Source organism: Dipteris shenzhenensis, chromosome 7 (assembly GCF_047967505.1).
Source record: "Dipteris shenzhenensis isolate YYH24624 ecotype China chromosome 7, Dip_SZ_1.0, whole genome shotgun sequence".
NCBI classification, from domain to species: domain Eukaryota; kingdom Viridiplantae; phylum Streptophyta; class Polypodiopsida; order Gleicheniales; family Dipteridaceae; genus Dipteris; species Dipteris shenzhenensis.
This window is the reverse complement of record NC_141602.1, coordinates 9,270,869-9,386,656: the sequence shown is the minus strand read 5'-3', so window position 1 is coordinate 9,386,656 and position 115,788 is coordinate 9,270,869. Positions and strand designations below refer to the sequence as shown.

The window sequence follows — 115,788 nt, the reverse complement described above, 5'->3', positions numbered from 1 at the left end:
GCACATAAACTTTCAATGCCAACATGAAACAATCATTCGCCTACTAGAAAACCAAGATACTTGATTATCTAACCAGCCTAAATTCACCTGAAGCCAAAGTTTCATGTCCAATGAGGTACATCATTTCAATCTAGCCATAAGGCAGTAGTAGTTTTATCTTCATTGACCTTTGAGTCTGACACAGTTGCAAAGCCCGCAAAGACCTTTAGATAGTTCCTGATATTATTCTCTGTGCCCAATAGTAAACTTGTGTTGTTATCAGCAAAAACTTGAGCACATAAAAGTGGGCTATTAGGCATTGGTGAACCTTTAATCAATCCTAGATTTTTTGACTAATCAAGTTGATATAAAAGAGGTTCAATGACAATTGCAAAGAGCAAAGGGGCAAGAGGACATCCTTGCCTAATAGATCTCTTCAGTTGAAAGCTTCCATAGTAGCAAAAGATCAAGGGGGATCAAACCATAGAAGAAACTCCATGAGAGACATACCGTAGGCAATACTCAATCTATTGCAATGTGTGTGTGTGTGTGTGTGTGTGTGTGTACTCAACAATACATGAGAGGCCTCTTATATAGAGAGTGCCATTTGAATAGTCAACACTTGTGGGATCCTCTGATCCACATCTCTCCTTGTGGATATCCTTGATCCACATCTCCACATCATGTAGTCCACATCCTAGGATGGCTACTTTAATTCTTTCCTATACCATACCTTACCCTTTAATCTGTGCTCATGGCACCATATCTCAACACCTCCCCTTGGTGCCATGATCCTTTGGCTACCCACAAGGTGGTCAGATGTGAGTTACAAATCCATCACCTCCCCTTAGTGCATACCTTGCTACTTAAGATGGTCAAGTGTGGCTTTCACATGTCAATACCTCCCCTGGGTGCTTTCATAGCTACTCTTAGGTGGTCAGGTTTGATTTACAAACGTGTGGGCTGAAGGTGGCAAGATTTTTGCTTCTCAATACATGTTGTCGATGGCGTTCTCTTCTTTGCTTGATGTAGCTTGATGCATGATGCTTTGTTCTTCCATGTGTCTTAATGCTTTATGTGTGGATGCCATGTTTTGTGCTATGGTCATCTCATTCACTTGTGCTTTTGGCAGGCGTTGGCTTCCTGTTTGTCGCAAAGGTCTTACCATGAGCTTCATTTTTCTTCAATGGTAGTGTCTAATTGCTAATAATGATTTTGACTTGATAGGCACGTAGAGCTCAAAAAAGCGATCACTTTTTCTTTTTGAAGCATGTGCAAATTCTTCCTGGATTGCGAGTTATGGCTTGTCGAAGTTTTATGAAGAAGAGGGGGCATGATGAGGTGGCATAGGGATTCACATGCTGCACTCACACTGTGCTTAGCTTAGGTGGCACTTGGTGATGTGGCACTTTAACCAATCCTGAACCTAAACCTTACCATGGTTTAGTGTGAGTTACTTGACCATTGTTGACCAAGGTTGAACTAACCCTAAAGTGATCACAAACTCAACCAGGGTGCTTCTAACTAACCCAGTTATTATCTGGCGACGGCTCGCACAGGGCGCGCGATCTGTGAATTAAGGATTTGCTCGAGCGTAGGAGAGGACTCGTTGCGTTGAACGTTGCAGGTGGACGTTGTCGACCGGTGTTGCTATGGCTCGTTTGTTGAGCGGCATCCGGTCTATGTGCGTGGGCTGTGGACATTGTGTGCTGTGGGCAGAAGGAGCCGCTGCAGATCCGGGATGGAGATCAGCTCATAATGCAGTGTGGTGCGTTTGAGGAGCTTATGTAATTTGACTCAGGAGATGTGAGGCTTGGAGGTGCCGCAGCTCATGGCTAGAAGGAGGGCTGTCGGTCGTTGTGCAGAGATGCGGCTTGAGAGGCTTCAAGGTCATCCGATCAGGAGCATGGGCTGAGCAGGAGAGTTGGCTGGCTATGGCGACTCACAAACCTTCAAATTCTTCTTCCAACATTCGATGCCTGGTGTGTACAAGTGATCATCTACATAGGTACGTGTGAGTGATCATCAAATCGACCCAAGGTCGATTTGTGGTGTGTAGAGATATGCTTTTGAATGTATTTATCTGTTTGTATAATCTCTTTGAATGTATATTTGAGTCTACACATGTAGTGCAGATCGACATAAGGTTAATTTGAAAACTCGTAGCATGTTGTAAATGTATATTTGTGTGTGTGAGTGATCATCGAATCGACCTAAGGTGGATTTGAAGTGTTTTAAAGTGTGTCCCAATGATCATCTACGTAGGTGTTGGTGAGTGATCATTGAATATTTCTATGAATGTGTGAATGATAACAAACATTCATGAAGTGTAAATCCACCCTAGGTCGATTTGAAAACTCCTAGCATGTTTGTCAGTGTGTGTGTGTGTGTTACTTCATTTTTCATGTGTCTATGATGATCAACAAAATTGACCCTAGGTCGATTTCAAAACTCGAATCATGTCTTGAATATGTTGTATATCTTTAAGCTACCATCAAGTCATCATAAGGTGGATTTGAAGAGTGCATGATTGTGATACTTTTCTTTGCATATGTGAGTGATCACATCAAATTGACCCAAGGTCGATTTGAAAAGAATGATAGTTGAGTGATCATCAAGTCAAGCCAAAGTTGATTTGAAACTAAAACCTCAAGTCGATTTGCATAGCCTTTGTGTTTAACACCCTATGCTAGCAATTCTAAAATCGACCCAAGGTCAATTTCAAGTTTGTTTTAGTGTTGTAAAACATATCTATTTGTGTGTATCTGAGATATCATTCATCTAATTAGATGTGTGTGAGTGCTATAGTGTGTGCGGCCATTTGTGTTTGTGAGTGATTATCAAATCGACCTCAAGTCAATTTGCACAGCCTAGTCATTGTGTTTAACACCCCACCCTATGCTAGCAATTTTAAAATCGACCCAAGGTCAATTTCAAGTGTGTTTTAGTGTGTTGTAGAACATATCTATTTGTATGTATCTGAGATATCATTCATCTAATTAGATGTGTGTGAGTGCTGTAGTGTGTGCGGCCATTTGTGTTTGTGTGAGTGATCATCTCGGTGGTTTAACATGGATGTTGATTGTGTTCAAGACCCTATGCTATCACTTCTCAAATCGACCCAAAGTCGATTTGAGAAGTGTGTGGGAGTCTCTGAGTGAAGGAGTTTGTGTGTCTGAGAGTGATCATCTAGGAGTTGTGTTTGTCAATTTGGAGTGTGTATTGGAGTGAGATCATCTAGGTAGTTGTGTATGGAGTGCAAATCAACCTTTGTTGATTTACCAACCCTGTCCATTGTGTTCACCAAAGTTTAGCACTTCTCAAATAGACCCAACGACTATTTCCACTGTGGAGTGATTATTAATGAAATTAACCCAAGGTTGACCCAAGGTCGATTTGAAAAGCCTACCATTAAGTTCAACACCTACATGCTCTGTACGTGTCTTAAAAATAAATTTGTTTTTGAGGATGTGTTTTGTGTCTATATTATGTCTTAGATTCGTGAATGATCATTGACATCCATCACATCTCAAAGCTTTCATATTCTCTTACAATATATGTGTGTGTGTTTTTCTTGCATTCTTAAATCGACCCAAGGTCGATTTGCAAGTTTTAGTTTTCAAAATTATCAAAATATATTTCAAACATCAAATTTAAATTTGAAATGATGTCCATGCTTGAAAACTTGATCAATTAAAGTATAGCACCATAATGAATTATGTAGGCCACAATAGGATGATACTACAATTGAAGGAGATACCATTGAATTATGCAATTGAAGGATGTTAAACATCTAATTTTAGCAACTATGATGGTTTACAAAAGTTGTGATTGAAGAAATGATTCCTCAATTCTAATTTCACCCATTGTGATGGTTTATGTGGGCAGCAATGGAAGGATGATATCATCTAATTTTAGCGACAATGTAGAAGAGCCAGAGCCATGGATCTGAGTTTTGGCTCCTGGAGAGGCAGCTTGAGACTGGAGAGGCTCCCAAAGTTAGAGGTAACATGTGTAGAACCAACAGTATTCTTCTGACACTACTGTTGCCCAGGGACACTCTTCAGACACCTCTACTACACTGCCTCAAATGCTTAAGAAAATACTTTTAGCTTTGCATTTGAGATGTTTGCTATAGGAGTTTATACTTTTGTTGATCCTTAAGATGTAAGGGCTATGTTAGCGACGACAACAAACACTTCAAGTTCTATCTTTTTTGGATGTATGACATGATATAAATTAATAAATACACACTACTTTTTTCTGCCCAATTTTTTTTAAAGCCACAATGATGGTTTTTGTAGACTATAAATTGAAGAATAATACCATCTAATTTCAAACACTATGATTGTTTATGTTTGCTAGCATTATGGTGCATAATCTAATTAATTCCTAGCTACTATTTTGGTTTCCACCACGAATGTGATGGATAAATCAAACTCTAGCTAGGTATGTGGATGTAAGATCTAGTTTGGCAACTCAAAATCGCATTGAGTACTTGATTTCTAGTCAATTTGGCTTGCATGCAACTGCAAAAGAGTGAGTGCAATTATGTGATTTTAATCATGCAAGTTAGGTGGAGGATGCCATAGGGTTGGCATGCATGACTTAATTTGACAACTCATTGCAAAAGAGCGATAGCTATTGTGTGATTTTAATCATGCAAGTTAGGTGAAGGATGCCATAGGGCTAGCATGCATGACTTAATTTGGTAGCTCAGACATTGTAGATATCTTTGATGAATTCCTTTTGTCTTTGTTTTTTTTCATCAACTTGTATGGATGAGTTGAGCTATTTAGGATCGACTTGGTTTGTCCAACCCATGGCTTAGAGAGATGGTTCATGTCATGACTTGGATTAGATTCAGTTGGGATGCCTTAAGTTCAATGCTCAACCCAAGTCAGGGTTGATTAGTTTCGATTGGCCTTGTCTAGTTTAGATGGGTTCAAATTGGGTTGGTTTAGACCAATCACATTTAGCTTGGCATTGCCATGTTGGATTGGGCTAGCTTAGTCTCATTTGGCTTGCACATGGATTGGCTTGGCTATCAGCTTGGCTTGGTCAATCAAGTTGTTTTCACATGGATTGGATTGGCATGAACCGAATTGGGTTGAGTGAGATTGGCACTGATTAATTCAGCTAGGGTGGGATTCTTGGCTTGTCTTGGTTTAATAGCCTTATGGCTAAACTAGTTGTGGGATTAATATGACAAGAGAAGCACGTGCAACCTAGCTGGCAACCCTCCAATTCGTGCCACCCCACTTGGATGAGCACAAAATTCCACCACTCAACCTCAAATGGTGCAAGTAAATGCCATGATGATGCCAATGACATAGACCTTTCTTTAGTCACCATTACTGATCAAGGAACTCACCATCCTCCTCATCATTGCCTCCTCCTCCCATTCTTACCTTCTCCACCCCTCCAACTGTGTCATGCAACACTTGAGAAGTTAAAATGTAATTTGATTCATTATTAAGTTATCAAATTGGGCTCTTTTTGTCCCTTTTGTCACATGGGAATTTGTCTTAGTTGTCTCTCGTTTGTCTCAATTGTTCCACGTCATACTTGTACCTCCTGATGTGACTTCATGCCTTATGTGTCATTGGCTCTCTATGGAATCGATTATTTAAAAGCTATATTGCACTTGAATATCTAAGATATCCTCCCTTAGTTCATCAATGTGGACAAGATTCATGACTAAAATATCTCTAAAATGCATTGGCATATATCCAATGGCACATCGGTTGACCATACATCTTGTATTTGACTACACATATTTTATGGCACATCCTTTGACCATACGTGGTTGTGTCTTCATATGGCAAGGACCATAATTTGTGAAACCAATCTTTGCCATGTGCAGGATTTATTATTGACAAAATCTATGAAAACCACACAAAAGAAATTCAGCATGACATTTGAAAGCAATGTATAGTAATACTAGACAAAGGGAAATGCACAAACTCACCCTGTGCACCTTTCTCTTGTATGTTTGAGTGACTGTTCTTTTAATCCCAGCTATTTGAACAACTCTTTCATCTTTATCTATTCCGGGAGGCAGCTTCTTACAAGCTGCTTCAAAATCAGATTTCCACTTGCCCTACAAAAGTAAGTATGCAGCAAAGCTATAATTCAAACTATATAGAGGAAGTGATGAAGTAAAAGTAGAAGGAAAGAAAGCATGATCTAGGAAGTATAAGAACTCACAACATAAACCATGCGACCAAGAATAGCCTATGTGAGGGGATACCAAACCCTTCTTCCTTGACCAATCTCCTTTTGCCATACAACCTCAATATTTTTCTTTTCTTCTTTCGTGAAATCCTCTAGAAATACTTGTGCATCACAACTAACAAGTGTACTTGTATGATACAAGTAATCTTTAAGATTTGTTGTGACAATCGCCTCCTCATTCAATCTGGACAATGGAATCTATTTAAGCATTAAAGTTGAAAATCGAAATATCTTCTTGAAACAACTAGTGGAAGAAAGAAAGATGATACAAGTTAAACCTTTGTAAAGTTGCAATCAACCTCAACTCATTGTTAGGCTCTGGAGCTATAATATGTGCATGAATCCTAATATGCCTTGCCTTGTTATTAACAAAGACCTCCCCAATGCTCTCCATCCATGAGGCAGTTCGATGGTTTCCCTCCCACACATATAACATCTTGTAGGACAGGAATTCCCATGCAGGAGTCTGTTGAAGCTCATGCTCAAACTCATCATTCACAGCATGCCAATGCTTATCCCATGAAGCTCTTATCTCATCATCCACCTCTTTGGTTGTCCCATCAGACATCCCAACTGAAATAATAAAGAATCCCTTTGTGGGGACATATCCCTCCATTTCAAATGCTCTCTTGAGAATGGAGAGGTCATTCCTAAGTTGTCTCACCTTAGGTTTGATAAGTAATCTACACAAAGGGATACGGGGAGGTACCATTCCTCTATTGACACTTAGGGACTCAAGAAAATCACTTCCAACATTACTATCCATTGATTTAGGGACAAATTCATCACCTTCCATATCACCCTTAGCCTTTCCACTATCCTTCTTGCTAACAGACTCTTTCTCCACCGACATCTCTTCAACCTCCTTTGCATTTGGAGATTTGGCTTGTGTGTCAACGGATGTGGGGGATGGTGTTGTTGGTGCTTGCTCTTTCTTTTTTGCAGTCTTTTTCTTCTTACCACCAGGCTGTCCACCTATTGGAGATTTTCTCTTTCCTGACCTAGTCATGACTTCTAGCATACACAAAAGAAAATTGGACATTGGATCTCAACCACCATTCATTTTTTATTGTACTTTGAGGAAAAGCAAGCCATTGCATGAACAATGAATCAAAGAATGCAACTGACCAAAAGAGAAATACGTGGTGATCTTGGACCTTGGGCTGATACCACAAACAATTCAGTTTCCAATATTCCAACCAACACTCTGCAAAGAGAGATTCAAGAAAGTCAAGAACATGTATTGACATAGGAGCATAAGAACATGAAAGAGTAAACATAGTGTGAGAAAAAACTAATGCACGATCTCCCTATTCCACCCAAATTGAAATTACAAAAGGAGAAATTCCTAAGGAGCTAGGACCTCTGTCCCATTCCCCCCAAAAATTCAAATCTCCAATATCCAAAATGACAACTTGTATATAGTGATTGAAGTAAAGTAAGGAATAACTATTGACATAGCAACTAGAGATATGAAAGTAAAGAGTTTATAGTTGGAGCATTTGAAGCAATGGGAAGTTACAACAGTCTACATCTAGTTGCAGATGTCTATAAAAGAATATACTTGCACATATCCATGTGGCTGATACACCAAGAATGACCATTCAAGTGATCTTCAACGTCCTTGGATGTTAGAGATACAAGGTCTCTCCCATATCATAATGAAGTCTTTCCCCCTATTTCGCTAGCAGAATAGGGTGGGGAGGGCATCAAGGATGCATAGTGTTTGCATATTAGAGAGGGCACATTCATTACAAAGTGCTATGCAGGAAGCAAGAACACTAATATGGTGTTCCTTTCCCCTCTTCTGCTGGCATAATAGGGAAAGGAGACCATGAACTTGAAGCTCGATTGGACATTATTAGTTGCACTAGCCAGATGTGATGTAGCCTCCAAGTGATATAGTGTTGCCTCTCCCCCTATTCCGCTGACGGAATATGGTAGGGAGTCCATAAACTTGAAGCTTCTAGTGATGCCTCTAACAAACAATTGACTAAGCACCTCCATCGGTAACTATCCTCTGACAAGCAAGATGTCCTTCAATGTCCTTGAAGGAGGCAAGTGGCACTAATGCAAATCCCCTATTCCGCTGGCGGAATAGGGGGAGAGAGAGACTCACAAGGTCACCTTTCTTTTATTTTATGTCCACTAAAAGTAGAACCCCACAGAGGCCATGGGATCTCTATAGAGAAAGGTGATTGTACAGAGGGGAATAGACAACAGAGAGAGGAAGCAGACCAACAAAAGTAGAAGCTTCTTCACCTTTCTAAACTTTCAATATAGCCTACAAAACGACCGAACGACTTCTCTGATGTCTTTAGGGGTGAACTCTACGAACTACAATACATGGGCTATGATCAATCCTTGCGACTTTTGTGTCTCCATGCTTTCAAGAAACTTTATCCAGAGCTAGGTTTTGAAAAGCTAGCAAAGACAGTTAGTCAAGCTTGTGGAGCACTTCCCCTTTTGTTAGAGGTGCTTGGTCATCATTTTTGGAGGGCAAAGAGAAACGAAATGTGGGAAGTGTTGAGATATCCAGCTCCACTCGTGATATGCCAGGGTGACCGTTGTGTATTTATGTCATCGACTTGTTAGCTACAGATGCGGTTGGTACACTGCCCACAAATAATAACTAGATGACAGCTATCCTTATCTACTCTAGTTCGTGGCTCAGTTAGTATGCCACCTTAGTTAGTTGAGTTTGGTTTGAGACCCACATATAGGGTTCTTCTATTTCTTTGTACTAGAGTTCTTTTGGCTTTCACAACTAAGAAGAGGAAAACTGTTTTCAGCCTCCACCTGTGTGTGTATTCCCCCATTGTGTATGTGAGAAAGCCGCAAGTGAGACTCCTTCCCTCTCTCCCACTATCTTCACATGGTATCAGAGCCTTGTTCGTGGTAAGGAGCTCAAGAAAGCAAACCAAGTTCGCGGTGTCCTGGTAAGAGGACCAGTGTTGCTTTCCTATTTCGAGTTTGGGAGCAAATCTCTGCAGGTAGCACAGCCAGAAGTGCAAGAATGCACTGTCTCAGATTGAGACGCCCTTCACGGTGCGGCAAGAGCGCAGTATATGTTGCGGAATCAAGAATAGAGAAATTACTCCTTTGGAGGGACTAGCTTAGTAGAGCCCATAATATCATAAGCCAAAAAAACCACCCTGATTGGCTTTAGAACATCACCTTACTTGTAGCACTACTACATCACACCTTAGATTAATTTGATCACTAACTTGCCTCAAGTGATGAAAAAGCTACAAAATATTTCAACATCTACTGAGCAGCGTTAGGATACCCATGATTAACTTTGAGTGAGATGTTATGCTTCTTGAGGACTATAGTCTGGACCACTTCCCACTAGTGTACATATGTACTCATATTTATTTATTATTTATTTGTTTTGATAAGTTTTCTTTCCACAAGATACAAAAATTAATCCATATCAAAGATACATTAAGTGGCCAAGATATAGATGGTCATAAATGCTATGTGGAAATTTTTCCTGCAGGGATCACGAATCCCTCAAGGCACCGCCATCTCCAAGTTAATGAGCACATTCCTTGGGGAAGGAGACCCGGTCTCCCACATGGAGCGATTTGAGCAGATATGTGAAGCCTTTGGAGCTCCTAGAGATCTAGAAATGGCTAATGCGTTTGGTCTCAGCCTAGATGGCAAAGCAGGACAAAGGGTAAAGGGCTCTCACCCTGGAAGAGAAAGTCAACTGGGAGATGTTGAGAAAAGCCTTCATTGTGGGGTTCACCCCTAGTGGACATAAATGGAGCCCGATTAATCAGTTATATGAGGTGAAGCAGATTGACAAGGAATCCCTTCAGGATTACATAGCCATAATCATGCACCTCAATTCCCATTGCGAACTAAAGCTACATGACCACTTGATGGTTATGAATCCTACCTCCTTTGACCTATGCAGCAAGGTGGCTATCCGCATAAGTGATAACATGATGGACAAGGCTAACTCAGATAAAACCCCAACCCCATCAGAAATAGCACCATCAGTTAGGTCTTCCAGTGTGGAGACGATCAAGAAGGAGATCAACGAGCCCAAGGGCTTGGATATGAGTGAAGTGGCCTCAAATTTGTTGAATTAGCTAGGCCAATAGTGGAGGTCAAGGACCTCCAAGGAGGCACCAAGCAACCCCCACATATTTCCACGGAGAGACGTATGATGCAGGGTATACAATGGCAACCACCCCTCCAATGAGTGTCCTTGCCTTAAGGTAAGGCCAACCCTCTATTGCACAAACTGTCATAGATGGGGGAACCACGATACCTCCTAATGCTGATTTTTGAGGTCCTCGCCCCAATCGATGTATCAAACGAGACCCCCATTAGCCCTGACGACTCTGCCTAATTCTATGAATGCACAAGGTGCCCCTTTGGCTAGTTCAAGCCAGTACAGAGCACAACAAGCTCCATTACCATTGCCCATACTGGATCCTCAACCTCCCCTACCCCTTATAGCTCTAAACAATCAAGTATTGGTAGAGGAAGTACCTAATGATTGGGAGGAGATGGATCTAGGCCACAGACTCCTCGACTACTACCCCTATGAGGAAGGAAGTGGCACCCTAAGTCACTACCTCCTGCAGGAGAATCAGCAAGTCCTTATGTTCCAGACTACTCCCTTGAATGCAAGGGCTAGAGACCTAAACTCTGTTGCTCAAAGGCCCCTGATCCAATGCTATACTTGCCAGGGCCCGCACAGGGCAAGTGAGTGCCCCTACAAAGGTACTTCGAACCCCCCGGTGTCATGCTTCAAGTGTTAGGGGATGCATTTCTTAAAGGACTGCCCCTATAGGGATCTTACTCCAGTCGCCCCTCCCACGACAGGTCCTACACCCTTATGTGCAGGGTGCAGAATCGAGCATTTGTTCAAAGACTATCCCTTGAGAAGACCAGCAACCCCAGTCACCCCACCTAAGAGCACTAGCCTTAACTTGAAGGTTCCCATCAATAAGCTAGGCCAATGCTTTGAGTGTTGTGCCGATCCAAAGTGCACAAGAGGAGGTTACCACCTCGCCCCCAATGCTCTAGTTCCCCTGACCGATGCAAGCCATCCTATAGCCTCATTGGCACATCCCCTTCCTAAAAAAGGTGCAATTTGGTGGTACTGATGTAGTGCCCACGTCGATCGCCAGATCCACCCCTTGTAGATGCTAATGGAGGGATGATGGACTTGGGTAGAATTCTACGAGCTCCCACAACAGGACCCTAACATGTATAATTTTTTTAAGTACAACTTCCTGAAAGAGATGACGTAGGAGGGTTTTTGCTTTCGCCTCCAATCATTCAATGACACATACGAATCAGTACCCGATCTAGCCATCGTTGATGCAGGCCACTTCAACCGCCTTCTCCTCCTACTCCTCCATGACCTCCCCGCCCCAACAGTTGGACCACCTCCATAATCTGACCAATCAAATTGTCTTCAACCTCAACATCGGTTCCATGTAGTTTCAGGACCTTCGCCTCTACCTCTACATCTAAAATCTCCATGGCCACCACATTCGCACGTACGAGGACATGCACGCCACTCATTTTTGGAAGTTTCACTCGTACCTGACTCGGCTCATTCCACGCCAACTAGACCACTATGCAGTCCTCCAAACAGTCCTCTCCACACACGTCCTCTAGCGCGGCTGATCCAAGGGTGGCTCAACCAATAGGAAGGGGGGCATGTTAACATCCACAGAGTACAGTCGTCGGTAAGAATGTAGGGTAACCAGTTGATTAGAGGTGATTAGGCTTCATGATTTACTTCAATGGTTGCAACCATGGAAGGAGTATAGTACAAGCTCAGGGAGTTTGAGCCCCAAATATCCCAACGGTTCAGGCTGGAAATTGCCACAAAATGTGGTTATTCTCCTCACGGGGTTCAAGCCACAAGTAGCCCAAGATCAGCCTCGCCACTCCAGGTTTTGAGCCTCGTACAAGGGGTTTGAGCCCCAAATAGTTTCGGCCTCGGAGGCTCAAGGCTAGCACAAGTGCTATTTAGTGGTCTTAACACAAGTGCTATTTCCGACACATAGGAGTGGAACAATAGGGGAGAGATGGAAAGGATAGAATAGATGCCTTGGCACCCTACGGGCCCAAGATCCTTTTAAATGTAAAGAGAGGGAGAGTGCTAAAAGGAAAAGGGGTGGCATGTATAAAAGACCAAATGGTTGACTTTGGTCTTCATTGTTGTGTGTTTGCCACTCCATCCACTCTCTCTTTCCCTTCTCCTTCTCCCTCCCTTCTCCCCTCTCCCCTCTCTTCTCCCCTCTCCCCCTTCCCTCTTTCTCTCGTGGAAACACACTACAACAATCCAAAAGCCGCTTGTGTGACACAAGTGGATGGCTCGCACTCGCATTGCTCTCGTAATGCAAGTAGCTTAGAGTGGAGGCTCCAATGGCATTCCTTCAACATCCCCACGACACGTGAGTCACCGCCATCGAGACCACATAAATGGATATCTTGTTTGTTGATAGCTTTCACAGATTGGTAATTCAAGATCCTTGTAGTGCCTTTCAAGTCCCACATAGCACCTTGCAAATGACTTTGTATTCATTAATCCTATTAGTTGATGAAATTGTATACAGATGTGGTGCATGATCAAGAATGGATATCTTCACTACGGGGTAGCTTTCATAGAGTTGTAATTTGTTCTACCTTTGTAGAACAAATTACAACTCTATGGAGGTGGAGGTGGTGGTTAGGGTGAACATGAGGTGGAGGTGGTGGTGGTTCGTGGTTAGGGTTCCAAAGTTGAACATGGAGGTGGAGGTGGTGGTGGTTAGGGTTCCATTGTTGCTGTAATCTCTTAATAGTTCATAGCCTCTACATTAAGGTTAAAGACATCAAGCTAATTATTCCTTTATTGTGTTAAGTTTGTTTAGTAGTGGCCTATGAAGGTCCTTCTCTTTGTAGGTGAGTATCATGTCTTATAGCTTCCTTGTGTCCTTTTTTTTGTTCAAATTCAAAATAAATTTGAGCACCTACTAGCAATGTTGATTGTGATAACACATTGCTTCTAATGTGACTTTGGGTTGCATCATGTAGATGAATGTTTAGATCCTATAGAGGCCAAGCGAATCAAATTTTGAAGGGTCTTTTACTTATCTAATGATCATGTGAACCACCATGAATAAGGACTAGTAGATGTTTTGTAAACTCACATTGCATATCTATGTATGATAATTGCAAGATTTTGAGCCCAATCTTAAAGTACATGCAAAAGAACCTATATGTTCTTTTGCAATATTAAGATTTTGAGGCCAACCTTAAATCAATTGCATGAGAACATAAATGTTATCACTATTTGCTTACGTTTTGTCATATATAGATTAATTGCATGAGGAGGCCAAGGATGCCAAAACTTGCAATGATTTATTTTATAACACATTGCATGAGGAGTGGCAAATGGTGTATGGAAGTAGTGGGCTAACTTATAATAACTTGTTGTTGCCTCAATAGACCCCATAACTTAACAAAACTTTAGTGAATTGGGAAGCTTAGGCATAGTTGTGGATGGGCAAAGCATAGATGACAAGGGGGCTACTAACATAGATACAAATGGAAGCTGCAATAATTTTAGGGGTAACCTATGGTTGGAAGCCCCGATGTTTAATATTGAGAGATTTCAAGGAGCCCATTATGGGTGTGGTTGTATCTTCACCTAGTTGGGCTTTTGTGTAACTCGATAATTCATGAACATTCCCCCTAGCACTATCTACTACACATCGAATGCATGTCTTTCTATTGGAGAAAGTCAATGCCTTCTTTTTAATGCAATGAAAAGCTAGCTCCCATTGTTCTTTGTTTATATATTTAATTGGAGATGTGGATGCATAAGCTAGCTAAATAATATGGGTTTCTCTTTACATTGCAATGCATTAGTTTATTCCTTCATTATACAAGCTGCACTTGCCTACCCATTATGATAAAGGTCAAGAATGGTTAGGAAAATGGATGTCTTAATTCCTATAGGTGACAAAATCATCCCCCTCCCCCCCCTCCCCTCCTTGCTCCCCCTAAATGATGTTGGCAACCAATATGAACGAAGATATTAAAGTAACTCAATACTTGGAAGCTCATACTTTTCATTTTGTCTTTTATATCAAAGACACAATCTTGAGCATTCTTGATAATTAGGAAGAGCAAGCACTATTTTAGAGCCAATCCTTGCATAATCCCTATAACATAATCACTTCTTCTTTCATGTTGATGTCCTTGTATAATTTTCCTGTTGTCAATCGAAGCAATTCCTAAATTTTTGTGAAATTGCCTCCTTGATTTTTCATCTTAAATTTCCCTCTTTCTCACTAACCCTTAGTTAACCAACTTTGTAGATTATTCTTCTTTAACACTAATTAACGATGATTTCAAAATAGTAAGATAAGGAAGTTAGAACTCATAAAATATAACAAGGATTAGGTAGGTTGTAAAATTTTATTTGCATGTCATTTGATAGTATTGTTTTATAATATGTGTGTACATAAATTTCAAAGTTTAGAGCCTCACAATGTATGTACATGTTATAGCTAGCATGTAATTACAACAAACCTATAATGGACCTTGGATAGAAACCTTAATTTGTGTATTTTCCTACTCTATGCTTGTCTCTCCATAGACATGAAGAGAACTAGGGTGGAGAGCTTAATTTATCTCACATATATAATACCAAAGTAGTAATTTGATGTAGGAGAATTTCCATGGCTATGTACATACAATTAATGGCCCATGTAAACATGTAAGTGTGTAGTTTCAAAGTGAGTTTAGAGGGCTTGCAAATGTAGAATATCTAAGAGATAGGAAAAGGTTAACCCGTGTTAAATGTGCGAGTCCATAGTTTCAAAGTGAGTTTAGAGGGATTGCAAATGTGGAATATATAAGTGATAGAAAAATATGTACATAATGAACTTTGGAGAAATCATTTTAGTGGTGGAGATTTAATGAAAAATCCCATGTGTTGAAAAGTACCAGCCGAGCCACCGACACCTTTTTGTCTATCACTTCTCTAGTCTCTTCCTAGTTCATTTGAAGATGTATACATGGAGAGAGAGCTTGAGATGAAACTCATGCTATTGTAAATAGAGGCCATGATTAGTGTACAACAATTATAGCTCTCTTGTTCTTCAAGAAGTTACATTGTAGTGTGTCTCGAGTGGGCTGAGAATTACTATGAGAATTTGTTTGCTAATGGCTTGAACCTCTAAAATCACTAAGTTTGAGTATTCTAACAGTGAGGAGAGTGAATAAAAGAGTTAAAAAGTAAGTTTTTGAGTCCACAATCTAAACTAAGATGAAAATGCCAGTATGAGCATGAGAGTGCGAGTATTGGTTCTATAAATCCATGAAGCCTTTTGCCATGCTACCTTGGCTGAGTATTCTTGAGCTAAAGGCTAAGATTTTGGTCAAGAATTTGAGTCTAGAACCATGCTTGCTTGAACTTCTAATAGATTTTGTAATTATAGATAGGGAACAATATTTTTGTATTTTTATTCCAAAGAAAGGTGAATTCTATTAATGCTTGAAAAAAACCATACAACTAGCTTCCACAAGGAGATGTCAATGAAAACAACAAAGGAACAAGTTGTTGAGCTACAAGAATGACAGTCGTTTTCGGATCTCATGGCACCTTGCCTATAGAGATTCCAAAACAGGAGCTAGAAACCATGGTGGTGGTCTATATACCTAATGAATACTACACGATCCTGATATTCTATAGCAAACTCTCAAACGAATCGTTATAGGGCCGACCTGTTTCCGCGAAAGGAGGACAGGGTGTAGAAGATGCTTGTTAGCCAAATCTGGCAAAAGCACTCTCGACTCTCAACTATCGGTCTTGAGGTTGGAGTACCGCGTTGCCAAATGGCGCACAAGGTGAACATGATATCTTGCCAAATGGCTACTAGGTAGCCGTTAGAGAAATCGCATGACCTCCCATCACCCGGCTGCACTAGGTCACACAAACGTTCCATGCAATAATGCTAGAAACAGTCTCCCGAACACTATCCTCTAGGAGAGGTGGTGGGTGTGAACGGGAGGGCTGAACTGCGTCATGAATCTCAATTTGGGAAACATGCTGTCCATGTATCCTGTAGGCCGGTGTGACAGGGTTGATTGCAAAGGCATGGCCTACCTCCATGAGCCAGCCACCATACCCCATGTGAAATCCCTACTCATCCTCTCTGCGTGCTAGCAACAATCCTGAAGGATGCTAGCCATATCCGATATGCAACAGGGTAGCCCCAAAGATAGTGTGGGATCATCTCTAGAACTCCATCCACAAAACTAGTGCATTTGCCATCTATCCTGATCTGCTCTAGCCAAGGACCGACGGGAAGCCCCCCCATGTGCCAACATCCATAAGAAATAAGAAATCTTCTACAGGCGCAAACTCATCCAAAGGCGGGGCCAAAAGTGGCTCATGACCTCTCGCGAGACATCCTGCTCTAGCCAGTGATGTTCCCTCGTGGGGGACCATGCTGCTACCTCAAACTGTAAATGGCGCCCAATACGAGTAGTGTATGAGAAGAAAGAGACCTCCACCCAGTTTGAGTGCCCAATGGGGGCTGGCCACAACCCCTCCCCTCGGTCCTAGTGGATGTCACATAAAGGGCTGCCCTCCCAGAGCCATAAGTGTTGTACTGCTCCCTTCGGGGTCGATAAGACTATGGAGGGGTTAATGTACCAAGTCCTGCCCATGCGGCCAACAATCCTGACCCTCTACCACTCTAAGTCCACTAAGTCCACCTCTGTCTCCTCCTCCATCTCCAACTCAGCCTATAGAGATCCTCTCTGTCCCACTCGATAAAAGCGAGTATGGGGGAAGCCAAGAGACTCTTGAAAGAAGCGTATCCTAAGTGGTACCCATGTCCATGAGAACTATCCTAACCAGCAATGGGGGGGCCAAGGCTCTGTAATCCCTCCACCAAGAGTTTGGGATGACCTCCCCAATCTCCTGTATCTTGGTGCCTGCTCCTTGGAGATAAGAGAGAGCCTCCCTATATGAGCCTTTGTCTCTCTAGGAAGTCATCTCCAAGTCCCGAAGGATCTGGCCAGTCCACTGTCCTATTGTGCCCATCCAATATGAGTGTGATGCCCAAGCATGTGCCCCTCTGAGTCTCTAGCCTCTGGGTGCCACATGGAGCTCTAGCATAGGAGCTTCTACCGAACACTCTCTAGAATCAAGGCTGAACTGCTGCTCTGCCAAAATATTAATGCCCATCTAAGAGCCCAAATATCTGGCTGTCTCTCCTTTTAGGATCCACCGAAAGCCAAAATCTATGCCCCAACCTTGAACCTCCTAGCTCGCCTCCATGCCAGTGAAGATGCCAACAGATTTGGTCCAATTTATGCGAGCTCCAAAGGCCTTGCAATAAATGGATAATGCACCTCTGATCCTCTCTAGACCTGGCCGTAGAACCGTCAACATAGAGCGATGTATCATCTGCAGACTCTAAATCTAGGAGTTCTTCCTCCTATCGGATCGACAACCTCATCCCTATAAGGCCATGTCTGAGAACACAAAAAATAGCCCAGGGCTTCTGCTACAAAAAGGAAAAGATAAGGAGCCAAGGGACATCCCTGTCTCATAGAACAGGAGAGCAGGAAGATCTCGCCTATATGGCCTCCTGGTAGGAGCTTCCTGCATATAAAGCTGAGATCCCTCTGATCCACCTTTGTGAAAAGCCGAGTCTCTACATAGTCCCCTCCAGGAAGGACCACTCAACTCTATCATAAGCTTTCTCAAAATCAAGGAAGAAGGATTGCAAGAGGTTGTGCCTCCTCCCTGGCCCAGTCAAAACTACCTCCTATAAGGTGAAAATATTACTCAGGAAGCTGTGCTTCTGGACAAAACAGTCAGCATCTCATGAATGATATTTGGAAGGTGGGGTCTACAACGTGAAGAGAGAGGGTAGGAAAGGGCCCGTGAGGAAAAGGTCCTCCGAGAACACCACGATCATGTCACCACCCAAGAAGAGCCTCTAGTTGAACTTTTGGATAGGAGAAGACTTGGAGGTGGTTCAATAGAGGAAGGTTGAAAGTAGCCTCTCAGAGTTGCTTGCACAAGTAAGCTCGAGCTATCAAAACATAGATGAGAGTGGAATAAACAAGGAGTTGTTGATGCACTTCGAGGCTAGACCTTCAACAAATAGGTTCAATGGGACTGGTTGGGACTTTGAGAAAGGTTTGGCTGGAAGGTCACTTCATGCCAAACCCAAAGCAAGAGGTTGTAGAGGGGTAAATCGCTAAAGCAGATGGCCACTAGTTTTGAATGAGGGGTTGTTGGCTAGTTGAATAAACAGTGACAAGCTTTGACGGGAGCAGACCAGCACTCCTATCATCGAATGGCAGACTTTGCCAGCCTAGGTATAAGAGCCACCTAGAGGTTCTAATGCTTGATGAAGGACCTTGCTGAGCAGGACTAGTGCCAATGGCTGACCCACAACGGGCTGAGGGCCACTTCAACACTTGGGAGTAGCTCCAAGCCATGAGCAAGAGCATGCTGGAGTTGAAGTCCACATGCTGAGCATGCTAGAATTGAAGGCCACGGTCTTGAGTTGACACCTGCATAGTGGAGCTAGCAGGTACAATGCTCGTTTAGCAGCCACAACCTGTACTGTGGGTTATGGCGACAAAGAGCATGGAGGGGGTTGCGGGCTTGGTGTGCCCCCTTTAAGGTGACCTGATGTGCATAGGCTTTCGAGCAGACGAGGTGGAGCAGAGGAGAATAGTGCAAGGGGGGGTGTTGCTGGCGCAACTCGCAGGTAGAGGCGATAGTGAACAATATCAACCATTAGTTCTCTCCATAAGTAATTATAAATAGGAAACAATATCAACTATTAGTTCTAGTTGAATAGATATTCTTTGGTAGGTGCCATAGCCTATCAGAGAACAAAATTCCATCAAAATTTGGTGGGAATTGGAGCTATCCATGTGAAGTTATTCTTATTTTTCCTGTATAAGCTACAAAATAGGAATTGTTCATAGCTTTTGTTCCACTAGTGAATAACTATGCATATTTTTTGTTCCAGAAGGAATTTGCTTTGAGAGTAGAACTCTCTTTCTCTTCCCTTGCATCTACGTGGGTAATAGAGCATCCCATTCACTCTTTTTTCTTATTGCAAATTGATTTCTTAGTAAGTAAGTGGTTAAAAGTGAAAGAAGTAGCATATTTTCTATTTGTTTGTTTCATTAGGTATAGATTTTGTCTTTTCCTACATCAATGGATATCAGAGCCTCATTGAGCCTCATTCAGTTAAGCATGGCTCCAAAGAGGACTATGTAACATTAAAAAATAGATGAGCTTAAGCTCTAATATGTTAAAGATACAAGATATGTTTGCATACTTGATGGGAGAAAAGGTAGAAGATGAATCCTCTACAAGTAGAATTTATGAATGCTTACAACACAGGAAGCTACAAAAATAGAGAAAAAGAAAGATCTTGAGAAGCAAGAGGTACATGTGGAAGCTAGCTCAGCTTCATCTTCCAAACACATAAGCAAAGGCCTCATGGGGAAAGCAAGAGTGGAAATTGGAATTCTGTGGATGCTGCAATCTTGATGGATTGGTTGCTCAGTCTAGAGAATTACTTCAAAGCCCAAGGTGTGGATGATTGGATAGAATTTAGTTTGCAACTCTCAAAATGATAGGATATGCTACAATGACCTGGAAGCATACACAATGAGAAAGGAGGTTTTCCCTTGAACATCTCAATTGAGAGAGTTTGTAAAGATGGTGAATAATAAATTTATTTCATTTGATTATGAGATGCAACTTGATAAAACTTAGGCAAGGATTGGGATTAAAGTCTCAAAGAGTCCATGAGACTTTATACATGTTGTCAATCAAGTTGGATGTTTAAGAAGGTGAGAATATGCAAGCTTCAAAGCTCATAATAGGCTAAGCAATCGATTCAAGAAGGTGAGAATATGCAAGCTCTAGACCTAATAAACTAGTGTTTAAGAAGGTGAGAATATGCAAGCTCTAACGCATATAAATGGGTTGAAACAATCAATTGAAAGGAATTGGATATTGTTTGAGATTGATACTCTTGAAAGGGATTACCAAATGGCCTAATTTACAACAAGTCATATGAAAGGACCACTTTGCATAGGTGAAAATAGTCATGTAGAAATTAAGAGAAAACCAACTGTATGTCACCTTGGAGAAGAATGAGTTTTGTACAAAAAGCTCAGTTATCGTGGGTATGCAATTTTCAAAGATGGACTGGAAATGGACCTAGAAAAAGATGAAACAATTGCAAAATGGACAACACCTATGACAGTAAGAAGCAATGAGTTTTCTTCATCGTATGTCAATGTTTCAATAAAATTTGTGAGGGATCTCTCATTATAAATAATGAACATGGACCCAAAATGGAATCCACAAACTAATAGGGCCCCTAGTCAATATATACATGTATTAATTAGTTGTGGACATGGGAGGGTAATACTAGATTAAGCGAAGGTAAAATTAAGGCAATTGTGGATTAATCAGGAGTGAATTAATGCACGTGAGCGATAGAAAAATGAGAAGGCTCCAAGGCACATTAGTCTAGAAGTTTCATCTCAATGAGGGAAAAATCCAAATTGCTTCCGTCAACGAGTCTATGAGGAAGGGGAGAGGGAGACTCAAGGGACGGAGGGGGAGAGGGACACTTGAGACAGATAGTTGAGGGAGAGCACAAGAGAGCGAGGCAAAGAGAGAGTTGAGGGAGGGGAGAGACGGCTGAGTTGAGAGAAGGAGAGGGATAGTTGAGTGAGGGAGAGAGAGGGAGAGAGAGAGAGTTGAGGGAGGAGAGAGGGACGGCCGAGTGAGAGAGAGTTGAGAGAGATGGGTGAGGAAGTTGAGAGAGAGTTGAGGGAGGGGAGAGGCCGAGCGAAGTAAGGTGGACGGAAGGTGAGAGAGGTTGAGTGGAGGGCATGAAGAGGCAGGGAAGATAAGGAGAGGCTGAGGGCGGAGAACGAGACAGGAGGGGGTAGAAGGAGAGGCAAAGGGGAGGGGGAGAGGGAGAGGGAGGGCAGAGGGGGGAGAAAGAGAGAGAGGGAGGGCGGAGAAGGAGAGGCAAGGGGGGAGGCTAAGGGGAGAGAGAGGGCAGAGAACAAGGTACAGGGAGGCATCATAGCTTAGGTTAATGAGATTTATTAACTAATATAGCTTAGATAGCTTAGGCTAATTCATTTAGGGGAGGTAATGCGATTACTTAATTAATAGATTAGGAGTGATTAGGAAGTTGAACAACGTAATCCAAATTTCAAAATCACGTATCTTGATTTCACTAGATGTCAACATCATGTATCTTGATTGAGGTTTTGAATGTGATGTATAAAGTATTACCATTGGAGGAGTGCTTCTATAGGAAGGAAGACTTGTGGCATATTTTAGTGAGAACTTGAATGATCTAAAGAAAAAGTATTGTACTTATGATATAGAATTATTTGCTCTTGTACAAGCTTTGAGACATTGGAGACATGAGTATATGATCCAAAGAAAAGGTATTGTATGTATGATAAAAAGTTGGATGCTCTTGTACAAGGTTTGAGACACTGAAGGCATGAGTTGTTGCCAAAAGAGTTTGTGGTGCATATGCATTGAAGTACTTGCAAGGTCAAGAGAAATTACAGCCTAGACATGCAAAATGGGTTTGTTTCTTGCAATAACATATATATGGGGTCAAGCAAAAGCCTAGTATTACAAATAAACCCAATATTACAAATAAATTGGTTGAGAATGAAGCAAAAGAAGAGGTATGATATTCACCTAGAAGAATGAAGTCACTATTTTTCAACAAATGAAAGAGCACTATATAGACAATGAAAACTTCAAGATGAATATAAAGCATGTTAAGATTCTTGTCTTCATAACATTGAGGCATACCTAAAGCTAATTTACTCAAGATGGTTAAGAAATTGTGCATTCCAAGATGATCATTGAGAGAGTGGATCATAATTGATCCTCATTCAAGAGGCATGGCATGGCATTTTGCCCCATTGAGAGAAGTGATCATTGTCGATCATCATCGGGAGGTCTGGCATGACATTTTTTAAGATAAAAAAATACAACCTATGCAAGACAAGTACTATGGCCTACTATGGAAAATATGTTGAGACGTATTGCGAGAAGATATCTTAAGTTTTGATATAAATATTTGGCACAAGTTGAAATCGCCTACTCTAGTAGCCAAAACCGTACTGCTATTATAACTTCTTTTTACATAGTTTATGCAATGAAATGAATATACCCAGGGTAAGAGATCTTGGAATCAACGGAGGAAAAAAAAGAAGGTTCTTTGAAAGCATGCAATAAATATTAAAAGAACTACAAAGGAGACTAAAAGAGGATTGTGTAGACAAGGCAAACAATTTGAAGAAGGAGAACTTATATGGACTTAGTTGAGCAAAAAACATATCCAAAGAGTGGGTACAACAAGCTTTCAAAAAGAAAAATCAGGTGTTGTAGAATTTTAAAGGAGATTCAACCAATTGCTTATACGATAGAGCTACCCCCAAACATGAAAATCAGTCTTGGTTTTAATGATGTATTATATGATAATCATGGAAGGGATGAAGAGCATGAGGATCAACAAAGAGAAGAGAATGAAGATAAAGGCAACCAACCCTCAACCTCTACACAAACTAGGCTTGAAGATGAAGAGTATCTTTAGTACATTCACGATGACGGCTAGAAGAAAAAGTTACAACGAATGCTTGATCAAATGGAGAGACAAGGACCTTAGTGGAGGCACATGGATACTAAAGACCTACTCAAAGATAAGTATCATCTTTTGTGGGGAAGGCATAGAATAAAGAAAGAGAAAGGTATCTTGAAGACTAGCAACTCTTCTAATCAAAAGATTGTATTATTTTTGAACCAGGGGACGTTAATACATGAGCATAAATATAAGGTTATAAGGACATGGAAATGCAAGAGCATTTCCATGTGTAAAACATGTGAGTGTATAGATGTAAAGTGAGGGGGACGAGCATTTTCTGAGCGAAATCTTCCGAGCGTCCGAGCGAAGGAAAAAAAAAGCTTCCAACTATGCATAAATATGGCAAAAATCGATCAGAAGAAAACATAGTTTCACTTAGAAATATGCAAAGTATTATAGCAATGCCTATTTTATACAAAAATCTTTAGGTAAATCTGTAGGAATGGTGAGAGCATAATGGGATGGCTTTTGAAAAAACCCACATGTAGAGTAGACTTCTCTATGAAAATTCCCTTATGATCCTTCTTACAACTTTTACTTAATAGGGGGTGACATTGAAAACCCTCTCTCAACCTATCTTCATGAAAGAGTTTCTTCAAAGAAAACTCATTGAAGCAAGCCATCCACATAGTTTCGCCAGCGAAACCCCTTTGAAGCAAGTCTCCCAAGGTAGTTTCGCTGGCGAAACTACCTTGGACAACACTTTTAAAAGTGACATAACTTTCATATCCAATGTCCAAATATAGTCATTCAACCACTCAAATTGATCGGAACACCCCATTTGAGCACATCTGTGAAGTTATATTTTGGAAAATCTTCCATATATAGTATTAAATATTACATGTATTTTATGAGAGTGATATATAAGCCCAAGTTAATACTTATTTATAGTAATTTAAACTTCTTTAGAAACATGTCCATAAATATGCTATAAAAACACTAAAAAGATATTGCCATATGATATAAATGTGTTAATAAGTAATTATATATGCATAGTATTATTACATTGAGAGTGATTATGAGGAATGTTTCTTAAAGGAATCAACACTTTTTTAAGGTAATAATAGGGGTACAAAGGGATGTCTCTAAATAAGAAAATTATGTTGTGTAAAAATGAATGAGTGACTAGTCTGTATATTTTTATGATAAAGGGATCTAGTTCTAGTGAAAATAAAAGTGTAAAAACCATGTTTCCTAAAGAAAAACATTTTTAAAAATCTCTTGAAAAACATGCTCGGATAAACCTGCTCATAGGTTTTTGCTTGTAAAATTGACGCATCCTAAAGTGAGGTAGGAGATAGGAAAAGGTGGACATAATGCGATCACCATAAAGGGGAATTAACAAAACAACCCACATGTTGAACAGTAGTAGCCACCACTACTTTGTCTCTCTCACTTCTCTAGTCTCTTCTCAAATCATTCAAAGGTGTTACATGGAAGAGAGATCTTGCGTTGGAGCTCAAGGCTTATTGCATGGAAGAGAGCTCTTGAGCTGAAGCTCATGCTATTGTAAAGCTTATTGCAATTGTGAATAGAAGTTGTGAATACCTATGTTGAGTTTTCTCATGTGAAGTGAGAACTACTATGAGAACTTGTTTGCTGAAGGTTTGAACCTCTAAAATCACTAAGTTCAAGTATGTGAGGAGAGTGAGTTGAAATAGTGAGTAGTTGAATTAACTATTGAAATTGGGGTGAATAGTGCTAGTATGAGTGTGAGAGTGTGATTATTGATTCGAAAAATCCATGAAGTTTTTTCCCAAGCTATTTTGGATGAGTGTTCTTGAGCTAAAGCTTAAGCTTTGTGTGAAGTTTGAGGCTAGAATAATGCTTGGTTGAAGTGCTACCAGATTTGATGATTCTAGACTTAAAAGTAGCAACTATCACTTCTCCCCACAAGAAGCTTAGTTCAAGATATGCTTTGCTAGGCTAGTAACTATTGGTTCTCCCCACAAGAAGCTTAGTTAAAGATATGCTTTACTAGGCTAGTAACTATTGGTTCTCCCCACAAGAAGCTCAGTTCGAGATATGCTTTGTTAGGCTCTTTAGCCTATCATAGAACAACATTCCAGCAAAGTTTGGTGGCAACTGGAGTTATCCACAATCTGTTAGTGAAGTGTTGTTTGAAAAGCTATTCATAGCTTTTGTTCTACAAGGAATGCTCTGGGGGCTAATTAGAGCTCATTGATGAGACTCTTAGAACGAGTTTTCAGCTTTTCTAAACAAGAAAGTTTCATTAAGTTGTAGTTTCTAATTGCTTCTAAGTGCCATACCCACTATGGGAATCTCTGTTCCTCTCTATTCTCTTATGCCTTGAAAGTAGACCTCTATCTCTCTCCTCCTTTGCATCTAATTGGGTGACAAAGCAACCCATTCACTACTTTTTTTTCCTAATGCTAATTGATTTCTATGCAAGGAGGTGGTTGAAAGTGAAAGACGCAGCATATTTTCTATTTTTTTCCTTCATTTGGTATCGGAGTTCTCTATTTCTACATCATAATTGTATACCAATCACCTCGTAAAAGGAAAAAGAACACCCCAGCATCCCGACTACTCTCCCTCTCCTTCCCCCAATGTTCATAGTTTGTGTAATTGCACATTCATGTGTCCTTGTAAGTCTGTTAGAAAGTACATTTTTGGTTATAAGACTAGAGTCTCATAGCAAATTCACCACATTAATCAATAATTATGAATTTGGACTCGTTAATATCATTGGTCATATGAAAGCCACAATATCATTTGGATGCGTCAATATCATTAACCTGGACTAGATATTAACAATTTATGTTGGCCTAACCTAATCCAATCAACCATGGTCTAAAGGTGATGCAGATCGGGTATCTAAGCCGAAAGTGTAAAAAACTACAAACTCTCTAGCAAAATGTGATCATTGATGTGGGGCAACGTCGTTCTCCTACTCCCACGACCACATGGCCATCTATGAGGCGCACAGCCACCTGTGGCCCAAGCCGACAAGGAGCAAGGGTGGTCCCAAGGGAATGTGAAGAGTGAGACCCGTAAAGGAGGTGCTCAACATGAAAACATATGGTCTATTTGTGTATCTCTTGTGAATGCACCAGCTCTAGATTGTCTTTAGATATTTGCCTTCGTTTCTGTTTAAAACTCAAATTTCTACTATCATCATACACAAGCTATAGCAGGGTCCTCATTCTCTACTGGGATTTGAGACCGCCTCTAACGCCGCAGTCATGTCAAAGCGGCGATCAGCTCAATTAGCCAGCCCTTTCCAGGGCGCTTTTGTAAGTCGGCTGCTTTTGAATACTGAGTCATTACCTGTACGTAGATGGTCGACTAGTGATGCCTTTCGATATTCTAAGAGACTTCGCTCCAATTTCATTATAACAAAAAGAAAAATCGTTATTTTCAGGGTTTGATTAGTGAAACCGACAAGCCTTGCGAACAATTGGTTTTAGACGGGGAGGCGTGAGAGGAAACGAAAAGGAAACGTAGTGCATGCACAAGAGGTTTAGTTTAGTCCAGTTTCTAGAAAGGACCCACTTGAAGAAGCAATACGGACACACATGGAATTATTTTTTCTAGTAGCTCACACAGGGCGAGTAAACTGATTTGCCCCACCGGGAAAAGGTGGTACTGGGTCTATGCTTTTCTTTTTGCTTCATTCATTGGTCAAACGATACTGCTTCCCTTTGACTGCATTCCCTTGCATTATTGCTAGCTCAAAAGGAGCCACTCTGAGGAGATCCTTCTCGATGCCCGGATATCAGCTTGAGGAGATCAGAAGGTTTGCCTTGCTTAATACCGTTTATTCAGCTAGGCCTTATTGTCCTTATTTAATTTTCCTGAACGTCTAATTTCCCAAGTCTGCAACTAAGCTGTTTTTTCCAAAGAGGTATGCGTGAGATGCTGACCTCCAGTGGAATTCATTGGGACTTATGTTTACCTGAAACCTAGTTCTACACAGTTGTGAAGTTTTTAATGGCCAAATTTGTCTTGAGCATCCATATTGAGGCACTGGCATGAGGGTGAGAACGCAGATTTGTCATAGTTTTATCCTGGATTTTTTGTATGCACTATATTTTTGCGTTCTTCCTCGTCTTTGGAGATGTTGTTGTGTATATGGAATGCGAATTGCATGTCTCAAGGTTACAAAATGCCAACCCCTAGTTGATTATAGATTCATACTCTACCTTTATAGCTTGCTGCCAATTTGATGATTTTGAAACATCCCAGTAAGGTCTTTGTGTGCTCTCATTTGACATCTTTTTGGAGATAAGTTCCGTGCCAACAGTTTTGCTTCCTTCTTTTCTCGCTGACATGGTGATTCTCTTTCTATGGCAGCATGCAGGCATTTCTTCTTATAGGGTTTTTAGGACCATTTGAGTACTTAATCCTTTTTTCTTCTTATCTTTCGACTCTGTCCAACCAGCTCCATCTTCGTGAACCTTCTTGCTCTCTTGCATCATTTTCTAGAGGCTGCTCTGCTCATTGGCATCACCTTGTGGTTGTTTGGCATCTCTTGTTGTGCTGTCCATCCAGGGATTCCTGCCGTCAGATGGAATTGTGTCACCATTGTCATTGGGGACCGGGGTTTGTGATTTCAGCAAATCCAACGTCTAGATTCGCACAGAAGTTTTTCCCCCAGATCAAAGACTTTGTAGTTTTTGTTTCTTCACTGTGTTGACTGCATGCATTTTAAAGCGTTTCATCAAGCTTGCTCTTACTGTTGAATTTCGTTCACCACAAGAACACTTGATACATTGAAAATATGAAGACTATTTGTTGAATGCAATGTCCTTGACCACCAATGAGGGCTTAGCCTACCGAGGTAGCTTAGTCTTTCTGAGTCTGAGTTTCCTAGTCGCCTAGGAGCATCTGACCTGAATTCAGGGTCATCAAGTGATGCACTGGACTCCTCGTGAGTCCTCATAACCTTCCCTCGTTTGCTAGAGGTGTTTGCTGTGCCTGCTCACGAGGGTTAAAAACTTCTCAAAGCACAGTATAAGATACATGTAGATACATCTTGAATGCAAAGTCTCACTTTGGCCTGCGATGAATGGGATATTACCTATTCCTTTCACACTCCTTTTTGTTTTCTGATATGCCTGGTGGGCCGCAACACCTCTTTAAGTCACCAATATCATACATCTTAATCTGCATCTCTTCTTCAAGTGTCATGGTCCTGAGCTTCTGGACTGCGATTGGGTTGTTATTTATCTGCATCCTTCTCTTCCCATGCCTCAAGTGCTACTGGATCTGGAGGTGTTGATGCTGTACCAATCGTATTGGTTGGTGCTTCATGTTACTCCCATCTGTGATCTTCTATAATCTCCAAGGTGTTAAGAGACTCTTGACCTCAACCTTCAACAAAGGCTAGCTAAGTCCGAACCCCCAAAGTGTTGGATTAAGGTTGGTCAGCTCCTCATCTGTGAGCCCCCAAATGAGGAGTGCACGGGGGGGTAGACCATAGGTAAAAAGAAAGGGCCATGGGGCTGCCACATGGACAGCAAACAGGCTGCCATGTGGGCGGCACAGGGAGAGAGATCTTGGCAGACGAAAGCCACCATGGAGGGCAGATCTGGCAGACACATTTCTGGATGCTGTCCACAGATGTAAAGGGCAGATCTGTGCAGGGTTTACAGCATAGAAAGAGGCGATGACATCAACGTGGATGTCATCAATGGTACTACAGCATGGTCTACGGAGCAGTTTGTAAGAGCTCTAGGGCCTGGAGGAAGTCCGGACAGGTATGGAGCAGTGGCAGGGTGGAGGCGCCATGAAACATGGCAGTTTTGGGGCCAAATAGGCCTAGCAACAGGTCGGGTTTGGGCTGGTAGAGCCTGGGCCAGTAGCAGCCTGCCACGTGGCCAGGCTGGGCCAGCCATGTTGGTACCTGCAGCCTTGAATTCGAAGGCGGGTTCGTGATTGAAGGTGTTGGTGCCATCGATATGAGGAGAGCATGGGGGAGGGAGATCTAGGGCAGTACCCAACAGAAAAAGAGAGAAAGGGGTATTAAGCAACTAAGCAATTCCCACTTTACGGGGCAATCAAATGGCTTACAGGCCAGCCAAAAGGCCAGCTCTCTCAGCCAAACAAATGGCCTGCAAGTCCAGCTGGTCTGGCCGACCAGATCTGGCCGACCAGTGCTGACCAGCTGGCAGGCCCACCGACCAACTGGCAGGCCCAACCGACCAGCTGGCCGACCAGCTGGCAGGCCCACCGACCAGCTGGCCGACCAGCTAGGTCTGGCCTATAAGAGGCCTTTGCCCTCACTCTTCTGTTTGACTCTTCCTGGACAGGACAGGACCTGCAGCTGATCCTCATCTCCTCCATCTTTTGCTGCAGGCCCGCCTGCTCCATCTACCTCTCCTCTGCTGTCTCCCTCTCCTGCCTCTCCTTCATGCCTCCTGGCTGCTTCATCCTCTACTCCAAGATCTGCTCCCAACTTCTGCTCCTCTGCTCAGATCTGCTCCCCTACTTCAGCTCAGCTCCTTCTGCTCCAGATCTGTCCCATCCTACTCCAGATCTGTCCCCTTCTGCTCCTCTTCTCCAGATCAGATCCTTCTACTCCAGATCTGTCCCATCCTACTCCAGATCTGTCCCCTTCTGCTCCTCTGCTACATAACAGCTCCTTCTGCCCTAGATCAGTTCCTTTTCTTCATCCTATTGCTATTCCAGATAGCCTGAAGGTTCCTTCCTCAGAGCATGCTGGTTTCAGCCATCTCCAAGGGCAGCTCCAGCTCCCATCATCCTCGTCATCATTGAGCTACACGGAGGACTGCGTGACGCTCCCTCTGCGGCTATCTGTTCTACTGTCTCTCTACAGATTCACCTCAGCCACAGTCCTTCAGACACGATGGCTTGAGGTTCTTGTATTCAGTTTTTCATATTACCGACAGGCACTATGTTTTCTGAGTTCCGTTCTTCAGTTGTATCTGAGTATTGTCTATTTTCTGATCGCTCCACTGCAAACCCTATGGTTTCTCTATCGTTTCTCTATAAGGGGCTGCCACATAGACAGCATCATGGCTGTCATGTGGGCAGCACATCTAGGACTGTTATGTGCAGGACAGAGGGCCAGAAAAGTGCGGAAGCATGGCTGGGACAGATTGCGATGGATCTAGACAGGAGGCGCACTGTCTGCAGTAGATTTTGGGGGGGGCTGGACCCTGTATTTATAGGGCATCTGCCCTTGAAAGGTGGGCCAAGGGCCCTTGTAATGTGTGCCCCAAAAGGGCAGCCCACAGTCCCATAAATAGGGGGCTGTGGGTCGGTTTTGGTCGGCCAGGGGCAGGTGGCTGAACCGACCAGCAGTCGGCCCTTTCTAGGGCTGCTGGGTCGGTTGGCTGGCCAGGCCCTTGAGGGCTATATAAGGGGGCCATTCAGGCCTCATTTCACATCACTTGCAGCAGCAGATCCAGAGCAGAAAGGAGCAGCAGGTAGCCACCCTCTGGACCTACATTCAGGAGGATAGAGAGGTGCTAGTAGGGCTGCAGACTTAGCCAGGAGGCTGCCCACCTAGGCTGGTTTCCAGACAGCAAGGTGGAGTGGATCATTCTAGACGGAAAGTTTACTTACGCTCGAGGTGGAGCACGCGGACTCTAGTCTAGAGATAGCCAGCAGATAGGAGAAGGACCCTGTGGTAAGATCAGAGGACCACACCATTGGTGGGACTCTGGATCTGTCTCTCTTGTATTGTGTCCATAGTTGTGGACGGAAATATATTATATGGTGGTTTCTCTATCTAGTTTGGTTCATTGTCTATTGATGAGTCTGCACACCTATTGAATGCACATAAGTAAAGAAGTTTGTGATTCCACACCCACACTGCACACTGTGTGAGCTCCTGGGCATTATTTCTGCTGCGTGTACCCTCTGTTGGGTATTTTCTAACATGGTATCAGAGCCCAAGTAGGAGGCTCACAGGTGTGGGAGCTTGAAGGCAGGGACCTTGCTGAAGGACGACCCTGATAGGACGACCCTGATTCAGAAGCTCTAGGGAATCAACTTCCACGACTGGAGGATTGTGCCCTTGCGAGAAGGAGGGTGACTAGGTTCAGTCAGGTGCGTTCAGAGTTCTGGTTTACTGAATTTGAGTTTGGTTGACTTTGCTGTGTGGTATATACAGCAGAGATGTCGCCATCTACAGCCTCTTCAGCCCTTGCTATCCCTTCCTCCTCCAGTTTTCTCTCTTTCACTATCCCTAACTTTGGAGAGTCTGGGAACCTGGACGGGACTAATTACCCGATCTGGAAAGTGAAGATCCGGAGTCATTTAGTGGCTCGGAAGTTGTGAAAGCTGACCACGGGAGAGGAGTCGAAGCCGGAAGACATGGTGGACAGTAAAGGGAAGGTACTCATGGTTTACTGAATTTGAGTTTGGTTGACTTTGCTGTGTGGTATATACAGCAGAGATGTCGCCATCTACAGCCTCTTCAGCCCCTGCTATCCCTTCCTCCTCCTCCAGTTGTCTCTCTTTCACTATCCCTAACTTTGGAGAGTCTGGCAACCTGGACGGGACTAATTACCCGATCTGGAAAGTGAAGATCCGGAGTCATTTAGTGGCTCGGAAGTTGTGGAAGCTGACCACGGGAGAGGAGTCGAAGCCGGAAGACATGGTGGACAGTAAAGGGAATGTACTCATGGCAGTAGACAGAGAGGAGCTTGAAGCTTGGGAAGAAAGAGATGCCCATGCCCTGGCAATAATCATAGGGACTACGGCGGACTCTGTTCTTCCGCATATCCAGCTGGCCGAGACGTCAGTAGAGGCGTGGGCCACCCTGAAGGATCTGTACAAGACAGATAATACCTCCCGGATCGTGCTTCTTCAGCATCAACTCTACAATCTTGATATGGAAGAAGGCGATACAGTACATAGCCATTTGACGAAGGTCAAGGTGGTGCGGGATCAACTGGCAGCAATTGGTCAAAAGACAGACTCATGCCATCTGGCCTTGATGGTACTGAGGAGATTGCCTCGGAGTTTCAAGAGCTTTGTTACAGCTGTGACAGCAGGACAGAGGACCAAACCTTTGACGTTTGAGGAGTTGTGTCCATTACTGCTACAGGAGGAAGCTCGGGAGAAGCTCTACAACGAGGACAAAGACGACAAGGCCATGCTGGTGAAGGATTCCGCAGGTAAGGGAAAGGGCAATCCTAACAGTGGCAAGTCCAATAAAGATGACTTTGACGACGAGGGGACTTCGAAGAGGAAGCACAAGAAGAAGTGTTTCTATTGTGATACGCCCGGACATTTTGCAAAGGACTGCAGAAAGAAAAAGGCGGATCTGAAAAACATACAGGAGTCTGACCCAGATTCAGAGGGAAAGGCCAAAGCTAATGTGGTAATCGAAGAATTGTTCCTGGTGACATCACCGAGTGTTACCGAGGTCAGATATGTTGATCCAGAAGTCACAATAAGGATGTCTGACATAGAGATGTGGGTCGACGAGGAGTCAGATGCCTTTGTGAAGGTGAAGGATAGTATGGAGCGCTTGGTACCTTCCAGGTGTGTAGCTGTTGACACTGACATGAGGGTGGATTCCATGGAAAGCCCTGGGGTCTCATGGTCAGATGGATGCTGGACTTCAGAAGGGGACAGTACAGGATTACACAGGATCTTGGCGTGTGCCTCATTGAGGTACAGGGTTTGCTTTCAGAGCGAACATTCAGGCAGTACAACAGTCTGGTATGTATTTGATATTCTACATTTGAGCCTTTATAGCATGCTGTGGAGAGATTCTGCTCTTCATTTGTCTCAGGTGATAAGAGATTGGAAGAAATTGGCCTTCTTCGAAGGCAGAAGGGGAAGTATTGGTGCTTCTTCAAATATCGGACGCAGATTGCTAGAAGGTGGTGGACAAAGAGTACTGAAGCCAGAAGAGTACCTGCTTGAGAACTCAGCGAGAGTTCATGGTCCAGGTTATCTGGAAATATTCATTGGTTGCAGACCTTGCCAAAGGAAGGACAGGTTGAAACAGACCCTCAGAGCATGGTGCCTGGAAGACTCCAGGTTGTTCACTCATTATGAGGGGGACGACTGGAAGATCGTGACGGCTGGGTTGCTCAAGTTCAGAGGCGGGAATGCGACTGAAGGAGGTGGTACCAGGAGGTGGTACCAGAGATGGACCTGTATACCAGGATGGTGTGCGGAAGCGGAACCGGACCTGGTGGAGCAGGAGCCACTGGATGCAAAGCTAGGAAAAGATTTCAACACCAAAAGGTTCCAGAGGACTACGACCAGGGAGTTACTGGAGCATCTTCATCGACGTGTTGGCATTGGGCTGAGATGTGTCGGTGAGAGGGGGTGTTGGAAAGGTCACCTCCCCATGTGTAAGCCTCCATATGAGGAGAGCATGGGGGAGGGAGACCTAGGGCAGTACCCAACAGAAAAAGAGAGAAAGGGGCTGCCACATAGACAGCATCATGGCTGTTATGTGGGCAGCACATCTAGGACTGTTATGTGCAGGACAGAGGGCCAGAAAAGTGCGGAAGCATGGCTGGGACAGATTGCGATGGATCTAGACAGGAGGCGCACTGTCTGCAGTAGATTTTGGGGGGGGGCTGGACCCTGTATTTATAGGGCATCTGCCCTTGAAAGGTGGTCCAAGGGCCCTTGTAATGTGTGCCCCAAAAGGGCAGCCCACAGTCCCATAAATAGGGAGCTGTGGGTCGGTTTTGGTCAGCCAGGGGCAAGTGGCTGAACCGACCAGCAGTCGGCCCTTTCTAGGGCTGCTGGGTCGGTTGGCTGGCCAGGCCCTTGAGGGCTATATAAGGGGACCATTCAGGCCTCATTTCACATCACTTGCAGCAGCAGATCCAGAGCAGAAAGGAGCAGCAGGTAGCCACCCTCTGGACCTACATTCAGGAGGATAGAGAGGTGCTAGCAGGGCTGCAGACTTAGCCAGGAGGCTGCCCACCTAGGCTGGTTTCCAGACAGCAAGGTGGAGTGGATCATTCTAGACGGAAAGTTTACTTACGCTCGAGATGGAGCACGCGGACTCTAGTCTAGAGATAGCCACAGATAGGAGAAGGACTTTGTGGTAAGATCAGAGGACCACACCATTGGTGGGACTCTGGATCTATCTCTCTTGTATTGTGTCCATAGTTGTGGACGGAAATATATTATATGGTGGTTTCTCTATCTAGTTTGGTTCATTGTCTATTGATGAGTCTGCACACCTATTGAATGCACATAAGTAAAGAAGTTTGTGATTCCACACCCACACTGCACACTGTGTGAGCTCCTGGGCATTATTTCCGCTGCGTGTACCCTCTGTTGGGTATTTTCTAACACTGAATCTGGCGGAGCAGGAGCCACTGGATGAAAAGCCAGAAAGCGACATCGACACCGCAATGATCCATAGGGCTACTACCTCGGAGCTGTTGGAGCATCTTCATCAACAGAATGGCATCGGGCCAAGATGTGTTGGGAGAGGTGGTGTTGGATTAGGGTTGGTCACCTCCCCATTTGTGAGCCCCCAAATGAGAAGTGCATTGGGGGGGTGGAGCATATGGAAAAAGAAAGGGTCTTAGGGCTGCCACATGGGCAGCAAACAGGCTGCCATATGCGCAGCACAAGGGGAGAGATTCTTGGCAGAGGAAAGCCACGATGGAGGGCAGATGTGACAGACGCTGTCCGCAGATGGAAGGGGCAGATTTGCGCAGGGTTTACAGCAGAGAAAGAGGTGATGGCATCAGTGCTGATGTCATCAATGGTACAAACACCTACAACATGGTCTACGGAGCAGTTTGCAAGAGCTCTAGGGCCTGGGGGAGGTCTGGACAGGTATGGAGCAATGATAGGATGGAGGCGCCATGAAACACGGCAGTTTTGGGGCCAAATAGGCCTAGCAATAGGTTGGGTTTGGGCTGGTAGAGCTTGGGCTTGGGCTCTAGATATGTGCCCCTCGGCCAAATTGGGGCAGACTGCCTTCCAGCCCTATATGAGCACTTGGCATCAAATTCAGCTTTCTAGTGAGCAGAAAGGAGCAGCAGAAGCCCTTGTCTTGGGCCTACATCCAGGGCGGTGAAGGAGGGACAGAGGAGCTGCATACTTAGCTCAAGAAGGGGTTGACCCTAGGCTGTCTTCTAGGGCAGTCAGGTGCGGGCATCACGAACGGAGAGTCTTTATAAGCTCAAAGAGGGGCATGCGGGCTTTTGGTAAGATCAGAGGAGCATGATTTGATGGGACTTCGCTTCTCTTTTGTATTGTGTTTGCTTTTGGATGGAAATATACCGTTGTGGATTCTATATCTTCTTTGGAGCATTGTCTATTTACTGGCTTGCAGACACACTAATGGTTGTGAAGTACACGTAAGTAAAGAAGCATTTGATTTTGTAGCTCAACACTTCTACGTGTAATTCTTGGGATGCTCTATCAGTCTTCTGCTGAGGGATACCCTCTGTAGGGATAATTTCTAACATGGTATCAGAGCCCCGATGGAAGTTCAAGGAAGTGGAGCTTGAAGGCAAGGACCTTGTTGAAGGAAGACCTTGATTCATGGCGATGTCTAAAGGATTGTACCTAGGTGGGGCGCTCAAGTTCAGGCAGATGTACGACACTCTAACTCTATCCTTTTCAGTTCATTGTCATGACTAACAAATATGAGTTTCCTAACTTTGGGAACCCGGGCAAGCATGATGGGACCAATTACCCATTATGGAAGATGAAGGTTTGGAGCCATTTAGTGTTGAGGGAGTCATCTAAGATTGTACGACGGGGAGAGAGCTGATGCCTCAAGCCGCAATGACTATTCCAACCACATCAACTACAGCAGCAGTGCTGACATCGGCAGACCCTATATTAGTGAGAGCATGGCAGATCTGTGATGCAAAAGCTTGGGCTATCGTTATGGGTACCACGGCGGATGCGGTGCTTCGAGGTATGGACATTTTCGAAGGATATGTATGAGCTCAACAACAAGGCTAAGGACTTGGACCTCGGGGCGGAGCTGTATGGCATGAGCATGGATGAAGGGGAGTCAGTATCGGATCACATTCACAAGATGAAGGTGGTGCGGGATCAGCTGGTGGTAGTTGGTCAAAGGACGAGCTCAACTAGGATGGCAAGGCTATTGCTGGGAATGAGCTATAGTAGTTTTGTTACTACGATGATTGTAGGATAGAGGATGGTGCCAGTGACATTCAAGGAGCTGGGTCCACTACTGCTGCAGCAAGAAGCTTGGGAAAAGAAATATGATGGAGCACATGATAAAGTCCCAACATCTCAGGACAGGAGCAAAGGCAAGGGTAAGCCTGGCAAAGGCAAGCCCAAGAAGGACAAATCTGACGGCAGAGGAGACTCTTTAGATGAAGAGAACAAGAAGAAGAGAAAGAAATAGAAGAAATGCTTCTATTGTGATGAGCCAGGGCATTTTGCGAAGGATTGTAGAAAGAAGGCGGCTGATCAGAAGAAGAGTGCCAGCTCGAAGTCAGAGGTGTTAAACACAGCTAATGTGGTGGTCAGAGAAGAACTATTCTTGGTGGCATATAATGGACAGAGAGTCTACATAAGCTCAGAGAGGAGCACGCGGGCTCAGAGATCTAGAGGTGCCAAGCAGATAGTAGGAGATTTTTGGTAAGATCAGAGACCCACGGTTTGATGGGACTCTGCATCTCTTTTGTATCGTGTCTGGTTTTGGACAGAAGTATACCATTGTGGATTCTATATCTCTCTTGGAGCACTCTCTATCGACTGGCTTGCACAAGGCAACTGCAATGGCAATCCAAAATGATATTGAGCAGCAAAAGGAGGGTGTAGCATTGACTTCCAACAGAACATGATGACAATTGCACAGTTGTGGTAACAATAAAAGTTACAGTTTGAGGTAATGAGCTTTGGACGTTTGCACTACTATAAACATGTGTCATCTTTATTTCCTAGCAAAGTATGCCATTTAGATACTGCAGGACTTTCCCGATTGACATGAGCCAATTCTTACTCTTACACCAAGCTGTCTAGGGAGGACACATCACCATTTGCTGATAGGACTATGCATTGGAGAATGTTTGGGAGTTTGATCTAGCTATTGAGTAGGAGATCCATTTTGAAAATTTTCAATTCCTCTCTCCATTTGGCCAAGGGAGACTTATTGAAAGGCCAGAATGCAGGTGCTCTGCTCAAGTACATCTCATTGAATCAGGCCAGAATGCAGGTGCTCTGCTCAAGTACATCTCATTGAATCCCAATGGATGCTTGTACATGCCACAAACATGAGATGTGTTTGTGGTAGTGTGAGATGTGTTTGTGGGTACGTGTTCACTTGTGTGGGGGTGATATCCTTTAATAAAGGAAAAGAGCCAAACCTTTAGTGGACTTATTTCCTGTTGTTCAGTAGTGGCTTTTCAGTAGGAATGTGAAGCTCTTTGACAGCAGAGCTATCGATATTATTTTTTAATTGCATATCTGAAGTTACTTTCGTAAGTTAAGATCAGAATGTAGCATAATGTAGAATACATTTGCCTACATGTGCTGAAATGTTTCCATCTTCAAATATTAGATGGCATTCTCTCCTCTCCCTGCCCTAAGTCCGTCCCCCACCCCTCTTTCTCTCTCTCACTCACACACACACAGACATGCACACATGAATAGAAGTAAGAAACAAGAAGTCCAGGTCCCATGTTTTTCATTCGCTAATCGTACTTAGCAGACCATCCAGTTAGAGTCGTCAATGGGTGTGTGAGTATGGCTAAATAAAATGACAGAAACAAAGCTAGCATAGAGCTGTTCTCACACAACTGCTTCTTATACTTCTTTATATACTTTTGATTCTGACCAATGGTGTTGGTTTGTAGAAGAAATTTTTGCTCCCTGGGATTCCATTAGGCCCATGTTTAGGTCGTCGAATTCAACAAGGTGTTCCAGGCCCGAGATCTTTACTTTCAAGGCTTATCGCTTCAGAATTATACAGAAGCTTTCCAATATCATTTGGAAGGTGCCAGCGTATTGAACATCCTCTGCCTGGCAAGTATTTAGTTGGCAGTAGGGCATCTCAAAGGATCCTTGTCAATGGACAGAATGGACGAAGATTACCAGTTGACATTGCAGGCATGCAGAGGTGTTTCTCAAGTGAGGCTCCAAGGAAGACGGGTAAGTTTTAAGAGGTTCCTCTAATATGTTTAGTGGCGTGTTTGTTTCAGTTTGTACTTTTTAGAATATTCATTAGTATATCAAGGGTGTCTTCTTTGTTGAGTGGCCTGGTTGTTGCAAGGATGCCAATGTTTCCCATTTTTATACAAGATAGTTTTCTACTTCTTTGTTCTGTTTTGCATTTTACCAGTTTCGGCTAGGACAATGGAGGGTTTAAATAACAATGGCTGTCTACAAGTTGGCTCAATTTTTAATTGTTGACGCACATCTACTTGCGTTCCCTTCTTTGCAAGGGTGTACTTTCTGCAAGTTCAAAAGAAAGTTTTTCACTTGCATTTAAGCTCTTTTCTTATATTCTTTGAATGCTTCTCCCGACGACCAGAATTTGAGAATTTCTACCCCAAAAACAGGAGAGAGCTACCAAAAGGGCGAGATGGTCAGAAAAGAGAATCCAAAAGTGGTATATTCTTTATTTTACTTATTTCTTATCTTCATTCATGTCTCGATGGAAAGCATTACTATGTGATATGAAGTTCCTGTGTTTTAAAATAAAGATCTATTCAGTTAATAGAGAGACTGTTACAACAAAGGCTGTAATTTAGCCTGATGGGAAAAGGATAGGAAAGTCATTCTTTTCAACTATTGAATGCTGTGCCTATGAACAGCCCATTCGGTTATGGATGGGGAAGTCATTCGTAAGTATTGCATGCATTATTGGTTAATTAATAAGAAAGGGAGATAGTTAGAAGTCCAGAATGACAAGTATTCCAGATATTGAAAGATCAACTTGCTGAAGTGTTTTGGCATAATTTTGGGTATTTCGCTGCCTTGCAGAAGAATCAAAGTCGGATGATAAAAAAGGCTATAATGATACAGCTGCAAGAGAACAATTAAGATCTTTTATTACAACGGCTATTGGCACCATTGTTGTTCTTGCCACACTTTCTCTTGGTCGAAATGATGCTCAAGAGGTCAGTTTGAATGCCTGGAAAGGCTTTCGGGTTTGTTTAAAGGAAGGTTTTTTCCCTTGAGAAACATAAAGACGGTGGTTGTTTGATTGACTGGCCCTCTTTGGGTTTGCTGGTACAGATTAGCTTTCAAGAGTTCAAGAATAAGCTCCTGGAACCTGGATTGGTTGACCGCATTGAAGTTGTGAACAAAAGTGTGGCAAAGGTTTATGTCAAGAATCCACCTGCACAAGCAGGAACAGGTGATGGACAACAGGACTTCAGGCACAGATCAAGTGGAAGTCAGTACAAGTATTATTTCTACATTGGGAGCGTGGAATCTTTTGAACGCAAGCTTGAAGAAGACCAGGAAGCTTTGGGCGTGGATCCACATGACTACGTGCCTGTAATATATGTTAGTGAACTAAGCTGGCAGCAAGAGTTTATGAGATTTGCTCCAACTGTACTTCTCATTGCTGGATTTATATATTTATCTCGCCGAATGCAAAGTGGATTTGGTATAAAGGGTGGAGGAGGCTTGGGTGGTGCACGTGGATTCTTTAGTATTGGAAAGGCACGAGTGACAAAGCTTAATAAGAATGCCAAAGATAAGGTTGGCTAATATTCCACTCTTCCTTTGAAAGTCATTTTCTTTTGACCTCATTAGCATATTATAATGACTAGAATTTAGGGGGAGTTGTAAGAATGAAAGTTACATTACATCATAGTTTGTGTCTTTCAGGTTTTTTTCAAAGATGTTGCTGGCTGTGATGAAGCAAAACTGGAAATTATGGAGTTCGTGCATTTTTTGAAGAACCCCAAGAAGTATCAAGAGCTGGGTGCAAAAATACCAAAAGGAGCTCTTTTGGTTGGTCCTCCAGGCACTGGGAAGACTCTTCTTGCTAAGGCAACGGCAGGAGAAGCTGGGGTGCCATTTTTATCGATCTGTGGCTCTGATTTTATGGAAATGTTCGTGGGTGTGGGCCCTTCAAGGGTTAGGGATTTGTTTGCTCAGGCAAGACAGGCGGCTCCTAGTATCATTTTTATTGATGAAATTGATGCTATAGGCCGAGCCAGGGGTCGTGGAGGCTTTTCTGGTGCAAATGATGAACGGGAGAGCACATTAAACCAGCTTTTAGTTGAAATGGATGGGTTTGGGACAACCTCAGGAGTGGTGGTACTTGCTGGTACCAACAGACCGGACATAGTGGACAAGGCATTACTCAGGCCTGGGAGATTTGATAGGCAAATATCCATTGATAGACCGGACATAAATGGAAGAGAACAAATTTTTCGGATTTATTTGGTGAAGCTTAAACTTGATAAAGTTGCATCATATTATTCTCAAAGACTGGCAGCCCTGACGCCAGGTTTTGCTGGTGCTGACATTGCAAATGTATGCAATGAGGCAGCTCTTATTGCTGCAAGGCATGAACAAAAAGAAATATGCATGGAGCACTTTGAGGCAGCAATTGATAGAATCATTGGTGGGCTTGAGAAAAAGCATAAGGTCTCTCTCTCTCTCTCTCTCTCTCTCTCTCTCTCTCTCTCTCTGATTCTGTCTCTCTTTGTCTTCCTCCCTTTTTCAGGTGTGTGATTGCTGGAATAAATAAGCTGGCTAGGATGAAATAGTGAAGTGAGATGTAGGGTATTATAAACCATAGCTAACAACTGGACTGTTTTACTGTCTAACTTTAATTGTCTTGTGGTGGAGAGAGAGAGAGAGAGAGAGATTAACGTCCTCGGGAGGCCTCGTGGGCCTATGGGACCAAGTAAACCAAGCAAAAATAACTCATACAAGCCTTGAAGGGCTGAAGCAAAGGGGGCGCTAGGGCCCTTGCTGAGTGCTATACTAAGTTAAAGAGCTCAAGAGCTCCAACAAAACTCAAATACAAACTGAAAGCTGAAAGTTGAGGCTCAGAAGCCGAAACCCGGCTCGTGGTGGCTCTCCGGTGGGCTGTGAGGATATACCGGATCTGCTTTTGTCGAGCTGCCTCATGCTGTGGCGGAGGACGTGGTCTCCTCGATCTTTGGATCCGATGGGCTATGTCAAGAGTGATGCCTCCTCTCTAGCGGTCGCCTCTAAGGAGAGCTGAGGTAGGCCAGACCTTGATCGTATGTGCTCTAGTCACTCTTCGTGTCGTGTGTGGTCCCTGCATCCCTCGCTTGGCAGCATCATGTCAGCTCTCTCTGTGGATCCATGCTGCCCTCATATCAGCTAGTACCTCCTCCTCCTCCACCTCACTGTGTCCTGGAGCTGACTCGTATGCATGAAAATCTGTGACATGCCTCTATGCTCTGTCTGTCTCAAACACCTGTGCCGCTGTCGCCTTATGCTGCTCTCTAATCTGCCACAATAGTGTCTCCCTGTGTCGTCGCATCTCAATTAGATAGAGCCCAATGCAGACCTTGCTCATGGAAGTTGATCAATCGTGAGAGTGGACCAAAGCCGTGCCTCTCCTGAAAGAGGCAATGGTATCTTCCCCGGATCTCATAGTATGTTGGGTAGATACATAGAAAATGCTTCTTTTTCTCAATCTCCTTGAGTGTGCATAACCTGTAGATCCGCTGTTCTCAGGGCATATATGCCTTCAGCTCTACCTGCCTCAGTCCTCAGCTGATGGGACGAGACCTGCATCTGTCCAATGGCAATTCTCAATGCATGTGAGACTCCTCTGTCCTCAATGTACTGGGGCGTGATGATGAGTCCATCCTTTGATACCATCAAGAAAAGTAGTCGTGATAGAATTGGATCTTGGTGGGGGACAATGAACTCGTGGTCCCCCCCAAGTCCGGGACGTATGGAGCTGGAGGAGGTCTAACCGTATGATACTGTTAATATCATCTCATGGCATCTGACTCGGGCATTGCATCCATGCTATAGTGAAAGGGTGGAAGCCGGTCCATTTGAATACTGTGGTTGGCAAACCATGTGGATATGAGTCCATACGAGTCCATACCATACTATATCGACCCCGCTCTCTGCTAGACATCTAGATGACTCTAGTGCTTGCCTCGGTAATTTCCAGTGGGTAGGGCCCAAACTTTGTGGAGGAATGCCACTGTCTGAAAAATGGCATCAACTTGGAGAGGTGTCATGGTGAACTCTGCCTGCACTATCTGAAGAGGAAGTGAGGGCTTACTCCGGATCATCCTAGCTCCGATAGTCACTTGTAGTCGCTCGAATCTCCTCCATTCTATCGCTGAAAGATCATTCCCCCCAAAAAAGGTGCTCTCACTAGTGTGTCCAAAAGCCAACCCATCGTCGATGAGAGAGAGAGGTAGAGGTAGGGAGGTAGGGAGAGATTTATTAATATCTGCAAAAATCTAAAGAGGCCCATGAGCATTGAGACCATTTAGTAATTCATCAATTGATCAGATGCCAAGGCCCAATAAAGGCAAGACATTAGACAGCAAGAACTCATATTGAATTCAGTGAAAATCAAGAACATTAAGTGCCATTTAAGGATAAAACATCTAACTAGAGTACAACATAAACTCTCATGTGAGATTGGCTTTTTAACCGACATCCCAAGGCTTGGGAAAGAGCTAGAATGTCCAAAGCCAAAAGATAGGAACCGTATGGGCTACTGTTATAATGTACATAAAAGTTTAGGGCTAGCCATATAGGTGTACTCATACTGCAACGTGGAATTGGTACTCATCAAAATTTCCATAACTAGCGTCTAAATTCAATCTGATATGGCTGTTTTTTTTCAAAACTGGGGCTAGCCCTGAAAAATTGAAGCAACTCACCTGCCTGTCTTGACTGTTGCATAAATAAACAGTTCACATTCCCACCATCATAATTGTCTCTTATGACTGAATCGGAAAACAGCCTTAACACAGTCCCAAATCTGGCACCCATTTATTGGCGTCTTCAGGTAGACCCCTCCATTTGACCAAAATTCCTTATGAACCGTCAACTCCTGACCCAATAACAAATGCTGGTTCCAAAACTAATTCACCTTCATCTTCAAGTGGAGCTCAAGTAGGACAAGTATGATCATTTTTCCCAACACACCTTTGTAGCATTCTAACATGACATACTCTGCACATCTTTATGTTTGAAGGCAAAGCCAATCTGTAAGCCAGTTTTCCTCTCTTGTGGACAGCAAGAAAGGACAATAAACCTTGGAGTCAACTTTTAAGTGATTTTTCAACCTGGAGTATGTATGAGGTGCAACCTTAGGTATACATAATCTCCAACAACAAAGTCCCTTTGTGACCTGTTTTTATCAGGATGATATTCCATTTTTTCATGGGATGTTTTCATATGGTCCTTTTTGCCCTTACAAGCAACTGATCTTGGACGGCAGGTACATTTGTTGCCCTTAGATATTGTTGGAATGCTGGAGTGGTTCATGACCATAAGAGCAAGGAAAGGGGTCATATTCATTGACATGTGGGGAGTCAATTATAACTGAATTCTGGAACACATAGCCAATCTAGCCATTTAGTCTGCTGGTCACAAACATAATGCCTAAGGTAGCATTCCAACCATTGTGACCCTTTCCACTTGCCCATCATTTTTCGGATGCCAAGCTGTACTCAGATTTGGGTTCGTGTCCAGCTCATTAATCATATCCCTCCAAACGTGTGAAACAAACTTGCTGTGCTTCAGCCAGCAGCCAGATGCCATCTCCCTTTGCCATCTATTGGGGCTTTTGGAAGCCCAGGCTGGCTGTTCTGACAGCCAGCTAGTTCTCTGCAGTAGCCTCTCCTGTTGGGCCTGCAATCCCTCACTTGCTTCCTCCTTCCTGCAGCAGGCTGCAGTAACTCCCCTTGCTTCTAAGTTATCTCAATTTTCTAAACTCTCCCTTTGCTTCAGGAGTCGGCCTTCTTCATCCCATACTAGGCATTATGTATGGCAGGATACTGTCTTCATAAAGAGATACAACACATCTAACACAAAGAAGATGGTATGCAAGTTCTATGCAAAGACATTGACTGGTCTGACTAGAACAGCTCCTCAAGTTCCAGCATACTTTTTATGGGAGGGAGGCCATGATACGAAGAGTTGCCATGCCATTCCCGAGGGGATCTTGGCATATTGAGGTACCCATCCATATATGCTGAGATTCGATCCCTTCTCCATCCTACAATCACCTATTAGATTGTTCAAGCTAAGGTGTTGATGGAGCTGCAAAAGGAGGGCATCGATGCAACAATTACATCATCCCATGCAGATACTAGGGATGTGGAGGGTTTGTGTGTGTTACTCTCACAAGAGGAGAGGCATGCGTATACTCCATCGACATCACAGGCACATACCTCTATTGCTTAAACAGGAGCATCATCGCCTGCACTTGCTAGTTTTGAGGCTCTCCAGACCCACATGTCTGAAGAAGCAAGTGGGATTGATCAAGAAGACTTGAAGGAGGCTTGGGAATGGTATGGATGCACCATAGTCTCCGATGGATGGATTGACATAAAGAGGAGGCATATGATTAACTTCTTAGTGACTTGTGGGCAAAGCATCGTATTGAGGGTGATCGATGCTTCACATGCCGGCATTCACATCATAGGATGTGGCCATTAGGGAGGTTGGTGAAGACAATGTGATGCAATTCATCAGCGACAATGGCTCCAATTGCAAGAGCATGGAAAGGAGAAGTATCCCAAGATTGTGTGGACCCCTGGTACTTCACACTCTTGATTTGATGATGGAGGATATTGAAAAGTTACCTTGGGTGTCACTATGGTAGAGCAACTAATGCAATTAGTGACTTATATTATTCATAAGCCACATGCGCTAGCCCTATTTGGAAGTGGGAGCTTGTGAGACTGACGAAGATACGATTTGGCTACATCTTCGTGGTTCCTGGCAAGTATGATTCATGAGTTATAATTTATTAATTATGATTCTTGAAATGATTAAGTGCTCTTCTATTGGATTTTGGAATAGAGTAGATCTAGACTCTAATGTCTACAGTCTATACTACTGCAAAATCCAGATTTCAAATTATATTTTATTCTTGACTTACAAGGGCTTAATTTTCATAGGTTGGTAAAGACCAAAGGGACCCTTTGTCGCATGTTGACTAGTTTAGATTGATTGGATCAAGGTTAACTGTCAGACATAACATGGAGGGAATTACTTTTAACAATCGTTTTTGGCAAGAAGCCCTCGGCATTCATTTTCCATAGAGCCCTTGTACTTCGTGCTTTGTAGCTTTAGCAATGAGGGTTGTACAATGGGTCTATTATATGAGATTATGTATAAGCTTCGAACGATAACAGAGGATTGCCTTATTCTCAACCAAGCAAGTTTACATAAAAGGTTTATAACTTGCAACTTTTAAGTACTAAGTTCTCTTGGCAATTTCTCTAGTACAAAGAGACAACGGGATGGTTGCTCGCTCTTACAGGAGATTTTTTGGGATTTTGAATCCTTCATTGCAGAACCTAGCTTGTCGCATCCTCTCACTAGATTGCACCTCAAGTCCAGCTGAGAGGATATGGAGCATATGGACAGGCGTATGAAAAAGAAGAATAAACAAGTACGTTCTTAGTTTGTACCTCAGGTCGAGACTGAGGTTATGTGCAGACATACACGAATAGAAAAGAAACAAGTAAGTTGTGGCCAGTTGGTTATTAAATATATGTTATAATAGTGACTTCTCAGTCAACTTGCGATTGGCAAGGGTAGACCATCACTCGTCACCCCTTACTTTGAATTGGGTGGTCAATTCCATCATACCAAAGTAAAAACCCATACAATCATTTTTGGGGGACAACCCAGGGAAGAGTACCCCTTATTCCTCCAAATACAATCATTTTAGAGGGACTTCTCAAGGCTGAGAACCTTTATTGACTCAACACAAAAACACATATCATATAGCCCAAGAATCCTAGTCATAATGCTCATCGAGAGAGAGGCCATGAACCTCAGCTATGGCTGCATGTATCTCCGTAGGGGGCTCTTCAGGTTCAGCTTGGTCTTCAGCAATAAGATTGGCATGGTGCTTCTCTTGTTCTGGGGGCTCTTCAGGTTCAGCTTGGTCTTCAGCAATAAGATTGTTGGCATGGTGCTTCTCTTGTTCTTGTTCTTTCTTCTTGAAGCAATTAGCCTCAACATGTCCTTTTCTCGTACAAAACCTACAAATAATATTCTACAAAACCCGCAAATAATATTCTTGTTGGTCTTCCATTTGCTTGTGGAAGCAATTGCATGATAACCAGCAGAGGCAAGAATGGCTTCTTTATTATGACGGTCCTTCTCAATGAGTAGAGCCACCATATCATCAAATGTGGTAGTGGCAAGGCGTAGAATTTCAAGAGTTTGCTCAAATCGAGGTATCCCGTGCATACTCTTCATAAGGACCACCCTCTTATCTTCATCATCAGGCGCGCTTTTCAAACTTGAGAGTTGTTGAGCAAGAGATTGAAACTTTGCTAGATGATCACTCAACTCTTCACTCTCTCTCTGAAATGCAAAACTGAACGGAAATGGGAGCTCTTGTGGGCGGTGACTGCTCGAAACTGTTAGATATCAATGCTCCACTCTCGTGTAACTACGCGGGAACGAGCTAACTCTACTTGTAAGCCCCCCATATGAGAAGAAGGCATTTGAGTAGCTCGGTTATCCGGTCGGTCCTGGTTTGGACACCAGATGGGGGCCATGTGTGGCCTGATGGCTAGACGGCTTCAGTAGACAGAGCATTTCTCGGGGCAGCCCACTCTCGGGTTGCGAGGCCCGTTTGGAGCCTGAGATGATCCCGGATGGCTGTGGGCCGAACGATATCCGTAGGTCAGTTGCTCTGTTTTGCACACCGGTTCTATCGTATGGTCGATGGCCTATTTCGGGACCGATCCCCAGTCGACCGTTTTGAGCGAACTGGGTCGGTCACCCAATTGAGCCTAACCGACTACGACTGGTGGCTATATAAGAGCAAGCCCGTGAAGCCCATTTCATCACTGGCTACAGCAACCCTGATTCCTTAGCATCTAGCCTCTGTCTTCTACTGTTTTCGCCACGCCATCGAAGCTTCTTTCACAGGAGCGCACGGTTGGGAGGCAGCGCCATCTATTGTATCAGTTCTACAGTAATCAAATTTTTGATTTTCCATACTATCTTGTTTTCTCTCTTGCGTACGAGATCCTGTTATCTGTTGAGCACAGACGTTGTATTATTTTCTTACATGGTATCAGAGCTTGGACTCTAACAAGAAGATTTGGTAGTGTGTTTCTGTTTGCGAGCAGATTGTGAGAGATGGCCCAGCCCGCAAGACTGCGAATCCCACCGTTTGGCGAAAGCGAAAAGTTGGACAGCTCTAACTATCCTCTCTGGAAGTTCAAGATGAAGACCATCCTAAGCGCATATGAGCTTTGGGACACTGCTACTGGGGTGGACGTGAGGCCGGTTTCGAAACCGGATCTAGCCAATGCAGGACAACAGATCGTATCAACTGCGGATGAGATTCTCGCGTGGACAAGAAGAAATGCAGATGCGTTGTGTTCTATTGTTTGCAGTGTTAGTGATTCTGTCATGGCGTTAATTCAACATGTCACTACAGCGGAGGAGGCATGGACGGTTTTGAACAATCAGTACGAGACTACGCATCAGACGTGGATTCAGAATTTGGAGACTCAACTCGCGAATGAGAAGTTGTCTGAGTCTGAAGCGGCAGAGAAGTTCATCACTAGGGTGAAGAATCTGCGCGATCAGATGATTGCGATTGGCATTACCATCACGAGCAAGAATCTAGCACGAAGGTGCATACAGATTCTCCCACCAAAGTACGACGGTCTTGTTACGGCGTTGAATACGCAGAACAGAAATCCGTCCCTCAACTTTGAGGATTTCAGCGCGATGCTTCTAGAGGAGGAGATGCGTCAAAAGACGAGGACTGGAGAAGACTCGGCTTTCTGAACCGGATCAAAGAAAGGTAAGGGTAAGGACTCTGGTAACCCATCTTCTTCTGATGATAAAAAGAGAAAGAAGAAGATTAAGTGCTTCTATTGCAACAAGATAGGACACAAGCAGAATGAGTGCCGCAAGAAGATTGCAGATGAGAAGAACGGAGTGAAGAAAGGTCAGCAACAGCGCGCAGGCAGTACCAATAGAGCTGTTCGTTGCAATTGAGGAGATTGGGAAGGATTAGTATACCTCTCTACAGCCGGTAGGGAATGACATCATGGTAGCAGTCGGCAATGATGCAAAATGTCCAGCAAAAGGAAAAGGTACGATTGCTCTCAAGTCAGATGGAGTTGTAAAACAGTTGTCCGATGTTCTTTATGTGCTAGATATCAAGAGGAACTTGTTGTCCGTTTCTGCGATCACGGATCGGGACCTCAAAGTTCAATTCGATAAGAATGGTGCACAGATCTTGGATCTTCAAGGGAAGGTCGTTGGTAAAGGTACACGGCGCAACAATATTTACGAACTCTCAGCTTTCAGTGCTCGAGCGGATGTGAAGAACACTAAGCTGTGGCATGAGAGGTTTGGTCATCTTAACCTTAGTTCTTTGAAGGAGATACATAAAAGTGGAATGATTGCAGACCTATCAGAAATTTCAGATTTGCTTGATGTATGTGAAGCTCGTATGATGGACAAGCAGCATCGACAACCCTTTCCTAAAGAGGCCAGCAGGGCAAAGGCTCCTCTAGAGCTCGTTCACACGGACCTCTGTGGAAAGATGGAGACGGAAGCCTTGGGTGGTTCCTTCTACTTCATGACGCTGATCGACGACTACAGTAGAAGGATATGGATATACTTCCTGAAGACGAAAGACGAGGCTTTCAGTAGGTTCAAGGAATGGCATGTAATGGTCGAGAAAGAATCGGGGAGGAAGGTGAAGAAGCTGAGATCAGACAGAGGTGGAGAGTTCACATCGACTGAATTCGAAAGTTACTGCAAAAGTCACGGAATCAAGAGGCAGAAACCCTTGCCACATACATCACAGCAAAATGGAGTAGCAGAACGCAAGATGCGCGTCATCTGCGAAATGGGTCGGAGTATGATGAAAGGGAAAGATTTGCCAAAGACTTTCTGGGCTGAAGCATGTAACACTGCAGTTTACATCCTCAATCATAGCTACACGAAGGCTGTGAATGGGATGACTTCACTGCAAGCCTTTTCTGGTAAGAAACCTTCAGCTGCACATTTCAGAGTTTTTGGATGTGATTGTTTTGTGCATGTCCCTGATGCTACCAGGACCAAATGGGAACCGAAGAGCCGGAAGTGTATTTTCTTAGGCTACAGTGAAGATGCGAATAGTTACCGTCTCTATAACCCTGTTACCAAGAAGGTAATTGTAAGTTGTGATGTGGTCTTCTTAGAACAGCCGCATCAATTAGAGGAGGATGCTTTCTTCCTAGACAACCAGGATCAAGATATCCATCCAGTACCGCCACCAATAGCAGACCGAACTCCCCCAACGGTGCTTGGGAGGATTCAAGACAAAGAAGATGAAGAAGAGCCTGCAGAACCACAACGGCAACGGCCATTCCCGAAGTAGGTAAAGCAGCTTTTGGACGGCAGAGAACCTCCAGCCATTGAGGAGGAATCATCCGAATACCGCCGATCCAAGAGATTAGAGGAGCAAAGAAGGGCGTAGGAACACTTGGTCAACTATGCTTTGATGACAGAAGTGATCCGTGCTGATGAACCCAAGTGTCTTGAAGAGGCACAGGGCGATTTTAGGTGGATGAAGGCTATGCAGTCGGAGTATGGCTCCATAATGAAGAACAACACTTGGGACCTTGTGGATCGATCATCAAAGCGCAAGGTAATTGGGACCAAGTCGGTGTACAAGATCAAGTACAAGTTCGACGGCACGTTGGATAAGTATAAGGCTCGGCTCGTGGCAAAAGGATTTGCACAGGTACATGGTTTTGATTATCAGGATACTTTTGCTCCCACAGCTCGACTAACCACAATTCGCAGCGTTTTGGCTTTAGCTGCCCAGGGAAGTTGGCCTGTGTTTCCAATGGATGTGAAATCTGCCTTTTTGAATGGAGATCTCAAGGAGGTATACATGGAACAACCACCAGGTTTTGAGATCCCCGATTCAGAAGGTAAACTCTGCAAACTAAAGAAGGCACTTTACGGGCTGAAACAGACTCCACGAGCGTGGTACCAACGAATTGATCCCTACTTTCTGCAAAAGGGGTTCAGGAGGAGCTCATCGGATGCAAATTTATATATCTTCAGAGAAGGAGGCAGGTGTATGATCGTGGTCTTTTATGTGGACGACCTTGTCATAATAAGGAACCATGAAGAGAAGATCTCGCAGATGAAGCATTTGCTAGGAAGAGAGTTTGAAATGACAGACCTCGGACTGATGCATTTTTGTTTGGAGATTGAAGTTTGGCAGGAGCCGAAACAGATCTTCATTTCACAGCTGAAGTATGCTGGAGAGATACTGAAGGCATTTAGCATGGCTGAGTGCAAGACAGTTGGTACCCCTATGGAGGTTGACGCGAAGCTCTCAAACGAGGAGTCATCACCACTGGTGGACGAAGCGAAGTACAGAAGGCTTGTGGGCAGCTTGATTTACCTGTGCAACACACGGTTGGACATCAGTTTTGCAACTGGTGTACTAAGCAGGTTTTTCAATAAGCCCCGGGAGAACCATTGGAGAGCAGGGATGCGGGTGCTGAAATACATCAAAGGCACACTTAATTATGGCATCACCTATACCAAGGGCAACATCTTGACCGGATCTTGTGACTCGGATTGGGCAAGAGACGTGGACAGCAGGGGATCAGTGACAGGGTACTGTTTCTCACTTGGATCTGGAGTTGTGTCATGGGTCAACAAGAAGTAACCCACAGTTGCTCTTTCTTCTACCGAGGCCGAGTACAAATCTACATGCTTTGCTTCTTGCGAGGCAGTGTGGTTGAGAAGGATTTTGGGGGATATGGGTGAGTGCAGAACAAGCCTACGCAGTTATCATGTGACAATCAGAGTCGCATGGCGATTGCAAAGAACTCGGTGTTCCACGCTCGCACAAAACACATTGAGATTCAATATCACTTTGTACGCGAGCTCATCATGGATGGAGAGGTCGACTTGGTGTAGTGTCCAACTTACAGAGAATGCTGCGGACATCTTCACGAAGGCTCTTGGAAGAGACTTGCTGGAGACGCATCTTCATCGACTTGGCATTGGACCGAAAAAGTAAGTTCACTTGCGGGTGGACATTGAGGGGGGGTGTTAGATATCAATGCTCCACTCTCGTGTAACTACGCGGGAACCAGCTAACTCTACTTGTAAGCCCTCCATATGAGGAGAAGGCATTTGAGTAGCTCGGTTATCCGGTAGGTCCTGGTTTGGACACCAGATGGGGACCATGTGTGGCTTGATGGTTGGACGGCTTCAGATAGAGTTGGCACACCGTCAACTAGGCTACATGCAAGTGCGGGAAGGCATCCCTTGACTGACCGCACCAAGGGTAGACGGAGCGTTTTTTGGGGCAGCCCACTCTCGGGTTGCGGGGCCCGCTTGGAGCCTCAGATGATCCCGGATGGCTGTGGGCCGAATTATAACCGTAGGTCAGTTGCTTTGTTTTGGGCACTGGTTTCATCGTATGGTCGATGGCCTATTTCGGGACCGACCCCCAGTCGACCGTTTTGGGCGGACTGGGTCGGCCACCCAATTGAGCCTAACCGACTACGACTGGTGGCTATATAAGAGCAAGCCCGTGAAGCCCATTTCATCATTGGCTACAGCAACCTTGATTCCTTAGCATCCAGCCTCCGTCTTCTACTGTTTCCGGCACGCCATCGAAGCTTCTTTCACAGGAGCGCACGGCTAGGAGGCAGCGCCATCTATTGTATCAGTTCTACAGTAATCAAATTTTTGATTCTCCATACTATCTTGTTTTCTCTCTTGCGTATGAGATCCTGTTATTTGTTGAGCGCAGACGTTGTATTATTTTCTTACAGAAACGCTGCAGCAGGTCCAAATATGCAAGGCGGTTCACCAGGACAGCTCCGAATTGCTTTAGCAAGTCACCATGCTAAAAGTCGGCTGATATATGTATGCTGGAAGCTTCAAAACAGCTCAGAAATGGCTCTGTTGAAGGGGTCTATGCAGCAGCTGCTCAAAAACCCTAAATTCAGCAATAGAAGGCTACAAAACAACCTAGAGGGTCTGCACGTGCAGGCGCACCTTGTAGGGTGTGCTGACCAGCAAGCAAGGGAGGCAGGGGCCTAGCTACATCTCCAAGAGGGCTCGAATGAAGGCGGCAATGAATGCAGGCTGTGGAAGGAGGTGAAAACAGATGCAAATGGCTGCAAGAGAAGAGACGGAATAGAGGCGGTTGCATAGGAGAGAGCTGAGCAGGGTTAGGGTTAGGGCTTGATGACGTGGTAGGGCGGGTTAGGATAGGAGTGACCTACTCTGATACCATGAAGGAAACATGGTGTGTGTGTGAGAGAGAGAGAGAGAGAGAGAGAGAGAGAGAGAGAGAGAGAGAGGAATGATACTCGAATGTATTACACCATGAAAGGCTTTCATTCATTTCAATGCGACAAGTGAAGTACAAGCCTTTATAGGCTAGACACACACAGTGGCACCAAGCGCATATGGGATAATTCCCAAGATGACACTCACACATCAAACCTCTTCTAGATCTCCTAGTACAACACATCACACAACACACTCTTTCGCTATGATTTCTCCAACATATACATGCACTTGCCAACGGACTATGAAACATTCACGCTAGTATCTAATCCTAAACACAGTCCAAACATGATTAGCAAAACCAAAATAAAAATCAGCAGGGGACTCACCTTCTAGCCAACCTCGAGCACGCGGGCTAGAGATCAGACTTCCACAAGGCTATGCCCATAGTATCTGGTGATCCACGTACTGCTTTCTAGAAAGCGTTTTGGCTAAATGTAGCCAACTAGCCCTATGCTATTGTTTTAAGTCCCCTCGCCCCACGTTAGCTTGCTTCCCTTAATTGTAGGCCCTCTTAACTCTATTGGATTGAGTGTACTAATCCGAGGATTAGCATCCAAGTACATAACATCCTTCTATGAGAAGTGCAGCGGAAATGAATGGAAGAGAGAGAGAGCACGCCTCACACACACACCACACTGAGAAGGAGAGAAAGGAGAGAGAGGCACAAGAGAATTGCAAGTGATCTCTGGAGAAAACCCGGCTACAACTGGGGGAAAACCTCGGAACCAACAGGCTGCTCGTCGAGAGCTCAGACAAACAGCTCAAGAACCACAAGAACGGGAGCTCAAGGGAGTGGATGAACTGCTCCACTACCCTGCTCCTCAAGTGCTACTCTGGGCTGGTTCTGCTCCTCTGCCAGGCACCGCAATGAGATGATGAAAACACGGAGGGGGGGGGGGCGACCAGCCTGCCGACATGGGCCGACCCACAGCCAGCAAGGGCAGGGCTGACCAGCCTGCCGACATGGGCCGACCCACAGCCCTAGGGGACCGACCCTACAGTCCTTCATATAGGGCTGTCCAGGCCCTAAGAGAGGTGCACCCCCCCTCAAAACAGGGGCTATATCCAGCCAAGGTGGCCGACCTGCAGGAAGCCCCACCCACTGCTCTACAGCCCACAAAAAGGGGCCCATAGGAGGCGCTAAGGGCAGCAAGGTGAGATGCACCTGCTCACACAACCCTTCACCTCACCTGAGAACATCCGTGGCCTACATGGCACCACATGAGGCACTAGAAACCACACCTACTCTCATGGGGGCAGGGCACATCCTCAACGCAGGCCCTCACTCTCTACCCTAGCCTCACTCATTGGGCGGGCACACCCACAAGCAACGCCCTCTCTCTAGGTGACATCAGGAGATGTTGACCTCTAACACCTTCCTCTCTTAGAAGTATTTACTCTTAAACAAAATCAGAGAAGTTCTTTTGCAAACGAATAATTGACTCCCAAGTTGAGTCCTCCTCAGACCTATCCTTCCAGTGGACTTTGAACTCCGGAATAGAGAGCTCTTTCAGGTTCATGTGGAACATAGATCAAGTCCTCAACTTCCATAAGTTTTTGGGCCGAGACAAGAGTATATCTACCCCCCAACACCTATTTCAGTCTATTGACATGAAAGACCGGGTGAATTTTTACATGTGGAGGCAATTCTACTTTGAAGGCAACCTCATTGATTTTTAACAAGATCAAGAAGGGTTCATAGTACCTAGGGGATAATTTCTCGACTAACTCCGTCCGTAGCGTTTTGAATCCATTCTTTGAGAAAACTGTTTGGGCGAAAGCCGTCTATTAGCATAAAGCGTGCTCTATCTTGAGCACTCCTAATAGATTCTCGTACAATCACTAGGATCTCTTGCATGTCCTTTCAAGAAATCTTTAGCTGCACCTAGCTGTATACCCTTCAATTCAGCCATCGCAGGATTACTGGGTTGATATCCATACATAAGAATAAAGGGGCTGAACTAGTAGCCGTATGCTTAGCATTATTGTAGGCAAATTCCATCATTGGTATGCACTTTTTCGTGTATCTTCTGTCGGTTGGAGACCCATAGAAAGCGTGCAAAACAGTGCATGTGTTCAACGTTCTCCATGCATTTGCATGCATTGGTGTTGGGATAGATGGGACAACTCCCCTCCTTTAAGTCCCCATACATAAGGGTGGACATAGGGGAGTGACACCTGCAGGACATACAGGAAAGAGAGCCCTGTCATATGGGCATATAACCAGCATACCATGTGGGCAAGAAATAGTCTGTTAGTGATACCTTGTGGACAGCATCATGCTGCCACATAGGCAGAATGATAACATGCCCTGTGGGTGATGGGCTGCCACATGGGTAGTATGAGAAGATCCTTCTTGGGTTTGGATGTGACCCTATGTGCAGGTGTGACTGCTATGGTACATGGGCCCTAACAAGGGTGGAACAGGGCTGGCAAGAAGAGGGCTTTTACAAGAACTCTAGCTGTTATGCTCTAGCCGAGATAGCATGACCTCGGATAGATCGGTGGGCATTTTCTCTTAGATGACCAACTTTTGTAATAGTTAATATGCGTAATTAAATGGTCAAGAGAAGTAACTGCCAAGGTCCTAGGTGAGGGCGTAATGGCATTGACTAGGTAGTTCTAATAGGGCTAGGGCCTAGGTGCATCTAAATGTGCAAATTGCCTAGGGGCAATTGGTTTTTAAAGGAACTCCAAGAGAGGGGTGAAAAAGGATGCATCTAAGTAGGGGCCTAAAATGAAGACATGTGGCCAGGAACTATCTAGGGAATTGTGGGTCTCAGGGATAAGGATGAAGGAATTAACGATGGATGTTACGAAAAATCACGCATCAGGTCTCTGAGAGTTGGCTGGGAGGAAAAAACAAAAAGCCATCGCCCGTGATAATTACCTGCGACCAGGAGAGATTTATCAGAGAGAAACGACGAGTAGTAGGAAGAAGCTGCGTTACATTTGGTATCAGAGCCTAGGGATCGACGGGAAAGGAGCAGCGCACTTTGATATCCATTTAATTTTGGCGTTACCACGCAAAGCTTGCGATACCTCGTCGTTCTCCGTTTGATTACCTTCCCTCTCGTGCGTTCGATGCCTTCGCAACGGAGCGTGTAGTCTGCGTCAACGAAGAGGGAGAAATAGTTGAGGTGCGGTCTTGTTCGTTGCCTGCACCAGGCAGACACGCGATGCAGACGAATAGCCGCCACCTTCAATCTAACGCAAACAGACGATAACGAACAGCTGGTGGCGAGCCTTCAATCGGGGGTTTTTCCAATCGAAACTGCAGCGCAGAGGGGTCGAGCTGGACGTGAGATGGAACGCTGCTGACGTCGAAAGAATTTATGGTCAACAAATTTAGCCGTCCCCTGCTCAGATTCCGTTTGGCAACGTAGCGTCGGTAGTCAGACATGTTTTTTTTGCGTCGAATTTTGGAGCTAGATAGCGGAGAAGGAGGCGACGATGAAAGACCCGAAGTTTTTCTTAATATCCCTTGGCCTTGTCGATCAACGCACACGTGATGGCAGACTTGAATCCAGGAAGCATTTTCTTTCGAAAAAAATTCTGAGTTGCAGTTAATTCGTTCTTTCAGCAGGGATTGTCGTTTATCTTTTCTGTGTATAAGAAAAAGGGGGAAATCCATCATTAAAAAGAAAAAAAAAAAAAACCCCAACAAAGGAAGAAAAAAAAAAAAAAAACCCCATCTTCCACTGTGAACCTATGGAAGCAGAAGGACAGAATTCAAGAGTGAATCCTAGTGAGTCTAGAGTACAGTCTACACAACAGATGTCACATCAGGCAGCACCTACTTTGATTGGTAGGATTTCGATATTAGAGGATGCTTTGCAGCAGATTATGAACCAGCAACTTCAAGTGAATGCTGGTCAAAATGAGATCAGGGAGATGGTGCAAGCCTTGTCGGCTAGACCGTCTAGGGTTGATAAGGGCAAAGCTCTAGCTGAGCCAGAGCCCAGTGTACATTCCTTAGAGCGCGCAAGGGTCAAAGTGCCTAATATCGCTAATTATAGACCGGAGAAGTACGCTGGTCGGATGACCGAGCACAGCTCTGATGTGATCGAGGTTTGGTTGCACAAGTGGGAAGAAGCCTTCGCCATTTGTGAGATTAGATCCGATCTAAAGAAAATCTGCGAGGCCACACACCTGTTTATTGAGGCAGCGGACAGATGGTGGATAAAGCAACAGAAGGATCAAGTTGCTCCAACCACCTGGGAAGGGTTTAAAGCTGAATTCAAGAAACACTTTCTCCCACCTGATGAAGAATCCCGAGCTTGGGATGCTTATAGAAGTCTTCGTCAGAGGAGCTTGTCAGTGGCAGAGTACACTGACAAATTCAGAGAATGTGTCATGAAAATAACAGACCCTCTCCCTATGTCGGTTCAGTTAAAAGACTATATCTATGGACTGAACGACAAGATCAAGATGGAAGTTCGGGCTAAATATGTGACTACACTAGATGAATCTATAGCAGTAGCCCTGAACTATGAGGATGCCAGAGGCAGATCTGGTGGATTTGTGCAGGCAGGGACTCAGTATGAGCACCCGAGAAAAGGGGGATTTCAGAGGAAATGGGTTTCAAAGACAAGTGTCTCGCAGCCAAGTGGCCAAACCAAGCAGGTGAAGCCGGTTGAGGGACCAGTAAAAACAAGTACCACCGTTGGGGTGAAAAGGAAAATAACTCCATGGCAGCCCAGGCTTGGTCAAAGTCCTCGTTGACCCCTGAACAAAAGGAGAAAGCTAGGAAAGAAGGATTGTGCTTCGGCTGCCTTCAGCGACATCAGTGGAAGGATTGTCCACTGAATAAAGACCGTCGCACGGCTAATATGATAATATCTGAATGCGACGTAGAAATGCAGGAGAGTCCCAGTGCGGAACATATGCAGATGCAACTGGCGGGACCTTCTCAGAGGTTAGTACCTTGTTTGTTATGTGTATCTGTTGCTAAGTTAGTGACGAGTGCACCTGATAACATCCTATCTAAGCCCGCAGCAACGGGGTATACGGCCTTCAATTATACGGAGTTAATCAAAATGAAAGGGCAAGTGGCCAGTCATGATGTCATTGTGTTGTTTGACTGAGCGTCAACTCACAATGTGATTAACTCCAAGCTCGTGAAGAGGCTGAAACTAAAGACAAGTCCATCTGACTATGCGTATACAGTCAGGATGGGCGATGGAAGTTCAACTGAAGTATGGGACCAAAGGGTTACCCAGTTGGAGCTTCGGATTCAGGACTATGCTGAGAAGCTTGATTTTGAAATGACCAAGCTTGCTCATGCAGATATAGCCCTGGGAATGGCGTGGCATTCTACGAAGAATCCAGCCATTGATTGGAAAAAGCACGTATATCAATTCAAGATGAATGATGTGCTTTATGTTTTGCGAGGTGAAAAAGATATACCTTAGGGACCGTTGGTTTCCGTGATGGAAATCAGAAAGGCTCAAGTAGAGTTTTTGTACCTTTGCACAGCATCGGTAGAGTCGGTGAATGATTCTTCGACTAGCACTGATGTTACGCAAAGTGGTGAGATGGCCAAGCTGGCTAATCTTATAACAGAGGAGTTCTCTGAATGTTTTAGGGATGAACTACCTTATGGGTTACCTCCAGAGCGGAAAGTTCAGCATAAGATTGAACTGATCCCGGGGGCAGAACTTGTAAGTAGACCTCCCTATAGGATGAGTTTTGCTGAAGAAGCGGAGGTGCGTAGGCAATTGGAAGAATACCTCAAGTTGGGGCAGATTCAACCAAGTTTCTCACCTTTTGCTTCGCCAGTGATATTAAAGAGGAAAAAGGATGATACGTTTCGCCTCTGTATAGATTACAGAGCATTGAATAATATCACTGTTAAGCACAGGTATCCGATGGCTCGGATTGATGATTTGCTAGACGCATTACATGGAGCCGTGATTTTCAGCAAGATAGATCTTAAGTGCGGCTATCATCAGATCCGGATTAGAGCCGAGGATGTGCATAAAACCGCTTTCAGGAGCAGATTTGGTCATTATGAGTTTTTGGTAATGCCCTTCGGACTTACCAATGCTCCAGCGACCTTCGTCATGCTTATGAATGATTTACTACACCGTATATCGGAAAGTTCGTAGTACATTTTATTGACGATATCCTAATATTCAGTAAAAGTGTTACTGAGCATCATGAACACTTAAGGGTAGTGTTCAGTACTTTGAGGAAACCCAGTCTTTATGTGAATAAAAAGAAAACTATACTGTGTATGGTTAGGCTTAAGTACTTAGGGTTCATAATTACTCCACAGGGGGTAGAAATGGATCCGAAGAAAGTGGCTGCGATACTAACTTGGCCAATCCCTCAGAGTCTGACCGCGTTTGCGATCATTCTTGGGATTTGTCCAGTTTTATAGAAGGTATATCAAAGGATATTCCGGAATAGTATCGCCATTGACTGATTTGACCTTAGATAAAGTACCTTTTGTTTGGGGACATAATCAACAGGAAAGTTTTAACACCATAAAACAAGCTGTGGTCTCAGGACCGGTGTAAAAATAGTTGATCCCCAGAAACCGTTGTTCCTAGAAACCGATGCAAGTGGCATTGCGGTAGGAGCAGTCCTCCTTCAAGAGGGAAGGCCAGTAGCCTTTGAAAGCAAGAAGCTTTCTCCCTCTCAAAGGAATTGGCCAACTCATGAATTAGAGTTGTATGCTGTTATCCATGCTTTGAAAACATGGAGGCATTATTTGTATGGTTCAGAGTTTTATGTGGATGTAGATCATGATACTCTGAAACATTTTTGTAAACAACCTGACTTGAGGGGCCGCCAAGCTAGGTGGGCAGAGCTCATGCAGGAGTTTAATCTAACGATTCGGTACCGAAGAGGAAAAGACAATAAGGTAGCTGATGCGTTGTCTCGCATTATGCACAACCTGAGTTTCACGGTATTAGAGAGTGCTCTAATGACCGAGATCAGAGAAACTCAGAAGGTGGATGAGTTTGTCCAGAGCTTATGGCCTAAGGCTCATGTGTTAAAACCCGGGGAAAATGAAAAGGATGACCTGGCATCCAGAAAAGGCCAAACTTATGCAAGATATACCATAAGGGATGGTATGCTAGTTAGAAATGGCAAGGTTGTAGTACCTGGTCAGAATGATCTCAGGCAGAGAGTCATTCGACAGTGCCATGATAGCCCGTGTGCGGGACATCCAGGTGTCGAGAAAACATATGATCTCGTGAAGCGAGATTTCTTCTGGCCAAAGATGAAAAAGCATATTCATGAATATGTGACATGATGTTTCTCGTGTCAGGTAAGTAAGGCCGAGCGGGTGAAGCCACCCGGACTGTTACATCCCTTGGAGATACCACTAAGTAAGTGGGAGAGCATTTCCATGGACTTTATTGTAGGACTACCTGCAACACAAGGAGGGTATAATTCTATCCTTGTGGTGGTTGATCGTCTAACCAAGATGGCTCACTTCATTCCGACTAGAGAGTCTGTTAGTGCGCCGCAAGTGGCGGATTTGTTCATTAGACATATATTTCTTCTGCATGGATTGCCTAGATCCATAGTGTCAGACAGAGATGTTAGATTTACCGGTCATTTTTGGATAGCGGTATTTGAGACACTAAGGACTGAGTTGGGAATGAGTAGTGGGGATCATCCTGAGACGGATGGTCAGACGGAGAGAGTCAACCAGACTTTAGAGGATATGCTGAGAGCATATGTGTCATTGAGGCAACATACATGGGACAAGTGGTTGCCATTGTTGGAGTTTGCTTACAATGATAGGAAACATTCATCTACTGGGTTCAGTCCGTTTGAGCTGAACTATGGTTATAGGCCAGCCAATCCAACTATAGTTGGAGTACCTCAGAAAGTGCCTAGTGCCGCGAACTTTGTAGTTCAGATGCGGGAGATGCTAGCACTTGCGAGAGCTAATATCCGCCAGGCTATGGATAGAGCCAAGGTGTATGCGGATGAAAATCGGTCTATAAGAGTATTTGAAGAAGGAGAAAAAGTTTTTCTTAGAATTCCTTCGCACTCGAAGTCGTTGACTTCAGGAGAGTGTGCTAAGTTATCACCTCGATACTGTGGGCCGTGGTTAATTCTAAAGAGAATAGGCAGTGTAGCCTATAAATTAGAATTGCCACCGGGGTGTAAGGTGCACCCGGTTTTTCATGTTTCGCGCTTAAAGAAATTTTTGCATACAGGTGACTCACTAATCGAAGGTGTGGTTTTGTTTCAGGAGATAGAGGATATTGCAAGGCACAAACCAGCAAGAATCCTGGACCGAGGAACAATGCAAATACGAAATCGGAAGATACCCACGGTGTTGGTTGCATGGCATGGTCAGCCTCTATCGGAAGCTACCTGGGAATCCGTATACCAGTTACGGAGAGCGTTCCCAGATTTCATCATCGAGGACGCTGATGCTTGAAGAGGGAAGGAATGTTATGCTCTAGCCGAGATAGCATGACCTCGGATAGATCGGTGGGCATTTTCTCTTAGATGACCAACTTTTGTAATAGTTAATGTGCGTAATTAAATGGTCAAGAGAAGTAACTGCCAAGGTCCTAGGTGAGGGCGTAATGGCATTGACTAGGTAGTTCTAATAGGGCTAGGGCCTAGGTGCATCTAAATGTGCAAATTGCCAAGGGGCAATTGGTTTTTAAAGGAACTCCAAGAGAGGGGTGAAAAAGGATGCATCTAAGTAGGGGCCTAAAATGAAGACATGTGGCCAGGAACTATCTAGGGAATTGTGGGTCTCAGGGATAAGGATGAAGAAATTAACGATGGATGTTACGAAAAATCACGCATCAGGTCTCTGAGAGTTGGCTGGGAGGAAAAAACAAAAAGCCATCGCCCGTGATAATTACCTGCGACCAGGAGAGATTTATCAGAGAGAAACGACGAGTAGTAGGAAGAAGCTGCGTTACACTAGCAAGGCCTGGTTGTCCAGGTTGGCAGACCTGGTCGGCGAACTTGCCAGGTCATCCAGGGCCCTGGAAGGGTCAGCCAGCAGTCTCTTCCTCTCAGTTGGCCAAATCAAGAAGGGGGGAGGGAATTCAGCCCTCCCTTAAAAAGTCCTAATTAGGGTATTGTAAGCATTTGGCCAAGAAATGTGAGCCCTCAGTTTGACCCCAAGAGCCTACAAGTGGCCATGTGGCAGGAGAAGATAAAGCAGCAGATAGACAGAGGTCTGACCCTCAGTTGTGGTGCAAGGTGTAGCAGCACAAGGCTGTCAGTGGCACCTTCTGGAGGGTAATTTGTACTTGATTCGGTCCATTTTGGAGTACATTTTGATGTGTGTATTATGTAAACCTAGGTTGTTAATCTTCTGCTGCAGGTAGGGTTTGGCTAAGAAAACTTCTGGATTACAGATAAGCGGCACTACACACTCATGATGGTAAAGTTAGTTAGTGTGAAATTTCTGCAACTGGCACTGTTGTGGTGGGCTCATTTGACAGATAGAATCAATCAGTCAATTAAGCTTTCTTTCGATCACCAAGCAAACAAGATGATTGGCAAAATCTTGCTCATCGTCAGGACTACTATTGCAGTGCTTTAGCTATCAGCCAGCAATCGCTTGAAGCAAGCATACAATCAATGCATGTAATCGGCAAGATCCAAGTGAACCATGTGACTATTTTGCCGGCTTTCAAACCTTTGTACAATCAAGTTGGTCAAATTTGTGTTTCCAGCAAAAATTGAGTGAGGATTTCGTATGTATTTGTGTTGATTTGAATTGAGTATTTGTAAATGACAAAATCCCCGGCATAGCTAACTTGGAAGCCTTGAAGAAATTCTCCAAATTTGATTGTGCTCTTAATCAAAGAACTCATATCAACTTTGCAACTTAAACCAAAACCTGTAAGTCATATTAAAACTTTGCAAATCATTCTCAATTATCCCAAATTTTGCTCTAATACCACATACAACAATCTTAAAGATTTAGTCTGAATCATAGGCTTGGATTGTTCTTGGGTGAGATAATGCATAAAGAGAGACAACCTGAAAAACAAGCATTTGATTAACATGGTCCGCAGGGTACAGCTTCTAGGAAAAGGATAAATAGTTCTATACATTTTCCCTTGTATGCATGCGTGTGTGCGTGTGCGTGTCTTGATTGGAGTTATACCAGTTGGTCAATGTATGTATTGCTCTCATTGAGAATACGATTGGAAGCTATATGTTGCTAAAACTTAGCCGAAAATAGAGAAGCTTAGAAATCAAGAACCGATCTTCCATGTAGACTCTGGCACATACACTTCTTTGTCAGTAGCATCAATGTCCATAATTCAAAGCAGACAATCCAGTAGGAAACCATAGTAGAAGCCCAATTTATCAACCAATCTCCATACGACAACGAGATATGCTCCAAATTGGCACACCCAGGTGATGTAGAATCTCCACACCCTCACTAGATAAAGGCTCTAAAATGAATCTTGGGGACACCCTTGATGTGCAGATGTTCACAAACTAGACGCCAGATAGCAGTTCCAGCTCCAAATTTCATTCCTAGATGTCAATGTTGGTAGTAAAAAGCTGATGCAAGTGAGCACGGGAACTGTGGGAAACAGGGGGAACAGCTCAACATTGTATAGGGAAGCACAAGGAGGAAATCTTAACTATGGAAATAGGGCCAAGACAGCATGAAGGGGGCGATTAGAGTACACGAGAGCAGGTGTAAGTGAGAAAAAATTATCTAGATTTGTAGGGTGAGCTCCTAGAGCTAATCACAGTTTTGCAAGGAGCAACATAGAATGTTATCATAGCACTCAAGGAATGAAGTTTTTTGAGACAGTTTACTTCAGCTTTCATAAAAACTAAAGATTATAACAAAAATGATACACGCGCGCATATGCGTGCGAATACATGTATATATTGATATGCATGTATGCATGTAGCCTACGAGGCCATATGAGGATCTGGTTCTTTTTTGCAGGGCATGCATTTATGTATAGAAGAAAGAACCTAGGTGGCTTGTGTGTTAAAGTGTGACACGTCTAGCCCACAGTCACATCATGTGTGTAATACCTTTCATGAGACATACATACATCTCACTGCAAATCTGCATGGTACCTTCCAGAAGGTGCGAGAGAAGTGCTTGCATGGGGTGCATGTGGGCATGTACTCATGCTGCATGCGTTTTTGTTGTCAACAAGGTGAAAATTTCACTAGCCTGCCAAAGGCCATGAGATGTGACAACCCTCTCTTCACACCTTACCCTTAGATTATGACAACCCTTAAAGCCCCTCTCACGCTACACTTCTATGATAGCATTCTTTTAAGGCCCTTGCACAATTCCCATAATAAGAGAACCCAAAAAAAAAGCTACATTGCTATCATGAACAGCAGTGTCTTAAGGTCTTAGGTTGAGAGTGGCTTTTTTTGGAGGCACTGCTTGATGGCTTATCTGGATTCTGTACAGGCTCTAATGTTAAACGTTGTAGGTTGCTGGAGCCTTATAGGCTATTAATTTACTGGCTCTTCTTTTATGTCCTTCTTACTCAGGTCATTAGCAAGGAAGAAAGGAACACTGTTGCATACCATGAAGCAGGTCATGCAGTGACAGGCTGGTTTTTGGAGCATGCAGAACCTCTCCTGAAGGTGACCATAGTGCCTCGGGGCACTGCAGCTTTAGGATTTGCCCAATATGTACCAAATGAAAATCTTCTGATGACGAAGGAGCAATTGTTGGATATGACTTGCATGATTCTTGGGGGTCGGGCTTCTGAGGAGGTAATTGGATGTCAGAACTTAAAAAAAGAATATGTATGGTTTTGGTTTTCTCATTTGTTTCTGAGAAAGGCATCTCATCAAAATAGGTAGTATTCTACGAATTTCCTTTAGAATTTGGCATGTTTGTATTGATTCATTCCAATTAAGTAGTAAAGCATTTTTTGTTTGTTTTGTTTTTGTTCTGAAATGCAGACATCTTAAGCCAGATGGAAACTGGAAACATATATGTTGCCTGCACGGCTTTTTATACCTGGATTCTTAGTTATCAGTCTTCTTTTCTTCTGGAATTTCTACTTCCTTGTCAAAAGCATTTTGGTTCTTCTCAAAAGCTTTCTGTTTGTACTTTCTGAAGATCTCAGTCAGGTCATCTGCATTACACTGCTAGCTTACCACAGAGTGACGGCTCATGCAGCCTAAGACGAAGCAGCCACATCTGCTGACATACAACACATACCAATTGCTCACAGGCACATTCCTGTACATAGCTTGACCTTCCATTCTTGGAAAGCCTATCAGGCACTGTTCATCTTGAGCTTGCTTATGATCAATTAGGTCAGATGCATGGGCTAGTGACCATTCCTGCGCTTCCCTGCTGTAAGCTGAGTAAAGCTAACACTTCCCTGGCCTTCCATAAGGGGATAAATCCTTTTAGCTGCTCCTTGAGCCTTCCATGGGTGGAATGGCAGGGATAACCATCGGAGTGGGAGCATGGAAACCGGCCTCTGGCCCTCTTCCTAAGACAGCTTTCTGTCATGGCGTGACTTGCAAGTTTGGGTAGAAGTCCATCTTTACAGTATGCATTTGGCATGTTCTTAAAGTTGATGGATTTGGTAGATTGTTTTCCCAGAGACATTGCAGTAACTTTGAAGGACGAGACTTCGCCCCTCAGACCCAATGCATTACCTAGTCTACCAACCTTGGTACCACATGACTATATTTAAGCTACTACTGCCTACATGCTCCATCTGCATAGTGGCAAGGGAACCTCCCTTACTGATGGAGGCATGACGTTATCTACTTGGTTGAATTCTGGCTCATGGCTAGATTGCAATATATATTTTGCTAATGCTAGCAATAGCTCGCTGCTTTGGATAGACTGAAGCCAGCTTTTGGTTCTCGCAGTCTTCGAAATCAATCAATCCTCGACAGAGTAAAATTAGAGGCTTTCAATCTCATGAAAGGTCCAGTTGACAAGGTCTCGCCACAAAAGTGGAGTTGCTAAGGGCAGAGGCAGATAGTTTATGAGCTGCAAGGAAAGGATAGCAGCAGCAGGACGATTGTCTTCCAAATCAACTAAGCTCCCATTGAGCCTTTATTTCTCTTAATCCTGCAATTCAACTTAGCCCATGCAGATTATTTGCAGCTCACATAGTTTCATACGGATTGGACATTTAGCGTTAAATCTCTTGAACCTCGAGTGGCTACGGATTGCTCTTGTTTCTCTCATTGCCCCCTGCAGCTCAGTTTTGGTTGAATACACAATTATTGACTCAGGTAAGGGATAACTAATTGCTTCAGCTAATGGAAGGACGATATGAGGTGCCAAGACTGAGGAGATAGAATCTGAACAGTGGGAAGCAATTGCTCAAAATCCCCTGGAAGAGGTTTGTTTGGAAGGGCAGGCAGCCACCACTGTTTGCATCGACCAAGACTATTGAACTTCATTCTACACATCTCAAGGAGGAGGTGAAGCTCAACCCAAAGGCATTCTCTTTTCCGAGTGCAATTCCATTGGCTGTCCAGATGCAATCACACTACACCCCAGCTGCACTCTCTTTGAGTGGTTTCCAGATGGCATTCACAAAGCTTTTCAAAGCTCCAAAATAAAATCAGCAAAGTACCCAACCAAAGAATGACTCATGTAGCACTGCCTGGGCACCTGTGAGCCAAGAAAGAGGCGGCACACGAGGCCAACCAATAGCTTATGGCAAAAAGAAATTGCAGTAGCAAAATCACAACTCACCAAGCCCTGAAAACTCGAACCAAGTCCTCAATCGCCAAGAGGACATAGTAGCCAATGCCCAATTGCATTCTCAGCCAAAGAGGAGTGCAAAGGCATGAAGAAAGAGCATTTACAAGAGCCGACCAGCAAGAATTCCACTGAAAAATGCGAAAAGAAGCACTTCTGTCGCGAAGAAGTGGGAGTTCTTGGGCTCAAAAGAAGCGTGCTTCAGAGAGGAATGCATTGAGAAGGTTTTGGAGAAGTTTCATCGCGGGAAAGTCCTCCAAAACTGAGAAAAACCAGTCAACCAGCGCGTGGGACCACTCGAAATTCAACAGAAAGTTGTAGCTTTGCAAGAGGAGAGGCCCAGGAGGCGGTAGAAGAAAAAAGGTCCAGAAAAAGCCACTTTTGCAAATTCGACCAGCAAAAGAAGTGCTCAGCTCTACCCGTTCTACCAAACGCACGGAGGGAAAAGCATATCACTACGAAGGGGAGGCAGAGGGGAAGCCATCGGGCGAAACGGAAGTCGAGGAATCCAAACGGGTGAGGAGTTATGAAGAAAAACGGAATTCAGCTGAAGGAGGCTGAAAAACCAGTCCAAAATCTCAACAAAGGGAGAAGATGAGAGAGAAAACCACACATGTGAAGTTTAGAAGGCCCAGGAAGGTCCAGGAATGACAAAGGAGCATGTAGAAGGCACTAGAGCCACCTTGAACTCTAGGGGGGCCACTGAAGGTACATGGTCCTCTAGGGGGCCCATTAAAAATGCCACATCATCGTTTCCCAACAACCACTCTTTTAATTCCTTGGAATGCCTTTGGGCCTAGGGATTAATTACGCTTATGTGCTAGGCACCATGCCGCGTTTAATTACACATTATTAAGCCCACGCTTGGACTTTTAAAACCAAAGTTGTCACGGTCTTGTAGTACATTAAAGTACTTTGAATTTCACGCCCCCGTGACATACCCCTCTCTTGAAACAGCAAACCACAGTTTGCTGCCCCAAAACACAGGAGCGAGCATGAAATATAGCATAAAAGAGTATACAAGAAAGCCGTAGCTATAGTATAGAGAGACAGTGAAAATATGGCTAGGAGAGGCATGCATCCGTCCATATATACCGCTCAAAATCTATGTGATCCTCGGCGATCAATAATCAAGATGCATCAATATCATGAAGTCTCACAGCAGAAATACTGTCAGCTCAGTATCTCGGATGAAACATATAGTGTCATCAAGCGACCTCATGAAATCACAGTGAGCCCGTCTGTACTGAGGGAGTGGAGGTGCTACCCCTCTCTCGAACATCAGGTAATGCTCCAGACGCTCGCTCTGCTGAACTACCTGTAGGAGCCCGGACCGTAGTCGGCTCTAATTGGAAAGCATCAAGGTAAAGCTGCAATATCCCAGGTGAATCTGCCAGTTCACCTTCCTCCATCCATTTCGCATCAAGTGATGGGTAATTTTGAAATTTTACCAAGTAGCGACGGATAACTTTACCCTTGAGCTTTCTATCTCTGTGTGCCAGAATCTGCTCTGGGACCAGAAGTTCATCCTGTTCTTCCACTTCAGGCTGCACCTCATCAGGTACATCCTCGGGAATATCTCCATAATATTGCTTTAATAAGCTCACATGAAAGGCATTATGTATCTTCCAATGCGGAGGCAACTTCAGCCTGTAAGCTACCTCGTTTATCTTTTCAGAAACCTGGAAAGGACCATAGTAACGCATGTTCAGCTTTGTGTACAACCTTTCCTTGCCTTTCTTATTTTTCAGCCTTGCCTTCTGAAAACGCAGCAAAACCCAATCACCTTCTGTGAATACCAATTCCCTGCGGTGCTTATCTGTTGCTCTTTTCTGCTTGTCTTGACTTCTTTGCAAGGCATATTTGATCTTCTTGTAAGCCTCTTCAAGGCTTTCCACAAAACGATCAGCTTGGAAGATTTTCTCTTTTGTATGCAAAATGGGAGGTATCTTCCTGGCACCTTCCACTATTTCAAAAGGTGCTTTACCTGTGGATGTGTGCACCGTATTATTGTAAGCATATTCCAGCAAAGGCAAATAATGCTCCCATTTGCTTTTGTGGTCTGAGACATAGCATTTAAACATATCCAAGATGGAAGAGTTTTCCTGCTCCGATTGTCCATCAGACTGAGGGTGAAAAGATGACGAAAAATTCAGCGTAGTGCCCATATTTTCAAACAGTCCTCTCCAAAAGAGGCTGGTCATCCTCGAATCTCTCTCACTGATTATGGATTCAGGCATCCCATGATACTTGAAGACATGCTGCAAAAACAATTTGGCCATTTGATCTGCTGGAATTTTCTTTCTTACTGGCACAAAGTGGGCTTGTTTGCTAAACCTGCAAATTATTGTCCACAATCCATCATGTCCAGTAGGAGTACGTGGAAGATCAAACACAAAATCCATAGCTATGCTTTGCCATGGTCTATCGGGAATTGGCAAAGGGTGTAACAACCCAGGTGCCTTCTGCCTGTCAAACTTTACTTTCTGGCAAACCATGCATGTTCTCACATATTCTTCCACATCTTTCCTAAAAAATGGCCAATAAAAGTATTGCTCCACTGCTGTAATTGTTGCTGTAATTCCCCTATGTCCTGCATATGGAGGAGCATGACTTTCCATTATGACTTTTTGTCGCATCTGATCAGTGACACAGAGTCGTCCATGCATCAAAATGAAACCCTCTTTCAACATATAGTGATCATGCCTTTGACCATCAGAAAGCTGTTCATAAATAGTTGAAAAATCAGCATCATTAACATACTGATCTTTCATCATATCTAACACATTGTTGTAAGCAATGCTCACTGCTGAAACATTGGGTTTCTTGGAGACTGCTTCAGGCTGTGGTTTCCTGGAAAGTGCATCAGCCACAACATTTTTGTTACCCGGCACATGTACAATTTGAAAATGAAACATTGAGAGGAAGTTAGCCCATCTCATGTGCTTTTCAGATAATTTTCTTTGCGTGAGAAAATATCTAAGTGATTGATGATCAGTTTGCACATAAAAATCAGCTCCAAGAAGGTAATGTTTCCATGTGGTCAAAGCATGTATCACTGCTAACATTTCCTTCTCGTATGTCTGCAAGTACAATTCAGCATCTTTGAGAACTCTACTCTCATATGCAACCACTCTGCCATCCTGCATCAAAGTGCCTCCTATGCTGTTCCCACATGCATCACAAGTTACAGCGAAGGGTTTTGCAAGATCTGGCAAGATAATAACGGGTTCAGAACACAATTTTTGCTTCAGCTCTTCAAAAGCTGCATTTTCCTTTGGTCCCCACCGAAACGGTACAGCTTTCTTTTGTAAAGCATGCAAGGGAGAAGCAATTTCTGCAAAGTACTTTATAAACCTCCGATAGTATGAACACAACCCAAGAAAGCTTCTGACTTCATGCAGATTTTTCAAAATTGGCCAACTCCTTATGGCCTCAACTTTTGCAGGATCCATCTTGACTTCATCCTTTGACACTATATGACCGAGAAAATGAATCTCATGCATAAAGGACTCACTTTTCTTGGTGTTTATTAATAGCTTGTGTCTTTTCAACTCTTGAAACACAATAGTGAGGTGTTTCCTGTGCTCCTGCTCATTTTTAGAGAACACAATGATGTCATCGAAGAAAGTGCCCACAAACTTTTGGTGTGCTCTAAAAATTCTGTCCATCATTCTATTGAAAGTGGCAGGTGCATTAGTCAAACCAAAAGGCATCACAAGGAACTCATATAAGCCAAATGAAGTGCGGAAGGCAGTCTTGTAGACATCTTCAGGCCGTATCCTTATCTGATGGTATCCACTTTTAAGGTCAATACGACTGAACATTGAGGAACCTTCCAACCGATCCAATATATCATCAATGCGTGGAATTGGAAAATGGTTCTTAATTGTGACTTTATTCAAAGCCCTATAATCAATACACATTCTCCAACTGCCATCCTTCTTTTGCACAAGCAACACAGGGGAACAGTAAGGAGAATTACTTGGCTGTATTAATTCCTTTTCCAAGAGTTCCTTCACTTGTGACATTATCTCTTCCTGTTGTACCTTATTGACACGATAGGGAGGTATATTAGGCGGTGAGCTTCTTGGAATTATATCAATTTGATGATCCTCGGGCCTCTTGGGAGGTAATTCTTGAGGAAGTGCATCTGAGAAACAATCCTGAAAATCTGAAATAAAAGCAGCCCTTTCTCTATCTAAAGCAGAAAGAGTAGAGCCTTCCTCAACTGGTTGGCTGTCCTCTTTGACAAAAATCAAGTACGCTGAAATATGATGCTTTATTACATTGGAAATACAAGAAGCTGAAACTACAGGGATGGACTCCCCTTTCAACTTAACATCAAGTACATGATTTTTGCCTCTATGAGTTAAAGAAATCTTCTTGTTTCTCATTTGCACATCAGCCCCCACCCTATACATCCAAGGCATCCCAAGCAAAGCATCACACTCTGGCAAAGGCATAATGTAGAAGTCCTCTGCATCTTGATATCCCTGGATATGCATCCTCAACTTGCCAATGATAGGAGTGACAGGTGTGTTGAGTTTAGGGTTGGCCATATCACACATGCCGGATGGCCCCATTTCCTCAGGCTCGATGCCAAGCCTTCCTGCCATATCAGGAGTTATGAAATTTGCCTTTGCCCCAGAATCAAAGAAAAACAAACAATTCTGATTTCTGATTTTTCCACATGCTCTGCACATCTCAGTCTTTCTCATTTCCTCTTCATCATGTGCATGTGGCAAACTCCCAATCACATCTGGAAGAAGTCCTGCAGAAGGTTTAGGCTTTTTGCCCTTCCGATCAGCCTGTTTATCACCATTCTTATCATCATCTGACCTGTCTCTTTTCTTGAATGGGCAATCATAAGAGCGGTGTCCTTCTTCTTTGCATATAAAACATTTGTTTTGCTCCATGAGTGACTTTTTCTCTTCATCAGATAACTTGGTACGGGGCTGTTTATTAGGCTGTCCACGCCTTTGACCAGCTTTGAATTGGGCTTTTCCTCCCTTTTGAAACGGTCGTTTGCCATAATTTTTATTTTCAGATTTGATGTCCTTATCCTGGTGTTTGGCAGCCCGTTTGTTGTCTTCTTTCTTGCTGTCCATAAAGCCCAAATTCTTCTCCTGCATCCATGCATATGCTGTCCTTGCATTCTCAATTAATTGAGTCATAGAACCCACCTTGGTTTTGATGCAATAATCACGTAGCTCACTAGGCAATCCACAACAGTACCTCTCTATTTACTCTTTCAAAGAAACATGCCTGTAAGAGCTCAATGGCAGCAAAACATCCCAAAATCTCTGGGTGTAATCATCAAGATTCTTGCAAAGTTTGTATGACAAGTCATGCCAGTGTGAAAGTACTTCAACTTCAAAAGTTGGAGTAAGCCAAGTAGAAGAGAACACTTGCTTAAATTCCAGCCAAGTAGCGGGTGCATCTCCACGAAGCATAAGGTTGGTGTACCACTTAAGTGCATTGCCTTTCAAAAATGTGGCAACCTTCCTCATCTTGGATGCTTCTGTAAACAAACCCCCAAGAAATGCAGCATCAAACTGTTGAAGGAATGTGAGGGCTTTGTACCTGTCCTGTACTCCATTATATGTATCAAACTTGACATGAGAACCACCATCCTTAAATTCTTTATATACATTTGATATTGGCTGTGCCAAAGATGGCTGTATATTTGCAGCATTCCCTTCACTAGGGAGAGCCATGCTTGGCTGAACATTAGGCATGGGAGCATATGCTGTGGCTTGCATGCCTGGCTGCATTCCCACATTGTCATACATAGCTTGTTTTCTATGCCCAATTGGCGGTGAAATCAACATAGCATCAAAGATAGAATCTGTACCAAAATATTCAGGTTGCTGCCTCAAATATGGCTGAGGTGGTTGAGCCACATTTATGGACTGCACATTATTATTTTGAGGAGTAGAAATACCCAAACCAAGGCCTTGTGCTGGCTGCTCATACTGTTGCACTGGATGTACTTTTTGTACCTCTTTCTCAAGTGCTCTTTTGGGCGATTCCTCTCTCTTGAAAGTCACTTTCTGAGTCATTTTTGATGGCTGTCCCTCATGGGAAACTGATGCATGAGTGTGCGGTCCGCCATGAGAAGCTGATGCATGTGTGTACTCACTCTTTCCATGCTTGTGCTTTCTTGATTTCTTCTTCTTCTTGGCATTTGTTTGCACAATCTGAGCCAAATTTTGAGCCAGCTAAGTCAAAGCAGTCACTGCACTTGCAAGCTGTGCATTCAACATAGTAGCATCATCTGACTCACTGCTAGAACTAGTATTACCGTTGAGCTCAGTTGTAGCTTCATGTGTGGCTTGCTCAAAAGGCATTTGTTGTGCTCCCTGCAGCTGTACACTAGCTGGATCATTAAGGCTTTCCTGCCTTCTCCTTTGAGGAGTTGTGGAGCTCTCTTGCTCATGGGTACTCACCATGTTTATGATTGTAATATTCAGTTATCAAAAAGTGCAGCAAAGATATCCTTCCACCAAACTACCGAGGCCCACCTCTTGAGAAAGAGTGTGTGGTATCCCGGCAATGGAACCAATGAAACCGGCCTCTAATCACTCAGAGGGCAGTGGAACTAAACCTTTAATCACTTCAGCACTTATTTACAGCTCACAAAGCATATATCACAACCATTAACCATTGCATGATCACCATTTGGCATTTACCCATTTGTTCACAAACAAAACCACTGAAAAATGGATGGAGGCTAGAATGCCCCTGCTCAACAGACATAGACAAGTGCACCCGATTGGCCCCAAACACCGTGGCGCCCCTTTCGGTATTTCTTTATATTTCACAGTGAAATGATTACAAGTTGCATCTGGGAGACCTTCCCTGCAACTGAGCACGCAGCCCCAATTCACTAAGCCTTCGCAAGGCTTTCAAGCATATAACACCATCACATAAGTGCACTTAACCCCTAGGCTCAACCCAAAGGCATTCTCTTTTCCGAGTGCAATTCCATTGGCTGTCCAGATGCAATCACACTACACCCGAGCTGCACTCTCTTTGAGTGGTTTCTAGATGGCATTCACAAAGCTTTTCAAAGCTCCAAAATAAAATTAGCAAAGTACCCAACCAAAGAATGACTCATGTAGCACTGCCTGGGCACCTGTGAGCCAAGAAAGAGGCGGCACATGAGGCCAACCAATAGCTTATGGCAAAAAGAAATTGCAGTAGCAAAATCACAACTCACCAAGCCCTGAAAACTCGAACCAAGTCCTCAATCGCCAAGAGGACATAGTAGCCAATGCCCAATTGCATTCTCAGCCAAAGAGGAGTGTAAAGGCATGAAGAAAGAGCATTTACAAGAGCCGACCAGCAAGAATTCCACTGAAAAATGCGAAAAGAAGCACTTCTGTTACGAAGAAGTGGGAGTTCTTGGGCTCAAAAGAAGCGTGCTTCAGAGAGGAATGCATTGAGAAGGTTTTGGAGAAGTTTCATCGCGGGAAAGTCCTCCAAAACTGAGAAAAACCAGTCAACCAGCGCGTGGGACCACTCGAAATTCAACAGAAAGTTGTAGCTTTGCAAGAGGAGAGGCTCAGGAGGCGGTAGAAGAAAAAGGGTCCAGAAAAAGCCACTTTTGCAAATTCGACTAGCAAAAGAAGTGCTCAGCTCTGCCCGTTCTACCAAACACACGGAGGGAAAAGCATATCACTACGAAGGGGAGGCAGAGGGGAAGCCATCGGGCGAAACGGAAGTCGAGGAATCCAAACGGGTGAGGAGTTATGAAGAAAAACGGAATTCAGCTGAAGGAGGCTGAAAAACCAGTCCAAAATCTCAACAAAGGGAGAAGATGAGAGAGAAAACCACACATGTGAAGTTTAGAAGGCCCAGGAAGGTCCAGGAATGACAAAGGAGCATGTAGAAGGCACTAGAGCCACGTGGAACTCTAGGGGGGCCACTGAAGGTACATGGCCCTCTACGGGGCCCATTGAAAATGCCACATCATCATTTCCCAACAACCACTTTTTTAATTCCTTGGAATGCCTTTGGGCCTAGGGATTACTTACGCTTATGTGCTAGGCACCATGCCGCGTTTAATTACATATTATTAAGCCCACGCTTGGACTTTTAAAACCAAAGTTGTCACGGTCTTGTAGTACATTAAAGTACTTTGAATTTCATGCCCCCGTGACAAAGCTCTTCCTCAAATTCATCCTCCGGATCCTGCATCCACTTCTTGGGATTGGAAGGACGCTCAAGTTTATTCTCAACCCTTGAACAAGCCGTTGAAGGACGCGCAGGTTTCTTCTTGGGATTCAAGTTTATTCTCAACCCTTGAATAAGCCCCTGAAGGACGCGCAGGTTTCTTCTCAGGTTTCTTCTTGGGATTGGAAGGACGCTCAGGCTTCTTCTCGACCCGTGAACAAGCGCCCATAATCCCTTATGAATGAACCAAATCTTGAGCTGTAGTTCCAATGAGCGTAATTTGCTCCGTTCAACTTGTCCTTGTCATTCGTGCACGGGGGAGCCACAGAAGCTTGATCTGTCTGGAAGTACTACTTCCTCAACACCTCTTCTTACAATCCTGACAAAAGAAACTGCCTGTACCAGATCTATTTGATTTTGGTCAAGTCACATGCGATGGTTTCATCCATGCGTGATGCAATAAGGATGGGTGGGAACGATACCCCGCTGCTTACCCCTTTCATTGCCCACTCCATGTGCAAACAGTCCAGCCGATGTGGACCTCCTTGCCAATCAACGCTCTGGACCTGCTCCTGCTGATGGCGTGGGCTAGAGCTTCTCAAAACAGCTCCAATAGGATGGGAGTGATGCCACTTGGCCGCGAGATATCCAAACGGATCCTAGCAGCTCCCTATCGCCTTAGATCGAACTGTAGGGACTGGTTCACAGCCAAAGGAAGGGTGCTGAAGTAGATCAGGGAAGGGACAGGCCAAGTCGCAGCAGTAGATGAAATGTCACAATGCCCCTCTTGGGATCGCATCAATCCCTGGCCTCTTTTGGTCCTTGGCCGGACCTAAAGTCTGATACCATGTGAGAATGATGAAATGCGCGAAAGCATACACACAGAGAGAGAGAGAGAGAGAGAGAGAGAGAGAGAGAGAGGGAGAGAGAGAGAGAGAGAGAGAGAGAGAGAGAGAGGTATTAACGTCTGGAAGAGGCCTCACGGGCTTATGAGACAAAGTGCAAATCCAAAAGGTACCTCATACAAGCCACTAAGTGCTGAAGGAAAGGGTTCACTAAGACCCTTGCTGAAAGCTGAAAACTGAAAGCTAAAGTGCTAAACTAGTGAACAAAATACTAGAGTAGCAAAGTAACAGAAGAGTGTCAGGTGCTCAGGGCTAGCACTCCTAGTACATGCTCAGGTTCCACATATCTAGGTAATCTGGTGGCACTTTGATGAGATGTGAGAAGCTCTCGTATATCTGTCTGTCGAGTTGTCTCGCGACATGGGGGAGGGCGTCGTCTCCTCGATCTTTGGATCTGGTGGGCTACCTCAAGGGTGATGCCTCATCTCTAGCGGTCCCCTCTGAGAAGGTTGAGATAGACCGGACCTCGATCGTGCGTGCTCTGATCTCTCTCCGTGTCGCATGTGGAGTGTGTGTCCCTCGTCTGGCAGCATCGTGGTGGACACTCCTACTGTGGATCCATGATGCTCTCATCTGATCAAGCTGTTCTCCCTCAGCCACACCGGCAAATGACTCAGATGCATAGAAGTCTGTAACAAAAGTTTGTGATCTGTCAACGTGACGTGTGGTGTTAGTCCATGTTGCTCTTTGGCTTGTCACATTAGTGTGTCTCTCCGTTGACGCATCTCAAGGAGGTAGAGCCCAACACAGACCTGTGAGAGGGGGAAGAGAAGTGGAAGGGAGCAAGAGAGTGAGAGTGAGAGAGAGTCAGAGAGTGACACTCTAGTGCGGGTGTGAAGTGAGAGTGAGCCACACCACAAACTCACTTATGTTTTATTAGGATTAGGTTTACCCTATGACTGTCTTAAGACAGTCATAGGTGTCCTATCTTTAATTCTTTAATTAAGGGTTGGCAATGTGCCTTTACCCCCAACAACCTCCCACCTAAAGGCCAATGTGCCTAAAGGGGAGAAAAGAATAAAAATTACAGCAATATACAGTTACTGTATACAAGACCATAAGGTAAGAATGGTCTCATCCTAATCCCATGATGTGGCGGCAATGTGCAAACCGCTCTGTAGGCAAGCTCTTAGTGAGCAAATCTGCAGGATTATCATCAGTGTGCACTTTCACAAGCTCAAGTCGCTTGTCTTCCAGTACCTCCCTGATGAAATGATATTTCACTTCTATGTGCTTGGTCTTTAGATGAAAGACCGGATTCTTTGCCAACATGATAGCACTTTGACTATCACAATGCAAAACTGGCATATCTCCTGTAATGCCCAAATCTCCCACCAGCCGAGTAAGCCATATTGCTTCCTTGCAAGCCTCAGTGGCTGCAACATATTCAGCTTCTGTGGTTGACAGTGCAACGCATTTCTGCAACCGAGACACCCATGATATAGCACCTCCTGCAAATGTGAAAATATAACCGGTAGTAGACTTCCGGTTATCTGCATTCCCTGCATAGTCTGAATCTGTAAAACCATGCACCAATGCATCCTGCCTACCATAGCATATGCACAAGTCTTTGGTACCTTTGAGATACCTCAAGACACCTTTCACTGCTTCCCAATGCCGCTTGCCTGGATTTGCCATATACCTGCTGATGACTCCCACCGCAAAAGCAATATCCGGACGAGTGGCAACCATGGCATACATCAAAGATCCAACTGCAGATGCATACAGAACCTTGGCCATTTCAGCCTTATCATCATCTGATCTGGGGCTGTCCTTACTGCTGAGTTTTAAATGTGGAGGCAACGGGGTACTAATGGACTTCCCCCCCTCCATTTTAAACCTCTGCAGTACTTTGTCAATGTACTCTTTCTGTGACAGAAACAAAAGTCCCTTGGACCTGTCACGAGTAATACGCATGCCAAGAATATGATTTGCATCACCCAAGTCTTTCATGTCAAAAGACTTATGCAGTTGTTTCTTCAAAGCACTAATCTCATGCTGAGATTTACTGGCAATAAGCATGTCATCCACATATAGAATGAGTAGCATCAAACTGCCATCCTTTGCCCGTTTGGTGTACAAGCAATGATCGGTCTCACACCGATGATACCCTTGGGACTGCATGAAGGCATCAAACTTCTTGTACCATTCCCTTGGCGCCTGCTTGAGTCCATACAAGCTCCTCTTGAGCTTACACACAAGCTGTTCTTTCCCTTTAACAGCATATCCCTCTGGCTGACTCATATAGATCTCATCATGAAGATCTCCGTGAAGAAAAGCTGTCTTCACATCTATCTGACATAAATCCATGTCATCATGAGCAACAAGAGCTAACACTGCTCTCAAAGTAGTCATCTTGACTACAGGGGAAAAAATCTCATCAAAGTCAATGCCCTTCTCCTGCTTAAATCCCTTGGCAACCAATCTGGCCTTATACCGAGGTAAAGCATTTGAATCCACTTTGACTTTGTAAACCCACTTGCATGGCAAAACCTTTCTGCCTACAGGTAGCTGCACCAAGTCCCATGTATCATTCTGAAGTAGGGAGTCCATTTCTGACTGCATGGCTTTCTCCCACTTCTTTTTCTCTGTTCTTCCCATAGCTTCCTTGAAGCTGGAAGGCTCACCACAATCAGTCAGCATGATAAAATCAGCCACATTATTGGCTCCTGGAACAAACCTGGCATGAGGCCGTTGTGCACGGGTGCTCCTCCTCACAAAATGTTCCGGATTAGGCTGCTGTCCAGCCTGTTCTTCATGCATGACGGGTGGCTGTACCACCATATCTGGCTGTTCTACAGCCCCATCTGTTGGCACATCCAGTGGTGCATCATTGGCAAAATTATCTGGCTGATTTTCAGCCTGTATACCCTCTTGAACAGGGTGATCTGCAGCAGGCTGCTGCTGCATATAAATAGGCATTCTTTGCTGTCCAACATCATCATAAATAACCCTCCTGTATTCCACAGGTTGCACGGGTTCCTTGTGTACACTATCTTCTTTAAAGATGACATCATTGCTGCGTATAATCTTCCGTTTAACGGGATCCCATAACCTGTACCCCATTTCACCTTCGTCACCATAACCCATAAAGATGCATCTGATAGACTTTGGATCCAGTTTGGTGCGTAGATCTTTGCGTACATGAGCAAAGCACTCGCAGCCAAATACACATAAGTGCTTATATGAGGGAGGCTTGCCAGACCACACCTCCTCTGGCACTTTCAACTCCAAAGCCTTATTTGGTGACCTGTTAATAATGTGAACTGCTGTTTGCACGGCTTCTGCCCAAAAGCCATGGGGTAATGCAGCATAAGACAACATACATCGAACCTTCTCCTAAATAGTTCGATTCATCCGCTCACTTGCACCATTTTGAGATGCATTATGAGGGGCTGTGAGTTCCTGTTTGATGCCCTTAGCTTGGCAAAACTGCACAAAAGCATGTGACACATACTCACCCCCATTATCGGATCTGAGGCATTTCAGCCTACGACCTGTTCGATTCTCAACCTGAGCGACAAACCTCTTGAAAGCATCTAGGGCATCTCCCTTATGCTTCAAGAAATAGACCCACACCTTACGTGTGGCATCATCAATGAAAGTAATAAAATATTTTGCACCCCCTAGTGATAACTGTGGCATCTCACACAAATCAGTGTGCACTAGATCAAGTGGTGCTCTATTCTGGGGAGATCTCCTCTTATGAGGAGTCACAGAATGCTTGCCAAAAATACAATGATCACAAGTAGGCAAATCTGAAAAAGAGAGGCGGCAGATAACCCAAACGTGACAGTTCTTGCATTCCTTTAACAGACATGTGTCCCAACCGGCTATGCCACAATGAAACCTTTGGCAGCTCGGTTATGGCAACAACATGATTACCCACACTGGAAACATAAAGAGGGTACAAGGTATCACTCTTAAAACCCTCAGCCACTATAGTCTGGCCATCAGTAATCACCCATTTGGAATCCCCAAATGTGGTGTGGTAACCACTGTCATCTAATAAGCCAGTGCTAATCAGATTTTTCTTGATTTGCGGCACATGGCGAACACCATCAAGCATAAATGACTGTCCATCAGGAAATACTATCTGTATACTGCCAATCCCTGCAATCTGACATGCATAGTTGTTCCCAAGATGAACAACTCCATGAGTACCTGAGTAGGAAGTAAACCACTCCCTATGAGGAGTAACATGAAAAGAGGCACCTGAATCCAAGAGCCAGGTGTGCATGTCATGGCCATCAATAACCAAAGCATGTGCTATTACAGCAGAAGAGCATAAAACATCATGTATGTCACTGTCACTGTCCTCTGCTGCAACATTCACTGCATCCAAGTCATCTGCCTTGGCCTTGCCTTTGCCTTTGCTTGCATTTCCTGCATCCTTTGTTTCAGCCTTCTTGGCTTTCTGATCCCGTATGAACTTGAAGCACTTCGACTTCACATGTCCCTTCTTGCCACAATTAAAGCATTCAATGTCCTTTTTGCCACGGGACTGACTGCGGGATTTGGACTTACTAGCAGATCTCCCCTTCTGCTGAGTCCTGCCTCTGTCCTGTACCTGCAAAGCATTTGAAGACTTGCTGCCCACATTATTCTTCCTGCTCATCTCCTCCATAAGGAGAGAGCTCTCTACATCAGCATAAATAAGAGTGGCATTCGAGTTTGACAGGGTGGTCTTGAAAGTGTCCCAACTCTCGGGGAGGGTACATAGCAAGAAAGTAGCCTTGAACTCCTCATCAAGGTTCAACCCCTGTGCAATCAGCTGTGTAAAGATAGCATTGAACTCACTCAAGTGTGAGGTCATAGCTGTACCTTCCTTCATGCGAAGACCAACCAGCTTCTTCAGCCAATAAACCTTACTGGCTGAGCTCTTTTGGGCATATAATTCTTCTAGTCTTTGCCATAGACCATAAGAGGTCTTTTCAGCTTGTACATTGAACACAAGAGTGTCTGAAATAGTGAGCATGATTGCTGCCCTCGCGGACAAATCAAGCTCTTCCCAGTCATCAGCTGCCATATCAGATGGCTTGACACCCTTCACCCTTATGGGCTTAGCAATCTTCTTTAACAGAAGTACATTCAAGCACTGTTCTGCCCATAATGCATAGTTATGTGCTCCTTCCAGTTTCTTTATGTTCAGAATTGAAGAATCACCTCCTCCTGATGCCATATCAGATGAGGAAAGTACCTGACTCCCTGGAAGTGAAAAAGGCTGAATAAAGGTTCTGATTTCTCAGAAAAGGCCTGCTCTATTCTAGCGCCAGAAGCACTCTCAATGGTGCTGTTTTTTACTGTCAGTAAAATCTGCAGCAAAACAGTAAATGTCCCTGCAACTACTGTACCTTCTGACAAACTGTTCTGAGCTCAGAGAGGCATAAAAACAGTAATTTCAGACTGCTGCTGCTGCTCAACAAGTGCTTAACAGTGCACAATCATCTGACAAAACCACCAACACTGCTGTAAACACTGCTGTACTGACTGTACTGATCACTTCTCACACCTCAGATGAGGTCTTGCACTGAGTTAAATTGCAAAAAAAAACCACTTGACTAACACCCAAAAAACCAGTAAATGATCCTTCAGCCTGTCACAAAACCTGCAACAGTAAATGGGATAAATCCCAAGCAATCACCCTTAGACCAAGGGGAGACAATGCATCTGAAGATCTCTGTCGGTAACCCAAGTGCTATCAAACAAAGTCTGGGCAAAAGCCCCTTGATCTGACAACTGAATCAAGTGGAGGACACCTCAACACTGAGGTAGCAAGCAATATGAAAACTCTCTGACACTTGTACATGACAATGTGCAATGCATAGACTGCCCCTGTGTACTCAGTAACAACACAAATCACAAAGTACAGACACCAAGAAGAAAATCTTTTGAGCACTGTCAACGATGGGCAGTTAGGGACCGAGTAAACTCGATGCGCCCTGACCAAGCGTGGCTCAACTGAGATTTTCAAAGTGCGTACAAAGAATGTGACCTGCAACAAATGTCACCAAATGCACTGCGAAAATAAAGCAGATGTGTGCTCCCTGGCTACACACTGCCTCAAGGCATATACTGCAAACACATCCAGGCAAAAGCCCTTTGAAATGGTCACCCAAAACTGAGAATTGCACTCAGTAAATGCATAGAAGCTTCTGCAAAACAAGCATCTGACCTTCCTGAATGACAAGTAACTGCACAAACACCACCACTGTGGCACAAGTCACCTCAAGCGTGAGTGACACGAGAGTACCTGATGTACCTCAACAAATGCACAGTATACTGCTAGAATGCTTCAGGAATATTCCTCTTCCAATCAGAAAATGTGCTGTACTTTTCAGTACCTGCAAAGTACCTGCTGTACTTTTGTCCCTGCAGAGTACCTGTGTACTATCGGTGCACACTTCCCCCCAAAAAAAAATTGAGATTTTTGCAGCAAAAAAAGAAATGCTGTACTTCTGTACCCTGCTGTCGACGCCAACCGTACTGTACCTGCAGGTTGCCAAGGCTCCCGTACAAAGTTGTACGGCAGTCCGTACGGCTGTACGGACTGTCCGTACAGCTGATGTATGAACGGCTGCAAAAAAACACAGCAGCTATGTTGCTGTACTGCAGCAGCTTGACGACGCCCACGCCCGCAACAAAAGCCTGCAGGCCTACGAGAAATGCGCCGCCTTAGATCTGCCGTACGAAATGCGATGCCCTTGGAGGTGACCCGCGAAATGCGCCGCGCAGAAGTCCTGCAGCCCGCGACCGCGCCTTCACTCGTATTCCCCTCGAAAACGCGCCGCCGTACGGCTCTGCGCCCTGGTCCGTACGGCCGTACGGACGACGTACGGCCGTACGGATCTGTCCGTACATCCGTACGATACGGATGAGGTAGGCAGTTGAGAGGGGGAGAGAGGGCTTGATAGGCTCTGATACCAGTTGTGAGAGGGGGAAGAGAAGTGGAAGGGAGCAAGAGAGTGAGAGTGAGAGAGAGTCAGAGAGTGACACTCTAGTGCGGGTGTGAAGTGAGAGTGAGCCACACCACAAACTCACTTATGTTTTATTAGGATTAGGTTTACCCTATGACTGTCTTAAGACAGTCATAGGTGTCCTATCTTTAATTCTTTAATTAAGGGTTGGCAATGTGCCTTTACCCCCAACAAGACCTGATCGTGAAAATGTATCAGCCGTGTGAGTGGACCAAAGCCATGTCCCTCTTGAAAGAGGCAGATATATCGTCCCCGGATCTCATAGTAGAGTGGGTAGACACATAGAAAATGCTCCTCCGTCTCGATCTTTACCATCTGGCATAGTGTGCAAGTCCTCTGCTCTCTAGGTATGCCTACAGCTCTCCCTGTCTCAATCCGCAGTTGATGTGATTAGACTCGTAGCTGACCAATGGTGATCGTGAGTGCATGTGAGACTCTCCTGTCCTCGAGATACTGAGGTCTGATGGCAAGACTGTGCTCTGAGATCCTCAGAAAGTGATCATGGTAGAACTGGATAGAACTGGATCTTGGTGCAAAACTCCTCTCCCCCCCAAGCCCTAGATGTATGGAGCTGGAGGAGGTCCAACCGTATGATACTGAGGTCTGATGGCAAGACTGTGCTCTGAGATCCTCAGAAAGTGATCATGGTAGAACTGGATCTTGGTGCAAAACTCCTCTCCCCCCCAAGCCCTAGATGTATGGAGCTGGAGGAGGTCCAACCGTATGATACGGCTGACCTCATCTTGTGGGATCATCTCGGTTGGTGCGTCCAGACTAAAAGGGGGGAAGTCTGTTCATCTGAATGTCGTGACTACCAAACCACGTGGATATCCGTGCGTACCATGCCATGTCAACACCACTCTCTTGTAGTCGCCTGGAGGACTCTAATGCTAGCTGCGGTAGTCTCCATTGGGATAAGGCCCAAACTCTCTGGAGGAATGTCACCGTCTGAAAGAAGGCATCAACCTGGCGAGGGGCCATGGCGAACTCTGCCTGTATAATCTAATGGGGGATTGAGGGTTTACTCCGAATCATCCTGGATCCCATGGTCACCTGTAGCCTCTCATATCTCTTCCACTCAGTCGCTGAAATATCACTCTTGCGTACATGGCAGTCGGTCTCACCAGCGTGTCAAAGAGCCAACCCTTCGTCGGGGGGTCCTGGAAGTGTGCTTGGAAGCATCGCCTCTAGTCGAGCCAGAGCACCCCGTCCTCGTGTTAGTTGTGCCATACTCGCATGGATCATCGTGAAACCTGGTCCAATGAACACTATCCCCAAATATGTGTAAGACTACACTATCTCCACAAGCTTGCCACGGTATGTGAAACTATGGTGACGGACACTGCTCGCAAGGTGTTGAAGATCATAACCTTGGTCTTCCCAAGGTTAACTGTCATGTCTCTCTCCTTGCAGAACATCTACAGAGCCTCTAGATGTTTCTGCAGTCCCTCTTCTGAGGATGATATGAGGACTATGTCATTGGCGTACATCAATATTTGCACCATCAAGTCAGCCAGGAGCGAACCCTCTCCACCTAGTCGATCGACAAAAGAAGTGATCTTGTCGATATAGAGCCCGAAAAGAGTCAGTGATAGGGGGCAGCCTTGCTTTACTCCGATAGTGCTCTCAACCCAATCTGATAGGCCTCTTGGGCGCGTACCCTCCCTCTGACAGACTCATATAGACTCATGAACCCCCAAATCATGATCTCTGGGAGCTGAAGCTCCTGTAACCTCCTGATCAAGTGAGAGCGTGGGACAGTATCAAATGCCTTATGGAAGTCGACGAAGCAAGTGTAGACCTTTTGATGCCTTGACTTCACCTCCTCAATAATAGACCTCAGGGTGAAAATGTGATCCAGGGTGTAGTGCTGTCTCCAAAATCGTGCCTGCCCAAGTGCCCGCTGCCCGTGACCCTTTGTGTGGCTGCTGATCTCCTTCTCTAGTACCAACCCGTATATCTTAGCCAAAGTGTAATAGATAGCAGCATCTTGACTGGCCTATTATGTTATCTATAGTTAACATGGCAAAATATAGGATACCAAAGTGCACTCGTGGAAGGAACTGAGCCAACCAATGCATGTTGTACTGTATGCCCTGCATCAATCTTGTAAAGTCCAAGCCCCCTTAATATGTACCAGTGGCTGCCACTGCATATGTTTTGTCTTGTTATTTATTCTGCAATTCTTGTCCTGAATTCAACTAACATATGTTTTGGAAGTCATGGTTGGTGGAAATTTATTCATATTTTTTTTCTCTTCTTCTTGTGTGTTTCTTCTTTCCATATAAAATATTGCCCTTGAAAACGCTAACTAGATTTTATAGTCACATATTTGGGGTGTAGTTCCATTCTAGGTGAAATGTTTTTTGTGTGATGTAGTAGGATTTCATTTCCTTTTGATCTTCTGAAGTTATACTGCGAGTAGTCATTTCACTTTCACCTGTGAATTCAGTCTATGGCTAAAACATTTCTTGTTTGATTATTTTTGAAGGCTGGTAGAAAGACTTCTAAGGTTTTGACTGTGTACAGGTGTTATTGGGAAAGATTTCAACAGGTGCACAAAATGACCTTGAGAAAGTAACGAAGATGACTTACCAACAAGTTGCAGTGTATGGTTTCAGTGAAAAGGTTGGCCTCCTGTCCTTTCCCCAGAGAGAGGATGCATTCGAAACAACAAAGCCTTACAGCAGTGGAACTGCGGAAACAATTGACAAGGAAGTGCGAGAATGGGTTGAGAAAGCTTACAACCGCACTCTAGAGCTTGTGAAGAAGCATCGAGCCGGTGTGGAAGAACTTGCACAGAAGCTTCTAGAAAAAGAGGTTCTTCACCAAGATGATTTAATCAAGATTCTAGGTGAGAGACCATTTAAAAGCAGTGAACCAAGCAATTATGACAAGTTCAAGCTGGGCTTCCAATCAGAAGGCTCACCAGAAGCTGAGGTTCTTAAAGAAGAGAACAAGCAAGAGGATGGGTCCCAGTCAACACCTGCAGAAGGCACCCCTGCCATTTCCTGATGGTCCACATTTAAAACTCCTTTTGAAAAGTTGTAAGATACTGCCACTTTTGTGAAGTACTTTTCATGCGAATGCTATGGTCAAATCCAGTCTTTGCTAAACTGCGGCTGTTTGGTGAGCTCTTCCACAACTTGTGCTCTGCACATGTGCCACGAGGGCAAACAGAGGAGGTGTGCGTGCAAATGTACCTGCAAGAAGAGATCCTTGTCAAGTGTTCTTATCCTTGTATTATCGAAATGCGGGAGCATGGAAGTAAAGATAGTGAACGTATTCTCGCTTACAAGGCAACCGTGAAAGAATATGCATGCAGTATCATTGGAGGACCAAAAACAGAGGCCTCTTGGAGAGGTTGGTGGAGATGGTTGCAGACGCTTCCTTGGAGCATCCTCTGTCAATATCCTTACGCGTTGGTAACTTGGCCTCTTTGACAGAAGCATTTCATGTGCATGAATGAGTTTTTTGTGATGCATCTGCCATCAAAATGGTGTAGTCCAACAAGCTCTTTTTCAGTGGTACACCATATTTTAAGCTGGTTTTTTGGGGGACGACGTTTGAATGTACAGTTGAGGAAGGTTTCAACCTGCTAGTGATGGAATTATTGTAAGCTTGAGATCTTGCTTATATTTATTAGCAAACTAATTCTACACTCTTTGATACCGCTTTGAAAATACATTGGACATTCTCAATTCAAAATAATGTGTTCCACTTATGTTGTTAGGTAATAAGAAAGGGTTGAGATTAAATCACAAAATGGCAATGCTACACTTGAACTAAGAACAGCATTTTATTCAAGCGTATGACAATGTGCATGCCTTAGATTGTGAGATTGAATGGGCAAGTGGTAATGCCAAATGGAAAGCAGAAATCAACATTTTATCACATTTTTTATCAATGGCATGTACTCTTCAACCTAGAGTTTTACTTGTGCTGAGGCAATACACTGTTATTGCAAGAATTGTTTAGGTCCGTGGAGTAATTTCTCTCTTTGAAGAGTCCTCTTAAGCTTGACCCATATACAATACTCTTTATTCCCTAAGGATGTTGTTTGGTGTTATTTGTTGGCTAGGAGTTAGCATTTGATGTTGATGTAAGCAGCACATATTTTGTGTTGGCATTAGCTTCAAAAGTTTATTATTTCCATTGTGGCAAGCAGGTGGAGTGTATAAGTAGAGTCTCATTGTTCATCGATACATAAAAGAATTACACCACCTAGGTTTCATACAAGGAAGAAGTCCCCTTATCACTGATCTTAATTGATGACGGTGCGTTGTCTCACCTATAGAGAGCAGATACTTTGTGCACACATACTATAATGCATCCGAATAGAGTTAGCATTGGACACTTTACGGGCCATATATGACTTCGATAAAACATCTACTTTGCTAGAATGTGTAACTTCTTTAGCAGCCCCATATGACCATTAAAACCTTTTTAGGAAAATGAGCCACACGTTGGGCCATGCCCTCTATGGTCCAATTATTAGTGAATGTTGTTGCCATAAGATCCTTATGCTTGTAGATTCATACGAACTCGAAGCATGGGAGGATTTCAATCTTGAATTCACATGTAGTAATTGAAGAAGCTCTTTGATGAAAGGATCATACACATGGGCACCCATGGACCAAATGTATATTAAGCAACAAAGCTTAATCCATAGATAAGCCAATTTATCTTACAAGAATTGCACCTTCAAGGTACCATGGTATGGCTTGATTGCATCTTAGTGTCTTGTTTGGAGCCACATTTTTGAAGTTAAAAAAGGGAATGTCAATGAATGTGTAAGTAAAACATATTTGGACTAGGAATTAGCATATTTGAATAAAAGAGCAACATACCCATATGAGCCCGCTACTTGTCCTTGAGGGCTACATTTTTCCAAAAAGCATTTCTTGGTGGGGGTCAAGGAAAATGATGAGTGTTATCTAATCTTGGCAAGCCATGAATCAACTTCACGTAAGGGCTTGGCTTATAAAATACCCATCATTGCACTGTAGTGGAGGAACTAGCAAAACTCTATATTTCCAAGATTTCTAGCTGTGCATTCTATATCCATTGCCTTCTTGCATAAAAGTAGTTCAAGACAACCTTAAAAAATCGATTAACTATAGTATCCCAATAAGAGATTGCTAGTAACCCAAGTAGAGCTAAAATGCAGTTTCCCCACAAAGTCGATTGGACTAGAGAATCCCTCACAAGCTCATGAAAGATGTGGATGAATATTGATGATGACGCGGACATCAAAACAAGAAGCTCAAGGAGCATGGCCTTATCTAATAGTTTAGAACACAACATGCCTAGTGCCTTGGAGATAGTCAATAAGGAGCTTGATGCCTTGATGACCAAACAGGAGGAGAAATCTAAAGTGGTGTTAGAACTCTAGAAATGGAAGCAATGACCCCCTAGGAGCATTCTTTAAATTATTGCAATAGAAATACCAAAGCACCGTGACTCGAATGGTGCCTCCCAAAACAATGATCTTAGTACACTCATGAGCTAAGATAAGAGTACTCACTCCCACTTCCTTGTCTCCCAAGCCTCGCCTCCTAGCTTACCAAGCTTGCGCATAACTCCAACAATACCCTAAGATCCACTTAGAAGCTTCACCCACCAATGCTTGAATAGATGAGTTGAACCTTTAGTCAGTCTCCTTCCAATCCATCTAGGGGTAGCCTAAGCATATGACCCAAACAAAATTTTTATTTGATTTTATTCCTACTTGTATCAATTTAACACAAACATTCTACTCGCTCCCTCAAATTGCCACTGTGCCTTACTATCTAGTGACCTTGGTCCAATAAGAACTATGGCATGCTTGTCGGCCCAACCTAGACATGGCTTTGTGAACACCTCCACTTTGACTCTGAGATTCCCCACAAAATCCCTTGGTTTAATCGCGATGGTTGAGGAGCAGACCTGCTTCGTGCACCTGGTCGTTTCTGTTGTCTTCCTGAACCAGATTTCTGGGCATTCTAGTTTTTTTGTGACGAGGAAGGCTGTGCATTTGAGGGGGTGAAAGGCTTCTGTCGAGCTTTGTTCCCCTGCTGCTATCGGTTTCCTTGCTGGTTTCCCTATCAGTTTCCTTGCAAGTTTCCCTGTCGGTTTCCTTGCGAGTTTCCTTACCGGTTTCCCCGTTGGTTTCCTTGCTGGTTTCCCTTTTTGGATTGAGAACAATTGCCCTGACCGTTTCCCTTCCTGTTTTGTCCATTTCCTCGATTTTTTGGTTTTCCACAGGCTAGGGGATTCTTTTTCTTGTTTCCTTTGCATGTACTCTTTGCTATAGATTTCTGTATTTCTTTGACTTGTGCCTGCACTTGCTTTTGAACTTGTTGCCTCACCAGCTTGGCAATAGATTCCTCTCTGGGCAAGTTTTCAGCTTCTCCCATTGCGTGATCCTGTACCTCTCTACGCTTGGCGAAGGCATTCTGTTTCATCTTACTGTTGAGAAGGCTGGTAATCCTGAAATTGTTGATGGCATTTCTAAAATCTCGAACCAACTGATTATGCCATTCCTTGGTAGTATTTTCCCAAAGGATCTGTGGTGTGTCAAGTAGGTTGAGATCAGTCATCAAAGCCAAAATTTCATGAAGGCTAGCCTCAAAAGTCTGAGGGTAGTACATAAGCTTCTTCTCTAAATTAGAGACTCTGAGTTTTTGGGCTTCGATAAGCGCATCATGGCATTTCATCCTGTACTCATTCCATAAGGCTGTCAAAGACTGTTGTATCGCGGTCTGGGCTACATCATCTGGCACTGAGAGTCGTGGTGGTTTCAACTTCAGACTGTTAGGAAGTGCACCTTCCTGCTTCTGTTCTTCGAGTCTTTTGCAAAAGCTCTTAGCCCTGTCTAGTGCCTGGAAGATCTTTTTGTACTCTTCGATGGGGTCGATTTCCAACATTACTGAAGGGGTTGTCTTGTAAATCTTCACACTGACAACACGAAAGACCTCGAGAGAATGCCCAAGGGAATACACGGAAAAATAGCAATTGAGTAGGAACAAGAATTTGTTCAATTGAGGGATAAGTGTATGTAGGAGATACATATGACGAATGACAATGGTATGGGTGTCTTATAGGCGTAACGCACAAAAATTTGGGCTCCAAACAACCTTGGAAAAGCTAGTCATATGCTAAAACATCAGTTTAAGATACTAAGTATTGCACACCCATTTGAGCATGGTCATGAGTGAAAGATGTGTATAAGATGGTAAGTATTGCAGACCCATCCCAGCATTGCCATTGGAATGCATGAATTGAAGAATCACACCCAATAGAAGTGCTTGAGTAGGTAGATATAGATAAAGGAAGAACTAAGACATACTGAGTCTAAACAAACCCAAGGGACTTCGATGGTTCCATGCCAAAAGACATTATCATGAAGATGCGATTGCTATGTTTACAACCCACTAATGAAATCAAGGTGTAGACCAATCTCTAGCCACACACCATGTTCACCATATTGCTAGACTATTTGCCAACCTAGGTTAGTTTGTATGACGAACGACTTCAGTATAGAACAATATACGATTTCTAAACAAAATATGGGAAACTCTCTCCTAATGTAAGAAGTGCAAAAGAAGAATCAACTATTATGGATTATCTCATGCATCAAACCCACACCCTTGAGCGATTGTGGAAGATAGCCCTAATTGAGTGTGTTATCTTGGTCTATAATAAGCCCAAGTTGAAATGGAATGATTACCAAAAATGGAAGTGGTGGTAACTCAAGTATGCACACTCTAGAATAGTTCAACTAGATATGCACACTCTTGAGTGGCATCAATGAGCATATTTTCCCTTTTGTCATCATAGCGCATCCTGTGTGCCCAATCTAACAATCAAATAAATACGTAATTATGAATCTAGCCTCAAAGGCTTCTTGATATCTGTGTAAGACAAGTCACAACTTTGTAGTGATAAATATGTAGGGCTATCAATGCATAAAGAGTCTTTGCTTTTTCCAACGTTCAATATAGGTCTTTGCCTATGTCTTGGATTCATCTTTGTTGGTAAACTATTTGGTTTCTCTCTCTCATAAATCAAGAAATGGTTCAAAGGATGCCTTTAATGTTCTTTATTTCTTAATGAAATGTGGAGGTAGCAATGGTATGTATAACCTATGCATTGACTTGAGCTAAATTGAATTTAACATAGCTATATTTTGAATGTATTTATAAGGGCAATAGTGCAACGGTAATAGAGTGCTTTGTCTAACAAGCCTATGATTATGCTTTGTAGCTTGAAGAATTCAACCTTTCAAGAGCGAAAATGAGGTTATATTTTATTGTATGTTCTTCAATACTTCAAGCTTATATTTTATTGTATGTTTTTATAAAGCTTGCAAGCCATCTCTACAATGATACCAACTTTTAAGGACTAGAAAAGTTTGATTTTAGAAATATTATTGCATTTGTTTGCAAAACTTGCAAGCCATCTTTGCACTGGTATCAACTTGTAAGGACTAATAGCAATTTTTACTTGGCACAAATGTGTAATGACTACCCCATTAAAAATTGACCACGTATTAGCCACACAAATTCCCTCTTATAGATACCCTTTGTGATGTTTTTTTCCTAGAGTTAGTTTTCTCCAAGCATATTTGATGATTTGTGGAGTCGTCCTTATTATTCCTTATACAATTGTTTGATTTGTCCCTAAAACGTCATTTTCATTATTATACTGGTTAGATAGTGGTTCTTCATCTAAAAGGTCACATTGCTTTCTTCTCTATACAATGGTATGCATTTTTTCCTCCTCTTTTCAATTGGTGTGGCAATCTCTTGGTTCTACCACAACCCCCATTGTGATCCTATTCCTGTTGGTTTTCAGAATGGTCTTTATTGTTGTATGCATATGGTGATTTGCTCCAAGATTCTTTACAAGTTGGCTCTTTTTTTTTGTCCATCTGACATTGATGGAGGCTAATGTTTATCTTTTTTAGTCGATCTAAGTTCTAACATTCTTCCACTTTATGATGGCCAGATCATCCCTAGTATTTTGTCCTCTTTTGTCTCAAAGAATCGTCCTTGTTTTTTATGAGATGGTTTGTGTTTACAAAGACTGACCCAAAATATGGTGTTTAAAAGCTCGTTCATGATTTCTCAATACTTACCTTGACCAGATTGTTTTCAAAGGGCTACCAAAAAATTTGATGACCCAAATTCTATAGCACAAAATATGTGAATTGGATGGCAAACTATGGATCTATCTTGGATTGTGGAATTAGATCTATACCATGGGTCCTAACCATAGATAGGAGTAATGGATCTGATTGAGGTTGAATTGGAATTTTAGATATTTTTTATAATTGTAAAAATGTTCTGGAATCCTTTACCCAGAACCTGGATTGTTGGTCTAGGAGTATTGGTCCAGGAGTATGGGATCCAAACCATAGGTCCTCACTATGGATCTAGTGAAATTTGAAATTTGAACACTAGTTATTATTTGTGTGTGTGTGTGTGTGTGTGTGAAGACTCGCCAAAACCCCGTTTCATAGTGAAATGAAAAGAATTTTGATAATGGACACAAATGATTTAACTACTGTAATTTAACAAAATTCTCTCAACATGTAGGTGAAACATTTACAAAAAATTCAGGAGGTGGAACGCATGACTATACAAATGAGTTTTGCTTTGATAAGTTCTAGCAAGCATCACTTTTATTGAAGAGGGGAGTCTACATACACCATCCAACAAGAAAAACATGGTAAGAACTAGCTTCAATCTTATTTGGGAAGAAAGATGTCATAAACACCCCTCCCTTGTTATCAGAGTCACAATAAAACTAAAAACTTAACCATAAACTTATCAAGCTAGATATAAACTTATGAGTGTAAGGATGAAAAGGTAACGAGGGACAAACTTGGGATCGTTAAGGAGGGGTAACAACAAGGAACAATAGACAAGGGGTTGCAAAATATTAGGTAAAGAGAATGAGAAAAAGGGGGAGGGGGGGGGGAGAGGGTCTATAAAAGGATAAGGGGTGGAAGAATTCATTTTTTCAAATAATTAAATAAAAGAAAAAAAAATCTTTGTGACATATAGAGTAAAAATAATGAGGAAAAAGAAGCCTATGTGAGCGATTTAATTCAATAAGATTAGTAAGGCATATAGAAATGTAGAAAGGAATTAAATAAAAGAAAGAATAGTAATAAATAAATTAAAGTGGAAAAAAGAAACCTATGTGAGCAATTAATTATTACAATAAGATCAGTAAAGTATATAGGAAAAGATAGAAATATTTTTAAAAGAGGGGTAATGAGAAATGTATAAAGAGGGGGGCAAAGAGAGGCATGTAAAAAGAAAGATGGGGGGGGGGGTTGTTGTATATATTAAACGATAGGAGATAAAGAGGGGGGTAAACAATTATAACAAAGAATGCCCCAATGACCTGTGGTGAGAGAAAGAGCAGAAGAGTTAGGGGTAGAGAGGGAGAAGAATAGAGAGAGGGGGGGAATTAGGAGAGAGAAAATTTTGGGAAGAAGTTAAATTAGGGGTGGAGAGAGAGAGAGAGAGAGAGAGAGAGAGAGAGAGAGAGAGAGAGAGAGAGAGAGAGAGAGAGAGAGAGAGAAGGGGGGGGTTTGGAGAGAGGGAAAAATGGAAGGGGGAAATTAGAGGAAAAAGGGAGGGGGGGGGGTAGTAGTTTAGGGAGAAAATTTTAGGAAAAATAGGAAAATAGGAAAAAATCAGGGGAAGTAGTAGATGAATGACTTAGGAAGAATTAGGGAAAAAGAAGGGTAAATGGAGAAAACTAGGAAAATTAAGAGAAAATTAGAGAAAAGGGGGGGGGGGTGAGATAGGGAAGGCTAAGAAGACTAAGGAAAATTAAAAAATTAGGAAAAATAGGGAATAATTAGGAGAAAGTAGGAAATGAAGGAATTAAGGAGAATTAGGGGAAAAAAAGGGTGAATGGGAATAATTAGAAAAAATTAAGAGGGAATTAGAGAAATGGGGTAAAATAGGGAAAATTAGGGGGGAATCAGAGAAAAATTCGGGAAGGTGGAGGTTAACAAGGGGAACATTAGGGAAAAATAGAGGAAAATAGGGAGAATTAGGGAGACGAGGAAATAGGGAGAAATAGGAAAAGTTAGGGAGGAAAAATTAGGGAAGAATAGGAAAGAAGGGAAAATTAGGGAACCTTAAGAAGAATTAGGAAAAATATGAAAAAAATAGGGAAAATTAGGAGATGAGGAAAATAAAGAAAATTAGGGAAAAAGGGGGTGGAAATAGCAAAAAATTAGGAGAAAAATTAGAAAAAAATTAGGGAAATTTAGGCAAAAAACAGAGAATTAATTAGACAAAATTAGGGGAAATTTGGGAGAGAGGGAAATTAGGAGGTGTTTAAAGTAGATAGAGGGAATGCAATAGAGGTCAGGGATAAGGTTAGAAAGAGTCTTTTTCAAGAAGGTAAAAAAATTTATTGCATAAATGCAAAAGGGTGGCAAGAGGATAGTATGTGTGTGTGTGTGTGTGTGTGAAGGTTTCTTTGTATTTTTTGCATCTTTTATGTTGGCTAATCTTCTTTTTCGGGGTTGCAATGCTGGTTCATAATGATTTATAGCCACAATTACTTTGTAATGACCCACATGGTCATTAACTTATAGTAGTCAAATAGATTATTAACAGGGATAGCTTTGATTTTGCTTCTGCCTATGTATCCTCAACATCTACAGTTAAGGCTAAAATGTGGCAGCTTGGCTGAATGTCCCCAGATGGATCATGCATTTGTATGTGGAGATTTCAATAAATCTTGTGGCAATGAGGATAGTAGTACGCATCACTCCCATATGATGGCAACAAAAAAGAATGCATGGCCCTCATGATTGATACTTTATAGGACTATCATTAGTGGTAGTATCTTAAGCCTGATGACATTGGATGTACTTTCTAACACAATGCCTTCACCCAATATTGGTAATGCTTAGATTGATGGTACATGCTTCATGCAGTCCAATTTGATGACTTTACTTGTGATATGCATTTGGATTATGGCTTGTGCTTATCTGATCACTTTCCAATCTCTATGACCCTTCATTTTGGTGTGCTGATGCATGATGTGCTATTGCCAACAAAAAGGCTTTTATTGGTAAATAATTCTTACCTCAAGCACTAGCCCTTTCAGATAATGGTCAAGGCTCTCATACGCCGACTTATTTTGCATGCATCCATTGATGGACATTGGGCATGGAATTGTTTTGCCATGGCACTAAAGGACCTTATTAAAGACTATGGCAAAAGCTGTCTTGGGACTTGTGTCACAAAGTAGTAGATGTAAAAACTTTAGTTCAGTGATTCACATCCTTTGCACAGCAAAACCAATTGTTTATAGATGATCAAATAGCTTTTAGTAATACCCTTCATTATTGGTATGACAATGATCAATGTAAGCTGAGAAAATGTAGCTTCATTCGAGGGAAAAAGCTATGCAAGATACATATTGTTTCTTAAGTATTTTTTCATAAGTCTTCATGCCTCACACCGCATGCATTATCTGCATCGTATCATGCACCAGGATGGAACATGGACAATGAATAGACAACTTGATGATGAGGTTTGAAGTTGCTTTATTGATATGTTTACTGCCCTGCCTCCTCCCTTGCTTGTGGAGGTTCAAGCAAGGGCAAGGGAAAAAAAGGGGATACAAGAAGGGGGTTCTTACAAAATGTTCAACCGATTCTCTCTTAAGAGGATGCACATAAGATGGAATTGCCTTTTACACATTTGGAATTGAAAGTAGAACTATCCAAATTGGGGTGCTTAAAATCTCTAGGATGGGATGGCTTGATGCTAGAAAATTTTGCTAAATTTTGGGATGTGTTGAGCCTTGTTCTTTTGTTTATGATTAATAGGGCATGGCCTTTTAGTCACCTGCCTTTATCTTGGAAAAAGGGCTTATTGCGATTGATGGCAAAAAATCCCCTTTGTCAATCATTATCTAATCGGCATCCAATCACCTTGCTACCTGTGTTGTACAAGCTAATTTCTAAAATGTTTGTTTTGTGTACTTTTTGTATATGGGACTGCATCCTGCATAGTATGGATTTGTGCTGTAGGTAGATCATGGACAATATTGTGAATGCTTATATTGGCATAGAATATTGCAAGTGTAGGGTATTCTCTAAGATTGCTTGATGGGCTACACTCTTCTTCTTCTGCCTTGCATCATTGTATGAATTGGCCTTGGAACTTCATTTTCTTCTTCTTTCTAGTGGAGACTAGTTATTTAAAATATTACACTTTATTCTCTGTGCGATAGTATAAATTTTAGTCTTCTCTTTTCATTTGGCATGGCAATCTTCAACATGGATGCAAATGGTGATTCACTTTAAGGTTTCTTCTACAAGTTGGGTCTTCTTTTCTATCTATCAGGCATTGATTGTCTTTTTGAGTCTTCATCTAAGCGTTGAAATTCTCTCCACTTACAATGGACAAATTACTCTTGGTATGTCATTCTCCTCTTTTGCTCTCAAAGCCTCTTTTGCTCTCGAAGCATTGTCTGTTTATGAGACAGTTTGTGTTTTCAAAGACTCACCCAAATACTTGGTATCCAAAAATCGTTTCAAGGTTACTCATTACCTACCTAACTAGATTATTCCCAAAGAATCACCTAAAAAACCGGTATTCGAAACCCAAAAGTTGTGATCCAGAATATATGGCCCAGATCATATAGTATAGAATATGTGAGCGAGAAGGTAGCCATAGATGCAGCTTGGACTATGGAACTAGAATTGGAATATGGGTCCTAACCATGGATTTGGGTAATGGATTTGGTTAAAGTTGAGTTTTATTTTTCATAATTTAAACATGTGCTCAAAAGTTTTTTATTTAGAACTTAGAGTGTTTATCTAGGAGTACGAGATCTAGCCTTGGATCTCAGTAATGGATCTAACCAAGTTTGAATTTAAAATTCTAATCATTTTTTTAGAATTTAATAATATGTCCAAAGCCCTTTACTATGGACCCAAACCAATGATTTGGGAATATAGATCTAGAATAGTTGGTATATGTTGCTTTTCAAGGATGTAAAATATGGATAACTTTATTATTACAAGTTTTTGTGATCCATCCACCTATCCCTCTTGAACTAGCCATTGTCCTACTAGAGGAGATGTTGAAAGTATGTTGTGATGGATGAGAGTAGGAAAATAGGGGAAAGGATAGAATACCAAAAATTAGAGAAGATATGTAAGAAAAATTATTTTACATGTTGTACATAAATATAAAAAATATAAAGGATATCTTTCTTGCTCTATGGACCTAGATTTTGTTTCATTCCATGTGATCTATAGAACCAATTCCAAAGAAGCTGAGATGTGGGATTTGTCCCTATACCCTAACCTATGGTGCAATTTTTAACATTCTCAATACCCCCTCTTATATTGCATTGGATAAGAAAGGGTGCTTGCATAAGAAAATTCTATTGCAACCAAGACTAAAAAGGAAAAAGTGAAAATATCTTAGTATGTGCATGTGTGAGCACAATGACCATGCACCGGAAGTTTGTACCAATGAGTGTAACTAAAATTATGTATATTAACTTTCATTTTTCTTTCCCCCAAGTATGTTGTAAATGATCCGTTTTCTTTGGGAACAAAACCCAAAAAATAGGCTGAAGGGAGGAGGGAACTATTGCAAAAAGAAAGAAGTCCTCCTAGAACAAAGACTAGAAAATTAATCAATGATTAAATGCTACACATGGTTGAGCCAAAGCTGAATGCCATAAATCAATGTGGACTATGAATTTGATTTGAAGAAGATGCCAAATGTGATGATAGATATGAAATAATACTTTGGAGGATTGTGACAAAGAAAGGTGCCACCAAACTAAGATTAGTAGAAAAACATAAGATACATTTTTGAAAGTAGTAGCATTACATAAGATATGTGGTAGAATAAGATCTATCAAACAATTGGGGATGATAAAAACTTCACAATCCTTGTTAACAAAGGTATCCAAGGGTTGCATAAAATCATGGGCTAGAAGAGCAAGTACAATATGTATAGATAAGAGACTATACTTTGTTGGTAACACACCATAAACCTAATGAGGTATGATCGTAAAAAATGGGTTTGGGAGTTCCATGGGGAAGGCTTGAAAGCCTAAATATCTTGAATGTTTGGAATAATCAAGTAACATGAGGTAAAAGTAATCTACAATGAAATGTCTAAACATCTATCATCATCAAATACACTTGCATCTATCAACGCTCATCTAGGATCTGACTATAAGAAGACATGAATAGTATGAGTTGCACTATGGTAGGATTGAATTGATGTTGAAATGTTCTTATGTTGAGGATTGATCTGTTGATCACAAGTTGTGGGCTGATCTGTTGATCACAAGTGAGATGATAGTAAAATGTCATAAGGATTGATCTACTAATCATAATTGGTGGTAAAAACTGAATCCATAAACAAGTCACACTAGTATAAATCTTCAAATCTAGTGGAGATGAAAGGGCTATGAATCCACATGATCAGAATGTGGAAGCTGATCCATGCAATCATGTGATGGCTATACATCACTATAAAGATTAAACTATGTTGATATAGTAGGACCTATTTTCTTTTCCTCAACATGTTTGAAATAGAATTTGCATACTGGTACATACAATTGAGCAAAAAAAGGACATAGTTACCCTTTCCACTCACAGATTTCATTTGAAATCATGACTGGAATATCATTAAAATATGAATAGCTCTATGTTTTAGGCTATTTGGGGCACTCTGGTAGAGGCTTATCTATCTTCCACTTAGACTATACTTCCGTGGCCATCACTTTATCAAAGCTTTGGAGTCAGTTGAACATTTTCGACAAGCGGTGAGAAATGCTACCCAGGAGAACTCAGAGATGCTTCACTGTGGTAGAATTTTGAGGCTGGAAAGAAGGCCTTCTAATCTATGATTATTCCCTCTAGTTGTAGACCAGCATATCTTTAGAGGAGATCAAGCTCAAAAAAGCCAACTGAGCCCTTGCTTGCAACACCTGATTAGTTCCTACCGGCATTAGTCCCCTCAGACCATTGCTTTTCGCATTCATACACGTGACACCAGTGGGAAGTTTATACATCAATGATTCACTTGCAACCTGATCTCTTTTGGATTCAGAATAGTTGCACTTATCTTGTACAACACATACCACCCTTGTAAAGTCACTTTGTTCACTATTTCTAGCATCAGTGTTTGCACATTATTGCCATTATCTTATTACATGTTTTGATCTTTTGTCCCACCATGTCTTGGATCATAAATTTGCTAAGAACCCCTCTCAATATCCATGTAGGGTGCAAATAGTTTGTTTTGAGATAGAGTATTACAAACTAAGCAAGTTGAACATTATCCCCACAGAGGTAGCTCATATTTCTTAGCTTTTAGTTCATGATTATGTTACTACATATCAATATGAGAACTGCAATTAAAAAAACTCTTTTCTTGCTCATTTTATTTACTACTTTGAAGGGATTGTAATGAATCAAGAGTAGTTTTGATGATGAGGCTGAATGAAACTACACTATGGGTATGTCAAAGCTCAAAATTGAGGTGACCAAGGTGTAGAGCATGTATTGTTGTGCGATTTTTCCTTTTTATAGCACCTAAATTCTTTATGGATCAAAAGTTATGGCACTTTGAAGATGTGCCAGGATTTGTCCAAAATAGTGCTTAAAAATGATGATGTGGCACTATGTGTGCATGTGCTGCAGTAAAAAATGGTTGTGTAACACATTGTGCTTAGGTTGGTACAAGATTAGGTGTTAGTGCTGTGGTTGCTACTGTGGCACCTAATGCGTCAATGTTGAGGTGGCACTAATGAGGTGGCATGTAGACTTGGATTGCCTTTGTGGCCATCTCTCTCTCTCTCTCTCTCTCTCTCTCTCTCTCTCTCTCTCTCTCACACACACACACACACACACGCACGCACACATGCACACACGCATGCACGCATGCGTGCACACGCGCGTGCACACACACACACACACACACACACACACACACACACACACACACACACACACCCACCCACCCACCCACGCATGCACACACACACACCCACACCCACACCCACACCACACACCACATGTGTGTGCTTGCAAACAACCATGTGCATGCTAGTGCATGCACACATGGATGCACAAATTGGCTCAAAGGATTTCACTTAAGGGTCTCCACTTTTGGCTAAATGTACAAAGTGTTATCTTACCTTATTTTTGAATTTTCCTTTTACCCCATGTGTGCGCTTACAAACACTCATGTCTGTGCTAGTGCATGCATGCACACATGGATGCAAAGGATTTTCCTTAAGGATCTCCACTTTTGGGTAAATGTACAGATCATTATCTTACTTTATTTTTGAATCTTCTTTTACCATATGGTTTCTTGGCATTAAACTAGTATTGCACAAGGTGTAGTTCAAATTTCTAGTACTCGACACCCGTTGAAATTAGTTCATGCTATGACATGGAGTCTTGCTTTTTTCCTCTACAAAGAAGAGGTTCACATTTATGTAATTGCCAAATTTGGCAATAGAGAAGGCCCTTGTTATGTTCCCACTACAAAAAACGACGTGCTTGGCAAAATAGGTCATCCACCAAAAAAAAAGGCCACCCACCAAAATGATGTACGTATAGGTCACTCGCCAAAATGATGTGTGTGTGTGTGTGTGCGTACACGCGCATGTGTGTGTGACCCACAAAAGTGATTAGTCTAAATAAATAAATAAATAAACAAATATATAAATATATAAAGAAATAATATTCATTCGTTGACCCTAGGTTCGCTTGAAGGTCGTTGTATCTTTTATTTATGATCGATTCTTACGATTTCATTAATTTTTAAAGAATGAGTAAAATGGTGTAATAGTGGCCAAAAGAAGATTACCTTTTCAAATGTTTGTCAAGTTGCAAGAATGTGTGACAAAACATTGTGAGATAGGGCTGATGATCTCTAGTTCGGTTTTGTAATTTGCGACACAATCATGAAGCACTACAACAAGAAATAGAAACATATGGTGAGAGGAAAATATTCAATAACAATAGATAAAGATCGAATTTGAATACAAGACCTGTAGAAGTTGACTACACAAGCATAGACAATGTATTCCTATAGCTAGGTTAAATTACAATATGAAGACATTAATCTTATGTATCTACAGCTAGGTTGGAATTACAATATGAGAGATTAATCTTTTGATTAAATTTTAAATAGTTTCTATCTCTGCAAACTCATGTGTGAAGCCATTATGCTAAAGCACTCATTGAACGAAAGGCCATTGAAACCACTAGTGAATGACTGAGAGGATAGACTTGGTAGTGGCTTCCACGTATGAGCTATCTAGCCAATTCCAAAAATGTGCATCTAACATGTATAATGAAGTGCACGAGAGATGGTGAGATGGATAAAATCACCTCACACAGGAACACAAGACAACTCAGAGAAAGCGACTCACATCAACATACATAAACTCAAGATCGTCTTTGTGGAATAACAAGAATAGGTGCAAGCAAGGTAGTTCTTCTTGGAATCACGCCAAGTCCCCTTTGGTTACAATCATCGGAATGAAGAGAAGAAGCTATAGGACACAAAACCACAAGATGCTATGCTCACATACTCCTCATACGATACCGTCTTGTTGGAATTTACAATTTAATAGCATTAACCACTATCAGGAACCAAGAAGGAAAGAAGTATCTGCAGAATCACAAAGCCTCCTTGCTCAAGAGCAAGACGTTTTTGCCAAGAACTCCCTTATTCATGATGTCAATCCCTTCCTTCCATCGATTGTAGATCCGTTCCTATTGCTTATCATTTATCTCAAATTGATTATATCGCTTCTTCATGAAACATGAACCTCCATTTGTAAAAAAAGAATAATGAGTGCTCCACCTCTAACTTGAAAGAACCTTCATGCATCATGTCTCCTCCCTTGCTTTCCAACCATCAAGATCCTTCTCCACCACTTTATCCTCATGCATCCATAGCTTTGCAAGATCATGGATGGACACAAAAATGTTTTCGGCATACATGTCTTTCATGTGGATTGCTTTGATCATGCGTCCACTTCTTTTCAAAAGTGCTTCCATGCCTCCTCTATTTTTTCCAAAAGAAGTCCAAGCTTGCCATGATGGGTATCATTTCTTTGCAAAAGTAAGAAAAAGCAAACCTCCAAAACATTTCAAGAATGCTCACCTTCCAAGGAAGTCAACTAGAACCATACAACCTATGCTTTTTGGAAGACTCTTCATGCCATCATAGCTTTACACAAGGTTTTCTTGCTACCCATGGAGCGAATCTCCTTCATGCTATCACCATGTAACCATTCTTTGCAAAACGAGAAAGTGAAGAACTAGAACCGTACCTCCTTTGGTGCATGCCTTCATGCAATTATCCTTTGCCAAATGTGTATGTTAGAAAGCAACGATCCTCCTTCTTTGCTTGGCCCTTATTTCTTCTCCAAAGCGTGATCTTCATGCAAAAAACGTGTCTCTTCTCCTCTACGCTTCACTATGGCCTATATGTTCTTGTATTTTGCTTTTTTGGCTCCCAACTTGGCACCTTAGCTTTCCATGAAGTCGCCCTCCCCAATCTTTACCAATGATTTTAGCTTTTTGCTTTGCCAACCTTAGCTAATTCGCATGTTTTTTGCCTTATCCATGATCCAACATGTTGATTTCTTCCATGTTGATCGAGGCTCATTAATTCCAAGCCAAGACAACCTTAGATGCTCACTATTACAAGCATAAACTAAGGTCCCATCAAACAACATAATCTAGTCACCTAAGCACACTTGCTCCATGTTATTGCAATTTATTACAAGACTTCTCTTTGACCCTCATCATGACATTAAAAAAAACAAAACCACCATCTGGACTCAAGTTCTACAATTACTCAAGAATCCAAATCCACGACCATATCCAAGAGTGCCAAATCCAGCTCCAGCTCCTCCGACAGTTCCAATACAACAACTTCAAGCTGAGGAAGTGGATTTGCCGTTCGAGTATGAACTTGAGTACCTAGTGTCCTATGTGGAAGGTGCATAAGGTTTAATACCAGTCTATGCAAATCAAGTTTGGCCCAACACATATCGAGCACCAATCAAGTGCTACAGTTGAGAGAATCACCGGATCGCATAGTGCCCTCATCGTGGTAGCCCCACTACTTTCCAACTGCTCTGCAGAGATTGTGGCATTGGCCATGCCTGTATGGATTGTCCCATGAAAAATAAGGTCCCACAACAAAATGAGGCTAAGCCTAACAAGCTCAATTTGAGGCTGAGAAGTAAGCACAAGATCCAATCCCTGAAGTGGCCCCACCAAGTATTGACATTATCCTCGAGCCTCTGTTCCACATAATCCACAACATAATGTACCACCATGCCAACTTGAAGGAGCTGCACACTCTCTAGCATTCTAAGTTGCCCTGTATCAATTCTCATTGGAATCCTATTATGGAATTGTCCCAATCTTTGAGAGAGTTTCAAAGGCTGGATTGAACTAGCAAATCCCCCTCCACCTATGGAAGACGTAGAAGATATCCATGTGCAGATGGGTGAGAGAGATGACATACACATCACTGTGCCTTTGATTCATAAGGCATATGATGAAGTCCAAGCCATAGTGGCCCGGTGGAGTAGGTGTAAATGTCCTATCCAAGGAGCTCTATGATGAATGGGGTCTCTCACCAATGCAAAAGGCTAATTTCAACATACGCCTTGCTGATGATTCACGGGCAAAACCCTTGGGAATAGTAAATGGTGTGTTAACAAAAGTCTACTTTTCCCTTCAATTCACAATCTTATCAAATCTTGCTAGGACATCCTTGGTTGTGTGAAGCATCAGTCCTCCATGATTGGGAACTGATAGACTGACAATCCAAAATTGTGACACTGTATAGTAAGTATCAATATGGGGACCGGAGAAATAAAACCAATTGTGCCTAGAGCGTTGGATGAAACCTCTTCAATGACAATCTCAAGCAAATAAGCTCCCTTGCAACAGCATGCCATAGCGGGTGATACATAAAGCAATCTCAATAATTGGATATAAGCCTTTGCAACCATTGACAACTGCCATTCACTAGACCCCATCTTCTCGCAAATTCATGCTAAGGTCATGCAGATAGATCCTCCACTCACATATGAAAGACCAATCGATCTAGAGGTGCTATATTTTATGGTTGACCTCAAGTGGAATATGAACCTGAAAAGGTACCCATACCAAAATAAGAACTCAAATTTGCTTGGGACCTTGAAACTAAGGCTGAGAATGCTCAATTTGAAGATCAAGTCTTTGACAATGACTTAGCCATTGTGCATGCCCTAATGGCGGTCGAGCTTCCCAAAGTTGAAACTCCAAAGTTGAATAAAAGAAAAATATCCCGCAAGAAAGCTAGAGGATATCACAGTAAAGCCAAGGCCGAACACTTCAATGAGTTCAAACGAGTCCAAACTAGGATCATCAAATTGTATCTTACCAAGCCAGCTCCCTCAAAATCTGAGCCACCTCCTCTTAAATGGTACCCTGGTGGGCTTGAAGGAGTATGCACAACAAATGAATCCTTGGGAATACTTTGCTAGTAGAAAAGTTACCCCACAGTTCCCAATGTAAGAAGTTTTGAAAGTATTAACCACATGTGTGAATGGAGCCCGATCAAGAGACTTCAAAAAAGGAAAGTCCCCAAGAGCCTCAAAAATTGGTTAATGATACTATACCACCTAGTACCCATAGCACATGGGACACATCGTTTCTCAACATGGGATTGCAAAACTGACATGGACAAAATCAAAATCATCTTGGAATTGCCTCTTACAAATTCTAAAGACGTACAAGTCTTTATGGGACATGCCGGCTCTTATAAAAGATTTATCTTGTGGTATGCCATGATAGCTAGACCACTTTACAAATTATTAGTGGAATTCTTATGGACAGAAGAGTGCGACCAAGCCTTTGAGCTTTAAAAGTGGCGCCTAATCACAAAACCCATTCTTATATCTCCCAATTGGGATATTGATTTTCATGTTCATACTAATGGATCCAAGTATGCAATTGGGAGTGTGCTTCATCAACTAGGTGAACATAAGAAAGACTACCCATTCTACTTTGCCAGTCGACAACTCAATGATGCGAAGATCTACTATACCACCACATAAAGAGAAGCCCTAGCAATGGTGTATAGTGTTAAGAAGTTTTGGCACTATCTATTGGCAAATGATTTTGTCTTCTACACCGACCATCAAGCATTGCTTTATCTTGTGAACCGTCCGTGTACAACAGGAAGAATAACCAGATGGCTCCTCTTGCTTCAAGAATTCAACTTCAAAATAGCGGTCCGCAAAGGTACCCAACACTACATTGCCGATCACATGTCTCATGTCAAGTCGGGAGAATAAGCCACTAGAGTAGAAGATGACTTGCCAGATGCCACACTATTTCAGATAGAGGCTATTCCAGATTGGTGTGCAGGTATCACTGGGTACTTAATGGCAAGAAGACCACCCCCTAAAATGAAATGGATGCCATAAAACTAATTTTAAAATCTGCACCCTATCAACTCATTATAGGACAACTGTACAAGATGGGCAAGGACCAGTAGTGCCTCATGAGATCATGCCAATCCTGAATGAAGTCCATGAAGGCATTGCAGGAATACCCTGCTCTTCTTATGGAAGCCATGGGAAAGAGCCAACATTTGGCGCTGTTGCCGGGGAGACTAGCATCTCAAGTAACGAGAGTAAACATATGTATGTGTAAAAAACACACTACTACGAACTTGCACAAGCATAACACTCAAGGGCAATGAGAGTAAATTTTTACCCCAAGCATCAACCTTGGGTTACTACCTTAAGAAATTTTCTTCATTTCTTAAAAAGAAGCCACTTGAAGAACAAATTAGGCTAGGTAATGGACACCAATACGTAGAGCTTGCAATTTCGAACATTTCACCTTTTTACAGAAGAGAGAACCGAGCTAACCATGAAAAGTTATGGCCCGGGAAGAGTTTAGGTTTTAACCCTAACCCTACTACTAAAATCAAAATCTGGAAATAGCCAGCATAGCCATCCATAACCAAATACCTCTCATGACCTATTGCTTCATCCAAATCTCATCTTGAAAGAGAAGAGGGTAGTGATTCCTTCTCGTGGCTGCATTTAGGGAAGAATGGTAAGTTCCCAAGAAGAATGGTAAGTTGAGAGTTTGTATTTCAGATAGGGGCTTGAAATCAATACAAACTCTCAACTTACCATTCTTCTTGGGAACTATCACCACAGGAGAAGCCGATTTGGTATGAGCCATTGGAGATGTGAAGCCTGCCGCAAGAATCCTATCATTTTCATCTTTCAAGGCCGCCTTCATCGCCTCATTCATCCTTCGAAGCTTCTGCACCCTTGGTTGAGCTCCGGGCCACAAGCTTTATACGATGCTCCACATCTTTGGCTCCTCTCAATTGATGATATTCGGTAGCAAACACCTTAGGATTTGAGAACACTTCTCCACATATTCCTCCTTCTTTGCCTCTTTCAAATCATCACCTAGCATCTTTTTAACATCCACTTGAATCATGTTAAGATTAGAAGAGGGCTAGTTACCATCAAATAGACTAGGTTGTGGAGCTAAACCAATCCTTCTTCCAACTCTTTAGATTCAACATCATCTTCGGTCTCCATAGAGCTCTCTTCTTAATACTCGGCTTCACTAGAACTAGTCTCTTCAGCTTGAGGGGTGGCGCGGCTCTCCAAATCTCTTGTCCTCATGTGTAGGCAAGAGTTCTCCCATGAGCTTCATCTTGTATTGAAATAATACCAGACTTCCAATCTTGTGTGGCATGAGTGGCTATAAGCCAAGGCCTCCCCAAAATGATCGGATAGGCCCACGTTCCTTCATTCCCACTATTTTGTACCTTAGAGGAGTACATGGTGCTTTGCGGCAACTACACAACCTTGGCGAGGGCTAAAGTTCTGGCGAATTTGCAGTTCAATTGATGGGTAGGAGATCATTGTGTTCACGGTAATGCTCTTCACGTTTATAACAAATTTCTACAGCAAGGTGAATGAGTAACATCTACTACCCATTTGTTGCTTTTGAGCGTCGGCTTTGGCGGTAATTTGATCTTCTCCAACATTGCTATTGAAAGTCTTGTTCCTCAAAGCACATCAACTTCCCATCAAAGTGATAATTGGTGTGCAAAAACACAAATTGTCTATGACCAAAAGCAGATTACACCCCAATTCACCCTCCCTTCACATTCGTCCTTTGAGTGTCGGCGGCTTTGGCGGTAATCCGATCTTCTCCAACATTGCTATTGAAAGTCCTGTTCCTCAAAGCACATAAACTTCCCATCAAAGCGATAGTTGGTGTGCAAAAACACAAATTGTCTACAACCAAAAGCAGATAGCCCCACGTTGAGATTACAACCCAGTTCGCCCTCCCTCCACATTCATCTTACTCTTCATAGTGTTTTAACGCGGGAAGTGCGAGGCAGCAGTAACACAACAGGTTGGGAGGAAGGAACGAACTGTCAGGGAACGATCTTGAGTGGGGCTTGATCTCGCAATAGCCAGTTTTGGAATTTATGTCTCAACACACTATTCGCTCTCTACCACTCGCCACTCTACATGGTATTTCCACAACAGATAGCCTAAATTTAAAGACTATCCGATCCATTTGAAACTAGACAAACGACAGAGGGTAAATTCAAGCTCAATAAGATATTTAAAACCTCAAACAGAAAACAACCAGACAAGCTGTGTTCGGTGAATGGATTTATCAAACCATTGTCAATCTGTTGAAATGTAAACAAATGGAAGACAGGAAAAATAAGAAAATGGACCCTGGACAAGCCCTATGCTGTACAGAAACTAATTACAAAACTCCTCATCCGAAGGTAGGGAGAGGATGATCCTCATCCAATGCAACAACTAGTGAAACATGATTCTTGCAGCTAGGCGTTATTCTTTCTCCCCCACAAAAAAAGAAACACCGGTCCAAATACCTGTCTACCGCACTTCCCATTTTTGAGAGCATCATCTCACTTGGATGGAGCATTCTACACCAGCTAATTCGAGCTACTTCTTGGCCTCTTCAGCATCCTCCTTACCCCTGTATCAAGTCCTTGGCTTCTTCCAACCCGAGTGGTGAGCACTCAGATAGCCTTGATAACAACAATCCATTGGGAGGTGGGCACTTCTTCAATGACAACATTGAACACAGTCTGCTCCTCCACAGCAGGGGCATGCACTGATTTGTGCTTCGACAGGGGCATAAAAAATGCATGCCTAATTATGGGGGGATTTATGCTTGCTGTTTAAGAAAAGCTGAAAAAAGCTATATATGCTTTTGAATGTTAGATTTATATGAGAAAATTGGCGCATGTAACTGCAATAAGTGGCTTCATGGAATTGAGAAAACTGAAAATCTTCTATAGGGTGCCTTACTAAACATCATTTTGAGAAGAGTATGACGTACCCCTCTACCTACCCCTTTTCAATGGTTTCTCAGTCTTTTTTTTATGGCATTCAAGATTTCATGCCTAAGTCCTTGAGCCAATGGAGCGTGTGTAACTCCTTTATCCCTACTCTAGCGCATCTTGCCATGGGAGAATGCAGTAAGCTTTTTCAACCTGTAAACTTCCTTTCATCTCCAGACAGGCATACCCTTTAAAATGTGAAGCCAAATTACATTTTTGAAATACAAACCCATGAGATTATTGGTAAGCTATTTGTTCTTCGTTGAGGAGTTGTGAATGTTTACTTCAGTAAATAAAGTTTTTTTCAATAGAATGAAAGGCTCTTTCCTATCCTAAATATTCTGAGCCTAAATGAAGTCATTCCTAAAATGTAAGGCTCTTTCCTATCCTAAATATTTTCTGAGCCTAGATAAAGTCATTTCCTCATTGAGATTATTGGTATGTTCTTCATTGAGGAGTTCTTTTGAATGTCTATTTCAGTGGTAGAAGTGGTTTACAATAGATTGAAGGACCTATCGCAAATACTCTGAGCCTCGATAAAGTCATTTCCTCAAAAATAATAGAATGACAGGCTCTTTCTATCCTAAATATTCTGAGCCTAGATAAATCCTGTAGCAGAAATTAAATTTTATATTTGTGCCTCCATAGTCATGCTTGTATAAAAAGAATGCCGAGTTCAATGCTGAGCTTCAGATTACTGAAGATGATACATGACTTTTTAACATCGACAGTCACTTCCAACAATCATCATTGGGCAGAAGTCTACTTTCTAATGGAGAGCATTTATAGCCTAAAAATTTGCCCACAGTCGTACAATCACGATCTACATCTTCATTGAATCAATTACGATGAGACCTTTGCCAAACCTAAGTCTTGGCTGGCTTTCCAGCATTTCTCAGTTTACAGTGCATGAACTGTTCCCAACTGGACATCTCTACATGGACCTTTTCGCACAAACACACCATCAAACAATCATAATCAACCTCCCATTGCCTTGCAGGACCTAAGGTCCAGCAATATTATGACAAGAACGTCGGCCATGCACAAAATGGTAAAAACCATCAGTAAACTCTTTTGGCTCTTTGCAGACACTAAAGTTTAAGAACAGACGTATGAAGTGCTGGGGCAACATTATTGCCAAGTTAGAGCATTTAACAAATGAAAGATCTACACACATTTAAACATCAACGTTTCTATCATTGACATTGACTAAAGAATCCTCACAAACTCATCAGTTCCAGTTAATGCTTAAGATGACTAAAAGTGCCTAGGAGGATTCTAACTTCTACGTTCCTTATAACGATGGTGGGTCAGCTAGTCTTCCACGACACCCCAGGACAAGGGATGATGAGCATAGAACTGCTAGATACCCTTGAGAACAAAACTTCAGACTGTACAAAAACAACAACCCAGTGAAAAGACTGGTGAACAATAATCTCCAGAGAAGATTCAAATGTCAAGCTTAGTCAAGTTCTTTGGAATAACTCATACAGAGAATTGAAACCCAGGACCAATGGAATTACCTAAAAAACAGCCTAGTTAGATGATTAAACACTTGCCTTGACAGTGTGAATTACCAAAAAAGATGACAGTCAACACCATCACGGCATAAGGAATTGAGCAAAATTTGATGCAACCAGCTTGAAAGGCCAATAAAAGCCTACAATGCCAGGGCTAAGGAAAGGTTTTTCAAATAACCATCGGGTAGCTGTATCAATGCTCTGCAAGTATAATGTCACATGTTTTGAAGACAATGCCATCTACTAAGCACCCACAACTGATTCTCAATCCACTTCCTGCAGAGGAGCGGCCACATCTTCAGCTGTAAACTTTCCCTTGCCCTTTTCTGCGGCTCTGCCCTTGCCTTTTCTGTCTAAGAGCGATTTCCTGTCTTTATCCAGTTTTAACTTTGTGATCACGACTTTTGAAGGGTCAATTCCAACGTTCACAGTTGCACCTACAGGTATTCACAATGAACTGGCTCTCACATTCGAGTACGACGGTATAATCTTTCATCGATCAATATTCTAGAACCTTACTAACTGACGTTCAGAAGAATGCATACCGTTCACTTTTTCACGAGTTATTCGCTCCACGTGAATGACCCACTTGCGCCTGTATACCTGCACAACCTTCCCCTCTCTACCCTTGTAGGTGCCTCTCACGACCTGCACTTCGTCATCCTTCCGCACAGGAACGGAACGCACCTGAGAAAGAGGAAATTTTTACATCGGACGTTGGCCTATCATCCATCGAAAAGACGAGCAATCCGATCAGTGAAGCTATTGAAAACTTACATTATACTTGTTCTTAAGCGCAGACGATAGTGGAGCGCTCATCAAAATGCGCCTGACGCTAGAAGGCGCAGTGAAGTGCGCTTTTCTAGATTTTCGCCTTGAGCAGCTGACTCCTGAAGCAAGGACGGAAGCGAGAAATCGCGTTAACGAGGCGGAAAAAGGACGTGGACAGTGAGAGGGAACAAACAACAAGATGGGGGTGTACGAACCGACAAGGGGCGGCTCTCTCCGGGCCTGATCTTGCAGGAGCGAGGAGAGATTGCAGAGAAAGAGATCAAACAAGAGAGAGGGAGAAAAGATACATACTCGGATTGAATTTCATGGTTGGATGAATCGAGGGGACGATCGGCAATGCTGTGGATCGCAACTGCAAAAGAGTCAGTCCATAAAGGTCTCTACAACAAGTAGCCAAAACCCTAGCTTCCCAAGTCGTAAGCCACACATGACCTAGCATTAGTTGCTTGCTTGCTTGGTGGCACTCTCTGATTTGCCACCACTCTATCAAATGGCTTGCACCTACGGGTCTTTATAGACCGCCAGACGCTGCCCAATGGTGCCGCACTTAAAAAATGGGCCGGTCGGGTTGTCATCGGCAGAGGCTTTACAGATACTTTGAACAGTCCATTTATTGGATTCACTTAGCAGGAAAGCAAACCATTGGCTCAAAGAATGGGTGCCCATCCATGAGGAGCCAAAGTTGGCTGCCCATTGAGGGGGAGATTTTGGGGTTTAGCATATCGGGTTTGGGGTTTAGGGCGTATAAGACTTCAACCAAGTAGGACACAAGGAGAAGAGTGTGTTGAGCGGTGTGTAAAGCCCTTAGCGCCTGACATTGGTTTTCTCTTTTCCATTGGCTGTGAGGAGTGTGTATGGCGGGCAGAGGCTCAATGTGTAAAGACCCTAAGTTGATTAGGATTAGCTCAGTGTGGCATTTAAGGCCACTATCATTTGTTGGTTTCAAGGACCCATGGACGATTTGTCATAGAGGGGTTGAAGCTGTCAACAGGCTTGCGTGTTACGTCAACCATGATTATGGATGCCTATGGCTTGGTTCTAGAAAGGTGTGGGAAACCGAGAGGGCTTGATAGTGGTTGCAAGAGTGGGGCTTTAATAGACATAGGTTGCATTTAGTAGAGTATTATCGGAAGGCAAAAGGACTATGGCCTAGGGTTAGACCTAGTCCTTGGCAATAACTTAAGTGGTGCATTGTAAGGTCCAAAGAGGTCATGAAGGAATAAAAATCCATTATCAGACACGTGGCACCCAAAAGAGTCCCAAGTGGGAATCATTGCGCTTAGCATGGGTTCTAGAGAGAGCTCCGATTGAGAATAAGCAAAAAAAGAACCAAGATAATGTAGCAAACTAGATCCGGGCAGGCAGCTATTATGTAGAGGAAGTAAATGGCGAGTGGATGTCTGATGGTGTTGCGTAGTAGTTTGATGTTTCTGACAACATATTAAAGGATTGTCTAGTATTGATCTTCTTTGCAACGTTCATGTTGCCAATGATTAAATTGCTTTATAAATATTGAAAGGTACATCAATTACTAACAACATTTGCATTTTAAATATGTCAAACTGAGTACAGCTTTCTAAAAGGAGACTTTATGCAAGCCTCACAAATCATTCTTAATCTGTTTCCTTGAGAAATATCATTCTTGTTCTCAATATATACACTGAGAAAAGTATTTGATAGGTCGTATGGAACGACCTCAGAATCTAGTATAGATGGTATCGCTTGTAACTTCGAGAACGAATTCGTGCAAATTCTACTCTACCACAGTATGCACAAATTTCAGTTTTGTTACAAATTTAGAGCACATGGTTTGCCATTCTTCTAAATGTGTATTGATGAATGGCCATGATAGAATACTGGGATGTAATCGTCTTTTCTTATTTCTAATACTAATATGATAAGCACATGCTCATTTCTCTTTAAATGTCTGCTTCATTTCTATGAATGATACCAAATATATTAGAAAAGTACCTGGTGTTACCTCCCTTCTGTGTCCAAAATGACTCTCTGGCATGAAAGGCATACTCTGCTCTCTGATCTAAAAGTGACTGTTGCTGAGCCTTTGCTGCAGCAAGGTGCTCCTGAATCCAAGCATCTGTAGGCCTCTTCTTCTCCTCCCTCTGGAGGGCAGCCAACTGCAGGTGGATACCTATCTCACGCTTGAGAATCTCACCCCTTCTGATATGAGCAACTGAAAGATAAAAGTCACTGATATTAGAGAGGGCTGCGGCTAAATCTGAAGGAGAAAGCTATCCATCCTGCAAATGAGATACCCAGGTCCTCAACCCTGTCTCTTTAAGGCCCTCCTCTGCATAGAAAGAATCTAGAATTCTGATACTGGTAGAGCGGCGCCTCACATGGGGATCTGAGACCATCAAAACCATTGGAAAATGATCCGAAGTGGACACCCCAGCTGCAATGTAAATAGTATAGATCAAGCTTAAAATATAAATTATAGCTATTTAAAGGTTGTCCTTTGTATAGATTCTTTTTTGATTTCTTTTAATCATACCTATTAAAAGTTTCCAAGTCTAATGGAAGCTTGGCAATAGTTCAAGGTGCTTTATTGAGGCAATTCCAAGCTTGGCAACAATTCAAGCTGCTTTATTGAGGGCAACAAAGACCATTGATTACCCAACTCAAGAAGATGGCTCATCATGGGAAGTAAGATGATCATCTTACAAGAGAAATTTGATGAAGCATCAATTGAGGTAAAATGTTATATGTAGCAATTAGTAAGATGCCAAACAAGTATAAGACATAATAGATTATTCCATCATGCTATCACATAACACCTTGATTGACTAGAAGTAGATCAATGCTGTGAGCATTTGGTAACTTATTTTTTGTGTGCTTCATTTTTTAAATTAATTTTTGCAAGAAAAGTCTACAAATTTCCAAGCTTTTAATGTGGACGAATATTTGGTTTTATGAGTTAAGAAGGTCTACAAACTTGCTACATGGTCATAAGTCACTACATTGCAAGTGAATGCTAGATTTGCTATGGTGTTATGCTTGAAATGCTCACACAGAGAGAGAGAGAGAGAGAGAGAGAGAGAGAGAGAGAGAGATGTATTAACGAGAGAGAGAGAGAGAGAGAGAGAGAGAGAGAGAGAGAGAGATGTATTAACAAGTATGAGGGGCCAAAAAGGTCTATGGGAACAAGTTCAAATATATCATGGGATCACCCCACCCATACATTGAGGAACCAAAAATGCCTAATGCACTCTTAAGGTCTAATATATCATATTATTTAGAGCTCTAATATTGTGGCAAAATAGTATATGTACTAGAATTGCAAGCTCCTTACATAAATTGTAGATTAGGTTTCTAGTGCTTTAATATTATGGCAAAATACATATATACTAGAATTTCAAGGTGCTTACATTAGTCTTAGGCTATGCCTCTATAGATAGAATAAGTCTAACTTTGAAATCTCATTAATTGCTCTTTTACCATGGTAGATAACCCATGTGCCTACTTTTCTTATCTTCCATGACTTTCTCTGATTTCATTGGTTTTTGCTTCAATTAGATTGGGTAAGATCATATGAGAGGTATATCTTTATGCTTTTGCTCCATGCTAGCTATTTCATAATAATTCCATATTATCTTTGGTATAGGTTTCCTTAGATTTATCATACATATGTAGAAGCTCCCCTTAAACTACAAATCATTGACTAAGACATCAACCATCTTGACACAAGTGCTTTCCCTTTCCTCTCTACTACTTCTTTGAATTACTTTGTTTACCTTCATATCCTCTTCCTTGTAACATCAAAATCTTCTCATGATCTACATTTTGTTCGATTTCAATAAAGTGTGTACTAACTAACTCACTCAATATGAACATCAATCAGGGTGTTGGAGACAAAATGCACTCCTAAAACATTTCATGGGCTCCTTATTAGATACATGTACTATTTATACATGTAGTATCTATCTACTCCACCTTCTTCTCCACTTAAGATTTGCAATTTCTTGCTGTAGTGAAAATAGGTATTCTTTTTTGTCAACTAGTGCCACGTTATTTTGTGGGATATCAAGAAGGGGTTGGATAGAATTCAAGGTTGACATTATTGTTGCTACACAGGATTTGTGTAAACCAACAATTTGCTTATACTAGTTGTCCATTTGAGTCGCCCCTTCAATAACAAAAATTATTTGAATGTGGATTCTTGAGTATGCATCTTGATGAGATAGTCTGCCACGATATCAATCTCTTCCCCCCATTTACTATTGAGGCTAGCCAGGGGATAACCCCTAGATTAGATTGGGAGGAAGCCCAAATAGGGATGTAAGTGCTATTGTGTGTGGCTAGAAACAATAGACATTGAGCAAGAGAGGCAGAGTGGAGGACTTGAGTGGGAGGGGTTGAGTGAGAGGCTAAGAAAAGGGTTTAAGCTAGAGATTTCAAGCAAAAGGTGTTGGGTAGCCAAGTAAGAGAGTCCAAACAAGAGGGGGAGAGAGGTTTGTGTGAGAGATGGCTTGGGGAAGAGGGAGATTTGACAGAGAGAGATAAAGAGGGAGGGTATAAGCGAGAGAGAAGTCTGAGAGAAGTGGAAAATTGAGGGATGGGAGAGATTGAAAGAGTGGTCTAAGCGATGGGTGAGGTATGAGAAAGGTTTGAGTGATGTGGAAAGCTAAGTGATAAAGGAGTCCTAAGTGAGAGGGGGAGAGATTTAAGCAACATGGGAGAGAGGTCTTTGTTGCACTTTGTAATGATCGAATTCTTGAAAAAAATTCAACTATAGAGTAAACCTCATAAACCTCCTCTTGTGTGCGTTTACTATGATCTACATTGTTTCCCTATTCATCTCTCATTTTCACACAAAAATTTTGACTAGAAAATACATTGAGGGTATCTACATAAAAAATTTCCAAATTTCACAAAATAAACCTCACGTCTCCTCTCGTGTGCCCAACCTATGATTTACATTGTTTCTCTACTCATCTCTCCTTTTTCTACACAAAAAAAGAACAATATAGCATTTCATATTTTGTTTTTATTTATATATGTATGACCATATATTTTTTACTTATTTTTGGCTAGCCATAGCATGTGATGATGTTTTCTTTTCTTCATCTTTACTGTAGAAAGAAGTTCCACTAGTCAAACTATCTTTTAATTCCATGATGCAAAAGGTGTTGAACTCATCTAGTTGGGATACTAGTGGAACCTTTGATGTAAGAGATAAGGGTAAATGTCAATAAGTAGGCTAAATTCAGGCTCCATTAGTAAGTGCAAAGTTGCTATCGATATACATTTATGGGAGGATTTCATGGTTGGATTGTAAGGAAGGAGCATAGTGCAAGCAAATATGTCGTATATCAACTAAATACAGAGGCCATGTATTATTTGGAAATTGTCATAGATTAATTTTTTAAGTTCATTTTCTATCAATGGTGCTATTGATGTTAATTTCTTTTTCTTCATTTTCTATCAATGGTGCTATTGATGTTAATGCTAGAAGTTCAACTCATGTCTTGTTTCCAATTGCTATGTTCCATAATTACTTTAGTTGGAAGACATTTGCCAATTTGAATTTCTAATTGCCATAGATGTTATCCAATTTTTCTATTTAGATCCAAGAAAATGATCATATCACGAGATTTTTTTATGTTTTTTTACTCAATATTGATATGTACATTGGAGGATTTTGAGGCTTTGACACTATTGCTTTCACTATGAGGAAACTACTTGTGAAGATACAATTGAGCTCTAAGAAAAATTGATAAAAGCACGGCCAAAATAGTGATGATCTTAAAAAGTGATATTTTTGCCTTGAAAATTTGCCAAGGTTGAGGTTAAGGTTTCCCCATGTCCCCATTAAGGGTCATCTCCAAGCATTGCTATATGATGCAATTTATGCCATTCTCAATATTGCAAGAGAGAT

At 42.9% G+C, this 115,788-nt stretch overlaps 2 protein-coding genes across 5 annotated transcripts; one reads left to right on the top strand and one right to left on the bottom strand.

Moving 5' to 3' along the window:
* Positions 1-26,036: 26,036 nt before the first annotated feature.
* LOC147899912 (ATP-dependent zinc metalloprotease FTSH 8, mitochondrial-like) lies at positions 26,037-85,827 on the top strand. Of its 4 annotated transcripts, XM_087376990.1 has the most exons (9): positions 26,037-26,191; positions 26,629-26,694; positions 37,706-38,000; positions 38,383-38,460; positions 38,835-38,971; positions 39,090-39,560; positions 39,690-40,457; positions 63,858-64,085; positions 84,647-85,826. In XM_087376990.1, the coding sequence occupies exons 3-9, from the start codon at positions 37,961-37,963 to the stop codon at positions 85,130-85,132; spliced, it is 2,208 nt and encodes a 735-aa protein (XP_087233116.1). In that variant the 5' UTR covers positions 26,037-26,191; positions 26,629-26,694; positions 37,706-37,960; the 3' UTR covers positions 85,133-85,826. The 4 variants fall into 4 exon arrangements, with proteins under 4 accessions (XP_087233116.1, XP_087233114.1, XP_087233113.1 ...); XM_087376988.1 differs by lacking the exon at positions 26,629-26,694 and having other exon boundaries at positions 38,383-38,436; positions 84,647-85,827; XM_087376987.1 differs by lacking the exon at positions 26,629-26,694.
* Positions 85,828-108,993: 23,166 nt separating this feature from the next.
* LOC147899911 (large ribosomal subunit protein uL24z-like) lies at positions 108,994-110,331 on the bottom strand. Its single transcript, XM_087376906.1, has 4 exons — positions 110,184-110,331; positions 109,878-109,990; positions 109,646-109,787; positions 108,994-109,537 (listed from the first exon to the last, which is right to left on the bottom strand). Exons 1-4 carry the CDS (start codon positions 110,329-110,331, stop codon positions 109,365-109,367), a joined length of 576 nt encoding a protein of 191 aa, XP_087233032.1. The 3' UTR covers positions 108,994-109,364.
* Between the last annotated feature and the right edge of the window lie 5,457 nt (positions 110,332-115,788).

Bases quoted from the DNA above. Each gene is read 5' to 3' on its own strand.
- LOC147899912 (XM_087376987.1), top strand. From the start codon at position 26,141: ATGTCAAAGCGGCGATCAGCTCAATTAGCCAGCCCTTTCCAGGGCGCT. The intron at 26,192-37,705 runs GTAAGTCGGCTG...GTTGGTTTGTAG, and splicing joins GCCCTTTCCAGGGCGCTTTT to AAGAAATTTTTGCTCCCTGG. The intron at 40,458-63,857 runs GTCTCTCTCTCT...CTTCTTACTCAG, and splicing joins GGCTTGAGAAAAAGCATAAG to GTCATTAGCAAGGAAGAAAG.
- LOC147899911 (XM_087376906.1), bottom strand. From the start codon at position 110,331: ATGCTAGGTCATGTGTGGCTTACGACTTGGGAAGCTAGGGTTTTGGCT. The intron at 109,788-109,877 runs GTAAGTTTTCAA...CCTCTTTCTCAG, and splicing joins CGCTTAAGAACAAGTATAAT to GTGCGTTCCGTTCCTGTGCG. The intron at 109,538-109,645 runs GTATGCATTCTT...GAATACCTGTAG, and splicing joins AACTCGTGAAAAAGTGAACG to GTGCAACTGTGAACGTTGGA.